At 41.6% G+C, this 143,756-nt stretch overlaps 8 protein-coding genes and 1 pseudogene across 17 annotated transcripts in view; 2 read left to right on the top strand and 7 right to left on the bottom strand.

Moving 5' to 3' along the window:
* LOC114798476 (pregnancy-specific beta-1-glycoprotein 4-like) overlaps positions 1-1,831 on the bottom strand; it is an 18,407-nt gene extending 16,576 nt beyond the window's left edge. For 2 of the 3 annotated variants that reach the window (XM_028994221.1, XM_028994222.1), the window contains exon 1: positions 1,630-1,831. In XM_028994221.1, coding sequence (XP_028850054.1) covers positions 1,630-1,660 — 31 coding nt within the window. In that variant the 5' untranslated portion in view covers positions 1,661-1,831. The remainder of the gene's footprint in view (positions 1-1,629) is intronic. The other variant, XM_028994223.1, reaches the window with a different exon arrangement.
* Positions 1,832-4,904: 3,073 nt separating this feature from the next.
* Positions 4,905-18,730, bottom strand: LOC114798292 (Fc receptor-like protein 5). 3 transcript variants are annotated; one of them, XM_028993853.1, is made up of 19 exons: positions 18,659-18,730; positions 17,696-17,737; positions 16,674-16,937; positions 15,783-16,058; positions 14,644-14,919; positions 13,458-13,733; positions 12,735-13,010; positions 12,076-12,351; positions 11,354-11,629; positions 9,009-9,278; positions 8,531-8,824; positions 8,180-8,446; positions 7,805-8,080; positions 7,535-7,636; positions 6,842-6,898; positions 6,690-6,749; positions 6,192-6,251; positions 6,058-6,102; positions 4,905-5,979 (listed from the first exon to the last, which is right to left on the bottom strand). In XM_028993853.1, exons 1-19 carry the CDS (start codon positions 18,687-18,689, stop codon positions 5,975-5,977), a joined length of 3,429 nt encoding a protein of 1,142 aa, XP_028849686.1. In that variant the 5' UTR covers positions 18,690-18,730; the 3' UTR covers positions 4,905-5,974. The 3 variants fall into 3 exon arrangements, with proteins under 3 accessions (XP_028849686.1, XP_028849687.1, XP_028849689.1); XM_028993854.1 differs by lacking the exon at positions 7,535-7,636; XM_028993856.1 differs by lacking the exon at positions 8,180-8,446.
* Positions 18,731-25,227: 6,497 nt separating this feature from the next.
* Positions 25,228-37,301, bottom strand: LOC114798619 (myosin-binding protein H-like). Of its 4 annotated transcripts, none has more exons than XM_028994472.1 (13): positions 37,057-37,301; positions 35,959-36,006; positions 35,707-35,793; positions 35,453-35,587; positions 34,860-35,027; positions 33,027-33,115; positions 32,740-32,935; positions 31,816-31,955; positions 30,923-31,082; positions 30,561-30,697; positions 27,450-27,636; positions 27,246-27,297; positions 25,228-27,158 (listed from the first exon to the last, which is right to left on the bottom strand). In XM_028994472.1, the coding sequence occupies exons 1-12, from the start codon at positions 37,223-37,225 to the stop codon at positions 27,266-27,268; spliced, it is 1,548 nt and encodes a 515-aa protein (XP_028850305.1). In that variant the 5' UTR covers positions 37,226-37,301; the 3' UTR covers positions 25,228-27,158; positions 27,246-27,265. The 4 variants fall into 4 exon arrangements, with proteins under 4 accessions (XP_028850305.1, XP_028850304.1, XP_028850306.1 ...); XM_028994471.1 differs by having other exon boundaries at positions 35,707-35,802; positions 37,057-37,300; XM_028994473.1 differs by lacking the exon at positions 35,959-36,006 and having other exon boundaries at positions 25,230-27,158; positions 35,707-35,802; positions 37,057-37,299.
* A 475-nt stretch (positions 37,302-37,776) lies between these two features.
* LOC114798157 (neuron navigator 1-like) lies at positions 37,777-97,660 on the bottom strand. 2 transcript variants are annotated; one of them, XM_028993603.1, is made up of 29 exons: positions 96,600-97,660; positions 84,861-84,963; positions 82,391-82,750; positions 60,722-60,860; positions 58,553-58,847; positions 54,744-55,503; positions 54,014-54,433; positions 52,857-52,898; positions 52,617-52,765; positions 52,284-52,463; positions 52,096-52,148; positions 51,243-51,266; positions 50,896-50,973; positions 48,410-48,493; positions 47,797-47,908; positions 47,594-47,712; positions 46,908-47,089; positions 46,670-46,823; positions 44,550-44,736; positions 44,373-44,470; positions 44,206-44,295; positions 43,551-43,713; positions 42,701-42,936; positions 42,427-42,581; positions 42,031-42,102; positions 41,758-41,954; positions 41,553-41,671; positions 41,182-41,382; positions 37,777-41,009 (listed from the first exon to the last, which is right to left on the bottom strand). In XM_028993603.1, the coding sequence occupies exons 1-29, from the start codon at positions 97,354-97,356 to the stop codon at positions 40,914-40,916; spliced, it is 5,625 nt and encodes a 1,874-aa protein (XP_028849436.1). In that variant the 5' UTR covers positions 97,357-97,660; the 3' UTR covers positions 37,777-40,913. The 2 variants fall into 2 exon arrangements, with proteins under 2 accessions (XP_028849436.1, XP_028849437.1); XM_028993604.1 differs by lacking the exons at positions 82,391-82,750; positions 84,861-84,963; positions 96,600-97,660 and adding an exon at positions 65,810-66,095.
* Positions 97,661-103,469: 5,809 nt separating this feature from the next.
* LOC114798052 (uncharacterized) lies at positions 103,470-110,562 on the bottom strand. Its single transcript, XM_028993417.1, has 3 exons — positions 110,451-110,562; positions 104,240-105,061; positions 103,470-103,569 (listed from the first exon to the last, which is right to left on the bottom strand). The coding sequence occupies exons 1-3, from the start codon at positions 110,489-110,491 to the stop codon at positions 103,470-103,472; spliced, it is 963 nt and encodes a 320-aa protein (XP_028849250.1). The 5' UTR covers positions 110,492-110,562.
* A 5,261-nt stretch (positions 110,563-115,823) lies between these two features.
* Positions 115,824-119,870, top strand: csrp1a (cysteine and glycine-rich protein 1a). 2 transcript variants are annotated; one of them, XM_028993324.1, is made up of 6 exons: positions 115,824-115,982; positions 116,588-116,697; positions 117,277-117,445; positions 118,162-118,291; positions 118,535-118,628; positions 118,727-118,930. In XM_028993324.1, exons 2-6 carry the CDS (start codon positions 116,589-116,591, stop codon positions 118,801-118,803), a joined length of 579 nt encoding a protein of 192 aa, XP_028849157.1. In that variant the 5' UTR covers positions 115,824-115,982; position 116,588; the 3' UTR covers positions 118,804-118,930. The 2 variants fall into 2 exon arrangements, with proteins under 2 accessions (XP_028849157.1, XP_028849158.1); XM_028993325.1 differs by lacking the exon at positions 115,824-115,982 and having other exon boundaries at positions 116,597-116,728; positions 118,727-119,870.
* Positions 119,871-124,862: 4,992 nt separating this feature from the next.
* On the top strand, positions 124,863-130,409 carry LOC114798397 (mimecan-like). The gene is made up of 6 exons (XM_028994074.1): positions 124,863-125,221; positions 125,498-125,579; positions 125,652-125,816; positions 126,025-126,227; positions 126,310-126,402; positions 128,849-130,409. The coding sequence occupies exons 1-6, from the start codon at positions 125,078-125,080 to the stop codon at positions 129,017-129,019; spliced, it is 858 nt and encodes a 285-aa protein (XP_028849907.1). The 5' UTR covers positions 124,863-125,077; the 3' UTR covers positions 129,020-130,409.
* Positions 129,835-132,580, bottom strand: LOC114798396 (monoacylglycerol lipase ABHD6-like). The gene is made up of 8 exons (XM_028994073.1): positions 132,289-132,580; positions 132,047-132,203; positions 131,850-131,963; positions 131,637-131,769; positions 130,654-130,811; positions 130,483-130,537; positions 130,241-130,341; positions 129,835-130,153 (listed from the first exon to the last, which is right to left on the bottom strand). Exons 1-8 carry the CDS (start codon positions 132,531-132,533, stop codon positions 129,971-129,973), a joined length of 1,146 nt encoding a protein of 381 aa, XP_028849906.1. The 5' UTR covers positions 132,534-132,580; the 3' UTR covers positions 129,835-129,970.
* A 2,555-nt stretch (positions 132,581-135,135) lies between these two features.
* LOC114798501 (V-type proton ATPase subunit S1-like protein) lies at positions 135,136-141,174 on the bottom strand (annotated as a pseudogene).
* Between the last annotated feature and the right edge of the window lie 2,582 nt (positions 141,175-143,756).

Here is a 143,756-nt window from a genome sequence, read left to right as displayed (position 1 = left end):
AATCACATTGAATTACAAAATCTATAATATTAGATAATTCTATACAGTTGATTGTAGACAAATTGCTGTTAACCTGCATATTCTCTTTTTGTCATGTTTCTTGCACTATGTAGAGTCTATGGAGACTCCATGGACATCCCTGTGGGAATCCTCTATTATGAGGACAACAGTTCAGCAAGCCCAGCATTGCCATAACTCAACCCCTCAAGACTGGGCATCAACCGAGAGGGCAAGGGAAGCACTCACCAACCTACCTCAAGCAATGTGCCTCTTGTTTGGCTTAACCTACGCACTTCACCTGCAGCACCCAAAGTGCTTGAAAACACGTTTACCTTCATTCAGCAGGCAATGTGAAATTAAGGTAGAAGTGAGCTACCTCCAAAGGTTCAGAAGCTGAAGAATGAGCTAGCAGGGTAAGACCCAATTATGCTTATAGCACAGCTCTTCATGCCTGATTGTTGTACAATTACTTTGCAGTGATTAGAGCAAATAGGCTTGCAGTTGTTCATTTTGTATCTGATTCTTCTTGTGCTTGATGTGTCTAGTATTGTATTATTATTTTTTTTTTACAGAGTGCACATTTTAGGAAAGTTGCAAGTTTATTTTGACCAAATCTGATCCTTACTGCATAGATGTTCTTAATGCCTGCTTTGTTGTGTGTTTCTTACAGATGACTCTTATATCTTAGTTTATGCATGATAAGAAAACTTTTTTTTCATTACATTTACATGTCAAATTGTGTTTTTCTAAAGTTAATTTGGCTTCAATCTGATTCATTGTTACTGACTTTATTCCAGAAACACTGTGACTACAGTTTGATACATTTTCATAAAAATTGTCTTAATGTTGAGGTCGAGATGGAAAAAAAAAAAGTCTTAAATTCATATGGACACATTTTTTACATGTTTTGTCATTAACAAAATTCCATTATTGAAATATGTATTGCTGTATAATTGTTTTTATTTTAGTAATTTTAATCACAAGTTTCTATATTAAATTTCTGACCCATTTTGGGTTCCATTCAACCCAGCAGCGTAGTCATTTTTAACTAATAGTTGGGTTAATAATCACAACCCAGCATGCTGGGTTAAACGTGTAACCCAACTTGTTGGGTCAAAATAACCCAGCGTTGGGTTGGTCCCTTTTTGACCCAGCGCTGGGTTACCAAAATAACCCAAATTGGGTTGTTTTTAACCCAGCAGTTTTTAGAGTGTAAACTTGGAAAGTGATGGAAGCTCAAAGTGATCAAAAACTGCTATATTTGCACATGAGCAAAATATAGCAGGATCCAATGCAGAGGGCAAAACTTTTTAAAAAGTTTTTAAGGTTGTTCTTCCAATAAAAAAATATATTTTCTTAATTTTAAAAGATTTCAAATGCATTTCTATATTATTTTTCCGCAAACATCTGTGTTTGATCATTTTCTTCACGGCATTCAACATTTTAACATTGTCACCATTGCTGCACACAAGAGTATATATTCGTTGATTTACATCACAGCATGCAAACATGCTTTCAAAGCATAAAAATACAATACATAAAGGTACTACAGAAATTAAAAAAAAAAAAAACAACAAATCACATTTAAGATGTATAATATCTCATGATAAAAATATGTATGAGTTTTACCTTGAAAAATTAGGAGCTTATCTGTAGCCATTTGTATAATCAGTGTCTCTACCTGTGTCTTCTGCCTGTGTTTTTTCTTCTTTTTGTATGTGTGGTTTTGTCTAGTCTAGTTTCATTTCTTAGCAGTCAGACAGGAAACAAGCAATGAATATATTCATATGAATCATATGTCGGACCTGTCTTCTCCAAACTACACTGCTGCTGAACAGGTCAAGATTATCACCTCCTTAAAGGTCCCACAAACAGTGTTATAAAAAAAACAAGCAGTACCATTACCAAATGGATCCTGAAAGACACACTACTGTCTGCAGTAGTCAGGTCCTACAAAATGTGGTTTTCCTGTTGTGGAGACGCTGACAATAATAAGACATTTAATCTACTTTGATCTTTAAACATTACGAGCCTGTTTTTCAATGGTTGACTACACTGCCGAGACTACCCAAAGATCTGTGTGTCTTGACGTGTATCTTAGTTTGCATGTTCATCAGTGGGCTCACAACCATGGTGCATGATCTCTGTGGGTTCTGTTGGGAGAGAGAAGAAGCAGATGCGAGGCCAGGAAGCAAGCGCTGAAACCATAGCACCTGAGAATACTCCAAAGGTCCATCACACATAACTTGAGGTTGATGCCAACTAATTAGTGCACAAGTCATTGCAACTGCTGTGTTAGATTTTCCACTGTCACATTTGTTTTGCTTGCGCCCATCGGCATGATGTTATTGCACATGACTTCCCAAATTTAGAGAGCATGTGAAATGTCCCAACAAAGGAATTAATGCAATTGATCATGTATATTTGTCATGGGAGTGGCTGAGGGGCGAATTTTAAATTCAAATTTTATTTGTCACAAACATTGTCATACACGGTATGATATGCAGTGAAATGCTTTTCACGACTGCTGCAGACCACAGTATTGCAAATGTTTCAAGTATACAATGAAAACCAATATGCAAATATTGTAAAATAACCAAATATTACACTTTTATGTCTTTAGCATAAAATATGTGTGACAGGTAGGGTGAAGGTGTGAAAATCAATGTATAAAGATACAAAAATAAGAGCAGAGATTTTGTGCAAAGAGTAAAAAGAGCAGAGATTTTGTGTAAAGCGAGTGAAAGTGAAAGTGAAAGTGCTGGAGTTCTATGTACTGTTGTTGAGAGCTCAAATAGCCTGTGGGAAGAAGCTCCTCCTCATTCTCTCTGTGTTGGACTTCAGGGAGCAAAAGCGCTTCCCTGATTGCAGCAGAGAGAACAGTCCATAGTTGGGGTGGCTGAGGTCCTTCACTATCTTTCTAGCCGTTTGCTGTAGATGGATTGAAGGTCAGGGAGCTTGGTACAGATGATGCGTTCGGCTGATCGAACCACCCTCTGTAGGGCTCGTCTGTCCTGCATGGTGCTGTTCCCAAACCAGGTTGAGATGTTTCCCGTCAGGATGCTCTCTATGGTGCAGGAGTAGAAGTTCCTGAGCACCTTGGAGGGCAGTCTGAAGTCTCTCAGGCATCTGAGGTGGTAGAGATGCTGCCGGGCCTTTTTCACCATGGTGTCCATGACAGGTCCTGCGTGATGTTAACACAGAGGTAACGGAAGCTGTCCACTCTCTCCACTGGGCTCCTGTTGATGACAGGGGTCTGGTAGGTCCTCTCCTGCTTGGTACTGAAGTCCACTATTAACTCCTTTGTCTTGCTGATGTTCAGGTGGAGATTGTTTGGTGTGAGTGTGGAAGGGATTTTTGTGTTAAATGCTGAACTGTAATCAACAAAAAGCATTTTAACATAATTTCCCTTCTGAGTGTCCAGGTGGGTGAGTGCTGTATGGAGGAGATATGAGATGGCGTCGTCTGTGGATTGGTTGGGACGGTAAGCAAACTGTAGTGGGTCGAGTGTGTCCAGTAATGAAGAAATGATGAAGTCTCTGACCAGCCGTTCAAAGATCTTCATCACTACTGAGGTGAGGGCTACAGGGCGGTAGTCGTTGAGGGAGGCAGGATGGATTTTCTTCGGGACCGGAACAATGACGGACTCCTTGAAGCATGTGGGGATCACTGACTGAGATAGAGAGAGGTTGAATATCTCTGTGAACACAGGTGCTAGCTGGTCTACGCAGGCTCTGAGGATTCTCCCCGAGATGCCGTCTGGTCCTGCTGCCTTCCTGGTGTTCACTCTCTTAAAGGCTCTCCTCACGTCATGCTCCGTGATGACGAACGCATTCTCGGTGCTGGCAGTATCCTAGTCGTTGAGGGAGGCAGGGTGGGTTTTCTTTGGGACCAGAACAATGATGGACTCCTTGAAGCATAAGACGTGTCCGTACATGTGGAAGATGCAGGAGGCCAGGGGAAATCAGGATGAAATGACAGGAAGAGAGAGAGGGCTGGAGCTTGGGCGTGCAGCGCGGGGAAGCAGTCCGGGGAACCACAAGTGTGGAATAAGGTCCAGTCTTTACCGTGGTGTGTTAGTAGTGGAGGTACGCAGGGGAGAGCTGTGTCCTTGGGTGGCCGCGGCTGAAGCACAGGTACAAGAGGGCCCACATCTCCTCCACCATTAACCTCAGCAAGGTAGTATATTGAGCCCACTTCTGATTCTGTGTGCACACATTAGCAACCCTCTTCAAAAGCAAGGCCAAAATCCAGAGGTCATAGGCCTTCATGTCACCATCTACAATTCCTTGTAATTTCTGTGCTATAAACTGTTAACATCTATGTCACGGGTGGGCTGGACATGGCGGTGAAGGAGGACGCATTCGCACGATCACAGGACAGGGGTTTAATACAGACTTCACAAGACAAGGGAACATTAACACGCACAATGACCCGACCGTGAACAGACATGAACAGGATAGCTTTATACAATTATATAAATATACAGCAGGTGAACACGATCAGGGAACATTACACAGGACAAACATGAAACTCCGGTCCGGACCCCGGATCCGGAGTCAACCCCTGCCGGTCCGGATCATGACAATCTACTTTGGTCCATATTTTATTCTCAGGCACAGAGTACTTGTTTCCTCTGATGCAGAACATTTATATAGTTTTGCATATTTCGAGCGCAGTGCTAGTCTGGTTACAAATTCCATGCTGTGCATAATAGTTGATTCATATAGTTGAACTCGTGTTTCCTTGTCAGCTGTTTGGGTTACATTTTGTCATCAAGTGATATGCAGTTCTGTCTTCTTCACAGGCAATAGAACATAGGAAGACATACAAGACGTAGGGACACTACAGAAAGAATTCAGAAGAACCAGAGTTTCCAGAAAAGTTATTGCTGAACCATTTATTCCAGAAATATGCCGAGATACGAAACATCATACCTCCACAAGTTAATTTAAAACAGAATGGGGCTGTGTGTACCTTGTATAGTAAGAATATAATAAAGGTCACTGACATGCAGTCACATATATGAGATCATAACACATATTGAGGAATCATTGAAAAATGTGTAACCATAAATAAGGGGAAATTGAAATAAAAAAAAATAAATGCACATATTACAAAAAATTACCATTACATTATGTCTCATTTGGTCTTTAAAAGCAGCCTTCTATGAATTATGAAATTAGACATATCCTATGTGTGTAAAACATAAGCTGAATGAGGATAAGTGTATTACAAGTGTATTACAAGTGTATTACAAGCAGTTATTACCAACAAGATTTAACATAAATGTTCACAAGAACACAAATAACACAATACATATGTACAGCTACATGCATATTTTTTTCTTTTTGCTTTTTTCATGTTGCAATCAATGTTTTCAATAACCAATTCATTAGGTGCAGAGTGGGGCTCACCCAAGGTGCGCACCCATACCTAAGCATGATTTAGAATCACCAATTCATCTAGTTTTGGAAGGAAACCGGAAAGCCCAGAGGAAACCTGTGAAAATATGGGGTGAACTCACTTTGGAGGTGTGAGTTCATAATGCTAACCACTGTGCAACCATGCAACCAAATCCACTATCTATTGTATCTAATGCCCAAGAAGGTATTTCCAGTACAAACATTGGCTGCAGAAGTAGTCTACAAACAAAAGAGACAAATTCATACATATTTCAGGGCAGTATACTGTCAAGTCATGAACTAAACCACAAAGCCATAAAATATTCAGTATTCCCATACTACACCAATACTGAGCTAATCTTAACTTATTATCTTGTACTTGATCCTTTTTTCATATTTACATATTTATATTTACTTTCTGTTGAATATAAGACTGTTTATTATAATACTGTATAAATAACAGATAATACAGCAAATAAAACTGATCAACAGGATCAGACTTATTGAACAGCATTAAAAAAGTGTGGTCATCCAGATGTTTCATTTCACCAGATCTTATGGGATGCTCATTATCCTAAAAAGAATGATTGTATCAAATTAGCAAATGCTAACATGAGGTTATGAAATTCATGAAGTCACAATCCTACCATACCTCTGAATGATTTAAATTGCTCATGATTTGCTGTCTCATCCTCACCTGTATTTAAAAAGAGTTTTGCATTTAATATATCATTTCCCCCATGGGGCAGGGGCATATACTTGAAAGAAAAAAGCAAGGACAATTACCTTCCGTTTGCTCAATATTGAGACCAGACATACAAAGCAATTCTTCCGATTTGTGGTGCTCTAAAGAAAGAGACAAAGTTGTGTATTTATTTGTTCATGTGATTCTGGTTCATGTGAATTAGCGCAAAAATGGTACAAGATAGGTTTATTGGAGAAACAACAAAATTAGATTTCTTGAGATTTCACCCTCTGGGGGCTACAGGGGGTCAGGGCGTCACAGTCCTCATTCATTTCATACTTTTTATTTTTTACCATTATAAAGTTAGAGTGCAATATCATTTTTTAGAATACTACTATTAGTTGTGTGTTGTTTAAGGCTCTGTTTTATTCCTATTGTTATGCACAATTATACGGCCAAAAATGAATTGTGATGTGTAGTTCTTCTCAATCTTCAGTACAAAACAATTATTACGTACATTGAAGTACATACAAAACATCTGATCCTGAAATGCCCATATCTGCATTATGTTGAGTCTCTGTATATCACTTTCAGCTTACCTTCAGTTGGTGATGATCTACCACCAGCATATGAATACCTATTACATGGTAATAGTGCATCTAAAAAAAAGTTTACTCTTTTATTATTATCATAGTTATTTGTCTGTTGTAAACAATTACAAGGAAAAAAATATATAATATGTATTTGATACCTGATTTTGTATCCTGCATGGAGATAAAAAGGTCAGGCTCAGGTTTTATCTCAATTGCTGTAAATTAGAAAAAAAGATAATTAATTCTTATCAAATAAAGACAATTAATTAATTATTAAAGTAGGTCTGCTATATAACAGTCATCACAATCAGTTTCATATACACTAATCAGCCAGAACATTAACAACCTTCGAATAATATTGCATTGACCCACCACGTTCTTTTATATCTGATTGGAATAGCTTTTTAGTACAATTCATATGTTTGAGTACATTTTAAATTAACACCATTAATTCTTTGTAATGCACCTTAAACCATTCCCGCTTCCATCTCGTACCCAGTTAAACACAACCTGTCTGCTCAAATGATCAAAATATCAAACTGTGTTATTCATTGCCTTCACTGGGACCAGATGAGCTGGCCATTGGTTTTTAAATACCAATTTTGATAGTTAATAATCACTGCACACCAACACCCTACAATACCCATCAAGTTGGAGATGCCTTGACCAATCATAAAACACTAAGTCATTTGGTCCTTGTCAAAGTAGCAAATATTTCAATTGATTAAAGAATGGACTGTTTCAATTGCCAGGAGATGCCAGGATGTCACTAATGTTCATCAGTACATTAAAATTTTCAGAATATAATCATTTTAGATTCAAGGTGTGAAAATGCAAGAAAGATGAAAAACCTGCTTTTCTTCTGCATTTTAGATAAATGCAACCCAAAAAAGTGACAACAATGCCAGTGATTACACAGCCTGAGATGGAGAGAAGGATTTTCCGTTTCAAAACTGAAAAGATACAGAAAGACAGTGTTTGATTGGGTGAAATGAAGTGAATGTAAAGCAGACATAAGTCTGTTAAGTCACCGTTCTCCAGCCAATCACCAGTCACTTTTTGCCCAGAGCTCTCTCATTTACAGAACAAAATATAAAAAATAATCTAAATTTAGTTTTTACCAAGATTGTTTGCTTTAAAAGCCTCACTGAAGGTGGAAGACGTTGGTCGTTCTGTTCTGAATCCCTTGCACTGAAATTCACTCTGGTACATGTCTTCTGTGGTCTTGACAGAGAGTCTTTCCTGAAAACTGTCGGACAGTTGCGTTCCATCTCTGAACCACGTAAAATTCCATCCATAGTTGTCCTTATAATGAACCTCACACAGCAATGTCAGACTGTCCACAGACAAAATGTCTGTCCAGCTGGTGTCAACAGTCAGCGAAGCTGATGGGAGGGCTGGAAACAAACCAAAAAAAAGCAGGGTTCATTGTGCTTTACGAGCACAGAAGCAGAATGCAGTTACAGTGACATCTGGAGGACATCATGGCTACGTACGTTTTACCAACAGATTCACAGGTCTGCTGCGTTCTGAGCGATACGTGTCTCTTTCAGACTCACAAAAGAACTGGTCATTATTCATGTGACGAGTGGAGTTGAAGGTGTAGTTCATCTTTTCATGGCTTTTTGAACCAGTTTTTTTGAACCAGTGATATTTCCAGATACTGGGCAGATAAGCAACTTCACACTGCAGTGTGACTTCCTCCTCCTCATACATGAACTCAAAAGACGGGTATTGACGTACAACAGGAACCAGTTTGTCATCTGTAAGTAATGTTTTAATGGTTATTAACACTGAAACATCTGACATGGTAAAAAATAGTGAATTTTCTATTGCCAATGTCTTACCATAAACATACAGATCAATCATATTACTGGTAGTAGTAGACACAGGCATTGTTTTATGTTTTCCCACACAAGTGTAGTTTCCAGATTGTCCACTAGAAGCTAACTGGATGAGACGTTTCTTGTCAGAATCGATCTTCTGTCCGTCCATGGTGTACAGAAACTCTTGTCCATTTCTGTACCATTTGTAATGCCAGTCTGTTGAATTCGGCTGAATGTCACACATCATATTCACTTTCTCAGAGGGATACACCCTCGTCCATTTAGACTCCAGGGTCAGATGTGGCTTTGGAAGATCTAAAAACGAGTTTAAAGTTCAGATTTCCTTACATTCTCCTCATAGCCAAAATTCAACCAATTTCAGAATTATAATAAAAAAACTATATACTATATAGTACTATTAACTATATATAATATTTGTAAAAAATATTATATAGAAAAGTAATTAATAGTATGATGCTTTGTGTTATTCAGCACTCACCACTGACCAACAGATGAAATTTTTTGCTGGTTTCAGTTGTGACAAGTCGTGTCCTGTGGTTTCCTTGGCAGGCGTACTGTCCAGCATGCCCTTTGGTTGTGGAACTAATTGAATGTGTGTCCACATTTCCACTGACACTGAATGTTTGTCCATTCCTGTACCATATGTAATCCCAGTTTGTCGAATCAGGCTGAATGCGACACTTCAGATCCACTGGCTGAGAGGAGAAGACGTTTCTCCAATCGGATGTCAGCTGTGGTACAGGGAGATCTATTGGGTAAATAGTAAGTAGGCTGGGTGTTATCATGACATTTACATTACATTTACATTTACAGCATTTATCAGACGACCTTATCCAGATCGACTTACAATCAGTAGTTACAGGGACAGTCTCCCTGGAGCAACTTAAGGTTAAGTGTCTTGCTCAGGGACACAATGGTAGTAAGTGGGATTTGAACCCGGGTCTTCTGGTTCACAGGCGAGTGTCTTACCCACTAGGCTACTACCATGACTGAGGGTAAGCACAAAATACAAGTGCATTGTGTTATTGTAATAAATAAGCAGAAGAGAAAAAGTAGGATGTCCAAAATCAATCAGAAATTAAACTCAGGAATGTCTGAAGTAAGACGTGGCAAGATGTAACAGCAGATGAGATGAGGGCGTAAGGGAGCATGTGAGCTTTCTTACTCCCTGGAAAATTATACGCACACATGGTGAATTACTACAACTGACAAGAAGGCAAACAAGGATATTTTGAGGATGTTTTGGTACCATTCTTTATTCCTGGCTGTTTTCTGGCAAAGTTGTGAGTGAGTTCACTCCCTTGGATGAGAAGCAGCCCCACACATGAATGGTCTCAGGATGATTTACTGTTGGCATGAGACAGGACTAATGGTGGCGCTCCAATTGCTCCAAACAATTCCGATTGCCCCAAACATCGGAAAGAGGCAACATCAGAGAAAATGACAGTCCTCAGCAGTCCAGTTCCTGTAATTTTTGCAGAATATCTGTCTGTCCTTGATGTTTTTCTTGGAGAGAAGTGACTTCTTTGCTGCCCTTCTTGACACCAGGCCATCCTCCAAAAATCTTCACCTCACTCACTCCTGCCTGCTGCCATTTCTTAGCAAGCTCTGCACTGGTGGCATCCCGATCCCACAGCTGAATCATCTTTAAGAGATGGTTCTTGTGCTTGCTGGACTTTCTTGTGCACCCTGAAGCCTTCTTCACAACACTTCAACATCTACCCTTGAACCTTTTTGATGATCTGATAAATGGTTGATTTAGGTGCAATTTTAGTAGCAGTAATATTCTTGCCTGTGAAGCCCTTTTTATGCAACATGTTTTTTCAACAATTCAACACCCTTCTTTTAAAGCATCCAGTCTTCTATTCTAACTCAATCAGCATGATCTCCAGCCTTGTGCTCATAAACAGTCTCACTTGTGTTAACAAGAGGAACACTGAAATGATCTCATCAGGTCCTTTTGTGGTAGGGTTGAAATGCAGTGGAAATAAGTTCATTTTCATGGCAAAGAGGGACTTTGCAATTCATCTGATCACTCTTCATAACATTCTGAAGTATATGCAAATTGCCATAATACAAATTGGAAGCAGCAAACTTTGAGAAAAACAGTATTTGTGCCATTGTCACAGGAAATGATTTGTACTTTGAAAGCTTTGACTTAATAAACTTGCATTCATATATAGTATCTTTTGCTATATATATTATTTTCTTAAGCTATCTGGAGATAATTAACCATAGACTGTATATTGTTGTAGACTCCTCTCCCTGACAGGATCGTAATGAATAAGACACTTGCCTGTGAAACAAACCACAAGTTTAAGCCCCACTTCCTATTATTGTGTCCCTGAGCAAGACATTTAACCCTGAGTGTCTCCAGGGGGACTGTAACTAGCTTGCATGTCTATATACAGTATTGTGCAAAAGTTTTAGGCAGCATTGAAACTAATCAGAGATAATTTAAAGTAACTCTGAAATAGTTCAGGAAGACTACTGACACACAAAGAAAAATGATTAAAAAGTTATCATGAAATGTTGATATTTGGAGATGTGCTACAAGAACTAGGTGTTGGTCTCTCCCAACTAAACTATTGAATGATTTCCTACAAGCAAAACTCTACAGATGGAGGGCAACATTGTATTTCTGCTTACAGAACAATAGGATAACAGACTGACTTGTGTTGGAAAGGGTTTGTTTTGTATTTGTTAACAAAATAGCACCTTAGAAAAACAGCGGTTTTATTTTTCCTGGTTCCTAAGTCTTTTGCGCAGTACTGTAGATATAGTGTAAATAGAATAGTGTGACATAGTGTGACAAATATTTACCATCAACGGTGAGCTGAATGACATTGCTGCCACCGGTTGCTACAGTTCGTATGCTGTGGACTCCTTGGCATGTGTATTCTCCACTGTGTTCTTTGTTAGTACGGCTTATTGAATATTTGTTCCCGTTTGTAGGATCAGGAACCTCTTGTCCATTTCTGTACCATTTGTAACGCCAGTCTGTTGAACTGGGCTGAATTTCACACTTCATAATCACACTCTCTGTTGAAAAAACTTTGGTCCATTTGGACTCCACATTCAGGTGGGGTGTCGGAAGATCTAAAGAGGAGGTAAAAGTAATTTGTCAAGATTTCTAATCTGAAATCAGCTGTTTTTATCTTTCCAAATTCATTTTGTAATTTTGTCAAGATTTCTGAAATGAGCAGATTTTTTTTTTTCGTATTTGTAATGCATACACACTTTCAGAGATGATCCATATTTGGTCAGCAATGCAAAGCTAAATAAAAAAAAAAAGTCATACATAGCCAGCACATTCTCAGAAAATAATATTTTATTAGAGTTATGTCGGCTTATATCGGCAAAGTAAAGTAAAGTAAGTAAAGTAAAGGCTTGTCAGGGGAAATAACTTTTAATTTACTTGTTATTATGTTAAAATTACATTTTGGTCTGTAAATGGGTACACAAAGGTCAAATTATTTACATTATGGGTTACATGTGTGTATATGTGAGTGAATGAATGTGCAAGTAACTTTTACTGAATTTACCATCAATGGTGAGCTGAATGACATTGCTGCTACTGGTTGTTACAGTTCGTATGCTGTGGACTCCTTGGCATGTGTATTTTCCGCTGTGTTCCTTGTTAGTACGGCTTATTGAATATTTGTTCCCGTTTGTAGGATCAGGAACCTCTTGTCCATTTTTGTACCATTTGTAACGCCAGTCTCTTGAACCAGGCTGAATTTCACACTTCATAACCACTCTCTCTGTTGAAAAAACTTTGGTCCATTTGGACTCCACATTCAGGTGGGGTGTCGGAAGATCTAAAGAGGAGGTAAAAGTAATTTGTCAAGATTTCTGTAATCTGAACTCAACTGTTTTTATCATTCCAAATTTATTTTGTAATTTTGTCAAGACTTTTGAAATCAGCCGATTTAAAAAAAAAATTTTTTACAAACATTCTATAAAGTCAGGGATGATACATATTTGATCAACAATACAAAGCTAAATAAAAAAGTCAGTGTGACATTCAGTCATATGTAGCCAGCACATTCTCAAAAAAATATATAGTTAGAGTTATATTGGCTTGTTAGGGGAAATAACTATCTGCTTTTTGGTTTGTAAATGGGTACACGAAGGTCAAATTATTTACATTATGGGTTACATGTGTGTAAATTGATGTGCAAGTAATGTTTACTGTATTTACCATCAACGTTGAGCTGAATGACATTGCTGCCACTGGTTGTTACAGTTCGTATGCTGTGGACTCCTTGGCATGTGTATTCTCCACTGTGTTCTTTGTTAGTACGGCTTATTGAATATTTGTTCCCGTTTGTAGGATCAGGAACCTCTTGTCCATTTTTGTACCATTTGTAACGCCAGTATGTTGAACCGGGCTGAATTTCACACTTCATAACCACACTCTCTGTTGAAAAAACTTTGGTCCACTTGGACTCCACATTCAGCTGGGCTGTTGGAAGATCTAAAGAGGAGGTAAAAGTAATTTGTCAAGATTTCTGTAATCTGAAATCAGCTGTTTTTATCATTCCAAATTCATTTTGTAATTTTGTCAAGATTTCTGAAATGAGCAGATTTTTTTTTTCATATTTGTAATGCATACACACTTTTAGAGATGATCCATATTTGGTCAGCAATGCAAAGCTAAATAAAAAAAAAAAGTCATACATAGCCAGCACATTCTCAGAAAATAATATTTTATTAGAGTTATGTCGGCTTATATCGGCAAAGTAAAGTAAAGTAAGTAAAGTAAAGGCTTGTCAGGGGAAATAACTTTTAATTTACTTGTTATTATGTTAAAATTACATTTTGGTCTGTAAATGGGTACAGAAAGGTCAAATTATTTACATTATGGGTTACATGTGTGTATATGTGAGTGAATGAATGTGCAAGTAACTTTTACTGAATTTACCATCAACGGTGAGCTGAATGACATTGCTGCTACTGGTTGTTACAGTTCGTATGCTGTGGACTCCTTGGCATGTGTATTTTCCGCTGTGTTCCTTGTTAGTACGGCTTATTGAATATTTGTTCCCGTTTGTAGGATCAGGAACCTCTTGTCCATTTTTATACCATTTGTAACGCCAGTCTCTTGAACCAGGCTGAATTTCACACTTCATAACCACTCTCTCTGTTGAAAACACTTTGGTCCACTTGGACTCCACATTCAGCTGGGCTGTTGGAAGATCTAAAGAGGAGGTCAAATTAATTTGTCAAGATTTCTGTAATCTGAAATCAGCTGTTTTCATCATTAAGAATGTATTTTGTCTTTTTGTCAAGATTTCTGAAATTAGCAGATTTTTGAAAATATTTTTACAAACATTCTATAAAGTCAGGGATGATACATATTTGATCAACAATACAAAGCTGGTGGTAGTGGTGGTAGTAGCCTAGTGGGTAACACACTCGCCTAAGAACCAGAAGTCCCAGGTTCAAACCCCACTTACTGCCATTGTGTCCCTGAGCAAGACACTTAACCCTAAGTTGCTTCAGGGAGACTGTCCCTGTAACTACTGATTGTAAGTCGCTCTGGATAAGGGCGTCTGATAAATGCTGTAAATGTAAACCCAAATAAAAAAGTCAGTGTGACATTCAGTCATATGTAGCCAGCACATTCTCCACAAAATATATAGTTAGAGCTATATTGGCTTACTAGGGGAAATATGTCAGGATTGACTGCAGCTGGGCTGAACACCGGTGGCCAATCTTGACGGTGTATAAATGCCAGAGACTTCCGCCCCTTCGCAGTCTCCGGCATTTTCATGAACTCGATCATGAACTTGACCTCCGTTAGTGTATGTGTTTATGTTATGAGTTCTGGCAATCGCCACACGCCTGCGGGTTAGTTTATGTTCTTTATTTAAGTTAAATTCTTTTTGGCCACCGCGCCATTGTTTCTTTGTGTTTATTGTTTATTTAATAATAAAACCCCTTCCCAACATGTCAAACCTCTGCGCTTCCTTCCCCCGTAAGTCCGTAGCTGTGACAAAATAACTATCTGCTTTTTGGTTTGTAAATGGGTACACGAAGGTCAAATTATTTACATTATGGGTTACATGTGTGTAAATTGATGTGCAAGTAATGTTTACTGTATTTACCATCAACGGTGAGCTGAATGACATTGCTGCCACCGGTTGCTACAGTTCGTATGCTGTGGACTCCTTGGCATGTGTATTCTCCACTGTGTTCTTTGTTAGTACGACTTATTGAATATTTGTTCCCGTTTGTAGGATCAGGAACCTCTTGTCCATTTCTGTACCATTTGTAACGCCAGTCTGTTGAACTGGGCTGAATTTCACACTTCATAACCACACTCTCTGTTGAAAACACTTTGGTCCATTTGGACTCCACATTTAGCTGGGCTGTCGGAAGATCTAAAGACAAAGTAAAAGTAATGTTAACTTTTGTCAAGATTTGTTATGAGACATATGTAATGCAATATTGTAATGCATACATTTAGTCTGTTGATTCATGTATAACACATATTTGGTCAGCAATGCATAGCTTACTAAAACAAAGTCATACAAAGACAGTACATTCTCAAATAAAATATATTTTGTTATGGCTATTTTGGCCTATTACAGGACATTAACCTTTAATTTTGCTCATTAATATTTTAATATTAACTGTGCAAGATGTTCCATTTAAAAAGATGAGAGAGGTCTGTAAAAAATTAATCCAGTTTATAGTTGTGCTTGCTCTATGCTTCTGGTGATTTCCATGACTGGTACCATGTTCTTGAGTTCCTTTGACTCTAGGATTATCCCTTGGACCTTGACTGACGGCTTCATGGATAAACGACTCTGCTCTTGCCTGACGACACTCTCTGTCCTGGCCCACGGCTTTGAATAACTGCTTCCCAGTTCCGACTCTGCTCGTGTCTGACTTGTCTATCACCACGACATTGCAATCTCATTCAGTGCATTACTCAGACCGCGCACCCTGACACACTGTTTCATCCACTTCAGCGTTGTGCCTCACTCCCCCCTTTCACAGTTTTCCCCCAATAATTCAGGACTCAGGTCATCCAGAATGTCTGCACTTGCGCACGCCTCCACAGCCCTGACAGTATAATATTTTCGGTTTGGTCTGTGAATAGGAATATATAGGTATGCTGAGGTCAAATTAATTACATTAGTAGTTACATTCTTGTATATTGATTTCTAGAGGACAGACATTGACCCTTAATACACAGACTTCTTTAAAAAAATAAGAAAGTAATGTTTACTATATTTACAATCAACGGTGAGCTGAATGACATTGCTGCCACTGGTTGTTACAGTTCGTATGCTGTGGACTCCTTGGCATGTGTATTCTCCACTGTGTTCTTTGTTAGTACGGCTTATTGAATATTTGTTCCCGTTTGTAGGATCAGGAACCTCTTGTCCATTTCTGTACCATTTGTAACGCCAGTCTGTTGAACCGGGCTGAATTTCACACTTCATAACCACACTCTCTGTTGAAAAAACTTTGGTCCATTTGGACTCCACATTCAGCTGGGCTGTTGGAAGATCTAAAGAGGGTGTAATAGGAATAGTGACATTTTAGATTTCAGAAATACTGATAAATGAGGTAACACTACTCCTATAAATTGGCAAGATGGCCACTGCCAGCTGCTCAGTCATTGACATCCATCAACGAGACTCGGCTCCACTCCTTCGTCCCAAAGTAAGACCGTTCCTGATCTTCTCCTCTCCTCTCCTCTCTTCTGAACTCCTTCTTCTTGTCCTGCCCCATGCTAAATTGTACTTTAACATGAACCACAACATCCGTGTGGTGTTGCAGCTCACGCTGGTTCCAGTTCGCATAGTAAGCCTCCTTGAGTCACACTGCACCGGGGTTCCTGACCTCCTACACATGCTCACGTTCTGGTTCCGTGAACCGTGACAATATATATAGAGTCGCTCTGAGCAACAACGGTGTGCAGTACATGTAAAATGCATAAATACATAATCTAGGAAACAAGCAGGCTATACTGTTAGGGTCTACGTTTGTCATCAGGGCAGTGGGGTATGGGGAATGAAAAGCATTATGACATGCTTCGTACTTACATAATAGGCATTATAATTTGAGCATATATTTAATTTTAAGATGGAAGACTGTAACAGATACATTCGGTAGAACTCACCACTAAGTATGAGTTCAACAGCTTTGCTGAGTTTAGATGTAACATTTCTTTTCTTGTGGGTTCCTTGGCAGGTGTACACTCCAGCATTCTGTTTGGTAGCCGAACTAACTGAATAAGCATTCCCATTCTCACTGAGACTTTCACCATTTCTGTACCACTTATAATTCCAACTTTCTGAATCAGGTTGGATTTTACACTTTAGAACCGTACTCTCAGAAGCAAAGATGTTTTTCCATTCATATGTCAACTGTGGTTCAGGAATATCTAAAGAGGAAATAGAAAGTGAACAGTGTTCAGTTTGGCTGTAGTAAAATGGAATTCTTTTTCATGCAATAAATTAAGGAAATGACAAAGTTGATATTGCTGTTGTTTTCTATATATAAAAATAGATGTAAATAATCAGTCAACTACTTTGCTAAAGCTCATAGTTAAATAAAAATGTGTCCACATTCACTTCCAACTCTCTTCCATATCTATACCATTTATAACCCCAGTCTGCTGTATTAGATTGTATGTCACACTTCATAGTCGCTGTCTCAGAGGATAACCCCGTCAAAGATAGTGGGGTCAGCTAGTGAGAACACAAAAAGAATTTGACCATTATTTTTTGAACAATTTCAACATAATTTCAATACAGATGTCATCTTGTAGACTCCTTGAAATATGTGTTTTTAAATAGCTCTCCTAATTGTAAGTGACACCACATCCTCGTTTGTCCTATGATCTCAACCCTAATTAAGTTTTTCCATGTGTTCCCAAATTCTATTTACCAGTGTCCCATCTATTCCTTCAGTCCTGGTAGCTCTCTGGTGCATGTGCTAATTGTCCATACATGAGCTGGCTCTTTGTTCTTCTTCTCTCTTTTGCTTCCCTTCCTGATACAATCCTCTCTATTTACCCAGGCACCAAGAGATTCACTGTCATGTGCATACTCAGCATCCTCACAGAACAGAAGGTTCTGACCCAGTCATCATCATAATATACTAATATACTTATCTAGTAAAGATAAAATCTTTACTTACTATCAGTCGATTCTTGAGCCAAGCATACCACAGCAAATGCAACTAAATAAAAGCAAAAAAACAAATACATAGTTAATGCCAAAGCACAGTATTACTATTACAAATTAGCTTTACTTTAATCAGTTTTAAATTAAATTCAAATTTTAATAAAGCAATTTCTGTACGGAATAAGAATTTGAAAAGGCATGTTAAGAAACACATTTCCAATCTCTAACAATGAATGCATTAAGTCTCATTTTGCCTGAGATGTATCACCGTAGGTGTACTAATTTGTCACAATTTCCTATGTCCTTGATTACCCTGCACATGTTATAAGTATGGCCTATCTGACTTGGATTGAATAAAAAAATATTATTTGGGTTGATAGTGCTGACTTTATATCAAAAGGAAGAGCATTTTGCAACTTGCCAACTTGCAAAGAATCTGGTGGTCAAGCACCAAGACAGCAGATCTCAGATTGCAGTTCAATATGCTGTTTCAGCAACTTGATTTAAAACCAAACTGAAACTGAAATGTTTTAAAAGTATAGGCAAAGCACATGATGTGATCAAAGTGATCAACATTTTTTGCACATGAGCAAAATATAGCAGGATCCAATGCAGAGGGCAAAAGTAATGACCTGATAAAAGTTTTTTTAGTAATTTTTTTCATAAATATTCTTCATTTTTAAAGATTGCAAATTCATTTCTGTATTATTCTTCTGCAAACAACTGTGTTTGATCACTTCAAAGCATTCAACATTTTAACATTGTCACCCTTTTTACCTGCACCCAACAGTAAATATTCGTCAGATATTTACATCACAGCATGCAAACATGCTTCCAAAGCATAAAAAGACGGTATATAAAAGTACTAGAGATTAAGTAACAGAAAATACAACTACCACATTTCACTGCAAATCACATTCAAGATGTTTTGTTTGATGTATAATATCTCATGATAAAAAACTGTATGAGTATTTACCTTGAAAAATTAGGAGCTTATCTGTAGCCATTTGTATGCTCAGTGTCTCTGCCTGTGTCTTCTGCCTGTGTCTTTTTTGTGCGTGTGTGGTTTTGTCTAGTCTAGTTTCATTTCTTAGCAGTCAGACAGGAAACAAGCATTTACTTTATTCATATGAATCATATGTAGGACCTGTCTTCTCCAAACTACACTGCTGCTGAACAGGTCAAGGTTATCACCTCCTTAAAGTCCCACAAACAGTGTTATAAAAAAAAAAAAAGCAATACCATTACCAAAAATGAATCCTGAAAGACACAGGAAATCTATGACGAGAGACAAAAACTGTGGTCAAATTGTCTCTTCCCATTCAACATTCAAGCTGTAGCACTTTGAATAATCTGATAGCAACAATGAGACGTGTCATCCAACCCATAATATTTAGATTTATAATATCAAAGATCCTATTAATTTATAAAGAACAATTAGAAGACAATAAAGTTTCATAACAATGTGCTGTACAGAAACATTAAATATGATAAAAATGATAAACAATTTAAGGATACATACATTAGAGGACATGCAATGTTATATACATGTCAGTTAGAAGCAATTCTGCCTGTGTTTTTTTTTTTTTGGTTGTGGTTTTTAGTCTAGTTTCATTTCTTTCCATTCAGACAGGAAACAAGTTTTGAATATATTCATATAATTCATATGTAGGAACTCCAAAGTACTCTGCTGCTTAACAGGTCAAGGTCATCACCTCCTTAAAGGTCCCCTATTGTGATTTGTTTTCGTCTACAGTGGGTAATGAAAGTATTCAAACCCCCTAAAAAAAATCCCCTAAAGCCATTCTTTGTTTAATTGCAGCCATTTGCAAAAATCATTTAGGTTCATTTTTTCCTCATTAGCGTACGCACAGCACCCCATATTGACAGAAAAACACAGAATGGTTGACAGATTTTTGCAGATTTATTAACAATGAAAAACTGAAATATCACATGGTCCTGAGAATTCAGACATTTTGCTGTGACCTTACAGCTCACAATGCCTGTCAGAGAAAACTAGAAACACGAGGTCAAAGGAACTTTCTGAAGCACACACAGACTGAATTGTGGCAAGGCACAGATCTGGCCAAGGTTTAAAAAAATTCTGCTGCACTTAAGGTTCTTAAAAGGAACCCTTCCTAGAGCTGGTTGTCCAACCAAACTGAGCTATTGGGGGAGAAGAGCCACGGTGAGAGAGGTAAAGAAGAACCCAAAGATCACTGTGGCTGAGCTCCAGGGATGCAGTCGTGAGATGGGAGAAAGTTTCCAAAGCGACTTACAAGTTGTCCAGAGCGATTCAGACAGTCCAGACAGTCTCCTGGAGCAACTTAGGATTAAGTGTCTTGCTCAGGGACACAATGGTAGTGAGTGGGATTTGAACCTGGTTTCTTCTGGTTCATTACCCACTAGGCTACTACCACCCTTGAGAGAGAGAGACCTAAAAATAGCTTTCCACCAACGTTTACCATCCAACCTTCCAGAACTGGAAAGGATCTGCAAGGAGGAATGATAGAGAATCCCCACATCCAGGTGTGAAAACCTTGTGGCATCTTTCCCAAAAAGACAAAAGGGTGCTTCTATTAAATACTGAGCAAAGGGTCTGAATCCTTAGGACCATGTATTATTTAAAAAATAATAATAATAATAAATATGCAAAAATGTCAACATTTCAGTTTTTTCTGTCAATATGGGGTGCTGTGTGTACATTAGTGAGGGGAAAATGAACTTATATTATTTGAGCAAATGGCTGCAGTATAACAAAGAGTGGAAAATTTTAGGGAGTCTGAATACTTTCTGTACCCACTGTATACAGGTCTTAGTGGTTGCTTAATACTGTATCTGAAGTCTTTTCTGAAATTGAGCCTTGGTGCAGAATTACAGCGACTTTTAGCCAGTCCCATAATGAGATTTTCGTAGGGAAAAAAAAAAATTTTGAGTGTGTAGCTTAAAATGCAAATGAGGAGGAGAGTGACCTACAGAAGTGCGTAGGTATTCGCAGAAATGACGCCATAAACACAATGTTCGACGCAACCAGGATGTCGTGTCTGCATTTTTCCAGAAAGAAAATTTAATTAACCCACTGTTTCTACAGCGACTCACGCGACGGTGCCAAAGGATTTTCTGTGTGAACAAATCATGAGAAAGGGGAGATAATGACGACATAAGGAGACAAATTCCAGATTCCATAATTAATAATTAAATACATGCTACAGTATTTTGCTCTCAGTCGTCATCACAAAATTTTATGCTTAACACTCAAGCAGCAATGCAAGTGAAATGATTGTCATTGTGAAACACTGCAACACACGGTGCACACAGCAAAATGTTGCATTTAAAAATAAGAGAGCAGTGGGCAGCGTTTCCTTACCCGCTAGGCCAACCACTGTCAACCACTACCGCCGCTTTGCCTCGACTCAGCACCTAAACACGACAGACAGAAGAAAACATGAAAATACAAAATACATCCCCACTCATGTAACAGTGTTTGGTGAAAAAAAATGTCATTGTAATCTGTTACATTAGTGAAGAAAATGGTGTAATTAAATTACAGTTACAGGTAAAATTCATGATTACAATTTTAGTTACATTTAAAAAATTGTGTACAAAACCTCGCCGATATGTTCGGATGTAGGAGCTGGACTAACTGTGCACTGTACCAGTGCATGGTGAAGTAGTTAAAGTTAATAAATGAAGATAATGAAGTACTGTACCCGCACTTTCTCACTTGTTTTGGTGAGAAACTTTGTCTCAAAATAGTTTTTTCCCCATTTTCATAAACCTGGATAGCAGCAGCAGCTCTCTGGAAACTACTGTTCCCCTCTATTAACCTGGCGAACATCTACTCTCTTTCAAACAAAGTGGCCGAGCTGCTGCTTCTTAATCGGACCAACCGGGACTTTTCCAATTCTGCTGCCCTTTGCTCCACTGCTGCATTAAACCTGCCGGGCTTCCAGCTCCATTGTGCAGTGTTACAAACGTTCTGCAGTTCAAATCTAGAAAACCTTTTTTATTGACAGAGTTACATTCCTCCACAGGCCAACAAGAACAATGCTCTGCACACACTTAGGGCTGCAACTATCGAATATTTTTGGAATCAAGTATTCTAACAATTTTTCATTGATTAATCGAGTAATCGGATAAATCATACTTTTTCGTTTTTAAACAACTATCAGTAGTGTGTTTTTTCTCACAAAAAAGTTTTAAAACCTTTAGGTTACTGGCTCCAGAACTAAGCCCATTTAATCAAACTTACTGTGAAACATTCATGATGTACATGAAAAAAAGCTTTGAAATTCACAAGGTTAGCCTATTTGTCCTTAGTTTTATACCCCCTGCTATAGCCCACCTGAGAATATAGAAAAAAAGAGGTACAAAATAGAGGTACAAAAATATATATATATATATATATATATATATATATATATATATATATATATATATATATATATATATATATATATATATATATATATATATATATATATATATATATATATATATATATAAACAATTCAAGTATTACTAATAATCCAACTTAAATAATACAGTTAAGTTTCCAGTCGTATCCAGATGAGGTAGGTAGGTACAATGTTTGTCTTTGTGCAATGTTATGTGCAAAATAGAGAGAGAATTTGTCTTGTACAATGCATGTGCAAACCTATAAAAGGGCAAGTGGTGGTTACAATGCAAAACGGTCAGCATATTCACATGGTCAGAAGTAAGGCTTGCCCTACGCTTTGAGGCAATGTTCCCAGCAGCAGAGAACAAACGCTCTAAGGGCATTGAGGTGGCTGGAATACTCAGAAAAGACTTTGCAAGCTTTGCCAGGTTTGGGTATCTTGCTGCATTTGCTCTCCACCATGGACAGTGGGCGCATGTCTGTGATGAGCATATTCAAAGTGCTGTTGGTAAAAACTGCAGCTTTTTCCACAGTGCATGAGGGACCTTGTTAGAGTTATACGTCGTTCCAACACTTAAACTAGAGAAGAATGACACAAAGCAGTTGAGTTCTTTTTACTTGCAAGGAGAGTGATCAGAGACGAACATTACATCATGCCTCCAACAGCTCTGTGGTCTCAGTCGCTTCCTCTCTTTTTATTTAGTACAGGGCGGTACATTTACCATACGATCACACCATATAAGCTTATAATTATCTTTTGCACGTAGCCGCTTCACAGTTGCTGAGGTCATGGTCGCTGGTTTCTTGCTTCTCAGTATCTGCAGGCCTCCTCTTATCAGGTCGTGATCAGGTCACGGTCACTCTGTCCTGCAAACTGTCCTGCAAACTGTCATATATACATTTTCCAACAGGCCTGGTTGGAAGAAGCTGTCCATGCGCCGCTGATGTACTGTGGGGAAGAAAACAAACATTGATTTGTGCAACAAATTCTATAAACTCACCCAAAAGTAAATATTTCATGCAAATTAATGTAGATTTGTCCATCTGTTGCGTTTATTATTACTAACTTATGTATGGGGAAGGCGTGTTTTGATATGTAACCTATCAGTGTGTGTGTGTGTGTGTGTGTGTGTGTGTGTGGCACGCACGGGAAGGAGAGATGAATTACATGAGTGAGATCTTATGAGGGGCCGTTTAGGAAATATTTCAGACTTTTCTTACACAAACACATGTGAAACACACACACATTCACATATGACAAGCATGCATTTATACTACTGAAAACTCGCACACACACACACATATGAAGCACTCACACAGATACATGTGAAATGGACACATTTCACATACAAGGGCAGCTTCTACAGACAGAGACATGGCTGTGCCAGTGTCACCTATTGTTGCCAACCATGGAAGAAGTGGAAAGCACTCAACTCCTTCCCAGGGACGACACCTGGACTCTGTACCATAGAGCAGAAAACATTCCCACCACCACAGAAGCCAGAAACAAGAAATACGGGCATCTGAGGACAGCCCTTAAAACCTGTGGATATCCCAAGTGGGCCTTTAACAAGGCAGGATCCTCCTTCAAGAAAAGGACCACAGACCAACCTGAATCCCATGACCAACAGAAGAACCTGGTCCTCCCATACATGGCTGGTGTGTCCGAAAGACTTTGGGGAAAGATTTTGGGGAAACACCACCTCCCTGTCCATTTCAAACCTGTGAACACACTGAGACAGAGACTCGTCCATCCCAAAGACCGGATACCGAAACAGAAGAAGAGCAATGTAGTATATGCTGTCCAGTGTGGTGAAGAGTGCTTGTGGAAACCAAGCAGCTGCTACACAGGAGGATGGCCCAGAAGGAGCAACAGCTCAGGGCCAAAATTAGCTGTGTACCTTCACCTTAAGAACAAAGGACACTCATTCTTGGACAAAAATGTTCAAATATTTGACAAAGAAGCTTTACATGTGCAAATCAACAAACCCTCACTTAACAGAGGTGGAGGCCTCAGACACAACTTATCTCCAACCTATAATTCACACGTCCACCAGGTTGGCCACATTTAGTGATCCGCTTAATGGGGGCAAGAGGAGCTCCCAGGGTACCCACCCCTTCCCCCGCCTTTGTTTCACTTAATGAGCCTATTTAAGGCGGGAGTGAGGTGAAACCAACCTGGAGGATAAATTTGTGGTCACAAGCCAACTTCCCTCAGATTGACAAAGTTCTGTGGATGCAGAATGAAACGTCTCTACATTAAAGAAAGAAAGTCCAGTTGCCATGACTCAACTTTCAGACAAATTCACCTGGATGACTGAGAATCTTTACAGGCAGTTTGAGTGAAACTAAATAACAAACTTCTAAAATATAAACAGCATATCAACTGCTTCTCCAGGGACAATATCACATTTCAATGACCAGTTAGATCGAGTGAAGTGGCTACAAGAAGCTGCTCTGAGAAGCTGAACGAATGGTTCTCAGCCAACGTCCCTGCATCAGTGTGGAGAGGCATACAAGACATTACCAGCTACAGATGACCCCCCTCCCCCTGCTGAAAGAAAACAATATCATGAACTTAACAGCTTCTGCTGCAGGTTTGAGATGGACACACCCACCCCATCCAGGAGACAATGACCTTCATCACACCTCTAAGCCCCTACCTTGCTCCAAGGAACTTAGAATACAAGTAGAGGATGTGAGTTTTCAGTTAAAAAAAACAGAAGACCAGGAAAGCCTCGGGACCAGACCTGTGCTGATCATCTGCCTCCCATGTTCACCCGCACCTTCAACAGATCCCTGGAGCTGTGTGAAGTCCCCTCCTGCATCAAACACTCTACCATCACCCCACCATCAGAAGACTGAATGACTAGAGACCAAAGTTTTTTCTGTTGTTGAAGGACCCACACCAGGCTAAAAAGACCAAGCTGACTTTCTGACTGCTTCCAGATACTCAAGTCTATCATACTGTACGGGATAACACATTGGAAAAGGGGCATTAGTACGTTAACTAGAAACGTTAAGTCTACTCAACAAAATCTTGGACATCTTTGCCATGAAAACAATGGCTACTGTACAGCAAAATTGAGCTGTCAATGAGCTCTTATTCACTTTGTTTTGATAAAATTAAAACACCTGACAAATGATGCATCATAATATAAATTTTATTGAACAGGCATGCATTTGCATACAACACTGTAATTTCAGGTGCAAACAGTAAATGTATTCAACACACATGAACAATGACAAGAACACAAACAGGCATAAACAGATAAGGACAAATTAATTTAGACTTTTTAATGTCTCTTAGTGGAGCTGGAAGACTGCAGAAAGTGGCAAATGTTACAAATGTCCTCTTTTGGATTTCCTCCTTTCATACTCCACCACATTTGTAAACATTTTAGAAGAAGGATTGCAAGACTGGGATCAGATTAAATTGCTTAAATGTATCATTTTTTGGGAAAGCAAAGTGCATTGTAATTTTGACACAATTAAACAATGGACAAAGGTATTGGGACACTTGATAACTAGACTAGGAGATCATTATGGCAACTGTCAAATGAATAGGAAGAAATGATACTGAAATCAAATAAATTGTTTTTAATGTGAAGTTATAACATAGTCCACTCTTTCAACAAAACTTTCAACACATTCAACAAGAGTGTACAGTGTTAATTTTTGCACATTCATTCTGTAGAGCATTTATGTGGTCAGGCACTGATGTTGCATGAGAAGGTCTGCAAACTCCATTGCAGTTCATCCCAAATGTGTTGATGGTGTTGAGGTTAGCACTCTGTATGGCACAGTCAAGGTTGTCCACACCAAATTCATCATATCATGCAGGAATAGAAAACAGCCTTCGACAAGGTGTGTCCACAAAGTCACTCTATATGGCATTTTGTTCAGCGTCTGGGCCAAATACAACACATACACAAAGGCAACTTTCTGCAATACACACATTATTGTCTAATTATATATATATATAGTCAATTAGCCATACACTGAATTTTAGACCAACCCCGGTTGATAATAATTTTTAAAATCACACACACACCTGAAGTACTTTAAGGGTGTGGCTCCTGCTGGTCCTGATTTGAAACTGCACAAGATGTAAGAATTACAAAATGCTTTACAAATAAACACCACTGTGTAGAATTTGCTTCATGATGGATTTTTTTTCTTCTCCTTGTGCCAAAATTAGTATTTTAGACAGGCTGTAATTATGAATTAGCACTATAGCTAAACAGCTTGAGGATATTGTTCTTTCCAGTGAGAAGAGGTCACCCCTGCTGGTGACGTTTAGAGGTGTCACAAGCGTCATTTTTAGACCCAAGTGATGCCACATTCCCGCACATCACTGGAAACCCATGTAAGGCTGTGCCACTATGGAAGCAGCTGCCTTGGCATCCTGACACCCACATTTGAAAGAATAAGATCCGAGGGCATGTGCAAAATGTACAAAATGCTACTCATTTAAACCTTTCAACTTGCTCTGTTTTATCTGTCACTTGCTTAACCAAGGTTTTCTTCGGTGGACAAATGATCTCTTGTGAACCAGTTGATGAGATGGTCTTGCAAGATATCAGTTTACAACAGTAACATAAATTGATCCCTTCGACATTACGCCATCCATGTGAAGGGTGTACTGTACTTTTAAAATGTTCCAGGTACTTAGCTGATAGGCAGTCAAAACAAAATGATGGCCTGCTAACCCCATCTCAAACCCATTTGTACTACCATGTTAAAATGCAAATAAATAAATGCAACAACAACGCAAGCATGTGATGAAATTATTACATTTGGAATTGCAATTTGAACACTATTAATCTTCTCCACATTAGCACTTCCAAAACTGGCTTCTGACCACGGAGCAGGCAGATGGACTATAATAACACTGCCCTTAAGCAAATCTCATTGGTTTGAAAGACCTGGTGCAACTGTATCAGTGTAAAAATGTAGATCAAAGCATTTCATTTTTGGGGAGGAAATTTATCTTCACCATTACAGTAATCTCTGCACTACTGCAAAATATGTTGAGGAGCCTTTTCAGTTGACCATTTTCACCAGGTACTTTCCACTATGAGCAACAAGAAAGGCATATTAACAGGTTATATCAGTGTCTCATTTACCACTGGAAAATGTATATTAAGACCTTTCTACTTACCTGGGTGCATGATGATTGCCTTATTTTTTGTCAGCTTCTGGAATAATTACTTCTGTTAAATAAAACACAAGTTGCCTTCAGCATTGCTCTTTGGAAAGAGCAAATGGACAATTGGAAAGAATATGTGTATTTTTATATGTGTGGTAAAGGTAGTTTTCAGTAGGTTTAGCATAACTATTCCACAAATCCAGTGTATGCACTTACGCTTAACTTCCAGCTTGCAGGACACAGCAGCCTCGCCCTGAGCATTCTTGGCCCTGCATGTGTAAACGCCACCGTCAAAGCTGCAAGGTTTGCGAATCTCCAGGGAGCAGACGCCCAGGTTACTGATCTGCCTGTACTTGGGGTCGTTTCCTATAATCATCTGGTTCTTCAGCCACTCAATCTGGGGCTGCAAAGAGTAAAGCATTGATAAAAATCGAAAATATGAAATGTATAACATTTACAGCACTGGATGCCCCCTTTCAACATGATGGACAGGGTCACATCATACACATCAAACATTTGCTTCAGTCATCAAACATTTTGTTCCAGTCAGTATTAGACATCCTGTGTATGCCTAATACTGCCTACGCATCTAATTTGAAAATTGAGCAAATAACGCTGTGCTTAACACCACTTCAAAAATAGTGTCCAAGCTTTTTCATTTTGTTCCAGTCAGTATTAGACATCCTGTGTATGCCTAATACTGCCTACGCATCTAAATTGAAAAAGCTTGGACACTATTTTTGAAGTGGTGTTAAGCACAGCGTTATTTGCTCAGCGCGGGGATTGTTTACTAGTGTAGGGCTAAAGGCGTCCACAGGATTTACATAAATAAATAGATAAAACAAGTCTGAAACATGATCTTGAACAATGTTTGTGCATGTGACATATTGACAGGGACAGGCTCCTGCCATTTTAAACTCTGTTTATAAAATGTTAATAACAAGAATAATCATACCACACCAACAAAAAAGGTAGTTTATCTTCTACAACATTACAGACAACTACCCTGTTTCATTTATTTATGTAAATCCACAGGACGTCATTGACCTTACACAAGCAAACAGGCCCTACACTTGCAAGCGGCACTGTTCAAAAATATTCTGTGTATATAAAGCATACGCATACACAATACCATGCAAAAGTTTTAGAGAATAGTGAAAGGTTTCTCATCTTCCCAGCTAGGAAATTGTTCAGACAGGGACAAAAATATTTTATGCTCAGAAAACAATAACAGAATCTCTTTCTCAAAAAAAAAACCTGATTGAAAATTCTGCAATTAAGGGTTTAGGTAAGTCAGTAACAAAACTACTTGAATCTCAGATAAAAAGCTGTTTTTTTCTTTTACACAGTTCTGTACATATAAAATGTAAAAGCAGTGTATTTGTATGATGCTTTGGAAGGACTATTGTATGAAAATGAACAAAATGCAAAACATTCTTGGCTCTAACATATCATAAGCACTTTGAGTAATAATAGCTTGGAAAAAATATCTCCTCAGCTTGCAACTTAAGTGTATGATAACCACAGACGTTTTGCAGAGGACATCTTAACTGAAAATTGTGCTTCTGCTTCTGTTCAGCAGCCTTATAGTGTACATAGAGGATGCATGTTATAAACTATGTGTTAAGAACTGAAAGTACATCATGCAACATCAGTTGTGTTTATATGAATTGTAATAAGTCTTCAGACTTCACCTTTGCATGCACACCATATTCTGTCTTATTTGTGTGTACTTATTGAATTAAAAGTGAAAAAGTGAAATGAATTCTCAAGGGAAAAAATAGCCTTTCCACAGAAAAGACCTCTTTATAAAATTTCTCAACATGACTTGGAGTACATATGGTGTTCACTCTACATTACGTCTTGATGTATATTAAGCCTAGAGCTTAAACTGCATCGGCTGTTTCTGAAATTTGATTCTGTGAGTTCTAGAGAGGCTGCTAACAGAGCCGTCTCAAGAGGTTACTTCCATCTGGTTTTGAGTGTTTGACCTGGGGACATGATCTGCAGGCTCTGCTTACAGCCTTAAGCTACATTCTGTAGATACCAGTTTTTGGTTATGTGAACACTCAGGGATCAGCATAAACATTATATTGCTTATGTAGTGGGAAGCCAATCTGTGACATCATGATTTTACAAATGGGGTATGCATGTGGACACTATAAAAATCCAAAAATGTTGTCATTAAAATGTAATACATTGTAATAAAACAGATGAATGCAGAATTTGCCTAATAATAGCAGTTAGAGTTGTAGTGTATTGTCAGTCAGTTTTAATAGGGCTACTGCACATTTTGTAGATAAGAAGGGCATGTTAAGAAGCAATATGTTTACACCGTAATAATATTTCATTCTCAGAGGCAATAGGAGGAACACAGAATTAGGAAGATTGCACAATTATATTCATTCATAGAATAGAAATAAAGTAAATGCAAAAATAAATTATACAGGTTATTACATATTTTGTTGTGCCACATGAGGTATTAAGGGACATCCAATAACCTGTCAGACATCGAGACAACAGCTGATGCATTAACTTTTAGTCAGATGCCATGTAGTGAGATAGTGAGAGCACTGCCCTCTGAAGCCTACTGATGTGCCATCAGCCTAAATTTCCACATCTTGTCATCGTTATATTATTGATTTATATTCTATCTATCCCTACAGTGGACAGGTCATTTCTAACATGCACGTGAGTTACGATATTATCGTGTTCACTGCTCACGATAAAGACCATTAGTTCAGGACTGGATAGTTTACAAAATGGCTGAATATTTTAGCATGATGCAAGTCAAATGTGTGCTCCCACAGTTTTGGGCAGTTCAGTAGTCATATTTGTCTTTTTGCAGGCTATGCTTCATTAACAGTTGAAAAGTTTAAACAGGTATGGGGCACTATTTTCAAACTGGCGCTAGGCACAGTGTTGTGCAATAAGCATTGGGACAAAAAGATAGAACAAAACATAACTGCTTGAAAGTTATCTGCAAGAAAAACTAACTACCATTTTTCTTTTGGTGTGCAATTACTTCTGTTGCCCAATACGCAATCTTTAATTTAGTTTTTTATAATAGTTTAAAATAAACCCAGCTTCTGGGGCTGCATGTGACAATCTATTTCTTAGTGCCGTTCCCAAGCCCAGATAAATCAAAAACGTAGCATCAGAAAAGGCATCCGGCATAAAACCTTTGCCAGCTAAATTTTGTGGACAACCAGACAGAGTGAACTTCTCTGGCAACCCCTAAAGGGAGTAGCCGAAGGATAATAGTTAGCACACTTAGCACTAATTAGAAAATTGTTCACCTAGTGGTGCTTATATACAAGGCCCTACCTTTGGGCAGCCACGTACTGCACACAGCAGTTTAGTGGTGTAGCCCACGGTGGCAGCTCTATCACTGAGTGGGGTTGTAAATTTGGGAGCCTCACTGAAGTCATGTTCCTTGTACTCTGGTGGCTTGTACACAATCCCTGTTGGGGCACAATGCATGTTCAAACATAATGTTTGGTGAAGCATTAACTCACACAACATAAGAGCATTGATTGCGTTGCATGGGTTGCATGCTTGTATGCTTTCCATTAAAAACATCTGAAAAGTGCAGCTGGAGATGGCTAAATGGCTGCTATGGTCTCACGGTGAAACTGAGGTCTGTGGTGACCCATGACCAGTGCACCTTGCCTGATAGTCCGCTATACCTGTTTTGTGAATGTGGGCCACTTCCTTTGTAATGGCAGCAGTCTCGCTCCTGCCCACTCTGTTCTCAGCAAACAACCGGAAAGTGTACGAGTTTCCCATAACCAGGTCAGATACGGTGACGTTGAGCCGGTGATAATGCTCCAGTACTGTGAACCAATCCTGTAAATAATATTGATTTTCACCAGAAAGTACACAATGTTGCCATAAAGCATTTCAACAGAAATGAACAGCAGCTTCCACATTTTAATGATGTGTTAATTGTCTCATAGCAGTAAACTGCTTAATGTGGCTTTGGCAAAGGGTCACCGTAGATTTCATTTCACTGTCATGTGGGTTTTTAATGTGATATATTTGCAGGGTCTAGTTTTCACATTAATCCTGCTATGCAGTATCACTTTCCCCTCATTTTGAAAACTCTCTGGGCAACAGGCTGTCAATCACCCTTGCTCAACACATTCACTAACACACGCACTTCATTTGCCTCTGTATAACCCATCCTTGCCTCGTCAGGATCTGTCACCATGCAAGCATGTGCTACGTACCTCGAGCTGATATACAAGCCAATAGACGAGTGGGATGTCCTTATACAGAGAGGGGGAACTGGGTGTCTAAGTTTCAGTTTACACACTTGGCAAGTGCCTAAACTAGTCCTCAATTTACAGTATCTGTCTGACATGAAAAAATGTCACACTTGTCCCCATCCGGCCATTGAGCTTGTACTGTGCTATCTAGTCCTGATATGGAATGACAAGTTTCATCAGTACCAATTGGAACAACACCTCATTAAGCAGAAAAATATTGTTTATAGTGATTTTGTTGAAAACTGTTGAAGAGTTTTCATTTCTGTGGAACAATGCATGGTAAATATATCAAGGACAACAACTTTACTTACGCCTGTCTTCTTGTCAGCCTTCTGAAGGGTGTATCCAGTGACTTCAGTATTGCCGTTGTCTTTGGGCGGTGTCCATTCCAGAGCAGCATTGAAGCCCCAGGAGTCAATCAGTTTGACACTTGCGGGAGGACCAGGCTTTTCTGCCGAAGGAAATGGAATGTAACCCTATTAATGGGGACTTTTGTCTCGATTTCAGTTCAGTTTATTTTATTTTTCTTATTATTTTGGTGTTTTCAATTATGCTTTTTCGTACAGTACTCATCATCAATGAGTGCTCTGCAACAGACTCGTCAGACCCACTATTTTCTATGGAATACCACACTCCTATTTACTCCCAGAAATGTTGGAAAGAAGATTTGTTAATTTGCTCAAAAACAAAGTAAATGTCTAGCAAATTGATTCAACACCATGTTTCAAAAAATTTTGGACACCCCATTGAAAGTCTTAGGAGCAAAGCTAAAAATGTCAAATTAATGAAACATATCACAGATGAGTCCAATATTTCCAATAATTAAGTAAGTACTTAAGTACTTAAAACCAGAAACACCTTTCCATATGGTGCTGTCAGCAATGGCACCACATGGAATAGAAAAGATTTCGTAATCTAGTTTATGTTATTAATCTTACTTTCATGCTCACAAATTAAGCAAATGTTCTTTAACATGGGATTAAGAACATTAATGTTTAATTAATTTGATTTGTTACTACTGAATACTATTTATGATAAAAGAGTCAGGATTTTTTTATATAAAAAAACAAGTATTTACTAAAATAATTGTTTCAATACAAAATGTTTCATTGAGATCATTAAATCAATATCCCACGTAGTAGGTACTAGCAGTATACTACGGTTTTGCCAGTTTTGGACCAAAATAGTTAAGTGTCAAGTAACACAATTGACACAAAAGCTGGTATTTACCTTACCTACAATCTGGATGATGACACAAGCTTTGTCTTCAAAACTTTCCACCTTTATTGTCATCTCGTAGGAGCCAGAGTCATCTCTCTCTGCTGTACGGATGAAGAGGATGCTGTCTTTGTCACTGTTGCGGACGTTGACCCGTTTTGGGTCCAGAGGCTGGCCATTCTTTGTCCAAGAGACCTCTGGTTTGGGCTTTCCCTAGAACAAAAAGGATGCCGAAAAAAGATCATTCCTTAAGTAAAGCATTCGCATCTCAAGTCATGGTTTGGAAAATATGGTTTTTACTTACAATGAAGGGGATGACAAGGTTGACCTGCTCACCAACTTTCTTGACAAATTTTGATTTAAGTATGCGAGGGAGGCGGATCTTGGGACGATCTGGTAAAAAGTAAAAGCTTTTTTATGTTTTTTTTCTCAGTTATATGAACAACTTCAATCACAGTATTCTATTACGACCTTGACAACATCCAAGAACGCAAGCAAAAGGTTAGAGGTTCTTAGCTCCAAGATAAAAATAATCTGAATGATGTGTAACTGTGAGCAGTCTGCAAATTGTACACATCTATCTTGAGGGAACTGGTTGGGTGTAAGAAGTACATGTATAACAAGCACTGAATGACCCATAATAAACAGTACATCTCTGACAAGCTTATGAGGCTTATAAGACACATGAGCCAGCATTCCCTGCTTCTCACTAGTCCTCATCCAACCCCCTTTAGTTCCCTTATAATCTCATCTCCTGTCCTGACATTTGTTACTGTCACTCTGAATACATACAGTTTGATTTGGGTAGATGAGCACCAACAAAGCATGTGAAGCAGTGCAGGCAAGCACTAGTGCATAATCCTCACTAATCGTAGCACTTCCCAGCAATTTTCCCAAGGTATTCAGTAGCAACTGGGTCATTATTTCATGGGGAGACATCCGTCACCAGTCTTCTCATTGTCTGTGGTTCGGACATACTGTAGGATTCTGGTGACAACATGTACCACTACCTAATCCTCCTCAATCAGGGTTGCATTGCAGGACCACATTCTTGTTAACAGTCAGCTAGGCATGACCTAGTTTATGTTCCATTGATCATGCAGTATGCACCTAAATAAGACCCCAAAAAGGGGGAAAGGTACAATCAGTTGATGTAAGGCTGCCAAATATGATTGGACACACTGCAACATATGAATGACAGAAAGCTGATCAACCAACCACAAAATGTTCTTTCTCGTGGAAAAATAGGGAACTTTAAAAAAAGTAGGTATGTGCATTGCACATTATGCAAAATGTTTGCTCTGTTAAATGTATGGTGGCATGAAATAACTGTTAATTTCATGACCTAATGTAATTCAATGTACATTATAATGTGTACTCTGAAACTGCTCCCAGAAGTGAGATTAAGTAAACAGAGACAGGAAAAAAAATGCAGAAGGGTACGTCCGATGTCATTTTATACAAATGTTTTTCAACCCCTGCACCTGCTGGTGTGGGTTACAAGGCAAGGAGGTCACCCCCAGTAGGGAAGTAGGGAAGGACCAGCAAGGCGTTGCTATGTGTTAAATTAATTTCTTACATCCCACTTTTATAGAGCCTTGTTGCAGCAAGCATACTATAAAAATAAATATAACATTATGTTCTTATATTGTGCCAACAGATTGAGGTCAGAGTACATGGTATGTAACACTGTATTTCATGGGACCATATCTAATCTAGAAATATAATTTTTTGCTTTTTTTCTGGGGGACAAATAAAGAAGAAACTGTGTTTTTAGCTTAATCAGGGACTTAGGTCACAGTTAACAACTTTACCCAGAGCTTTTACATTTATAATATAAAGCTAATGAAAGGTCTTGTCAGCACAAGCTGGAGGGATTTATGTGGCCACAGCTGGTGAAGTCATTGGTGGAGAGTGGAGCTGGCGGTCCGGAGAGCCGCAACCTCCACCTGTTCAGCTCTTTGCCAGGGTTCATCACACAGTAACCAGAGTGTGCGGCTTGTCATGGGGAGGTCAGAGGCTTATGTTTCTGTTTCCAAACAGAAATCACCTTGTGCGGTGAGCAACGTGGGAAAACTGACCTTTTGCTTCGTCCGGTTCTGTGACCCACTTTTAAAACCCCATTTTACCAACTCACCCATGATCTCCTGGACGGTCACCGGCTCAGGCAGGATGGCGGGTCCACTGCGGCCCCCGGGATTAACTGCGACCACACGGATGTTGAGGCGATCGCCAGTTATTAAGTCCTTCATTACGAAGCGGTTGGAAGGTGTGAGGTCTGCGTTAGCTACCACCCAGTCGGTAGCTTTAAAGAAAAATTTGAAATAAATTACATAGAGCTAGAATGTACATGGAACTACAATTTTTACACGAATGTTTAAAAACTACAAGGAATTAAGTTGGCAAACTGTAAGTAAAATGCAGATGTTGGGTCTCTAGAAAAAAGCAAAAATAATATTTTGTGGGGGGGGTTGACATCGTGTCTGCTACGTAACAGGATAATAATAGAATCTGAGGATGTTCCCTGGTGACATCAGCAGACTACTGATCTAAATGTGGCCTAAGCAAATGCAGTGACAGCTGCTGAAAAGTATCCCTCCAAATAGGGACACAGGATTGATACGAATCAATCTACTGATGACACATCAAGGACAGGCGTTAAAACACATAGCAGGTAATTCATTCAACGCCGCTGTGACAAAATACAAAATTCTCCATATGTGCACGCACCTCCTTCTTTGCAGTATTCCACAGTGTATCCATCCAAACCAGAGTCCCCAATGGTTTCAGGAGCCTTCCATTTAATTGTGACTGAGGTATTGGTGACGTCTTCAACGCTAAGGCTCAGGGGAGCACTTGTGGGAACTGAAGATTTAGGAAACAGAAAATATATGTATGAAGTGGGTCTAGTGAACATGTGACCAGGTCTAGACTGGAAATACTGACTATATGAAGAAAATGAGGTTGACCTTCTGTTACTGTACCTGCAGGTGGTGGGGGTGTGGGAGCTTTGGGGGGCTCCTCTATGGGTGCAGGTTCAGCTGGTGGCACCTCAGCAGGAGGGGCTTCAGCTGGCACAGCTGTTATTACATTCAGATAATTTAGTTCATAATAGAATTACAGTTATGTCAAGCTGCATTATAAGTATGATTGCAAGTTTTATACGTATATTTAAACATCTCAATGTACATCTAACACAAACACTTTTGCACAAACATGTCTGAAAAGTGGTTTACCCTCGGCCGAGGCTTCAGCAGGAGCTTCAGCAGCATCTCCAGCAGGAGCTACATTAAAATGTTGCACAGCCATTAGAGCAGCTAAGGTATAGCTCTCTACATCCAAAGTGGAAATGTAGTTGCTAAAGCATTCTTCAGTTTAGCATCAGCAATTCTCTCTTTAAGATGAGCAGCCACATTTCAAGTTAAATTATGGGAAGCAGTTACATGGAGCCTGCCATTTACAATGCATAAGTCAATTAATAACGAAATCCTGGTTTTTAATACAAAGAAGCATCTGCTTCTTTGTATTAAAAATAAAGCCTCTACAGTCAGTAGCAATAATCCAGTTATTATAATCCATTGCCAAATAATAATTTTTACTCAGTAATCTCAGTAATTTATCAGCATTGGTGCATTTCCATTTTAGCTGGATGGAAGCTCAGCCAGGACATTTCATTTATGGCATGCTTCACAGCTGCCTTTATGGGAAATGAGTCATGGTTTTCTTCTCCATCATTTAGATGACCATCTGAAATCATCAGACACCCTTCACCATCAGACACTCTTCAAAATTATCAACAAATGTTGATAAGGTTGCATAAAAGGTTAGAATTAGATGATGAGATCCAGATTAACTTGATGGACTTTCCCAGAATGTAACTCAGCGACAAATTGTTCGGCAGTCATTTCTATGGATGACTATTATAATTTATGGATTTTATGGCATAGTAGAAATGTACCTTATTGTATAATGTTTCATATACACAGCAATGTATTAAGGAGCTACAATCATTTTTATGGTCTGGACAGTTCTTAATATGAAGAGATAATATGCATAAACGTATCTACAGACTGAAAACACTATAGGATACTGTAAAGAGATAATATGCAGAAACGTATCTATAGACTGAAAACACTATAGAATACTGTAATTGTGCATTTACATGCTTTGTTTACACTTCTCTCAATGATTTATAAAATTTCCCTGCATCGTGTAAGGCATTTCTGCACATATATTGCATATATTGTATATAATTGCTGTAATTTTGTCCATTGTGCTTCGATTTAAATAGAATATAGACAAATAAAGCCTGGCTGAAGATCAGCTCTCTTTACCATCAGCAGCAGCCGGTTCTGCAGGGGGAAGCTCAGCAGGTGGAGCTTCAGCTGGGGGCGCTTCAGGTACAGGCTCCGGGGCAGGAGCTGGTGCAGGCTCGGCTGGCTTCTCCTCTTTCACGGCTTTCTTGGCCGGAGCCTTCTTGATGGGTGCTGGCTTGGCTGGCATGTTGCTGGAGGCACCCCACACTCTTATCCACTTATTTGCTTTACAAGCTTTAGAAGAGTCTCCTGTTATTTATACAGCAAGCAGCACAGCACTCTGGGGACTCCACCCCTCCATAACTTTAAATAGCGTCCTGCGGGCCATCAGATTTCCCAAATATTTCAGTTTTCTGGCACACACAGTCATCATTTTTTGTTCCATTCCATTTTCAGCTTCACAAGAGATTTCACTTCTTAATGGACAAGTGTGTGACAGGTTTGTATTAACTTTTTATTGCCTGCTTATAAGGTAACCCTCCTTAAAAAGCATAGCTCCACATTTTGCTGAGGAACCTATCTGGATTGATGCTGGTTAGCAATGGTTCTGATCAAGATGACAAAAACCTGCACCCTAAACCTGACACTTGGGGGATTATTATTAGCTATTCTGCCATTAAATCTGTATATAATGTGGAAATGATTCACTGTAACTTAAATTAAAAGATGGAATTATTGAAAGTTAAACAAGTGTTTTATGTATGTGTAAAGTGTGTAAAAATGTGGAGAACACACACATTTCAACATAACAATGGTATGACTTTATTAAATTAATAACTGAACCCATGTTAAATGGATGAATGTTGCCATCATAAAAACATGCCTTCATATTACATCATAAAAAAATTAACTCCCTCCGTCAATGGCAATTTTTAAAACCTAATTCTAAGTGATTGTTATCGCGGATCAGGCATTATTTACAGTCTGTACACTTGAAAGGTTCTGTACAAAAAGGAAAGCTTTACAAAAGGAGCTTTTTAAAAACCAAGAAATAAAAAATAACAATATTCTACAGGGATATAAATGTCCTATGTTTCATTTTTATTCAAAAGCCACTCACAACACACATTTCAGACAATTATTTTGCATGTCTGCTAGACTTCCCAATGCTGCTACGCTCTTCCTACACATGTACCCAACCCTCCCCCAAAAAGCGTATAGACTACAGTAAGACTATTCTGCAACTTCTTCCAGCTTTAAATATGTCTTTCTTGCTTTGCGTTGAAACACTGTGGAGTACACTGTGGCACGTTGGCATTGTGTGCCATATAGCATGTGAAAAATAGCAAATAAGAAATGTGAAAGATTATGGCTTAAAACCTCTTAAATCTCTTTAGTTTAATTTACCATATTAATTCATATTCCCCCCACAGAATACTTCTGAAATATGATGTAATTTTACATTCGTGGACTAGATCGATAAACCATACAGTCAATTATGATATTATGAAAGCATTTCATGGAGACTTTTAGTTAATATTCATAATAGATATGTGAGCAAACTAATTACAGTCATCTTGTAAGCGTTGCAGGACGCTCTGTCATTTCCACATCTGATGGGAAATGGTGACCATCCAGACTAGTCAAAGCCTACAGAAGTTGCTGAAAAGTCCCTTGCACACATCCGCAGTAAAATTCCCATCCGGCAGTTTAAAAATATGGACCAGAGGCATGTCGTCCGGCAAAAATGGAACTTCAAAAAACATTAGACACCATCCTGATGCCAAAATGCAGGCACGTTTTCAGCGTGTGGAACTCCTGCTATGATACACACTTAACCCTTATGCTTGAGGAAGATCCTGAGGTACATCTGTGCCAAATAAGGCACATCTGCTTAACCCTAGAATGTTTCAGGGTGTGGTACTGCAAATAGGCAAGCATCATAACACACACCAAACCAGTCAAAGCTTGCTAAAATGTAAGAAAAGGGGGAAAAAGTGAAACACTTCATCCATGGTTAAAATAGTGTTTGTAGCAGTTATGATCAGCGACTAGAACACAATATTATGTAAATGTCTTGAAATAAATAAATCTTATGCATCACGGGTACCATTTACTAATAACTGATTTAAACATGTCAATACAAAATTGTATAAAATTATATAGAAAAATTCCAATGCTTTTAACTCATAATGCATCAGTGGCATTACCTAGACATAGGTCAGGTGTGCAAGCCAGTTTGTTTTGCATCCCTTGATATGAATTATCATTTTAGATGAGTGCATGCAACTTATGACATCATTCAGTGCAGTCACATTTTGATAGGCACACAATACGACCTCAAGCAACATGACTTCAAGCCCTAAACCTCATTTTCATCTCCAGAGCAAATGTCACTTTGCTCAGTTAGATCTGAAAATGCATGACCTCTTTGGCGTTCCAGTAAGATGAAAGTCAATGTGATGACATATTGCCACTATGCAGCTGCAAACTCTGCCTGCTGTGCATGTGAGCACTGGAAATACAATGTAACTTTGCAAAAACTCGCATACATCATTAATACTTCGATTTTACAATGAATGATCTAATTCATGCTTTCTTCAGTAATGCTTTGAGATAAACATTTCCAAGTCAATTGGAAAGTAATGATAAATATTTCATATGTTTTAATGCATTTTCTTTTCATTACCACAGTATTTCCACAACAGATTCCATAGACATTCTGAAAATTCTGTTTCCAAAGGCATTCATCTGTTTTGAATTTTCACAGAAAAATATTGCAGGGAGAATTAAACAAACCAAACAATATAATATGCATTAACAAGTTAATATTCCATGGCACCATAGTTTTTAAGCACAAAGTGAGATAAGCTATCAAAAAAGAAAGGCAAAGATTTCCACATCCCATCTGTCTGTCCATGAATTCCATTTCTAGGGCTCATTTTATGATTTAAAACATTTTTAGTTTGCACCCATTAAGTGGTATAGCAATGGATGCAACAGTCTAATTGTATTGTTTTCCCACACTAAGGAATAGTATTTTATACTATACACATTTTTGGTACTTTATCAATATGGTTTTTGTTTATAATAAGATGTGAGGCATAGCTTCGGTTTCCTTGATAGGAACTTTATATTGTCAGGTATTTCCTAAGGCGGTTTCCTAAGCACCATCCATGAATTGCATATGAGTTTTGAGCTGGGTCCTCACAGTCTGAGAGGTGTTGCATTTTATCTTGGGATCCAGAGTTATTGTGTAATGCTGAATACATACAAGCTGAATTACAACATATGAAAGTGTATGAAATCAACAGAAACCTATTTAGGCACAAAATGCAATAATCCAGCTAAACGAAAATGTCTTCAAGCACCATTGTTTACTTAAAATGTTCACTCAGTGCTCAAATTTGTTTTGTAAAACTCAGTTATGTAATTCAAATTAGTGTAGAAACCACAGCTCGAATGCTCTTATCACAGGGGTAACATAATAAAGTCATTATTAAAGTGCAGCAGGTTTCGTATTTAAATAACAGGGACAGAAATAGAAAAGAGGCGTTAAATTATAAATAGTATGAGTGAGATTCAGCTTTAGGACACTGTTAGTCATCCTGTCGACACCTGTTTTACGGACGGCTCTCAAGATGGCAGTGGCAGGACAGAGATTGCAGGTCGGCTGCAGGTATGCAGGTACAGAGTGATTTATGAACACCAAAAGCATGGTCAAAAATGTCAAAAAAAAAAAAAAAGGCTGACTTGTAGCAAGTCAGGATGCCTTTGCAAGCTAATACTTGCCCAAGACGGGGCATCAGTGTACCTATACGAAAATACATCTCTGCAGCTCTATACTACCTTGCTGATGGAAGGAGGGCTGTATATAAGCTACATCAGATTCATGATAACAGCACAAGCCAAACAGTCTTTCACATCGATGGGGCTCATACAGTAGAGTGGAAGTCGGTCTCGCCTGAAATCTCTCTCTCGGGAGACTCAACGTAATTGGCAGACTCCTGGAGTTTCAGAAGCATGGCCATCTGAGATAAGTGGGCAGACAAAATTACAAAACTTTTTAAATATTCACCATGTATGCATTACTCTTATTCCATTTTTTACAAGCCTTAGGATTAAACAAATCATACACTCGCTCCAATTATTTACATATACGACTTATAAAAAGCAGTTTAAAAAACGACTACAACTGCTTACCAGTGGATCTGACTCTACAGAGTTTGCCAGCGGGGTTTCCCTGGCTGACTTCTCCTCACTGGTTGGCCCTGTGCTGTTCGGACTCATGCTTGGAGGGGGAAGGTGGAAGAGCTTGACCTGGTCTTGCTGTGCTGAAGGCCAGGGCAGAGTGTCCCTCACCCACTCCACTGGGTCTTCCCAAGCTGCTCTGTGGCCATGGGCCTAGGGTACAGAAGCAAGATGAATATGGAAGTTACTTTCAGAGTGATCATGATGTACATATTCACAGGGGTTGACCTCTTCAAAGCTGCATTTGATGTATGCTCTGGGTTAGGTCCAGATCTTTGGAAATCTCAGGAACACATAGTTCCAAGGAAAGCTTGCACACCTACCTTCATGCCATCCTTAGCACCTTCTTGTAAATAAGGAATGATTGATTGATTCCATAAATCAATGAACCAAGGTCGGAACTCTTCCACTGTGACTGGACAGGACAGGAAAAAGCAAGGACCTAAACAAAAAAAATTAAACACTAAGTGTTCTGTTGTACCATGAGTTTCTGTTAAGTGAAAAAGACCATATGGCTATAAACTCAACCTATGAGAAAATCGGAAGTGCTGTGCTTCTCCAGGAAGGTATGTAGGTGGTACCAAAGTTTGGGCACCCAATCCAGCACCCGTAAAAGTTCTTCGCTGGCCCGAATGCTCTCGTTCTCTGCCTCAATTAGCTTCCTGTGCAGGTATCGCACCAAGAATCCATTGGCTGGCTCCACGTTGTTGGAAAACGTGATCATTCTAAACAGATAAAGCACATTACATGAGTGTACTGAAAGGTATAATAATCATGCTCTCAAATGTTTGATGAGCTTACCTGAAACTAAGGTGCAGGCCATGGTTAGAAATCATCTTCATGGGTTGATTCGTTGTACCAATGATGTATGGGCTACAAACAAAAGATGAGACCATTACTCACACGTGAGATGTAGCAACATGAATACAGGTTAAATACAGGACTACGAATTGGTCTAGAGAAGGAAATTTTATTTTATCAACAATAACAAATGTGCCCTTTTAAATTGTAGCAAGACCATGGTAGATTCAGAATAATTGAGGATTGAGGATTTAATGCTTGATATCCTCACTCATGATCTCATGATAAATTAACCCATAGTTACAATACAACGACAATAAACTACTAATATTAATACTACTACTATTACTGTAATTACTACAACTAATAATAAATAGAGTAATATATAATGCTCACCATTTATGATATTTGCAGGTAAGTGCACTGTTGATAAGCTCGCTAAGAGATGAAGGATCACTTAGGTCATCTATAACAATGACTAGTGGAATATCTGCAGAATTCGACTCATGGTCGATCTGATTGGCAAGGTTGGACAGATAACACTGTAGATCCTGGGTAAAAGAGCAACAGGGTGTCAGAGGAACAGATAATAGAGCTTTCCAGCATATGTCTGCTGGTAGCATATCCATGGTAATTAAAGATGCCTTCAAATTCTCCATACAAATCCTACCTTGCAGGACTGATTGTGCATGTTGAAAGTCACAACAGTGCCCTCTACTGCCTCGAGCCCACTGCGCTCCACCAAATACTGACCCAGCCGAGAGGTGAGGTAGGTTTTTCCGGTGCCACTGGGTCCCGACAGGATGAGGCGACGATGCTTGAGCAAGAGGCTAATGTAGTGCTGAACCATGGTCTTGGGAACAAGAGTCTCAAATACCAAACTGTCCACACACATCTCCTTCAGGCCTACACAATGAAAGGAAAAAGGTTTAAACGTTTAAACAGGAGTTTCAGCATGGTATCATCTGTTTTGAAATGAAAGCATGGAAGAAATAAAGTTTAAAAAGAAATTTTAAAAATTATTCTGAACTGTTGACTCAACAAAGTAGCCACCTTTGGCAGATTTCACAGCATTCAGAGTGAATTCATCAAATGTGATGAACCAAAAATTTTCATTCATCAGTCCATAAAACCTTCTTCCTGTGTTTCACTGACCAGACGAGACTTTTTTCTTAAAGTTCTTAAAGTTAAAGTGAAGTGATTGTCATAGTGAATGCACAGCACAATTTGCATTTAACCCATCAACCTTGGTGAGCAGTGGGCAGCCATGAAAGGTGTTTGGGGACCAGTGTGTCAGAAAGCTACTTTGTTCGGTAGCCCATTGGCGGTTCGGCATTCGAACTGGCAACCTTCCGATCACAGGTCTGTTTCCTTACCCACTAGGCCACCACCTCCCCCTTACATCTTAGTGTTTTTTACTCAATGGTAAAATTGATCTCTGTGTGTCCATAAGGCAGGTGTTTCTAGTAAGTTCCAGTGAGTTCAGAATAACAGCAATTAATGATTTAAAAAGTTCTGACCTTTGAGGGAGACTTTGATGCATCCAGGACCACTGCACTGCAAGGGAGGAGTGTCAGCAGACTCAGTCCCCAGCACGCGCTTGGTGTGATGAATCTCATAGCTGTGCACTGACTCTGTAGACAAGCCCATGCTGCCAGTGGGATCCACTTTACTGATGTACTCCTGGTAATTTCAGAAAGAAAATATGCAAGGATGGAAGTATCCTAGTGGGTAACACACTCGCCTATAAGAGAAGAGAAGACTCTGTGCAAACCCCACTTACTACCATTGTGTCCCTGAGCAAGACACTTAACCCTGAGTGTCTCCAGGGGGACTGTCCCTGTAACTAGTGACTGCAAGTCGCTCTGGATAAGGGCATGTGATAAATGCAATAAATGTAAAGCAAATTTGTGTGTTTTTTGCATGTATTCAACCAGAATTTCTCCCATTCATTAAATACAGGTTCATTATCCCTGTTGCTCAGACACACAAATATAGACAATGACTCCAGGATTTGGTGGGGATTGTTGTTGCCTATTTATTTATTTTTTGACCTTGTAATATTGTGACGTCACAAATCCTGGAGCAAGACGATAATTGCAGTATGACATCAGAATGACATAATGTGTTGATAGAAGAGGTCAGTTATATATTATAGGGTGTTGAGTGACTCACTTTGAAAGTCAGCATGATGCTTTTGTCCAGCATTTGCCAGTCCGTTTTAGGATGAATCCTCACCGAGCCAATATAATAATCCTGTTTTACCTGTAGGATGGGTTAAAAAAACGTTAAAACAGGATGCATTTTTCTGCAGGATCCTGGTATTAACCATGCGCACCAACCTCTTTGGAGTGTGTTGAATCAGGTATGTGAACAACCACACGTTGGCAACACCCATCCTTCTGGTCAGGAAGACTGATCTCCTCCATAGGAGTAATTTCTGGAGAGGGAAACAGATACTGTTGGTGGGTTTGTGGTGAGATTCAGACAAATATCCAGGGATAAAGAAAAAACCTCACTGGGTTCGCTGCACTCATTAAGGCTGAGGCTGAAGGACTTGGTGAGGCACATGCTCATTGATTTCTGAGGCGATGAGCCCAGCAGTGATGACAAGCCAGAAGGCTGGGAGGTGGAAGTGGACGGACCACATAAAGTGCTTCCAGTTTTCAGCTGATTGTTCTCAGCTTTTAGGTTCTCCATAGTCATCTGAAAAATGACCATATGCAAGTAGAATAAAGAAACACCAAAGACTTCTAGATGGTTTATAGGATAAAAGCAAATTTTCTAAATGAGCCCAAGACCATTAAGGGCTTTGTAAATCATTTAAGGAATTTCCAATCAATTACAATAAATGTGTATTTTGTACTGTACAGTGCACACTGCAAAGTATTCACAGTGAATTATTTTTTCCCCTCAAAACTCTACACATAGTACCCCATAATGACAATGTGAAAAAACATTATTTGAGGTTTTAGCAAATTTATAAAAAAAAATAAAAAAAAACACACAGAAATCACATGAACATAACTATTCACAGTCTTTGCTGAATTCTTTGTCAATGCACCTTTGGCAACAATTAAAGTCTCAAATCATTTTGAATATAATGCCACAAGCTTAGTACACCTATTCTTGGCCAGTTTCCTCTTTGTAAGTGTGTAGTGATTGTCACATGTGATACACAGCAGCACAGCACACGGTGCACACAGTGAAGTTTGTCATCTGCATTTAACCCAACACCCTGAGTGAGCAGTGGGCAGCCATGACCGGTGCCCAGGGAGTTGTGTGTGGGGACAGTGCTTTGCTCAGTGGCACCTCAGTGGCACCTTGGCAGATCGGGATTTGAACAGGCAACCTTCTGATTATGGGGGCGCTTCCTTAACCGCTAGGCCACCACTGCCCCTGCACCAGAGGTGCCCCTTGCAGCACCTCTCAAGCTCCATCAGGTTGGAAGGGTCGGTGCACAGCCATTTTAAGATCTCTCCAGAGATGATCAATTGAATTAAAGTCTGAACTCTGGTTGGGTAACTCTAGGACATTCACAGAATTGTCCTGAAGCCACTCCTTTGATATCTTGGCTGTGTGCTTAGGATCGTTGTCCTGCTGAACCATCATCCCTGTTTGACTTTCTACAATAGCGCTCTGGTGCAGTTTTTCATCCAGGATGTCTCTGTACATTGCTGCAGTCATCTTTCCCTCTACCTTGACTAGTCACCCAGTTTCTGCGACTGAAAAACATCCCACAGCCTGATGCTGCCACCACCATGCTTCACTGTAGGGATGGTATTGGTCTGGTGATGAGTGGTGCCTTGTTTCCTTCAAACATGACGCCTGGCATTCACACCAAAGAGTTCAATCTTTGTCTCATCAGACCAGAGAATTTTGTGTCTCATGGTCTGAGAGGCCTTAAAGTGCCTTTTACTAAGGAGTGGCTTCCGTGTGACCACTCTACCATATAGGCCTAATTGCTAGATTGCTGCAGAGATGGTTGCCCTTCTAGAAGGTTCTTCTCTGTCCACATAGGCACAAGAGCTGGAGAGCTGACAGAGTGACCTTCTCTTTAGTTTCACTTTCTTCAATAACTCTACCAAAACAGTGAAACCAAACAGAACACATAACTAGCAGCAGTGTGCTAAACCAACAGGTTGAGGTCATTCTCCCTCAACTGCTCAGTTTAGGTGGGTGGCCAACTCTAGGAAGAGTCTTGGTGGTTTTGAACTTCTTCCTCTGATGGAGGCCACGGTCCTCATTGGGACCTTGAAAGCAGCAGAATATTTTCTGCAACTCTTGTACCTCAAGACGATTCTGTCTCAGTCTACAGACAATTCCTATTACTTCATGCTTGGTTTGTGCTCTGACATAAACTGTCAACTGTCCAATCAACTTTTCCACATGTGGTCTTCATTGAAGCTGCAGAAACATCTCCAGGATGATCAGGGGAAACAGGAGGCAACTGAGCTCAATTTTGAGCGTTCTCAGTTTTTGAAACTTTTTTTCACATTGTCATTATGGGGTGTTATGTGTAGATTTCTGATGAAACATATTAATTGAATCTATTTTGGAATAATAAAATATGAAAATAGTGATGCACTGTGAATATCTTATAATATTTTATTTCTGAATTAAAACACCTGCTGTATACCTGCATACTGTTCATAGCCTCTCTCAGCTGCTCCAGCTGGTGAGCAGAGCTCAGGGCCTCCAGACGGATGTCTGTCAGCTTCATCTCCTTCTCCCAAAGTTCCGAGCGCAGCTCAGACACGGCCTTCTCATCAGTTTCACTTTCTTCAATAATTCTAATAAACAGTGAAACCAAACAGTTTACGGCACATATAACTAGAAGCGGTTTGCTAGACCAACAAGTTGAAGTAACCACTTACACTGATGAGGTGGCTGACTGTGATGATTGCAGTGACTCAGGAATGTCTCCTCCTTCGTGGGGCATTTTCGGAGAAGATGGAGCTGAGGAGTCTGGTGTGACAATCTCCTCAATGTCAGAGTACAGAGACCCCGGTTTGGAACCCTTCTTGATGCTGAAGGCCTTATTAAATGAATTCCTCAACTGAAGACAAAGAAATAATTACAACAAAAAAATGAAAACATCTAATGGCAGTTCAATTTTGGTTGCATATAGAAGGAAATAGTTATTTCTGTTAATACAGAATACAGGTAGATGCTGTGCAGCACTATATATGTTCATCACAGTAATAGAAAATAAATAAGGCGTACATGCTATCATTAGTGGACATGAGCTGTATGGTTAATAGATGGTAAAGAAACAAACACATGACATATCATGACACCTGTCAGAGTTAATAAATGATGCGCCTCAAAAATGGAATTGGGGTAATACAATCCTATGTTTCCACAAGTGAAACTTTTTAAGTGATAAGTTGAGCGAGAGTTAATAGATAATGAACATGGGCATGACCGAATCAAGCACGCGTCTTTTCTGAAAATGCTCTGAAAGTGAATCATCAGGCAATTTAACAGTCCTTCAGATGCTGCTGGCGCTGCCTATCCTTTATATCCACTGCATGAAATGAAAAAGAAGGCGGCTCATTACCCAGCTCTTTTTCTTCTTCTTCTTCTCATGCTCCTTCAGGCTCCCCACACTGGAGTGACTGGTGATGCTGTTGAGACTGCAGATGCTCTCTGATGAGTTCTGTCTCCTGATTCGCAACTCTGTCAACCCAACATAAAGAATGCACACAAATGATTAAATTACTTGAAAAGTGTGTTATATATGACAATATGGATCAATCTCACCTTTCGGAGCAGGGTCAGGGTTGCTGAGAGCTCCCTGTATGACGGCCTGAGCCTCAGAATTCTTGGTCTTCAGAGTTTCTATTGTCTCACGGAGGTCAAATAGCTCAGTATCCTGCATATGTGAAGATTGACAGTCAAAAACAGCATTAAGGCTTCGGCCTTTATTGTTCCTTGTCTTATTTTACTTTAATAAGCTTTCATGCAACATGAGAATAACAGTGTAAGATGAGGTTTGGTAAAAATATAATATTCCATTATTATCTATGACTATCATGACTAAATTCCTTTTGTAAATGCAGTGCTTGTATTATTAGTGTTTTGCATAAGCAGGAGCAACTGAGCGATTAATGACACACTGATGGGGAGCCAATGTGTCTGCAGCATGTGCTCAGAGATTGTTGTATCTCATTGTATAAAACAGAATTACACATTTCTCTCCATCTTATTTTCGAACTTTCTCTTTTGATAAAAGTGCTTTGCGAAGTGACTTTAGAAGTCGAAGTATAATATTTTAGGGTGTGTTCCAATCTTTAGCTCTCACTGAATTTAGATATATTGGACTCCAGTGAGGTGATATTTCGATTATGTGAACAGTTATGGAATCAGAACCCACCTTCTGCTCTGCAGTAACAGACAACATTTGCAGCCGAGTGGTCATGAGGGCCAAACTCTGCTCAAACGCAGCCACCAGGTTTGCCTGACAAGATGAACAAAAACACATAAAAAGATTAACACCAACAAAGGATACATTTAAATATACTGCAAATATCTGAAACCAAATATCCTATTCAGTCCAATGCTGGTCACCCTGATGACCCATGACTGTGCAGCGATCCACAGCTCCAAACACATCATCAAGTTCGCTGATGACACGACCGTGGTTGGTATCATCATCAAGAACGATGAGTCAGCGTACAGAGAGGAGGTGCAATGACCGACGGACTGGTGTAAGGTGAACAATCTGAAGGAGATGATTGTTGACTGCAGAAGACAACGGAGGGATAAATCTCCACTTAACATCAACGGTTCTTGTTTTGAGATCATCAAGAACACAAAATTTCTCGGTGTTCATCTAGAGGAGAACCTCTCCTGGAATCTCAACACCAGCTCAACCAGCCCATCTACCACCACCCATCTTCACCACCTTCTCTAGAGGGACCATTGAGAGCATTCTGACCAGCTGCATCTCTGTCTGGTTTGGGAACTGCACCATATCGGACCACAAGACCCTACAGTGGATAGTGAGGACAGCTGAGAAGATCATCGGAGTCTATCTTCCCTCCACAACGGACATTTACCAAACACGCTGCATCAGGAAAGCCACCAGCATTGTGAAGGACTCTACACACCCCTCACATGCACTCTTCACCCTCCTACCATCTGGAAAAAGGTACCGAAGCATTCGGGCCCTCACTGCCAGACTCAGCAACAGCTTCATACCACAGGCCATCAGACACCTGAACACTCAAGGACTCTCCACTCTGGACTTACACAATCTCACACACACACACACACACACACACACACACACACACACACACACACACACACTCACCATAATATTATCTCTCTGTAATATTATCTATTAATGCACCGTTCCATTTTGCACAGCAATATTTGCACTATTTTACTTCGCACATTTATTATTCATTTCAATTGTTTAGCGCTGTCTGTCACATTTTTGTCTATGTGTTTTAGTTAAATGTTATTCTTGCACCGCCTGTGTCCCTGTTTTCTCTTTATGTAGCCCTGACACGTACACTTTATGTCAGTATGTAAATTTGTCTAATCATTCAACTGTTACATGTAGCACCAGGTTCTGGAGAAACGTTCAGTTCACTATGTACCGTCTAACATGTATATAGTTGAAATGACAATAAAGCTCAACTTCAACTTCAACTTCATGAGCAAAAGCATATCAGTCAGATCTGAACATGTCGGCACTGCACATTAACTATTCTGGACCAGCCTGAAAGAAGGTTATTAGGAAGGTGCGGCAATCAGCAATAATGGTATTTACAGCCTTTCTACATGTCTGAAATGTGGTGAAGAACAACTGCATATTGAATCAAAAGAAAATATTTAATATGCCCCATTTAGACCATCCTTAAGAACTCCCTTAACATGGTAATGGCTCAAAATATTAGATTTGACAATCTGTGTGACATCAAACTGGGCACAGACCAGTCTGGTCTTTTGTCATATAACCCACTGGCACAGAGACATGCACAGAACGGCTTTAAGGTCAAGGAGCACCATAACACACTGTTAAGGGGACCGTTGGGTCAGCGTAAGTAAAAGGATGAATACCGCTTGTGTCTCATCCAACACTGTCGGTCAGAAATCAATTCAAGTCGGTCAAAAAAATTAATTGTATTCCATGTATTATGAACAATTAAATTGTACAATATAAATATGTAGTTAATAAAGAGATTAGGTTTTCTATAAAAAAGAAAAGAGGGGAAAAGAGGATGTCTGGTGACCCTACCATATCCAAACATTTACAAACAACTGATGTTGTAACCTTTCCTGCCAATTTGGTTCCTTTTTCGCTTTTTGTTAGCCATACGCAGAGAACCAGACTCCACATGGTGCATTCCGCATTCCAACATCTGCGAGTCCTGTGTGTCTCCATTTCAACGTAATAAAAATACAAAACAAATACGCTAAATTCTGACATTTTTATTGTTATTGTGAAAAAGGGCAAAACTGAGGCAAATTTTATCGTGACCATCGATCGAGATTGTATTATTGCCCAGTCCTTCTGTCAAGTTCAATACATCAAGATAAAACCTTGACGCAACATCCAGAGTCCATCACAGAACAAATGGACCAAACTCATTTCACTGTAGCCCCTTTCACCTTCAACCCCCACCCCACCTTCCCTCTGTAGTATGTCTCCATATGCCATAATTTCCCCTGATTACACCACCAAGGACACATGAAGCAATTTGTGCAGCTCCACTTGCCATCTTCCCAAAGGCATATCGCTAAGACAGTATTTTGACCGTATTTATGAATCATTACAACATTCATGGCAGATCCTACAAATGTGTGTGTGTGTGTGTGTGTGTATGTGTGTGTGTTGGAAGTACATACATTTGCTGAAAGTTGAGAGGTGAGATTGGCAACCTTATCCTGGGAATTTTCCAGCTCGCGCTTCAGTTTCCGGATTTGCTGTAAAGATACATCAAATTTTTATGTTAAAAAAAGAAAAACTGTGTTTTTTTACATATCTAACCATGCTAACCACAGTTTTATCATCGCCCTTAACAAGCAGAGCTTTACTATCACAAAAAAGTATGGCTAATAGACAAAACAGGTAAAAGTGTGGCAACCACAACAATGGTGGCGTTCCCAAGAAAGGAGCTGTTAAGTTCACGGAACTTGAAGAGGAAATAAATGAATGCAAGCAGAGAGAGTCAAAGTGACAGAGAAAGACTCACCTCCCCCTGAATCCTCTCTTCTGCCTGAGAGATAATGACAGACGAGAGAAAAAAGAAAATAAGCTGCAAAGGCCTTTGATGGCAGAAGAGCTCCAGAGCACAGGGTGCTGAAGCAGAAGCTGAGAAAAAGAGCTGTGGCTTCATAGGAATTGCCTAGTAAACTCGTTTCTAAACTGGTAAAGCCCTTAAACTAAAGGGATTTAACTAAAAACAGATGCAATACGTACACAACATAAAATAGACTAAATAGTCTATAAAGTCTAACCTGAAAACACATCAGTTAACTTTAGCCTTTTTGTTAATTCTGCAAACGCTGATAAGAATTCATTTGCATTTACAGCATTTATCAAACACCCTTATCCAGAGCGACTTACAATCAGTAGTGACAGGGATTCTCTTGCTCAGGGACACGATGGTAGTAAGTGGGATTTGAACCTGGGTCTTCTGGTTCATAGGCGAGTGTTTTACCCCCTAGGCTACTACCATCCCAGACACGGTGTCATTATCAAGTTCAGTTACATAGCTAGTTAGCCAAACACAGATAGTGGGCATTTAATCTTAGTTAAGGTACACTAGTGACAGCTGGCCCCACCACAACCCCAGATCCCGCCAGGACAAAATGGACCTACTTTTTTTTTCAGTCATGTGAGTTTTTAGAGGAGATGTTCCTTGTCTCCAGAGAGGTCTAAGTTGGAGGGGTGTCGTATGTAGCGGCCGTATGTCGTATGTCGCACAAAGCGTTTTTTTTACAGCTTTACAAAAAGAATTGCACCGTACTGACGTTCTCTGGCGAGGGCTGCTGCCCTAATAACGTACACATGGTGACTTGGTGACAGAAAAAGGCGAGACGTACCGAGGAGTAACTGGAAGACACACTTGAAGCCAGAGACAGCACAGATCCATGAACTGAGGTGAGCAAATAAAAGAAAGAACATCATATTATATATTGGGCCTATATATTTGGACATTAATGCCAAAAATGTGTATTACAATATCAAATAAAATTCATTTTTATTGGTCGTGCTTGGGAGATTTTCTCACCATCGTCCCCGAGATCTCTGTCCCTAAACGAGCCTGAGCGGATCATGCTCTTGGGACGGTCGGAGAGTGATAGAGTGCTGCCCATAGCAGACGTTGTGTAGAGCTCAAAGGAAGCTTCATGGGTAGGGATGCTGTTGGACCGAGTCATTCTTGGGGTGCCCCCTACTGGACTGGGGGACACTGTAGGATGGCAGAAGATATCATGTCAGTGCAATTGTCAAAAATGATGACAGTTCCTGTGGTAGGAAGACACTGTGTCCACTGCTAGCTTTAAATGTAAAGCATGGAGGAGGTTTGAGGTGTGTGTGCTGAGGTACTGTGCCCAGGACTCACCCATGTTGGTCAGTGGGATCTTCCCGCTGGAAGGGCATGGCAGTGAGAGGGGGGAGGGCAGCGGCGGTGGGCTCTCAGACTCTGGAAGGCTCAGGATGGTGTGCGAGTGTCGCCTCTCTTTGCTGTCATCCTCCAGGCTGCTGTACTGGCTGTGGGCAAAGAAGGGTACACCAATGGTGTGACTTTAATGGCGCCGCTTAACACTTAAACACTTAAATAAAACATTGTTAATAAAGGTACCTTAATCCTTTCTTTGGTAGCATATTTCTATCCTTTTGTGAACTGCAAAGAATTTAAAAAATTAAATACATTTTTTATAGATTATTGGCTGGAAAGGAAATGTAGGGAACATGGAGTGCATACAGAAAATTATAACAAGCAGAGATCATTTCTAAGTCATTACTGACAGAGTTCAGTGATTCAGAATTCAACAATGGGTGTTCAGTGCCTTCAGTGATATCAGACGTTCCTTTGTTCAGATCTTGTCTTCTTTGGCCTCCCAGGAAGGTGCCACCACCACGGACATAAGATACACTGCAGTGGTGCAATCAATGCCTCACAATATACATCATATTCAGTAAAGCTGTAAAACGTTTGGCATTACCAGAAACTTTTTAATGGCATTGAAAACATCTTTGCTGGAGATAGATTTGTTTCAATCTTCTTTATCAGAAAGTACATAAAAATGATCTTCCTTTCTTTTTTATGAACTTAAGAGAACACATTGTATATGAGTATGTTTGGAGTGTGTTTATTCAATTCTGTATAGATTACTGGTCTCACAGTACTTGAAAATGATTCAATTTAAACAAGCATTAATAATCAGACTCCATTATGTCTGTTCTCTGAGAAGTGGCTGCTTTTCTGGTTGTCTTTCCACGTACCGCCTGTAGATGGTGCCATTATTGCACTGTCCACATGGTGCAAACACAGCAGAGGAGCATGACACCTCTGTCCAGACAGAAACCACGAGGTCCAGACACTTTTTGGATGCGTGACTCATCGTGGCACAAGGCGCCTACTCACTCATGTGCTGTAAATTAAATCCCTATCGAGGAGGAAGCCGAGGATCTGGTTCTTTTCATGTCATTTACATTTTACATTTACGGCATTTACCAGGCGCCCTTAAACAGAGTGACTTACAATCAGTAGTGACAGGGACAGTTCCCCCTGGAGACACTTAAGGGTAAGTTTCTTGCTCAGGGTCACAATGGTAGTAAGTGGGGTTTGAACCTGGGTCTTCTGTGTGTTACCCACTAGGCTGCTGCCACCCTGTGTCCTAAATAACTGAGGAACTGATTATGCAGGATTATTCGTGTAAACATCTGGGCTGTCCAGTTACAGGGAACCTACACATACTACTGCCATGTGAATCTTTTTTTCAGCCAAATACTGACCTGTCTGTCAGGATGAGGCAAGTTCTGGCCCCAGTGTTCCAGGCCCCTGCAGAGCCTTTGTCTTCTGTCTTCAGCCCGGGTTCAACAGAGGAGGCGGCTGCAGGAGAAACGCTCAGTTGGAGGGGCAGGGACTCCATACTGCGGTGCAGGCCTGAAAGCCTGGGGTACAGCAGGGGAGACCTGGAGCTGTTTTGGTTCACAGTGGGGCTCGTAAAACACTCTGAGGAGTTCACGTTCAGCTCAGGCGCGGGACTGGGTGTTAGACAGGGGACTGTGGATCCTAATCCTGCCATGTCCTGTAGCTTGGAATAGGCTGGCACTTTGGGAGGGAGAAGATCCTGGACGCTTCCCACTCCAGAGTCTACACTGCTGGGGCTAACGTTGTCCACGTGGGTGGGGTTGGACATACTGCTGGACAATCTGAGCATTAAAAAAAATAATAATAAAGGAAAAATATTTAGAATGTATTCATTCTTTTGGCAAGAACATAGGATTTATCCAAATAATAAAATTTGGTGCCATTGTTTTTTTAGACAAGTAAATATGCAGCATAACTTGCCCCTGCCATTGTCAAAATATAGGCATTTAGTCAAATCATAATTTCTTATCATATCTGAACACCTTTTGGGAGGGTCATGGTGAATGCACACTTTACTCATTAAAAAAAAAAGATCCTATACAGTCATGGTAGAACGTTCTCTGGTGACTGAAGCAGGCAAATTTGTCTTACCTGTGAGAAGAAGGCTGGTCTGAGAACTTGCCCAGACTTGACGGGTGCCTGAGGCTGAGCAGTTTGGAGCTGGATTCTCCGTTGGGCTGCGATGCGACTGCGGATCCTGCCTTCACAGACCCGCTGCCGCACTCCGAATCGGAAACCACCGCCCTGGCTCTGGCCTTCTCCTTCTCCCTGTCAGTCTGGTTGACCGGGCCACAACCTCCAGGGTTGGCACTGCTCGGCCGGACGATGCCCTTTCCACTGCTTGGTTCCTTGAGCCTGGAAGGGGCAGGGATGGTTTTGAGAGTGAGGGAGCCTCCGTCCATGTTGGTGCTCACTGGCCGAGCTCCCGGCCGGCCTCCCATAAGACTCAGGGCGCTGGACTTGGCAGGCCTTGGCAGGCTCCGGTACTGGATGTTATTGCGGGCGTTGGGAGAAAGGAAGCCTTGATCACAGTTTGAGACGTCCAAGCTGGTCTTACGTCCTCCAACGGTCACAGGCTTAACAGGGATGCCTGAGGACTTGGGCGCTTTGCCCACAGTGGAAGATCCACTGGAGACAGCAGACCCACCTGGTGTCAGCACCGTGGCAGTACTAGTCATTGGAGTGGGTTTCTTGTACCCAAAGGAGTTGCCGGCGGAGGGGCGCAGCAGTCCTGACGGGGGTTTGCGGTGTTCTCCGCGATCCTTACCAGCATCTGAGGAGGAGCGCTGCAACCCGGAGTTCTTCACCGCCATCTTGGTTTTATCTAACGCTCTGTGATCACTTTTTGTTGCTGAAATCATAAACATAAGTTGGGTAAAAAAATCGTACAAATATTAATATTTATATATTTTAGATCATTAAAACTATACACAACCAAACAATTCATCGATTTTATTACAATTTCAATATTCTAAATGGAACGTACAGTGAACAAAAGCCTGCCCATTTGTTATGACTTAATTAATCAGTTTTCCAAAACTGAGCAAAAATAGGCAGCCGCCCCCCCGTGTTTTCCAGGAAGCAGTGGGGCTCTAAGATTAACATTAACCACGCCCTGCTGGACAACCAGCTTTCACACTCCACTGAATGCCACCATATGGCTGCGGCCTCAGCAGTTCTCCGCATTTACTCTGATATACTCCCACAGTCGGCCCTGAACCGCGTTCAAGTCAGCAGGGGGGTAATATTCCTCCTCGGAGCAGGAGCATTCGCATGGAAGGACAGGTAGATATATAGAAATAAATGCCTCATTCTGATAATGTGCCAGAAGGCTAAATAGATTTTCACTGTGCATACTAAATAGGTCAAGTAGAGCTTTATTGCCATCTCAGCCATATATCCGGGGTTCCCCTCTACATAAAAAAAAGGGAATTATGGTAAATTGTAAGTGTAGGCGTAATTTAATGCATGTGAAATTTGCCACCCCTTTCCTTTATCACGGCTGCACAGATTCAGATTTCCAAGATAACAACCAACAGTTTGAGCACTTGTGGATAAATACAAAAATACTCAGAGCTGTACATTTTTCTTTTATCTGAAGAAGGGTCCAAACCTCTAGCCTGCAATGTACATTAAAAACCACACAGTAAGGTGGAAATGGTGCAAAACACAATCAGAACTGGACAAATATAATAAAAGCATTGTGGTTATGATAAAATCACATTTTATCATATGATCGCTATCTTACTGTTACAGTAATAAAATGCATGTAAGTAACACCAAGCAAGCAGGCGACAGCAAATGTGGGAACACCCGGGACAAGCATGTGAAACATTTCACGGATTTCTGTCTTCTGGAAATGGTGTGAACGTCTGCAGGGTATTTAGGTTGACTGTAAATGGCAGGTCTGCGACGGGCGTAAAACGCATTCTCAAGAATGGCAGACCCGACAAAGCTCTATTCAGCGGTATGTAAAACATGCCAGTCAAACGGCCAGCTCTAAAGGGAAGGACTGCAGCACTCGGGAAGCCTTTTATTTTGCGAGTAGGCACTTGCCCATTGTTGTAAGTGTGAAGCATGAGATTGCATGTTGTCAAGTGGCATTTTACAAAGTTCTGGTTTGCTGCATTTAAGGAAAGAAACAGAGGAAGTGTGAGACAAAGGGAAAGACTGTGTGTGCGGTGCTCTATTTAAAGAGGAGAATGTGTCACTTGTTTGTATGGAAAAAACATTTTTTGGAAATCTTTTAAACAACCAAGAATAGATGAATAATCACACAAAATAACATGAAGAATGTGGCATTTAACCTACGCTAAACCTAAACCAACAAAAACTACAAAAGTAAAATGAATATAAAAATGTACCAACATAATAAAATATGTTTAAAGGAATAAGAATGAACTGCTATGCAGGAAATCCCGGCCTGGCAACGATCAAGCCAGCTCGTCCCAGGCAGCTTCTCATACGCCACACCGATCAGAGAGGCTTTCCTCAGAAAGCGTGCCTGTGCCGCTGGAGACGGGGGACACTGCTGACACGCTCTCTCATCGGGCAGACATGAGCATTTATGGACCTACTGAAAGACTAATGAAGGCCCCTCTTACTGGAATGAGCTGCTATCTACAGCACTCAACAATCTCCCCTCTTCTGCTGCTGGCAGCCGGCCCCGACAACTGGACCATAGCTCTGCCGTAACAGGAATTTGTACATTTGATATTCAAAGCAGACAAGCTGCATGTCTATTGCCAAGACACACAATGTATGATTTAATAATACTTCATTCATATCAGTCATTAAAGAAGTCTTCTCTCCGTTATAGATGAGTTTATATGTTTTTGCATGACTTAACACAGAAAAAAAAAATTCTTTAGAAATAGCCTGCACCCTTGTCATTCCTGTACTTTTTTTTTAAGCCAGTCTTTTGTCCATGCCCTGTCTTGCCTTTTTCTTGATTATCCTGTTCCTGTTCACATGGATGGAGATGTGTGTGTGTGTGTGTGTGTGTATGTGTGTGTTAGTGGTAGGCAATGATTGAATATTTTAATTGTGAAAAATTGTATGAGTGCCTGTGGGGATTGTTTGAGGGGTAATGTGTCCTCAGGATTAACATAAATATCTGAAACAAGAACAAACCATTTGATTATTATATGTACCTTAAAGAAGAATAACTATCTACCTTTTTTATTTGTGTGTAATTACATTTACGGCACTTACCAGACGCCCTTATCCAGAGCACTTTACAATCTGTACATACAGGGACAGTCCCCCCTGGAGACACTCAGGGCTAAGTGTCTTGCTCAGGGACACGGTGGTAGTAAGTGGGGATTGAACCTGTGACTTACTATCATGTGATATATGTTATTGATTCTGACATCTTTGATGTAGCACTGTGCCCTAGTACCAGTTAGAAAGTAGTACCCTATGTGTGAACATGCAGCATTACACAAACTATACTCTACAAATGGCCACTGCAGAATGTTATTTTCATAAGCAAAGACAGGGGATGCACAGAAACAAGCTGTCCGGCACTATAAATACTCTGCCATGATCACAGTGTCCATGGGAAAGCAGGAAGTGGAGATGGGTGGAGATGGCTGATGTATGGGTGGCACTGTTATCAAAGCCTCCTGGTGGTGGACAACAGCTGTCTCGCACCGGTGCCAGAGACCCCCCCTACCCCTGAACCGCGAGGGTGCCTCAGAGAGTCGTTATTGTACACCAGGCGATTTTACACCAGAAGATTGGCACTTTTGTCACTGGTATAACCAGCCGTCCAGTAATGGGTGTTTGTGGAAAAAGAAAGGCAAACAGTGCTATCAGGGACCGGGAGGATGTGTTGAGGGGACAGCACACCTGGCTGTGTTTGTGTAAGAAGGGGCTTTGTGTGGAGAATGACTCACCTGGTGGCTTCAGCAGGCTCTGGGAAGAGTTGGTGATGGGAGAGGTGACCCCCACTGGGGTGTTGCGACTCTTCTTGAGACCGCTGGGGTGATGGCCTAGGCTCTGAGGCTTCTTCAGTTCCCCTTTGACCCCTGTGTCCTCCATAGGCCGCGTTTTTTTCCACTTGCTGGAAGGGTCAGTCTTCAGGCTGCCCGTGTCATAGCTGCTTTCACTGCGGCGGTGGGTTTTGCCCTCCTCGCTGTACCAGGATAAGCCACTCTCCACCAGGGAGCGCTTCTCTGCATCGGTGCGCAGCTGCAGGGGAGCAGGGTCATGGTCAGGGCATAAAACACAAGCATACAGAATGAATGCGGAATATGCAATTAAATCAGTTTCTATGTAAACCATTAACTCAGATTCTTACAGTGTTGTGAATGCTCAAAATATTAAAACTAGCCCAATAACCATGTTAACAATTATAAGTTCACTTTATTAGTCTGACATTGTACACATTGAATTGAATGAACCATTTGAACAAAAATGTTGTTTAACTAAAAATGCACAATTCTTCAATGTGCCATAATAATCATAGACAACATGTACTCAAATCAGGAAACAGAACCAAACAAGGAAGTTTAAATTCATTTTGCCCAACTGTTCATTTACGTTCTTCCAAGATCCTGCGGTTGGATTCCAGCGGGACCACAGCAAAAAAATATGCCACCACTGAACACCACTGAAATAACTTCAAAAACAGAGATTATCAATTACTGACACTACTACAATACTGTTTACAACAACCATGGACTTAATTCTAACACTACGGTAAACTCTAAATTGAGAAAACAGTGCGCTTTTGGCATTTCTTCAATTTCAAAGCAATAATAGTTTATATTTTATTTTATTAAAATGAAGTGTATTTGTTTGATTACCATGTAATCCGACATATTGTAAACATAATTCAATAGAAAAATAGTATGCAGGGCAGTTTTTGCAGTCTTATACACCATTGTTGCTACATAAATACTATAAAAGGCCAAATAACATGCCATTTTGTATACTTAAATTTAGGAAGTAGCTTGATTTCAGAAAGATAAAGCACCAAAATAGAACATGGCATTTCCTCGAAACTTACTCTTTTCTTTTACTTTCTTTCTTCTTCTTTTTTTTGTCTCTTTCCTGCTCATGTGTTATCTCAAAAATAATAGTGGCCTGGCACTATTGCTTGACAAATGACCTTACATCTATTGTCAATTATTATGTGCTGCAAAAGCCAAAATTATATACTAATTATGTACTAAATGATGTACTATATATAGTTGTTTATAGTAATGATAGAAAAAAATCTGTGATATCTGAGCATTTACCAATATTTCTAATATGTCCAGTTTTGGCTCAAATCAACGTAATAAGTAAAAATAAAACAAAACACGAATAAAGTTGAATATGTAAGCCCAGGGCACATTTTCATTGTACTGCATGCTCTAAAACCACATGCCCTGGCTCATGAGACTGGCACTCCCACGGGTGGTGTTACTGATGGCACTACTTCCTGGAAGTGACCTTCACTGAGAAACGATGAAAAGGTACGGCACTTGGTAGCCAGCATGCTGCTGCATATGCAGTTCGGTTGCCATGGCAGCACAATACCACCCACAGTACCGCAAGCCCCTGCAGTAAAGCAGGACAATGATGAAAGGAACTGTGTCACAGCCACATGTACACGAATAGCTGTGCCCTACATCACATATCATTTATTTTTAAAAATATAGCAAAAAACACACCTCAGTGTTAGGTAAGAATTTGGGGCACTTACTTTTTAACAGACTACCTATAGGAGGATTTCACCATTTCCATTTTACGGTGGCCAGAATGAACTACAGCAGATTCAGTGAAAATCAGTGGATTTTGTCAGATCTGGATAAACTCCAGGATATATAAGGAATCAGTTGAATATTGATTTAAACTGGCTTTCACACCCCATTCCATCACTAACTGGTTTTCTTACCGACTCATCCCTTTGGCTAACATGATCTTTGTTTGTGTCTGAATGGCATTGATCCAGTCTTAAATGTCTAGTTACGAGACTATGAAAGCATAGAAACATGAGCTGTCCCTTGTTAACTCAATTGAGCACAATCCCTAAAGGTCAACATGGGGAAGAATGATAGCTACAGTGCTTTACTCACCACTATAGCAGAGTTTCGGCGGGACCCGACAGGCGTGGTGGACACCGAGTTGAGGGAGGAGCCCGCGTTGAACTCCTCTGAGCTCAGGTTGTCAGAACCGTCACTCAGACCACTACTGATGGAGCTGCTCTCATCCCAGCTGTGGAATGACATGAGGGAGAGACAGAGATGTCAGACGTTCCAACCACTGTTCTACATAAAATGAGAGCAGAAAAAAAAACATCTCTACACAAATTGTATGTTTCAGCATCAAATGTGTATTTGATCCAGAAATGCTTAATGGAGATAATTGCGTTCTTCGGACTTCCGATCTAAATTTAATAATGCACTGACTCTAACTGACTGTTTTCTGCAGTGTTGGTGGCTCTGTAGACTAGTGCTAAAATGGAAACTGTACTGAGCAGATCACATCATAGGTGTGCCAGTCATCATGGTGAACTTTCCATCTGAAATCATCATATTCTCAAGCAAAGCCCCATCATTACAGAGTTCCAATAGGAACATTTCATGGAAAACAGAAATAAGGCCAAGTCAAAACGGCAATGCCCTCCTTTAAAAAAACGTGCAAAGAGACAGTCATATAAACTTAACACACCAAAGACACACCGAGAGGAAAATATACTGCAATTTTTAAGAGTGGTCAGCGGCTACAGTGCTGTTGTCTGAGTGCCCTGAAACGTAACAAAACTGAACGAAATGTGATGGTATGTATGGCATGTGGCACAGCAAATGAAGACAAGGACAGAAAAATGATCAACAATAAAAAAACTATATTTTAACAGGTGGCATTAAAAGTACATAAGATGAAGAGGAAAGTGAGAGTCTGGCAAACCACAAGCTTCAACCTCTTAGCTCAGTGGCCACACCAAACCAAAATGAACCAAAAAAACTGCTTGGTAGATGTCTGTATCACGAAGAAGGGAAACAATCTACCCTTTTTGGTATTTCTATCAGCGAGAACATGATCTTGAATGATGCTTTAAAATGGGAAGAGGAGCTATATGATTTACAGCTCTGCCGCGTGTTATTTCCTCATCCACACCTGCCAATACGTCACATCGTGTGCGAAAATCAGTAAAGATCCTGTTTCTTTCTGGCTTTATCTACTTGTTCATGTAAAACATTAAAGATGCCTTCGAGTAGCGAGCAATCTGCATGTTTAGCGTGCAGCACTGCGCTTAGGGCCAGGTGTCAGCAGGACCCTCAGTCCCAAACATCTGTGACAGCCGCCCGACGTAAAACAGAACAAAATCTACAGATATGAGGTGACAGTCAGCCCCAGCCATGACAGTATGGGCAACAACAACAAAAAATAACTAGTCTCCGGTACTTTTTCTTACTCTGTTACCCACATTCAGAATACAATGGCCTTGAACTATGGTGCTAAGAAAAGCGGTACGCTTTCCATGCATGCAATATCAAGCACAAATAACAATGAAAAAGAAAATGCATTCAGTCATTAAAATGCATAGTTTGATGCAAAAACTGACGGGGTAATATTTATTGCAAAGCACAGACAAAGAGCAAAAAAGGTTCATGAATGGGAACCCTTCATTATGAATTACGGAATTGCAGCAGATTGGGTGGATTAACCCCATATTGGGATTAGCGAAGGAATATTGACAACGGGCAGTAAAAAAAGCAGACGCTGCCATCAGAAAAGGTAACTCGAGGTTTTACTGTGGGACAGACTCAGCTAATTGCTCTGGTTAAGTGTCCAGGAGGCTTTTGAGTTGCTCTTCCTGCTGCACCCCTCAGCAATCACATGTCTTTGCTGAGTAATTACAGCGTGCCTAATGCCTATCATTTCCACTAATGGACCTTCCGATGAGGACAGTGACGACGACGGCGGCGGCGAGGCTCGATTCCGATGCGCGTTTCCCGCAGTTCTCCCACAGCAGACACATGGCACCCTATGCAGACGGCGGAGTCGTTTGATGGATTTTTCATGAGGAGGGAATGAATTGGCGCCACAAAGCAGATACGGGTGAAATAAGTATAATGACCCAGATTTGTGTGAGCCAGAGGCTTAGAAATATAGCAGTGAAATTTATAGAGGTGTAAGTGTGAGTAAATGCAGGAGCATTCATCTTTCGTGCATCATTACCAACTGCATAATCTTTATAGAATCTCAGAAATCAGCACCTGTAAATTCTTTGCCACATGCGTGTCGGTTTTTGTGTTACTATTTGAGTCCAACAAGGAGGCTACAGAGCTCCATAATGAAGGAATATTGTAAGGTGGCTGTGGCTGGCAGCACAGATGGTCCCCAATATGTGTCATATGACCACCTAACTGGGTAAGCTTTAGGGAACAGATTGGCCTGACAGGAAACCAAATCAGAAGGACACTGGACAAGAAGACCTTCAGAGACAATGGCGTTGTAGGAGGCTAAATATTCAGCGATCGAACTGCATTCTACATTTGGAATACATGCATGCATGAATGGCTTGATGGCTGCAGAAGAATTGTATGCTAATTACATCAGATGCTGGTGATACAACTGATACAAGATGCATAATTTCATATGGACAACATTTGCCCTAAATGAACCAAAGTGAGACGAAGGGAACAAATGACAGATATGAAACACTTGTTCTGGGGTCCTGAAATGATGCCACACCCTCTGAACAATGAAAGATTAACAAGGATTTGGTCTTTATGTTTGGGTCCAAGTAATTGCTGCATAATTACTGTTAATTCCCTCTGTGCAGGGATTATAATACGGTCTAAGCACGTTAGCTCCTGCCTTGATTCATTCTGGCATTCGAGTCTCGTGTACAAAATACTGTAACCAAGTGCAAAGCGCAATATGGGATGTTCCTATATATTGTGTCGAAAATTAAGATACATTCAGAACATATTTCTCTTTGAGTGTATGTGAATGGCATACAACTTATCCCCAAAATATAAAATCTTTTTGAACAGAATTCATGCAAGTTGCATTATTGCTAGTCTGTGAAAAAATGAAAGTGGGATTTTCTATTGATAGTCTACATATAAATAATTTAAAAAATTAGGAAATGCGGGTAAAGTAAGAAGACCTCTGGATATCTGGATGATGTGCGACAAATTACCGTATCTGAAGAATCCCATGCAAGTGTTAAAATGTTTTAATTAGGCCTTCAGGTCAGATTGTATAGGTTCATTCCGAATTGCCAAATTGAATTAAATGACAGACAAAACAAATAGCATTGCCCTGGGGGTCATATTTATTGAAGCTTTGTGTTTGGTCAGTTTAACAGCCGAACCAATGTATCACATTGAGGATCCCGAAAAGTGCACAAGAAAGGTTAGGAGGCTAAGAGCGCCCCTTCCCCATCTATAATAACTTAACTAGAAACAGCTGTAGTCTCGCATGGCTTTGCATGGTCCGCACTCACAGCTGTCTGGACTCGCGCCGCCATTAAAACTTTTTTTTTTTTTTTTTGCCTGTAAGGAAGTGTGCAAAGTCTCATCAAGGGAGGCTGACGCCATTCAACGTTTTTTCAAAAGGCCGGGATAGAGAGAGAAAAAATACAATATCGCAAGACGCGTCAGTGAAGTGAACAGGATAGTGCCTGAATATGAGAATATGAGACTTCTGTACTTATTTAAAAAAAAAAAGGGCCTGACACTAAAAAACTTCATATTGTATCACCATGTATCTCAGTCATTACAGTTACAGCATTTACCAGACGCCCTTATGCAGAGCGACTTACAATCAGTAGTTACAGGGACAGACACTCAGGGTTAAGAGTCTTGCTCAGGGACACAATGGTAGTAAGTGGGGTGTGAACCTGGGTCTTCTGGTTCGCAGGCGGGCGTGTTACCCACTAGGCCACTACCACCACCAGTCATGCTCTGAATGTCTTTTTGTCGCTGTCGTTTTGCTTCATATAAGCTAGACAACAAATAAAAAAGGAAATACCATCAGCGCTCTCATGGAAGCTTTTCTCCCCCCCCCAACAGGCAGCTGCATTGTGCAGTAAGCACGTTTAACCCAAGCAGCCTTATCTTAAGACGGGATCCTGTCATCCTTTCTATCCACTGAGCCACAGAGGGGGCTGCGTGCTGTTGATATGAACTGAAATGAGCAATGAATTGGAATTCCTGTACAAAAGGAGAGCGCGAAGGCGTGGCCCACCTTTATTTGCTTTACCGTTGCTGTACTAAACGTGTGCGCAGTTGAAGAACTTGCTCGTGACAGGAAACTCGGCCCTAACCCAGTCAGCAGTAAAATTCCACAGCCGGATTGGGTTTCCAACCGACGCTTTATCTCCTGCTCAACCCATTTCAGGGCCAAACAGGCCGTAAGCAGGTCAGATGCGTGTGCAGATACGATCCAACCACGAGCCTCCTGTGCAAATGCCCTCCTGGCACAAGTGGTGCCGTCTGATGCAAAATACGCCAACTTGACCGCTTAAAACGCAGGTGCCTTCGCTCTAACGGGTTCACATAAAGGGTCGACCGTGGGGATCCAGCCATCCGGCACCAGAGCAGAAACCTCGGCTTGGTGCATCAAGGTCAGAATCGGTGTGGGTCTTCGTCTCCGCACCCAAGTTACACAGCGTGGCCAGATTTACAGTCAGGTTAATGATTGAGCCATATTCATATGCAACTGGTTTTAGTGTGTGTGTGTGTGTGTGTGTGTGCGTGTGTGGGAGGGGGAGCTGTTCTCTAACACAAAGCCCGCAGCCTATTTGCATCGGCGACCTGTGACGAACGGGCACCGCACGGAGTCGAAACAATGAAACAGTTCGGCGACAACGCGTGAAATCCGCCCCGCGGCCCCCCCACCCACGCCCACTCGCATTCAAGCAGCGCTGCATGCGACACTCCACCGTGAATGAATGGCCAGCTACACACACACACACACACACACACACACACACACATATATCTATATATATATAGAAAATCTCACACGAACTGCAAACTACACGAAGTATTCGCACCATGCGAGAATCTGTCCACGGAGGGGGGGACACTTTCTTTTCTTTTTTTTTTTTTTTTTACACGACACCTGCAACATTTTGTGCGCGTTTTTTTTTTTTTTTAAATGAAACCGCGTCCCCGATCCCCGGTTCCAGACCGCATCCGTCCTACCTTGAGAGATAGTGCATTGTCCTCCCCACGCGCTGACTCGGGATCTGCAGCATTTTGCCGTGGAGAACTCGCCCGCTCATCCTGCCGCTCACTGCGCTTTCTTCCCGCTCCTCATATCACGGCCGATGGGGTTAGAAATGGATCTTATTCTGTTTTTAATTGTAAATATCCACGCGTTTCTCTCTCTCTCTCTCTCTCTCTCTCTCTCTCTCGCCAGTTAGGTCAGACAGGATCCGCCGAGAGAGCCTCCCACCCTGCCGACCCACATTTGAACGGAGCGAGGAGCGGCGGCGAGGCAACACCCCCCTCTCCCTACTGTACCCACCCCCTCCGTCCCCTCCGTCCCCTCCGTCCCCTGCCCAGCTCTGATCGAGAACAGCTGTGAGGCTTCCAGGCTTCTCCTGGCCCTGTCACACTTCGCGTTGCCATGCATGCCCACCATGCCCACCATGCCCACCATCCCTTTACAAAGACCAGCGCTTTAACAAGAGTGTTGGAGATCACTGACCAACACCGCTAAATGGAAGGCTTTTTTTTTTTTTTTTTTTTTTTGAGGACCCCAGTGAATGTCGGCCTTTCTCTGGTAGGTCAATGGCCGCCTTACACTGCTTAAGAAAGTTCGGACCCTATTGGAATGGATGAGAAGGGATCATGAATGTCCCCCATCAAGAACAGAAGACGTGCAGAGAGTCGCACAAAGGGGAGCTTCTTCCTCCAAGACCCCCCCCAGACCCAGCGCTGGTGACATGCTGTACCAGGCCAGGTGTGCGGGATGTGACGGGCCAGTCTGATGGCAGCGCTGGCAGGGATCTGGCACGCCGGGGGCTGCAGGTGTGCGGCACTGTTGCCATGGCTGGATTCTGGCGTGCCAGTGCCACATTAAAGCCCGCCAGGGCAGAGGAGGGGGGTCCGCTCTGCACTGTGGAACTGGGGCCGAACACCAAAATCTCTACAGCAAACACACCTACTGACTACTGAATCAACGAAGAAAGGGTAGGAAGCGAAGTGATTGTGAAGCCGAACAAGCGCAGCTCTGCATTTAACCGTCACCCTTGGTGAGCAGTGGGCGGCCATGACAGGCGCCCGGGGAGCAGCGTGTGGGGACGGTGCTTTGCTCAAGGGGACCTCAGTTGCCCCTGGGTTGCTTGAGATTCGAACTGGCAACGGGTCAGCTTTCTTACCTGCTAGGCCACCACTGGACCCCACGGAGACGGCGTCTGAGGACATGCTCTACATTATTAAATGAGTGCAACATGCAGACATGCTGATGGATGAAGACATTTGAGAATTATTGTTGTTTTTGTATTGTTAAAGTAAATTAAATGTTAAATTTAATGTGAAAACTGGACAGTCAACTGTTTTATAAACAGTTTGTTATGACAGCTGTCACACATGTGACAGAAATTCAAATCCAATTTGTCCAATATGTCCCAATCCAATATGTCCCATGCGCAAGCATCTTTCAAGATTGTGTAAAGGGTGACAGAAATAATTACACGCAACAATTACTCCAAAAAAGTTTGATTCCTCTTCTTCAAGATGCAGATAATTACCAAGCATTTTTTAATTCCTTGACTTGACTTTAGCAAACTAGCCCCCCCCCCACACACAAAAAAAATAATATAATAATAATTCTCACAATGTCCAATCTGAACTATAGTAGATATACCCGATTGAAAACCTCCACAACTTTCTTTGTGCTGAAAATATTTTAATTAGCATTTTAATATACAGAAATAATGGCCACTTTTACTCATCCACGCTCATGCAAGCATGACAGCGCAATGTTCCTCCCTGCTATTAACCAGCGAAGGCAGAGGGACACTGTTTAAGATAATTAGCTGGTGTAGCAACTGTTACGGCTCCTTGCTCAGCACAATGGCCCGGCTCAGGCGGCCCGGCTCTTTGATTACCCTGGGAACCTGTCACCATGGGGAAAGATTAAAGTAGGCAGGAGGGTCCAGGAAAGATCTGGGAACTCTCATCCATGTTATCTAGCCTGCGGAGAAGGTTCCTCCCCTGTATCCCTCCCAGTCAGGGATCTATCCCCCCTGGTAACGCCGCCTTGAAAAGCCTTAGCGCCCCAAAACATGACACACACACACCCCCCCCGTGTATTTGGGCTGTGGGTTCTGCGCTCAACTGACCAGGCAAACACGTTTCTGTTATCTCTGCATGAACGTGGTCCTGATTGAACCCATGTATGATTCCCTCACTCAATCCCCCACAGGTATGTACACACAGCCCATCATGCATCATATTGCATCCTTTTGGGGAGGACGTCATGATTCTGGACGCCTCTTTTAGTTTTTTGAATTATGTCAGGAACACAACGTATGCACTTAAGACTCTTTCTTCCATGGATCTGTACCAGTTGCGTTGAATCAAATTTAACACATGGCAGAAGTGCACCTCCCCATCCCCATAACAAAAATAAATAAATCGTCATAAGATTTATACTGGGGGGAAAAGTTGTCCATCCTAGTTCCCTCTGTACTGGACCTACATCTTCTCACACACAACCCAAGTGGGAACTGGGAAATTGTACCGCAGTTGTTGACTTTCGGGTTGTCAGTGATGCTTCTCGGCCGTTGGCAGGCTCTTTGATGTTTCCCCACCCCCTTTCACTCTCTCAGGAGGTGCTCCGCCAGGTTTATTTACCGTCTTCCAGGCATGGTGGTCTCACAGACCCTTGGTCAATGCAGAGTTCTCATACTGCTCAATTTTGAAACGCTTACACAATCATGTGATTTGCAGATGATATTGTGGTCAATAGGAAAATTTACACGAGGACTATACTGACACCTGAAACTAGTTTTAAACCTTATTCTACAATTTTGAATGGAGACCTTGTGACTCTTGGGCATGAAATGATTAATATTCTTGGCTGGAAGCACTACTACATGTGATGGGATACCTGGCATCTTCGCTTGCCTCCTCTGCAAAGGTTTTAGATCAATTTATATAGGGTGGAAAATGGAGCCATGCTGTTGGCCGAAAGTGGCCGTGGACTATGCATCAGGAATTGTTCTCGATTGTGTGGAGAGAAAGCAGACTCCACAGTGTGTACACGTTATGATGCCCCATGGAGCAGTCATAAAAAGGGATGAATTATGCAATATCTGGAGACTGAATCATCTCTGAGCTACATCATCTGAGCAGCTGTCAAGAGTCTGGGTGACGTGTCAGCACTTTAACACTGCAGAACTGCTAGAGACTGATGTAAATATGCTGTACTATCTAAGTCTAATTTCCATGTAAAGTATAAAGTCAGAGACCATAGTGAAAAGTAACAATATGGGTGGTTAATGACCTAATGGGTAAGACCAGAAGACCACAAAGTCACAGGCTCAAACCCCACTTACTACCAACGTGTCCTTGAGCAAGACACTTAACCATGAGTCTATCCAGGGGGACTGTCCCTGTAACTACAGATTGTAATTCGCTATGAACAATGGCATCTGATAAATGCTATAAATGTAAATATAAATGTAACAATGGACTGCAACAGTAACAGCAAGAAGAGGATCTAAAAATGGATAATTATGTCTCATTGCACATGAACAGCATTGAATAACAGTCTAAAGGTTTCTAAATTCCCCCCCTTGGATTTCACAAAAGATTTTTTGAATGTTTAACTTGGTCCCCTGAACTGAGATCTCATTAAGGAACTTTCCAATGAAAAGGAAAAAGGACTTCAAAGGAAGCCTTGTATTCGAAGGCTGAAGCCATCCGTCAAAATTCCTTCCAAAGATTGTGAAACTACTGAAAAAGGACTTTAACAAGAATCCCAGCCATGCCCGTTATTTCTGTTAAATCCCATTTTTTTCCGCTGTAAAGTGAAAAGTAACCTACAAAAACAGTTGTGCCGGTCTGTTTCTTTTCGAAATCTGCTCTCCCTCTGCAGTCGCAGAGAGGAAGCATCCCCACTTCTGCAAATTCCTTCAATCAATTTAACCTGAGTGAATGTTTGGTTATGTGCGTTGCCTTTGTGTGAAATCAGAGTTGATGGTTGTCACCGACGGCCAGCGTGAAAATGGCCAAGACAAACAGGTGTGTGAGAGACTTGCGTGACTAACTCCAGCAGGCCCCGCCTCTGCAGCTTTTTATCCAAATTTCACAACTGACTATACAGCTACGCAGGCGAACAGCTAAAGCCAACAGACAGACCCTTCAGGTTTATGAACTGGTTCTGTTCAGGGCCTTTTTGAGAAAAAAATGTTGCAATTGCGAATGGATCCTCATCGAAAAGCACGGCAAAATGCACAATGTGCATAAGAAGTAGATGCAAGTTCAGCGCTGTGAAAGTCTAAATATTTGTCATTAAATGTGGGGGGAACTTTTAGATTCTGAACCAATTAACTTTTGAGTTGCTCAAAATCTTCTGAGCAAAACTGGGCCGCTGTGGGTTGAGAAGGTGAATACGTTCACCAGTTGTTCCACTTTCACCCAAATGAGGCTTATTAAAGTATCAATGAGTATGAAAGCAAAGTGCTCAAAAAGATCTGAAAATCCAGTGGGCAAAAATGTCCTCACTATCAAGACTGGAAAGATAAAAGCTGGGAAGTCCTAAAATGCTTTTGAGTGATTAACTGGATTGTTCCTTTTCATAAACGGGACAAAGGCCAGAGAAAATAAGTGTAAAAAACAGAGGGAACTGCAGAGAAATAATGCTTTACGCTCTACTATGATCAAAAGGATAAAAAAACGGCCACCCAAATACCACAAGTGGACAAGTGGATTTAAGGGGAAGTACTTGAATGGTCCTAGATAATCCTTTGAATCCATTATTGCATTGGTGGCTCAAACCATTGACCCTTTATATTTGATGGAGTCAAGGAACACTGTTGAGCTTACTGGTTGGCCGACAGATTGAACCAAAAAACAGTTAAGGGTCTAAAGGACTTTGAGAAATATCTGCTTATTGCATTGATCAGGTGAACTTCACAGAAGGGTGTACATTTTCTTAATACAGAAAGCCACAAGGAACCTCCGTCATAGTTTATTTTTAATTTTAATTTTAAATGAATTTCAAATAGTAAAAGTAAATGAGCCATTGTGTTCCATAAGAACCTTGATGGAAGAGACACAACGCAATTTTAAGTGAAGGGATACTGGAGAGCCCCCAGAAAAGACGCGACCCGCTTAACCCCTGGACATTTAGACAAGAGGGGACTTGTCTGGCTGGGTTTGTTTTTATTCGAAGGTCAGATCTTAAACTAGTTCAGCTGTTTTTTTCTCTCCCCTTCAAGACTCCCGCGGTTTCCGGCAGAACGTGAACTCCCTTCTACCAAGCACTACGGATGAACCAGACTTCCTTATCCTCCTTGCAGAAACAGAGAGAATCCTGAGATTAACCCAAACTGCTTCAGTTTGCACTCGCCACACTCAAGTTGGCCGAGTGCGGATTAACGGCCGTCCAGACACTTCCCTAAAACATAAGCAATTTTGCTTTTTTGGCTGGAAATGTAACAGGGAGTAGGATTAAGTCTGCTAAAGCTCATCTATTTGAGTAAAGACTGCAGCAGGACAGCAGCAGCAGAAATCTGGGCATAGGGGCACAAGCCTTCACAGACTGGGATTTAGAAAATGGACACATACAGTCCTCATCTGCCTCTTGTGTTCTACCTGTTTGGTGTCAGGAGACGGTGCACTGAAATTTTCTAATTATGATGGTACAGCATCTGTCCACATGGTAATCGTTAATGATGAAAGCAGATGAGTGACGGAATGGCCACAGAATGTCACCACACCGAGAAGCCCATTCTGGGCCAATTTGGGGGAAAGATGTTGATAGCTGAAATGGCCTTTAATAACATGCTCGGATTTCAAGCGTTGGTATTTTCCATAGGTTATTTTTCCGCTGTCTGTTCATCCCCAATTGGAGAGTTCACATCATGCAGTGATGAGTTCATATCCTGCGGCAAGAAGTCCCACACAGACCTGTGCAAAGTGTTCTTCTTGCAGCAGAGAGCCGCCCAGTCTCCCAGGAGACGAGGGTGTGCTTTGACAGCCCCTTGACTGACAGCATTCCTGGGTAATGGCAGCATCTCAGTGCCATCTACAGGTCAGAGCATGACTGGATAATGGAATTTGTCAGGCCACCAACCAAGGCTAAGTTCAGACAACATGACTCTTGCTATCGATTTCCAACTCACACTACACAGCATTATGACTTTAAGGGTGGTAGTGGCCTAGTGGGTAACACACTCGCCTATGATCCAGAAGACCCGGGTTCGAATCCCACTTACTACCATTGTGTCCCTGAGCAAGACACTTAACCCTAGATTGCTCCAGGGAGACTGTCCCTGTAACTACTGATTGTAAGTCGCTCTGGATAAGGGCGTCTGATAAATGCTGTAAATGTAAATGTATATGTAAAAGTTCATACTACATAATCGATCAGCAATGGGGAGATCACATGCTACATGACCTTTCACCCCCAAAATGTCCATTGGGTCTCCAAAACAACATTCTTTGATGAAAGGATCCTCATGAAATAATGTAGGAAACAAGAAAAACAGTCATTTTAAAAATGGATATTTAATGTTACCAAATATGTCCCATGCCAGTTATTCGGTAGCAAAACTGCAGGTCAACCACTGATTTCCCTCCAATCAGGGATTTTGGTCAGTGATCCTGCATCTTCAAAACCTGTAGACTGAACTAAGCTTGAGGTGAACCCTGGCCATAGCCATCCAACCTTCCACAAAAAAAAACAGCCAACATGAAGGACAAGGGTATCTTTCAAACATCATGTACAGGATGAAGACAAAGTGGAATAAAAAATCTTAGTAAGGAATGTAACGGGCAGCATGCTCCTCCCATGGATTCCCCCAGAGGCTCTAGAGTTTTCCAAGGATATCCAGGTCAGCTAAACTGCCACAGGAGTGTGGCATGTCTACATTATGATGGATGGGCACCCTATCCAGGCCACTTGTTCCTTGTTTGATTATTACGGACATAGGCTTTGTCCTCCCATTGGTCTTAAACTGAATAGGCAAATTTAGATTCAGTGTTGGATGGATAGATACTTACTCTTCATGAAGTTCGGGAACTGGCTTTACCAATATCGATTTCTGTATCCAATGAGACGCCAAACATATTTTGTGTATTACTAAAGATTTAAAGAATCCCTGTCACAGTGCCTACTTTCTCATATAACAACCCATGTCTGCTCCCAGGGCTTGATGCTGCCTTGGAGCATTTTCCTGACACATTTGTGCCGAGGCACAGATGAGACTCCTGTCTCCATGCCCTGAATTCACACTCAATCAAATGCCTTTACCAGAAAGCCCTTTCCCCCACAAAAAGCCATATGTCACAATTCCCTTCCTTCTTTGTAGAGATGCATGCACGTAGACCAAAACAACAAAAAGTCTTCTCTCTCCACATGTGCCATGTACTGACTGGCATTGCTTGCATTGGCCCTTACTACTACGTACAGTATTAACCTTTGCCAAATATAAGTGTATTTTTGTGTCATTTTCCCAGTGAAAGAACTGTATTCCACCAGCTGCTGTTCCTGAACAAAGTTTTGCTGGTCGGCACTGTGAGCAGGTTTATTTAAATGGTGATGCTCCACTGAGCCGGAAACCCATCTCTGTATTTTGAAGCAATAATGGAAAAAGCATATTCTACACTGTGGCTTTCGGGGAACACAACTAAGCCTCGGTGTTGGCAGTTCCCCGTGTGGTGGCACAGTCTGCTGAAAGTGCAGAATATAACTGAAGAAAGGAAAAGCTAAGAGCAACACACTCCTTCTACCAAAGGAACCATGAAAACCACTTCTGAGCCAACATGGGGGGGCAGGTGTTTATAAAGAAAATTGTAATATGATCTCACTTGGTCTCCAATTGCAAGCAAAAATAATGCAAAGAAGAAAAGCATGCGGACACTCCTGCCTCTTATGCATCATAATTATGCACCGAATGCTTCAAAATAAATGCAATATTTCCACAACAGACTAATGAATGTCACGGTAAATTGCTCAGTGGCTTTAAACCTTGGAATCATGTACAGAACAATGAAAGGGTCACCTTGCGAAACCAGGCCAAGATTACACTTCAAAGATCACACTGGATGTATAAACCCATTGCAGTCGCAGAAATATTATTAACTTAATGCCATAATTTGCACTGGTCCATGATGTTCCTGTACAATTTTTTTAAAGGTATTTTAAGATTTTTTTATTTAAAAGTTTTTTTTTTATTGTATTTCTTCTTGTGACAGCCATTAGACAATAGAAGCACTCAGCAGTCACAGTTTTCCGCAAGGCATTGGCAAACAATCAGAACAATAGTGCTCTTTCCGCTTGAGAACAACGTCATAGTGACAGAAAAGGTCATTGATTTCACACTGTGATGAGCAAGCACACTTTAGGTGCAGAAAGGGTTAAAAGCAGACCTATGAAGCATTAGTACGTCAATACCCATTTAACTACATCAGAATTGAAGAATATAATAAACTGCTATTCCAGTTAAAAAAAGGACTTAATAAAGTTTTGACTTAAATAAAGTTTTATAATTATTATCATCTGATACCTGAACTCAGAATAACCCTCGACCTCAGATGGAAGTTCCCGCACCCCCGTCTTGGTTGGATCTGTCTGAATGACTCTGCGGGGGACAGGGCAGAAGTCCCAGCTGGGTGTGTGCCAGTGTAACCCACTCCGGTCCATGAGCCGATCAGATTAAATCAAGTGTTTGCTTAACAAAAGGGTTTGGTCTGTGGGTGCCAGGCAGGCAGGGCCAACACGACAGCTCCCTTACACCCCGGCGAAGTGACGTAACGGGAGGGGCTGTTTGCTTTAGCTCTGCAGGCAGGCGGTACATGTCATGGAGCGCTGAGTCATGGTCCTGCACAGCCTCATGTGAGAGCCCCGTGTTGAAATGCACAGCCTGTGGTCAGCCAAATGCTATGGGAAAAGGGAGATAAATGCTAGGGCATGTTCACTATGACAACATGTTCGAAAAACAATGATCATGGGATTCTCTAGTTCTCTGTTGTTCTCAAATTAAATGTAAAAAATTATTAGTAAAATTATGTATGGCAAAGTCCAAATGCATAGACACCACTAACGAAGTGATGTCATCGAGCCTGACAGAACCTTGCACACCTAATCCCCGGACCAGTGTGCGCAGGCCCCGCCCCCGGGATTCCCTGCACCTGTGCCAGGCCTTATAAAGTTCCTGCACCGGCGTTCCGGGTTCTGTGATTGAACCGGACCCAGCTTGAGCGAGGCAGAGATGCGACTGGCGCGATACCGCCCTGGTCTTCTCGTCGGTGTGACTCAGGGTCTTGTTTTTGTTGTACTGGTTTGGTTTTCTTGTGTTCCAGGAGGTGGGTGTGAAGTGTGAGTTCCCCTTTGTGTTTGTTTGCCAAGTTTACAGCAAAATGATGCATTTTTGGATCTGAATGCACCAGGCCCTGCTGTTTACTTTACATCTTTTTGCAAGCCATTGCTGGTTCTGTTCTGGTCCCTACGGGAGCACACGCCCTCAGAGGGACCTGCCAGGTTTAATCCTTGTGTTTGTGTTGAAGCATACAATGCCAACTGCTTTTGAAAGATTAGTGATTTTATCTCTTTGGCAGAACGATAAACGCAGATTAACAGAATTGCGTCCACAATACTGTAATTCCACAGGGGAAATCAGGAAAATACAACGTACATACTTAAACCTGACTCCATTCTGATTCAACCCCGAGCAGCTCGGCATTGAGGCGTAGCGGAGGTCAGTGTGTCGGCATGACTCGCCGGACGCTCCTGGGATATCGCGTTCTGCCGTCGACTGCTTTACATTAGCAGCAGACTGAAGCCCTGACTCAGGGGAAGCTGGAGCACGTCCAGCCAGGATCATCTGGGATACATCGCTCCGTCTCGACCCCTTTCACCCTCACCTATCGCTGCCTGGTCCCAGTCATTCTGAAACATGTGGAAATTGTTGGAGAGCAAATTGTCGCAATAAAGATTCCAATCGCTCACGAGACTAACTCATAAGCAAGTAAGTTATTAACAAGCAAAACAAATCACACCTTGTGACGTTTAGTCTTTAAAATGTTTAAAAAAAAAAAAAAAAAAGAATATTGATGATACAGGGAGTTAGAGAGTTTAGACCCACAGGGAAAGGTCTCCCAGTGGTTGTGTGAGTGCACAGTTGGCCCAGTAGGGGGTGTTTGGGGCCAATAAACACAACATGACCTTACAGCAGACTCTCTTCGCTCAGTCACGTCTCCCTGTCTCCCGCCTTGCTCTGATGTAATGGGGGGTTCCAAGAGCTAATTAAAAAGTGGACTGCGGTCAAGATTGTGAGGGGAATGCATGTCATTCGGCTGTATTTTAAATGTATTTGTTTTGTTGATTTATTGAGACCATATGGGCCGAACCCGGGCTTTGCAGGGTTCCTAGCACATTTGTGGCAGTCAAATAAGTTATCTATGAAGTAGGCAAACAAGACTGTAACATTAACCTTCAGGTCTAAACCCATTTCTTTTTCACTGGACAGAATCTTCACTACCGGTTTTAAAAATGGGAGACAATCCCTGACTTTATCACAACAAGTGCATAACACACCATCGAACCTGGGTACAGGCTCTCCAGTTCATATTATTCACGTGGATTAGCAGACGGCACGAGTGTCACTGGAGCGTTGTCATGGCAACAGCGTGTCTGCTAGCGTTTTACAGGCGGCCAGGCCTCCGTCTAGCATGAAGCGCTGCGTCTGTGGGCACCGAGGCGGAAAACGCTGGCATGAGCCGCCGCTCAGTGACACGCGTCTCAGCACACCCCAAACCCCCACATGCCCTCCGCCCCTCCACGGCAAAACAAAAGCGCCGCTGGAGGTGTTGGAGAGACGTGTAAACCCAACGCGGGGTCCAAAGCCCGTTTTCTGCCTGTCACGTTTATTACAAATGACACCACAAAAGGCTTTTTACAGTTTGTCATGAAAACACTGGAAAGACGCGAACAATGATTTGTGAGACGTCTGACTCAGCAGGAAAGGACGCCAAGAAATGGCAGACAGGAAATGAAACAAACTGGCTTTTACAAAGGATACAATGCTATACATGGCATTTGTAAATTCACTCTTTATTTTTGTACTTCCTGTCATCACACACCCTAAAAGAACACACCGTGTCACCCCATTGATCAAACTACAGGATGTGGTGGAGTTACTGACCCAGTGGGGCAGGGCTGCAGGCGCTTGTGTTTCTTAACGCGGCCCATGTCTCAGCCTCAGCGCCTAACCAAATATTAAAACATTCAGCCGGCTCTCTCGGGGGTTCAGCAGGGGTGCGCTGACGAAATGGTTGTTCATGCTCCCCGACTTCTCCGGCCAGCGTTGCACAAAACACTCGAAGGGCTGAGGGTGGGGGAGTAGTGAATCAAAGCTCTTGCTTGGGTGCTGGGTGATTCAGAATTGCTGGCAGAATTGCCACTGACTCAAAAAGGACAAAGTGACTCATATTCGTGATCTTAACTGGTGGTGCGGGTCAAAACCTCAGGTAATCCATTTCCTTATTTTACATCCATTTGCTTCTTACAGCTAAGGAAACCCTAAAAAAAGGTGGGGGCACTTCCTGGCCCTGTGATGACAATGACAAGCAGATGGGATAAACCCTGACCTCCTGCAGTGAAACGCACGTCTCCTCCTGACGCCCCCACGAATGTATGACCCCATACAAAGTTCCAAACTCAGTTATGAATCTATCTTCCCCTCCCAAATGTGTCCCAGTTGTGGATGTATGATGTGAGCTTGGCTGAGCGCGAACCGTGAACAGGGTGGAGGTGACAATCCACTGGGAGCTGCGTGGAGACTTTCCCGTCCCAGGCATGAAATGTGAAATTGTGCAGTGAGACTGGACCCATGAAAACTGATGAAGGAGCGCAATGAACCAAGGAACAGGAATGGCGAAACAGTAGTGATTAATATCACTAGAAAAGACTGATTGGAAGAATGTTGGAGGGAAAAAAAGTGTTGGGCACAAGCTGACAGGAGGTGACATTTACCAGTCTTTGCGAGGCAAAAAAAAAGTCAAAAAAGGCTGCGTACTACATTTGTTACAGGATGATTCTACAAGTTGCCACAATAGAGACACACAATAATGACACACAGTGAAGTAGAAATGACACATCATGATGGTAAATGATTCCAAGAACACACTTTGCACATTGTGCACATTGTGCAGTAGCCTAGTGGGTAACACACTCGTCTATGAAGCAGAAAACCCAGGTTCAAACCCCACTTACTACCATTGTGTCCCCGAGCAAGACACTTAACCCTAAGTTGCTCCGGGGGGGGACTGTCCCTGTAACTACTGATTGTAAGTCGCTCTGGATAAGGGCGCCTGATTAATGCAGTAAAGTGTAAATGTAAATGTTTTCAAGCTACAAGCAACAGCAAAGCAATAAGCATGGGGCTAGCTCGCTAATTTTAAAATAATGACCATTATCTTTAAACTTTGCAACTCATGTAGTACAGCACCACTACACTGTGTTATTTACATCTTGTGTACTTTGCATACTAAGGATCTGTGAAATCCTTGGTATCATGCATGCATGGTTAAAAAAAGCTACATCTCTGCATTTAGTATTTGAAAGAGTTGGAGGCCACTGATGGTGGTGGTGAAAATCAGACCTTTAAAGAGCTGTAATGCTGTCCAACTCACCATGTACCAGTTGTATACCTCTAGCTCTGCTCTGTAACAAAATAGGTAAACAAGCACATCAAAACGCATCTGGTCATGAAATGTCCCTCTTGTGCTTGTATACTGGGACAAGATCTGTAATCTGACTAAATTGGCTAAAAGTCGAGCTATGATTATGGTTCATCTAAATTATGACACTGGAAGAAATCCACAATCACATGTAAATCAATCAACAAAAGGACCCAATATGTTTGTTTCTCCTCTCAACAGTAATTTTTTTTCTGTGAAGAACCTTACATTTGCAATGACCTGGGCTGAGGTAAACCTCTTTCATTTCCAGCACATTGGTGTTGGAGACAAAGATTTGCAGGATGGGAGAGATATGTATAATGCATGACGTGAAATAAACGATGTCCCGCAGGGGAAACGGGGGGAAAAAAAACACTTTCATTTTTACCTTCGGCCTCAGATCCATTACTTATCTGTGGCTTCATTTCAGGAGCCAGATATCCTAATTATGGCCAGTGCAGTAAAATGAGGCAGGATTAATGTGATGAGGAATCTGCCTCCTGATGGCTGTGGTTCATAGTTCATCTATAGTTCAGTTTTATTTTTGTTCATTTGCAGTCAGAATTTTTTTTTGCCAATGAATACATGACATAATACGCCTGGGCAGTACCATGGCAACACACACCTACAACAACGATATTATCGCAGTGTGCATAAAAATATCTCACGTCTATGGTGTATTGTATTCGATAAAACCAATATATTTTTTCATGATTGTGATGTTTGCATGGACGACAATCTCAATCACTATCAAGCTTCTATGTAAAACAAGTTAATGTGTGATCTGGATGACAAATCAATAAAATTCTAAAACTGCATCTTTAATAAACACAAACCAGTTTTAAACAAACTGATACATGACAGAGCACACATTCAGCAGATTGTGGTGCCTGGTTCTAGCAGGGTTATCATGGTCACCATGGGAACGTAATGGCTAGATGGAACATAATCTATGAAGACAAATTTTGACCTGCAATTAGGATGCAGCACAGAATGTATAGAAAATATAAGAATGTGTTTCACCTGAACCCTGGACTCATGCTTCTTTACAGGGCGAACATTTGTTTTGTGGTGATTGACCTACAAACACACATTGCCATACTTGCATTTACAGCAAAAAAAAAAAAACCACGCATGCTTTTGTATGCATGTCCAGCATTATTTGTGAGGGAATGGGTTACCATAGAAACTGCATAGGAACTGCATGTGGTGGCATCAGATCGCCTTCATCTGCTTGAGTGAGAAGGTGTGTGCATGCATGTGTGTGTGTGTGTAGGAAGGAAGTAAACACCCCTACAGATACTCTACAGCACCTATCTACACACTACTGACAGAACACAACATTATGCAATCTGCTCTCTACCGCTCTAGGTAGTAGCCTAGTGGGTAACTCGTGGGTAACTAGTGGGCAATTCGCCTATGAACCAGAAGTGGGGTACAAACCCCACTTACTACCATTGTGTCCCTGAGCAAGACACTTAACCCTCAGTTGCTCCTGGGGGGCTGTCCCTGTAAATACTGATTGTAAGTCACCCTTGATAAAGGTGTCTGATAAATGCTGTAAATGTAAATTTCTCACCTTAACAAGCAATTCAGCTTCGAGTAAGCTGATCTGGAACTCAAGGAAAATTGAATCATATGCCACAAAAAGAACAGTTTTGCAATATAACTGTTTCGCCAGTCACTGGAAACTCATCTTCCTTCTGATGTTCTTAGTGATCAATCATAAAAAGTGTCTTTTCCTTCAATGGCAAGCCACTCCACGTCCAAAAGCTGGGCAGCCAAAATCAGCCACACCATGGTCCAGAATTGCAGTTTGCTTTGTGTGACATCATGCTGACTAATTGGACTGGATGTTTGCCTAGCAAAAGCTCTTGTTCATAGTCTACTTCTAACGTCCTCAGGGGTCTCAATGGGCCATTGCCTTCTCCCTACACCAAAGAAAGTTATGAGCCATTTCCAAAATCTCCAGGAGACTAGGTCATACCCCCTCTGAGTGAAAAGTGAGTCATGGTACATCAATACAAAACTCTCAGTCCACACAATGTGTCTTTGCACAAGCCTTGCAGGGACATTTCATTTAGTGTCTCGGTGTTTCCTTTGGAAAAGGTATCCACAAAGATCTCTGCCATCTCATAATTGTATCTGGTTACAGTCCAGGAGGATACAGGAAAATAATTGTTGTCTGCTATGTGTGAAACAAGGTTCTAAATGAAACCTGTAATCAGGAATAAAGCACTTATTTCCAGTTTACAGAAACCACATAGCCCTGAAACACAGAGAATAAATTACCTAAAAGTACCAGGGAAGTTAACATCAGTGCTATCTGTTACTACCTGGATGAAAATGAAGTGATAGTGAAGTATGTGTCATGGAGGGTATAATTAAACATAATTAAGATTCTGTGCATTGTGTTTTCAAGTTGTGTATGTGTGTGGAGTGTAAGTCTCTGTGTGAGTGATCCTTTTCTTTCCCTGTTTCCACTTCCCCTTCCCCAAAGTAGATTCCTATTTGTTTGTTTGTCCCATAATTCAATAAGATGGTTTTTGTACAAAGCACATGAGTCTTCCCCTTTCTTGTTGCCATGACAATAATGCATTCCTTGACTTGAATTACTATATATAATGAATTATGTTATGGAATAAATCGAGTGGCATGTATGTGGCATGTATGTGACTGTGTGATCATCTTGTTCATAGGTGAGTGTGTTACCCACTGGGCATCTACCAACGAACCAGAAGGCCAATAACTACCATTGTGTCCCTGAGCAAGACACTTAACCCTGAATTGCTCCATGGGGACTGTCCCTGTGACATCTGACTGAAATGCAGGACATCTGAAGATTTCTACACACACAGAGAACAATAACGACGTACTTAAAATGCCCTACATTCTACTATGAATGTAATTATTACACACACACACATTTCTGCACAGTCATGCAGCTAATAACGGTTTGTGGAAGCTGTTGATTATTCTCCAGGAAATTACTCCATTGTAGCCCTACACTTATCCATTAACTGCTTCTGAAAACTTTCTGCTCAGCAAACCTTGGGGGTCGTAATGTCCTTAATCCAATTACACGAAGGGATGAAGCTAAACCAGTCTAAAGAGCATAAATCATGTCCTTGTTATTTATTTTTCTTGCACAATGCATTTTGAGCTCGTACTGTACATTACTTTACACAGTTTTTACACTGTGTGTGTATATATAATTTCAGACAGGAGAGAGCTTAAAACCCGTACAGCGTCAAACTGCCATACCAGGGTATAATGCTACTTTGGCCAAAAATGAACCAAAGCACAATGGAGTTAGTCATCAGATGTCCGTGCACTTTTCAGTCCTCAGTCTAATTTCATAAAAGCAATTACATGAATCCAATTAATTAAGACCAATTGAGTAATTACATATTCGAGACAATGAAATGGTCTGCAGTGTATAGTGGATATAATTTTGTAATCACAAGTCTCCCTGTTGCAGTCACCTCTCACACATGAGAATATTCACCTCATCAGAAAATTCACCTAATTCACAGCATCATGAAGCAGGTTTTATGCAGGAATAGCAGGATTCAAATAGGCACAAGCCCTTCACACACTGTTATTGGTTCACACAGGCCTGTGTGTATATATACACACACACACACACATGTTTGAGAGATGTGGATAATGCACAATCTTCACAGCTGTGTTTGCACATGAGGTTGCCCACTGCCACTATCAGCAGCCAGCTCCTCAGTTCTGGCACTGGCCGGCAAAAGCTGTTCTTCTGAGGATCCTTCTAACATTTTCTCAATGGCAACATGTTTAACATTCTACCGTAAAAATGATTAAGTAATGATTTTATTCATTTAAATTTCTTACCCATTGGCCAAGTCATCATCCTCAACATCCACATCATCATCTTCGTCCTCTTCGTCATCATTTAAATTGTTCAATGGTTTATTGCTGTTGCTTAGGTAATCAGACTTCAGGTCACCAAGGCCCAAAGCATCCAGGTCTTCGACGAGCTCGATTCTGTGAATCTGACCGAAGGGGCCGGTGCCGCGCAGGGACCTGGCGTGGCTGGCCGGACTGCCGGTGGAAGATGGGGCGTCGCCGGCCTGGAGCCGGGGGCTGGCCTGACCCTGTCGCCAGGAGAGAGGTGACGAGCGGTTGGAATAGCTAGACATGCTGCGCGCGTTGGTCTCATCGCTGTCGTAGCAGACGCTGCTCTCCAGGCAACTGTGGGCAGACAACAGTGCAGCGCTTTCACTTGCCATTCAGCCCACGTTAGGTCCTCTCATTTCCTCTCACAACTGATAACCACACCGAGCTTTGCACTAAACCAAAGCGACTGCAGCGACTTCCTCTTTTAAACATAAGCCATTATTTTCGAACAATACTCCTTTTGTTTGGTGGTGTTGTCACTGCTGTTTGACCTCTTTAGGGAGTCTATAAAAATCGGCAATAAAAGTGCATCGGTCCAGCTCCTTTGCATTTGTTGATTGTCTGTGCATTCAGTATCCGCTGAAAAAATAGCGCATTTTTGCGTCCACTACATTTGCATGACGGTTCCGGTTACTCCGTTCCCTTTTCTGTCTGCTCCTTCAAAATGAGTAGTTTTGCATTGCACTGATGTGAAAAAAGAAAAGCAATGGCTTTCAGCACTTTGGTTTTTTATTACAGCGCTTTCCTGGCAATACACTCAAAATGTGTTGTTTTGTTTGAAACTAATTTTACACTAAAGGCTCATATCTATTACATATCCTGCATCCCATATTCACATGCAACCAAACACTTCAGATGTTTGGATAAACATTAGCTTTCCATGTATTTGGTACATAAATAAAGCTCAGCGGTCGAGAAAATGAGACGTCTGTTTGCGCGGTGACCGGTTTAAGAATGTGCTGTCACACGGCGTTTTTTTGTCAGCGCACCCCGCCTGTACGGATAAGTTCGACCCCACTGCTCGCACCACGGCCTGCTCTGGGTCCTCACGCATCATAGTGAAAGGGGAGGACGCCACCGGCTGCTCCCACAGGACAGCTTTAGCGCCCCCCTCCATCGCTTCAGAGGAAATGCAGCGGTGCGGATGTCTCATTTCCTCCATCCTGCCGTGCGCGCTGTCTGAATAGATCACACCGGAAAACGGCGCTTCAGGAAGTGAGTCAAGGCGCGGCATTCAGGCGGTCCAAAAATGGCCACGGGACTTTACCGGGGGAATCAGGCGGCCTTGGGGCTGACATCCGTTCCGAAGGCCTCCTTTGTCAATTCTTAGGCCCGTTTGTGTATAAAGCTACATCCTCTGGGTCTCATCTTTGCTTATACTTTTTTTTTTTCGAGGGGTGGGGGGGTCAGTAATTATGTTTGCAGGTGTATGGAAGATCTGAAGCATAAAATGTAAAGTCTGCTGTCGATTCGTACAGAAGAGGCTCATGCACAGCCCACATTTGCATCAGTGAAAGTGAAAGTGAAGTGATTGTCACATGTGATACACAGCAGCACAGCACACAGTGCACACAGTGAAATTTGTCCTCTGCATTTGACCCATCACACTGAGTGAGCAGTGGGCAGCCATGACAGGCGCCCGGGGAGCAGTGTGTGGGGACGGTGCTTTGTTCAGTGGCACCTCAGTGGTACCTTGGCAGATCGGGATTCGAACCAGCAATTACGGGGCCGCTTCCTTAACCACTAGGCCACCACTGCCCCAGTCTGTTCTGCCGGCTCATGGATGTGTTCCGCAGCTTTTGCTCAATGGATAATCTCAAGGAGAGCTTATTCATTTTGAAGAATGCAATTCCCCTTCGAAGCGCGGATCAAATATTACGCCTGTCTGTCACCTACGCCATTGCAAAATATTACTATGGTTCCGTGAGGGCAGGACGAGAAGATGGCGCAGAATCTGATTGATTAAAGCGGTGAGTGTGAAGGAGGGCTAACGGAGGAGGAGGAAAGACAGGAGATGAGTGCTGAGCGGGTATCTTTTGTTCTTTCCCTCCCTCATCCCTTGCTGTATGCAATCAGGCTAATAACTGAGGCACTGAACAAGAAGCCTTGGCTGGTGCATGCAGACTACAATCTAAAAGTGTTTGGATATTTGATCCATTATTGTGCATGGACAGTATGACTGGACACACGCTCTTGCTGATTTTTTTTTTACTGTATTGGAGAGTTTTGAAGGAAAAGGAGAAGAAGGATAGTCGCCAGCTACATCCACCAGATAACAGGATGTTCAACAGATGGTAGTGGTACACTTCCTTGCGGAATGGAGAAGCACTCATTGCAGTAAACATCACACCGGTGCTAAGCAAACAACAGACCTTTTCATTGGGTTACATTTTTTATATTTTACCTGTGGCTGAGCTGTGACCCCCGCAGACTGGACATGGTATCTTCTAGGTTCTGTCGGAGGTCTAGGACGTTCTGCACAGTGCGCTTTCTCTGGGACTCGGGGTCTGTGGGAAAGACAAGGAGAGCAGTATGTAGCAATGATGCACACTGTGTGAGACGATGACCGCTGCTTATGCAGCAAACAGAATGGAAAGTGAATGTGTGAGTGAGCAAGATGGCTTCTCGGTAAGCCCCATGAATTAAACATGACCAGACCATCTAATGGCCTTTTAGTGACTCCATTCTCATGACTAAGCTAATAAGTTTTCCATCTATATGTATAAATCTACAAGAGAAGAAATATGTCCAGTTTTTTTGTCTAATATACTTTATTTTCTCAGAATCACAGTGACCACCTCCATTGTGGAATGGTCATTGCCACCTTTTATCATCTCTTAATCTGGATCGTTCTCCAATCAGCACAGGGACCCCATAGAGTGCCCAGTGGGTCATACAGACTGTCAATCGTCCTGAGCCATTTTAATTCAACTTAATCGGCTCAGAATACCAGAATACAGATTCAAGAGTTTAAGCCTCTCAGTGTGAAATGGAAACAGAAGGGTACAATAAGGTTCAGAAATATATCTAACCAAGGAAACTATTTCTGTGTTGGTCGCAATATGAATGGCATGTATGCAGGCAAAGAGCAGGAAGTGACACAAATTGTTGAATTCATTTAAATCACAATCAAACTTGAGGGCTTTAATTGAAATGTAAGATCCTAAAATACATATTCCCTGCTAGACACAATAAGGTGGACAGCTGACAGAAAATACTGTCCTACTATTTACAGTAGACGGCAAAAGTCAGTGGTTGAACTGTACCTGTGAGAAGTTATTTTGTTGATGTATAAAAACCTATTACACTTTGGGAAATCATGACGAAGGCTGGAAAACCAAATCAAAGCAGGTTTTAGCAGTATTCAATGGTCGTATAAATGTTCAGATGTTAATTAGCAGCCTTACAATGCTGTTAATATTAATGTGTTTGGGTAAATGACACTAAAAGTGGCTTTGGGTTGACATTTCCACCCCTCACATGCCCTGTTCTCTCTCCTACCATCTGGCAGACGGTTCCGCAGCATCAGGACTGTAACTGGCAGACACTGCAAGCAGTCTTCCCACAAGCAGTCAGAGCTCTCAATGCACCGCCATCACCACAAAACTGATAAACTCAACAACACACTTCCAGCCTTATGCACCTGATTTTTGCACATCTCCACTCTTTACATATCCACTTACAAGCATCCTACATGATGTTGTCCAGTTATGGCCTGTTCAACCTGTTCATTGTACAGAAAAGTGTTCTTTTACCTATAGAGATAAACTGTACAGTATTTAAGCTTTAGTTTTAGTTAGTATAGTTTAGTTTAGTGCATATATACATATATATTTTTTTCTTTTATGATTGCGCTATGGGGGGGGGTCAATTTTTTTTTCAATACACGATATACTATGTATACTGTTGTTCTGACAATAAACCAATCTTGAATCTTGAATCTTCTTGCAGATGGACTCTTGCCACAAATCATAACTTAAATTGTAGTCTCAAGAAAGCATTATGATACTTAACATTAGAAGTATCAATATACATAAAAATAAAGTGAATAAGTCTTTTTATAATCATTTGCTTTAGCAGCTACTTTATATCACAGCAGGCAACCCGCTGTGTAACATACTTCACAGCTTACTTTGAACTAATTTTCCCTTATACTCAAGATATTAATCCTTCCACTCATGCCTGTTCTTTTTGACGTTTCTTAACGACTGTCCAACTTCCACTAAGAGACTCTGCTTCTGATTGGATCTTGAACAATCACTTGCACCTTAGACTGTAACACATTATTTCATCTGCTTTTTCAAACAAAATGTTGATAGGCGTTCATCACAATTTTAATGTCAAATATGGAATGATTCAATATGCCGTCCATCATCTATAAACATTTTATACAAAGCAGAACAGTCAAGTAGCTGAGATGCTCAAGTCTTTGAACAGGAAAAACCTGAGCAGATAATGGACCACACGACAAATCCAGACAGTCCTGATTTATTCATCCTTATTTTTACCCCTGAGATTACTGCAGGTAGTCTGCAGCCCTCCCCCCTTTTCTCTCTGACTCACAGAATCAGTTGCTTGCAGATATGACAGACATGGTCAAAATAATTTTGAAAAAAAAAAAGCATTGAGATATTATAAATGTGTTTTCAAATCAACCATATAATAACAATCTGGAAGTCAAAGATAAAAAAGAGATTAGTAGATAACATTTGTCAGGTGTTTACTAGCTGTGCACCGTACCACTGTGCATCCTCCCCCAACCTGAATTCCCCAGTGCTCAGTCCAGCTGCCCAGACCCCGGTCCTGGACCGGGGGGGGTCAGGGCCCTCCAAGGTGTCGCTCAACCTAGCAGCTGGAAGACGAGCGTGGCTATCCAATGATTCCACTTGATGCTGCTGAGGAGGGTGAGATGATCGCATGTCAAAATTGATTTCCTATGTAGTCCCTAGTTTTATGACTTATTGATTCATCTATTTCTGGGAAGCTGTGCAATGGTAATGATTTAGTCACTTAGTGTTTAGGCAACATCTATTATAATATCATTAAAATTTGCTTTATTTAATACTGCATTGGAAAATTACAATAATGCCTCTGAAGTTTATTCAACAGCAGCCTGCTTACATGGTGTGATACCAGAGCTCCTGTCTTGAGGGCCACCCATTCTTCAACCTTGCTACTGTTGATGGCAAATCAACATGAACAGAGCCTAACTGCTGCCTGGAGAGCTTTTATTTCCCAGGCTAACTACATTTCTATATCTGATATCTGTTTTATGTTGTCCAAACCAACCTGAACAGACACCATACTACTATTGGTCTGCTTCACAAAGTCCTCCAATTATTTAGATTATCTTCTAGGAAAAGCAATGTTATGTGCATTAAATATAAAGCCTAGAAATTTATATTTTTATTGATATTACACAATGGACCTGTATGCATTTATATATGCCAACAAAGTGAAATGCACAGAGGAACCTTTATTACCATTATTTCAGTTGTATAAGAGTATGTTCATTATGAAGAAATATTAATAAACTGAGCCATACACAATCTCCTCCACTGTATTTAATTAAGTTCTGTTAATTTTTAAATACAGCTTTCATTTATGGTAATTCATAAACATGGCTTCAGGGTTCATGTTGGACAGGCCAGAGGCTACATACTTCCTAACCCCCCCCCCCAGTCTGGAAGACCCAGCTGCAGCCAGGATGGGGGAATTATGCAATTAGGGACGCAAATTTAACTGTGAGCCATGAGCCCGGTCCCAGGGGAGGCCACTGAATCATGGGGCGCTGGTTAAAGTAGGGGATCCCTCCACCTGCCCCACACCCACTTGTGATGGAGAACTGGCCATGGGGAAGGGGGGTGTTGTGGGGATGGGGGGTAAACGACTGAGCTCTTTCAGCCATTCAAAGGCATGCAGATTTAGGATAGCAGACTTTGGGGAAGCCAGAGGCAAAGTGGCAGCACGCTTTGAATTCTAATAGGGGACCTTTGAGAAAAGAGTGGCTCTACCTCTAAAGCAGGGACCTCTCCATAAGGGACACCCATAAGAATAAGGTGGTTGCTAAGCTCTGATGTACTTACATGACAAGACACAGAAAGGGTCCACAATGAGTGTGACAGACACTTCATACCTAAGGGCTCAGTGCAAAATACAAAGGACAGTGAGAAGGACAGTATGGATTACTATGCACTGCTAATGTGAAGCAGAATGAACCACTAAAAGCTATGAAAAGGGGCAAAAAACAATCTTAATTCGGGTTGCGGCTTCTGGGGTTCAGGTTGAATTATGCAGCCATTTGAAAAGGTGTTGAAGGCAGTCAGGGAGAAAGCCAAAGTGTTAACAACAGTACGCTTGGATAATGGTGCAATTTGAACAGGAGCGGTTCTGATGTCTCACAGGACCTGTGCATTTCTCATAAAAACAACAACACTTAAGAGCGTTGTTAAAGATGGGAAGAAGCAGAAACGACATAAGAACCCTGACAAAGCAGAGACACACACACACAAACAATAACACTTGCCAGCCTGTTATGACCTTCTAATGCTCACATCCTCCAAGTGCATCAGCTAACAGAGCTTGGGGGTGGTGCTGCCAACAGCAAAATACACTACAGAGAGTCTCATTAGTAGCTGTAGAGGCGTGGGGGCAGGAAGGATGGAGTGGAAGATGAGCAGATGGACTGGAGAGGCAGGTTTAAAAGAGGAAAGCTTGGCTAAATGCTCAGCCGGCCCTAGTCCCATTCATGGCCTGCAGGTCATTGAGCAAGAAGAACAGTTTCTTTTTGAAGCCACCGTGAGGCCAAGCATGAGACAATTTCAAGGGAAATTTTCCTTGCAAATGCAGAACAAATGGAGCTTTACTCGAAAGAAACTGTACTTATACATAAAATGTGGCTGTTTAATTAAATCAATTAAATGAACCCATGACCAAACAAACAGTCCTAGCATATGCTGATGTGACATTTTCACAAACTTAATGTTTACTGATAAATTGAAATCTTGTTTTTAAGAAGTTTCAGGGTAATTTGATGGGAGTCCTTTAACAGAAATAGCTACAATTTTCAATGGTCTCTAAGGACACTAAAACCCCATGTATCAAATGACATCCCAACAGCCTTTATCTTGGACAAAGTTTGAAAAAAATACACTGAAAACATTGCCACACATTATTTTACATTGCATACAAAGCAATATATTTACAATCCTTTCAGATTACATCTAAAATACACTTGCATAAGTGCTTCTCTTGTCAATTGTGGAGTGAATACGGATATTTTGTGTATTCTGAATACATATTGCCATCACATCTATTTCATAACATTCCCACCCTGCCTACTAGACGTGCAATTGTGGGTTTGCATCAATGTGGAACAATGGGCAACAATGTGATTGCCTTAATATGGTCATTTTTTGGGAGTGGCAAGCTTTATACATATTCCTTTTTGGTACTTCTATTTCCTCCCATAAAATCTCTGTAGCCAGCCACTGCATTGAAATGCCACAGAGGATCAATGTTTAGAACTCACTTGTGGCATGTTAGCACGAGTTGCAAGAGGCATGCTCCTATGTACAACCAAATTAACCAGAAGTGTAATTTTTTTCATATCGTCCCTCTCTTCCAGTGGATTAACATAAGAATGCAATAAGCATGGATAAACAGGATGTCAGCATTGCAGCAATGCTTTTCTCATCATCCTTCCTCGCTATGTGTCATGATTAGTGACTCAGAGGTTTTATCTTTGTTTGCTTTCAAGCTCACTGTGGGTTGCCGAGAGGCGAAGCGATGAACTCAGCACCATGAAAAGCAGGAAAAGCACGAACACAACACATGAACAACAGCCAGGGCTCACATCTGGCGCGGGGAACACACTGCCCATTTTTGAATGGACAGCAGGGCTGCCGGCCACAGGAAATGGGCTCAAGGATGCAAACACGCCGGCCTATATTTCAATAATATCCTGACAGAGCACAGAGAAAAAAACAAGGCGAGGCGAACAATGAATCCTGATCTGCCTGGTGAAGCCTTGTAATGCCTTGTAAAAAACCCCACAGTGTGGCAGGAAACAGGGAAAAAAAATCTCATGTCTACATGGGATAATCAGAAAAGACGAGAAAAAAACATTGCAATAAACACCTTTAGCCAGTAGACTCTTTCCCATGACGAAAACACAGGTGTAGGACACACACAGCTCTCAGAGATGCAGAACCGAGACTGATGCAACACAATGAGCATTGACCTGACACGCCACGCACAGACTAACCAGAGCACTCAGACACAAAGGTCCCTGTCCTGCAGCACCATCTTCCAGTTCACTGGCAAAGAAAAGGTGGCGAGAAAAGTTGACCTAAAAAGAGCGTCCCTGTGTGCTCAGTGAAGCAAAGGGCCTTTTCGTCTGGCTGTATCCCGGAGCAGAGGGTCCGGGGTAGTTTCAGCGCCGGACCTGTGTGAAAAACTAAGAGACTGGGCCAGGCGCCCAGACAACTGGAGGCTTTATTAGCTCTCGGCGCGGCTCAGTAAAGCTACAGCTGCAGCCACAGCGAAACCGTCGAGCCAAGCCCGAGCTAGCGTGTCTATTTGGCCAGGATGGATGATTACCACGCCCATCACCAACAGGCAGTGTGTCCACAACAAGAGCTCATGAAAACCAAGCCTGGGGTGGAAAGAACTGGCGTCTTTGAGCTGACATCTTTGTCGTCCTTCTATGAATCACGGGGAGAAGGGCGGACTTGCCTTCTGTCGGCAACAAACAACATTTCAGCGTGCACACACGTCACTGTGATGGGACACAGGGAGACCAGCTGCGAGGCTAGAATCCCGTGCATGCCAGAAAGAGCAGAAACAAGTCCTATTCAATCTCCCATGTCCATTCCTTTGGTTCAGCATCTCATTCGATGAGAGGCTTTGTGGACACTGGCGACAAACTGGTTGGAAAAGTTCAGACTAAACCTCAGGAGGACATATCTTAATGATTTACATAAATAAAAATCGTTCAGGCAACACAAATACGGCCCTGCATGGAACCGACTGTAGATGACTAAGTACAAACAGTAAGTAAAAACTGTGTCAGCATGGCATGCATTATCTAAACCATCAATAGCTCCGCATGCCACAAGTAGAAGTGGATTTTATTGAATCTGACAAGCCCTGTGTCTGGCAGACTTTTTTTAAGTTTGGAAAAAGTAACTGTAGCGGCCAAGTAAGACACTGCGGATCTCACTGGTAGCCCACAAAAAAGGGTGAAACCTCGCTTCACGTCAGCCCTGTGGTTAGGGTCTCACAGCCAAGATCTCTTCTGAGATTGACTGTATTCAATAGAAAAATATATGTATACAAGATGGATTAGCAGAAATGATTGAAAGCTGTAATGATGCATCTGTGTGCTGTAGATCATTAACTGGAACATTCCAAAGCCTTTTTGGTAGCTTTTCGAGTATAGTCATAATGGTGAAAAATTAACCTAAGAAACAAACAAAGCATTTAAGTAACCTGGAATTAAAAAATGTTTAAAAGTAGACCATCATGAACCTCATGAAAGCTGTCTGTCAGTTGTAGACATGAATCTAAAATCTACATTTGAATGTATGGCATCTAAGAGACATTCTTCTCCAGAGCAACTGCCCGGTGGAGCAACTCAGGGTTAAGTGTCTTGCAGGGACACAATGTGACTTTTGTGGTCATCTGAGCTGGCTACTACCACCCTGCGTGCATTGCTCCAAAAAGAATGACTTACACATTTCTCACCACGATTTACTCCTGTATTCACAATACTGCAAGTCATGCTATCTGCTTAAGTTTATCTTGTGCTGTGGAGCAAAATGAACATCTGTTCATCGTGCCCCTTCACTCGCTCACACATTTCTGTGTCACAAGGTCACTCAGTAAGACCGGCTGAGCTTCTTAGAAGCTCCAGTCTGCTTAAAACAACTACAGATAAAGGAATGCAGGAACTGATTAAGGCGCGGGGGGTCATTTGAACAGTGCTGCTGAGACAAAACGAGGCAGCATCTGCTTATCTTTGCAGGCACCTCGGGGATTGCTGTGATCCTTCACAGAATTGAGACCAGTGCTCAAACTGGTCCTTGGGTGGGAAGCAAACATGGTTTAGGAATGGGAGTACCAGGAAGGGGTAAAGACAGGGTTAAAAACATCGCGAGTTTGACTGATTACTGGGTGGCCATGCAATATTGTTTGCCACTAACTTAGAGGTAGATGGAAAAAAATGTGAAATTTAATATACCACACAAAATACACTATTGCTTCAAAGAACTATACCAGATGTAATCAAGATGACAGTTATAAAACACATTTTTCATACTAAAATTATTTTGGTATTAACCTTATTTTAAGGCATATTTAAAAATATTTTCAGTATTATTAGCCAAAAATGATGTATGTAAAGTAATAATATCTGTCAAAACAAACCCTATCCTTAGAACACTATTTAATCTGGTCAGACTTTAAATCAAAATGTCAACACACTAAGACGAACCAAAATTTCTAACCACAAATTCCTGATTCGGTGTGGCAGGAAAAAGGTGTTTATGGGGTGCCGTTGCTCAACGGGCTACCAGTGGACAGTAGCAGCAGGAGAAACCATGCAGCCCCAAAAGAACACTCTAGAAACTAGAAACATCCACTCTGTTCATGTTTCGTGTAAACTTACACCGTTTGAAAGCACAGAAAGCACATATTCCTTTCCCTTATAAATGACCAGCAAAGAGGTGAATGTGTAGAACGGGACATTTTAAGTAGCAATTCACTGGAAACTATGTTTTGTGGGATTCTAAGAGTTATTTTACGACACACTTAAACATAGGTCTGTGTTCAGCAGAGGGCTGCAGGAAAGAATGGTTTCTCCTTCAAAGGTCAGCTGGCCAGGAGGTTTTTACTACAGCAAAAATGCAGAAGAGAACAATCCCAACTGTTTTTTGGTTCATTGTACAAATCTTGATCGTATTCTTTTGCGTTGCTGACAAATTGCTTGTCTGTTCCCCAGTTTTGCAGACGGGCAAAATTAGATTGGCAGCAGGATTACAGAAACGATCTATGAAAAAGCCTGGTTAAATTAGCCTTTTCTAGTAATTACATTATATTTCTGCTGAGCAGAAAATTGTGAACGTGCAGCAGGGATCTAGCAGGACAACATTTTTAGCAGGAATGATCACAAGGTTCAAGCGCGATTTACAAATCCAGCATGGTCTTCTGCTTTTTTTGGGATGTGTCGCAGTCTATCCGACAAGAAAAAACATTAGTTACAGCAAATTACTATGCGAGGTGAGCCAACGCGAACCATTTCTGAAGACCAATCAGTGCTCTGCAGACGGAAACAGTAAGAACATGCAGCAGAGCACAGTTTCATCTGCTCAAAGAGATAATGAGTCTCAAAAAGGCCACAGAGTCGAAATTCTATAATGAAAGCGGGACGTGAGAGGAACCAGGCTGCATGCATGTGGTCTGTTATGTACATTAACCTCTGCATCCCAGGCACGCTTCCTCCTCAAAGACAGGACTCATTAGCACACACGCATCAGTCAGCAATCCATTTCCTGCACAAATTTGCAATCATTGGCATCCCATGGCTGCGGAACTCTGTGCACATGCATCAGTGGGGTGGCACTTTTGGGTCAGCGTGGATGATGGAGCCAGTGTTAGGCCATGTAAGGGATGTCGGAATATCCTCTAAAGCCCTGTCAGGTTGCATTGCATCTTTGTGCCCAGGCAGTGCTGCAAAAGCCTTCGGAAAGAAGATGAAACTCGGGTGAGGTTTAAGTGTGGCATGGATGTGGCAGATATATGCGAACATAGTTGCCCCATGGCAGTAAGATGTGCCCTGAAATCCAAGAGACATGACTAGAAATCTGGGTTAAATGCAATGGTCATGTTCAGCTTACAATTGTAATGCAAAATCTCACACAGACAACTTTAACCTCAGTTATTCACCGAACTGTCATTCAACATCCTCAAGAATTTATAATCTTATAATCCAAACCTCTGAACCGAAGTAAAGGACAACGCTCTCAAGGAATTAAAAAAATTCTTAGCAAGGCACACACATTAAGAAGCATCTGTCAAATCGAGTTTCCTAAGCATTTCTCAAACATGCTGGGGTTAACGCCTTTTCCATTAGTGCCGGCTCAATATTCAGTCTAATGTTTACCTCTTTTAAGGGCACACTGTGTCAGCAGAATTCTCTGTGGTTTGGAGGACTTTGTGCACAATGCCTGTATGCCATTTTTTATTACAATGTGGGAGAGTCTTCGTAAAGTTTTGATGTGTTTCACTGTATGATGATTTCATGAGAAAAAATTGGAAAAGAATATTTTAAAATATGAATGGCCAAGGGTCAGCAAAGTCATGTTGACCACAGTGGATCTCCTTCACAGAGTATTCTGACGAGCAGTAAGGTAGCAATTTAAGATGTGACTAACCTTAGCTCTATGAGCCTTGAGCTCCCCAGACCTTCTCATTGCTTCAATGTTCATTTCTGAACACCCCAATAGACCTCACCTGTTGATCATGTCAGCTAGCAGCACAATGTGGTGTCTGACTTTGATCCTTACACATGTGTCCTGCTTTCAGGACATCATCTTCATAATACAGTATATCCCACACCTTGAAATGGGCCCGTGCCCATTTCAACCTGTCACTGGTTTTAATGTTGTGGCCAGTCAACAGGAAGGTGATTAGACACATGTCTGTTCAACCTGAATGAGCCACAGAACCATTGACCCAATTAATGCATTTTGACGAAGAACTGACAACAATATGAAAAGCAAATTATTGTTACAATAAATTATAATTATTTCTTTTAGATTTTTAATATCTAATGCTTCTATTTGTTTCATTCTAAGCCATCCATCCTCTCCTGTGGTTCAACTGGAGGCAAAGAAGAATTCCTTTTAGAACTGATATGGCAGAGGAGGACAATAACTTCAGTGCTCAGCAACTGACAAGGAAATATCATTTAAAGCCAGCTGCTGTGTGACATGCAATATTATTTACAGATATCCCCCTTCCCCCAGTAAACCTCCTGGCTGTCAGAACAAAGGTACGGTGTCACAAGGTCACCGCAGGCTCGGCTTGAAGGTTGGAAGGGGGGGCAGGCTTGAGAAAATGAACAGAATTTCATTTCCTCATATCTGTGCTTCCCAGTTACTGTTCTCAGAGCTGTAACCAGAATCTGATAGCGCGCCACGGTCAGGTGCACATAGCCGTCACCTCTCACTGCACTGCAAAAATGGCTGGATGAAATATAAAAAAGACAATGTTTCCTGGGTGACGGCATTATAGAGTAGGCTCTGGGCGGCAGGGTGAGAAAGAGATGTGACATAAGTTGATATATATAAATTATTCTACAGTGTGCCAGTCTGCACCAAATGTAAACAAAACAAACACACTGTCAAGTACCTGCTGAATGACCCCTGGCAACAGTGCGACCCTCCCATTATTCTGCCTGCCTTCCCTGGGGTGGCGGAGAGAAAAAGGGAGGGGACCATCTGTCAATCGCCCCCGAGATCAATGGAATCAGAGGGAAGGCTAAATATGTTGCCCACCACGAAATGAACCTGGTTTGAAATTCCCTTGTATATTTTTAGAGAAGCTGGCAGGCTTAATTCTTTTTCATACAGTCTAAGGGGTATGTGTCCATTTTTCTAAACTGCCTTTACACTAAATTCAGAAATTATCGTTCCATAAATTGTTGGACTGCAGCTCTGTTTGGTTGAATTCACTGCAGTTGTGTGGACATGCTATGAAGCTTAAGCACGTCCTCATGCATTAATGCATGGCTTTTCCCTACCCCTGTAGATGGCACAGTGGTTTCTACCACTTTCTAGACAGCTGTCCGACATGGGCCTGCAATGTAAACAAAGAAAGATGCCCCAAAAAATGGCTTGATCAATCAGTTTAAGAGGAAAGACAGGAAAACAGATGGTATCTGTTTAGCATAACTGTGGCTGGGGGGAAAGGAGCACATCGTAGCGGTAGCTGTAAGGGGGCTGATGAGACGATGACAGCGTGAATGCCTGGAGGGAATATTTCTACAGCTATAGGGATGCGTTTAGCCATGTAGCCTATAGTGGCATCAAGCAGGCAGCCATGATTCGTATTTTAGGCATGAAACATGTGGTTTACTCACCCAGCACTTGGCTGAACAGCAGCTGCTCCAGATCACCCAGAACCGTGACCACAAGTTCGGGGTCCACCTTCAAGAAGGGCTTTTCTGCATCCTCCTCTTCGTGTCCTTTGCTTTTAGCGGTGGTGGCCCCAGATGGACTGGTCGCTGACTTCTTCCCGTTGACCTTGGCCTTACTGGACAGTATCTCGTCGTCAGATTTGGTGTCTTCTACCGACTCTTGCATCTTGCTGATGGGCTTGACCTCGGCATAGGGACCCCGAGGTATTCGGCTGGGCTTAGCCAGGTTGGCAGGGGCAGCCAGGGGGCTAAACGGTTTGGCCTTGCATTGGAGAAGGGAGTGTTCGGACTTGGAGAGGTTCCGTGACAGAGGGCCATTCCCAACCCGACCCGAACTCCCTCCTTCTTTGGGCTTGCCGGATTTGATGTACACAGGAGCAGGCTTGGCCATGTCATCAGACCACTTGGGCTGGTAGAGGTGCATCTTTTTCTCCGAGTCAGTCAGGACACACAGATTAGTCAGGGACTTCTGTTTCCGCAGGTTGGTGGGGACAGGCAGCCGCCCCTCGGAGTTACCGCCCCGATGAACCTTGAGCTCAGCTCTAGGTGTACTCTGGGGCAAGCCGGACCTGCTCTTTTTGGCAGCCATGCCGCTGGGTCCCCTTGGTTCCTCCTGGTTGCCCGTGGTCTGACCTCCGCCAGCCTCTGCGTGAACAGCCTTGAGGTCTACTTCTCCGCTGTCAGGGCTACCCCCAAGCATTCCTCCTGCATGGAACCATTTAAGAGCATCAGTGAGTCAGTGAGGAGGAAACAGAAATATCCACCAACACTGTGTCCTCCCCGTCTGTCCTTTCCACCTCCTTCCTTTTAAACCCAAAATGAAAACCCATCAATGATTTCCAAGAGATGGGAGCAGATGTCACATTTTCTAAGGTAATCCTGCAGGTAAATGGCTCTCTATCAGCCACAGTCTGTTGGCTGCTGCAGCGTCTGTGGTGCCTGGTCTCTCCCTCCCTCTCTCTCCAGTTCCCTTTCTCTCCTGTCTTCAGCGCAGCCTCCTGCCGCTGACTCTCACAGCAGCCAAATGACAGAACAGACACAGAAACAATCCCTCCCCCTACTCCCCCGAGCTCATTCAGTCTCGTTCCCTCCCCCTTCTCTCTCGCTCGCTCGCGCCCTCTCTCTCTTTTCACATACACCCACCTTAAAGATGCCACACGACTCCCCAGCACACACAGTGTGAAGCTTAAGGGGTCAGGATAAATTACCAGACTGCGCTAAAAAGCGGATATTGTTTGTCATCGCTCTCCGAATTTTCTGTGTGGCTGATCTGACTCATGGTCAAGGCTGAGCTGATAAGTGGGCAGAAAGCAGTGGGTTTCCAACAGACTAGTAATAGTATATTCTAGAAACAAGTGTAATTTAATTATAATATATCATTAAAAAAAACTAAAGCCATGATTAAGTACAAATACCGTTGCAATCCCATTATACCATACAAGCCAATTACACCTTATTTCTAGGTTTATGTTCACAAAGTCATGTGACAAGAGGATTTCCATGAAGAAAAAGCTAAATATATACGATTTTGTCAGTATCATTCTTTATGTTATTGCAACAGCCATGAAATATGAAATGTCACATGAATTTGGCAGCCTTGGAGGAGCTCCCACGTCTTTTTTAGGGTGTACGGACATTCCTTGAGCGGTCAGTCACTTCAAACTCCTCAAAGAGTTCCTCTAGAAGTCTATAATGTACATTTTGGGGATGGATCAGTGCCCAAAATTTCAGATATCCTGCTTAGTGTTGAATGACTAAACAAAGTACAGAAAAAAAGGTTTCCTTTAAAAAGGGTTCATGTTAGTATTGCAAAATGCCATAGACTGAAACTGCTAAAAACTATTAAAACTCTCTGACAGTTTGCACACTAAGCAGAAAACATTTCCTGTTGCACAAAAGACTTTTTGTGTTGACTGCTGCAGTTAATATGGAGACCAGTATTAAAAAACGAACTGATATAGCATGGGGACTGAGGACACCGCCTACAGGGCCAAACATAAGATTTTACTAAATTCTGTGAATTGCTTGACTATAATTCACTCTCTTTAACAGTTGTATATTTAAATGATTTCCTTAATTGTGATGTATGTATGGCTCATTGAAAAGCTAAAAGCACTTCTGAACAGGAAGGGTGCTATGTAGTGAACCCCCAGCAGTCACGAAGATTTATGGGGTTGTACAGATCCCTACCAGCATGTTAGCCCTCAGCTCGTCCCCATGGAGACATTAACGTCACACCGCGAAATAAAATTCAGGCGATCCTGCACAAGGCTGGTGTTGTGCAGGGGAAGGTCGGGTGTAAACAGTTGCTTGTTTGTTCGCACCTCCGTCACCGCGGCTCTATGGACCCTTCAAGACGGGAGACTCAGACCTCAGGCCTCCACGTCACCCAACAGGGTTGACTCTCATGAGTCTTGCCGTTGACTCATCTGTAAATTGCTGCTTACCCAGATGCTTACTCTGGGCGACTGGAAAGGCCTCAGTACTGTATATCCATGCATTTGCAGACATATATTTCACTGTAAGGCTTTGTAATCCATTTGAATGATCCTACTGACATTTAAAGATGTATAGATCCTCTGTTTTGTGTTGAAGTGAATCGAATAAGTATGGATTAGGGTCTGAGCTTGAACTGTTTGTCCATGTGACCAATGACTGATCTTAAATTAACAGTGGAACTCTAATCAATACAAAGCATAATGTACTTCAATGCAAGCTATGCAATAAGCCAGGCCATATATGATTCAGAACATGAATGATAATAAGGGCTCTACTTTGAGACGCCACTATAACAAGTGCTTAATTATCTCATCACTGTCAGCTCTCGAGTTGGTTGCCAAAAAAAACAGGAATAATATGATCTGAGCAATGAGAGTTTGTTCTCCGGAAGGCCAACAGTCTTAAAGTGCTCATGTCTTGGTCATTTGGAGGGTGAATAATATCACTTCATCATTTTGCCACTGGGAAAATAAAGCACAAAGGCAAAAGAAGTGACAGAATGGTGTGTCTGATGAATTTTTTAAAAGCCGTTCGTTGTCACTATTCCATGTCTTGTCATTTTGTGCTATTATGCTGCACAATCTGATCTGAGCTTCGCAGTTTCGTCTCTCTACATACTTGCATATTGTTGAGATGGCACTTAAACCTCAATAACAAATCCAACTTTGCAGTTTACTCACATTTGTCCCCTACAAATGATTTTTAACAAAATTATAGAACTGCTCATACATTTGTTACAATCAGTGAATGTACTTATCATAGTTGTATTTTTACACATTCTCTCACCTGGAATTTATTTGCCCTTCTCACAAACCACTGAGTGGATTGTTTTAAGCAATCTAACTGGATTATAAACCCAATTCTTTAAAATGGGCAAGATATTGTGTTTTGCATTTTAAAAGTTTCTCTTCAGCTACTGCCATGCTAGTGTTCATTCTTTCCTATGACATTGCTATCTTTTTTGTGGTTCAATGGTGACTGGCTAATGCTTTTCACAAGCTACATTATTTGTAATTTCTTTAAAATGATCTGAGAGTCTGGGAACATCTTTAATTCTGTGAGCTGCAGATTGCTGGCACTACCTTTCTAAACAAAGATCTTACACCTTAACAAGAGCCTATTGTTAGCCCCCTTATAAACGTAGCCATTTTACACAAAGGTGCTATTTGCTTTTATTACCAGTCCCTCACTTTCAAGCATCTCATACTCTCCCCAGGCTAATTCCACAAAGATTCCACAAAGAGTTTCTCTTCTAATATGTTTCATTAAAAGTTTGTGGTAATTTGGTCAAATTACTGTATATATAATATTTTCCCCCTAAACCCCTTGTTTAAACTATAGTATCTGGAGCGAGTCCATACAGAGGAGACGTTTTTGCCCTGTGGGTTAAGATGCATTGCGAAACTTGTCCTGTGTTGTGATGGCTAAGTATCTAACAGAAAGATGTTGGTCATGAAATTAGCGGGATCGTCTCTCTTTTTTTCCAATAGAGCAGATACACTAAGACCACGGTGAATGTATTTAAGACCACTGGGCCTTGCTCCAGCAGCACACACCGCCCCACAAAGAGCTTACACATGGCTGAGCCCCACACTCCATTTCTCGGGTTTCTGGCAGACCGATCACAGATCACAGGCTAATTACCCCTCATAGCAGGTATGGAGAGCGATGAGGAAGCGATCTATTCTGCAGCATGCGCCATTACTGCACTTCCCTATGCCGATGACATGATAGGCGGATGTAATCTTTCTCGCTCTGAGTTGCAGGCCCCTGTTAGTTCTCCTGACCTTTAGCCGGGAATTTGATTAGACTAACAAAGATTAGCGTGTTCCTTTTGGAGGGATAGACGAATCGCTGTTAGCCATGGTCCCTGTTCAGTTCAAAAGATTGATGGCTCAATAAAAAGTTGGATGATTTCAATTGTCTACAGGGTGTTTGTGCCTGTTCCCACATTAACAGATTGATGAAGACTGCGCAGTAGTGGTAAGTGCAATGAACTTAGGCAGCATTGCCAGACTTCAAGCATAAATACAGATGTTAAGGCCCAACAAGAACCTAGAGAAGAAATCCTTCAAACCTTGAGAAATTACATTAAGAAATCATGGCGGTTGCAAGTGACCTGGGACTTGGGGACAGAATGTCTGTCAGGACGGTCAATCAAGAGGCAACCGGCACTTCATAATGGCCCAAAAACAAAAAGGAGCTTCCAGAAAAGAGCCCTCTGAGCACAATCTTTCCTCATTCAATCCCAAACAGCTTGAGAATTTTTTCTGAAAAGAGGAGAAAAACATGCAGTGTCCAGATGTGAGAAGCAGTTAGACATTTGACCAAATATTTCTCCTTAAAGTAGATTTTTTTTTGTACCACAGTGTATAAATTGCTCAGTGATGCTCTGGTCAGTCAAATTACTTATTACATCTCGGACACAGGACTCTTGAAGAATACATTTCAAATCGTCTCAGACATGTTTTTTGTGATCAGGTGGCTCAAGGTAATTACAATTTGTGTAAGCCTTTTGCATTTTATTTCATCATGTACAATCAATATCCCCTCGCAACCTTGATCCCACCGAGGAAAGAGGAGGCATCTGTGGATGCCTAATACTTCATTTTTCTCACACATCTGGTGCCCATTCTATGCCGAAGGGATTAATGGAGGACGGTGGGGGGAAGGAGGTTGTCGGGTGGTGTTTGGGACACAGCTGTGTTGGAAGGAATATTGCCAGGTTTGTCACTGCGGATCCAAGCGAAAAATTCATGTATGACTGGCCTCCAAGGATGTTGAAGAAATACAAACCATTTGGGCTCAGTGGGAAAAAAAAGTTGCCTTGGCTAGCTGGTAGGAGAACCATATTGGGAAATACTCCATTATATTGTATTCTGTTCTCCAAAAATTATGATATAAACATGTTTTTAAATCCAAATACACACTCAAACTTTTCACAGATTTCCTGATTTGTAAATATGCTTCATTAAATATATGAATACACTTTGCATCTAAATCTGATCGGCTGTGGAAGTGAGACTGGGGCAAGTGTCTTCCATTTCACTTCATTTTGCACAATGCCTGGAAACCGTGAAGACCATTAATCAGTGTTTTGAAAAGCTTATTAGGCCCTTGGGTTGCACCACGGTGGGAACAAACACATTCAATACCAGCTGCAGCTGAACGTCAGTCTGCAGAGATCTAACCACATGTGTCATGAACCTGTTCAGAGCTTTACTCCACAGCATAAGGCACGTAAGGGTTTCCCCCATGCGACACTGAGTGACACTGACAGTCTGACATGAAAAAAAAGTCATATTCTCATTAATATTCTAGTAAAGTAATATATTTTCACCCCAAAAAGAAAAGCTCGGTGGTTACTTTAAACTATCGACCTCAAATGGTCTAAACTCGTGGCTGGCCTTATATCACATACACTATAATTGCTGTATGGACGAGCAGTGGGAGGTGGCGGTGGGTAATTAGTAATGTCAGACACCATTTCAGAAATGAATGCTGTAGTTGCCTGGGGACACATATGACACTAAATGCCCTTGAAAAATATGCTGCTATTTTTAAATTGAATTTTTTTCGTACAAGTGGATATTTTGTAAATTGACTTTAGTCTTTTGTGTCCAGAGGGTAATCTTGAATCTACAGTCCTCTCGTTTTTTAAAATGCATGCATTCAAAAAGAAACGTAACAGAAAAGGCGTGGATGTTTATGATGTTTCAGAGCTGTGCTAAGAGAGCTCTCAGAGAGGTTCGGCTGATCAGTCAGGTTTTGCACTGACAACAGTATGTCCAGTCCCCCTTTTCAGAGAGACGTGAAGCCTTCTTTTATCTGCCTATCTCTCTGTAATGTGTTTGAACAGCCACCCACAAAAGGAAGACATACTAGAATAGAAACTGGATAGATAAAAGAAATCAGGCAGACAATCCTATGTGTGGCCTATGCCCTCAAAACCGGTCAGACATCCTTTTTATTTACTACTTTAATTATAATCTAAGTAGTGTATACATATATATAGCTGAAGAAAATGCATGTTTTGAGTGTGTGTGTGTGTGTGTGTGTGTGTGTGTGAGTGTGTGTGTATGCTTACCAGTATTAATTTAGCTGCGACAACGAAGTACAAGTAAAGAAAAACCTATTTGAGATATAAGACATGGGCCACACATAGGCCTTTCAGCTCAAGTAATTTTCTCATCCACACATTTATTGAGATGAATACATCAAAATGTTAACATTATATCATAATGACACACGTTTGTTCAGTTCATCAGAGCTGTGGTACACTAAAAATAAACAGAAATGAGGCTGAGGAAGTTGCTACTCACCCACTGAGAAATCTTCACAGCACACCTCCACAGAGCCAGGGGAGCAGTCACTGAAATCATCCATGAGGCAGACGTCCTCTCCGATCTGCAATCTGTGGCACACAGAAGACCGAAGGAGTTGCACGTTGGCATTCTGCTCTAACCTTCAAAAAAGTGGGACGTCTATTGTGCATTCGATTTCATGTCTGCATGGCACGGGGTCTTAAAAAGCCGGGCTTGATGAGTTGATGCCTACTGGCTGCCGAGCCCAGCCACCAGAGCGTGTAATCTGGCACAGCTCTGGCCAGAGGAGTCTTTCATTCCTCCTCATAGTCCTCAAAGCCTGCTAGGCATGGGGAGTGGCACTACTTTAAAAGTCCTGTCTCAAATGTGCACGCACGACCGGTCCACTGGTCGAAAGACACAGGGCAAGGAAGGAGAGACAATGCATTTTGGAGCACAGGAACATAATGTCTCATAAGGGTTGAGCGATCTATATGACAGAGGCTTGATTACCATTCTGATGTACATGATGTACAGTACTTTGATCCAATTCTCCCACCTCTTTGTGTTCATTTTAGCTTTAATGAGATTCACTATCGCCCTCTAGTGCCAATTGAGGGACTACACAATTTAAGCCATTTTTTGAAGCACCCATCGTTCAATGCTTGGTCAAGACTTGTCCCTGCAGGACCCTGGAAGTCTTATATTGTGTGTTATAAATTATATTGTATTATCATGCATCAGATTATCAAAAATATCAGGCAAAAAAAACACACTAACCTGTATCTGAATGGGGCTATGGCAGCCATGTTAACTCTCAACTGTTTTTCCTTCAGCAGGTCCACACTCAGAGCTTCCTCAATGTCCAGGCATGCTTGGCTCTCAGGTAAGGGAAGAATTGGGCTGAGGTCCTCAGGGGTGTACATCTCCTCGTCTGAACAACTGCAGGAGGCGCTCTGCTTCACCAGTAGCCTGTTTTTGAAAACCTCACCTCTGTTATTCTCTGTGTTTCCAGAATACGTGGTTGGGGGCTGCAGGTTGCCGTTGCTGAATTTGCGGAAGGACAAAGCCACACTGCTTTGATGCGTCCCCAAGGCATTGTCATCAAATCTGTTATTACGGGAGTTCAAGTTAAATTTACTGTCCATCTTCTTCAGCTGTGGCCTGAGGTTGCCACTTAGGAAGTTCTTGTTGATATTGGACCTTGGCACCTCTAAGCTGCTGGCTTTGCCGACATCAAGGGTGTCCTTGGACCGAGGTGACTCCTTCCTACGAACTTGGGGGCTGCTGAAGGCTGAGCGAGATCCCTGAGACTGGAAGTGGGCCCTGAATGAGACGTGAGGAACAGGAAGGCCCCCTCTCTGCACTTGCTTCGGGGTCCTAATGCAGGAATCTCTTAGAAGGTCCCTTGAGGGGCAGGTGTTGGTTGATCGGCCAGCAGGTATTTGTGTGGGACGGGGCAACCCACTGCTCACACGTTTTGGACTTGGTTTCGGAGAAGGGAGCTTGCTCCTTGGCAGAGGAATCCCAGACTGGGCCCGAGGCATTGCCTGTACACTACCACCTTCACTCATGGCGCCAAGCAGCTGCCTACTTCGCACTCTGAAATATAACAGAAGAATTGTGAGACCATGTACATCACACGTGTAGCTTATATACAAAATACTTTCTGTGACGCCAAAGGCAGCCCTGGACTAGCCCTGGACCAGCCAGTCACAGACACACAAGGGTTCTAATCACCTTTGTGACTGATTAGAACCTTTTAGATGTTTCTCCATCACTTCCTGTTCCTGCATTAATGTGGACACTGTGTTTTTTTCTTCAGTTCCTGGTAAACATCACCTTTGTTTCATTGTTTCTTCTTTTGAGTTTAGGCCATAGTGCCATTCTTGTTTTCTGTTAATAAATATGTTCTTGTTCAGACTGTTGAGCATGTGCGCCTCCGCACTTCCGCAACCGAGTGGCATGACACATTCTGACACAGGAGGATGGTTAGGGTTTTTTTAGCTTTCACTAATAAATAGAACCGTTTTTTTTTTTTTAGATCTTTTCTCATCAGCCAGGATTCAGACCAAAGGAACTAAAGGAGTTTGAGCAAATCTGGGAAATCTCCTGGAGAGACCCTTAAGGCTTTTTTGCTGATGTCAAGCCAAATGAGACTTAAGCATCATTTGACTAAGATTAATTTGCATTGCGGGATGCACAAAATCCTGTGAAGGTTTTTTTGCTGAGGGTTGCCATGGGTAAACTTTGTAAACTTATAATTAATTGATTTGAAGTTCTCGCTGTTAAACTTTTTTATTTATTAAATCACAGGATCCTCAGAAATGACTGCACTACACACTGATATATATCCAAGATTTGCCTCCCTCCTTTTCCCCATGGCAACAGCGTGTGTTTTCATGTGTATTCACCGCCATTCACCAACCCAAGATAATGGAAGAATGTAAGGTCATTGTTAATATTTCCTAAGCACATGTGGAGCGATGCCAGTGGCGCAGCCCATCGTGACAGACCACACACGTGCTGGACACTGTCGTGGACATCTGCTGCCTGGCTAAGGAGACTCGAAAGAAGCCACAAGGACTGAAAAATGAAAACGAGACCCACTTTCACTGAAGTTTATTTGTGTTCCAGTGTGTGGAATATAGAAACAGATCGAGCCAAGTCCACGTTCTGCTTTAAACGCAAAACCCTAAACACGTAAATAAGCTTGTTGTTGTGGTGGAACACAACAAAGTTAAACTTGTGTGGTCAAGTCCTTTTGCTTCTGCCCCTGAGGCAGATCACAAGGAATTCCACACATGATTCCATTTCGATGTAAAATAGAAACCGCTGGGATCTCAACATCGTGCCCAGGGTCACATGAGTCCGATTTACCATCCACCTCCTCAGCTGATGAATGGCACACAAAGAGCTGGCACACAGAATCCGAACGGCCAAAAAAAGACAACATGCATGCAGCTTCCTGTATGTTTTTTGCTCACAGAGTTCATAATATGCATGAAAATTTGATGTTAAGGCGATTGCAGATGCTCTAAGATTGAATACCATTCAATACCATTTTTCCCATTGTTAGAACACACGAGCAATGGCCAATAATAATAAATACTGAGAATTCTTCTGAGGTAGCTTACGAATTTCCATATAATGCAGTTTTGCCTCTCTGGGGACCTTCTGCCAGACCCAGACAGCCAGTCAGTAGAGAAAACGTCTTTAAAATCATGCTGCTTATGATAAAATTATATTCTGCTAATCAAAAAACGAACAACTGTTTCCGATTTAAAACATGTGATTACTAAATAGGTTAGAAATTTGAGAACATTAACAATATTATGTGGAGTATTAAAGGAATACTCCACATATGTCCGTTAGCAAGTTCAGTCTAAGCTGTCAAATGACGTAAAAGTACACAAAAACTCCTGGGTCTAAGGACAGGCATCTCTTTATATATCTGCAAAGACAGACCATAATGACACGTCTTGTCTTTCCTCAAGGTCATAAAGTTTCAAGCAACACGTTTCTACAGCAACCAGGCGTAAAACACACACCAGCAAATCTCCTCACCCGTAATGCTGTGTCTCTCTCTCTCAAGTGTTCATTCCTTCACAAGCCAGGCAGATGTCTCAGTGGTAAGCAGGGTGTGACTATGTCTGCATGTGTGTGAGTGTTTGGCTGTTTGTGTGCGTGTGTGTCTATGAAGAGCTGTTAGAGAACATTGGTTTTGTGGGTAAAGTGAGAAGATGAGATGAAGGAGATGAAATTGGGAACTGGGAGGGGAAGGATCAGCAGTTCTGACACATTAAAAACAGCCTGACTCACACACTATCTGTCAGAAGATTGGATGCATCAACTCATTTATGGGTCTTGCATTTTACATTATTGAACAAAACTGAAGACACAGGAATGAAAAATAATACATATGAGCAAATAACGTAAAAAAATATTTAAAACCAGGAAGCTTTTGCTGTGATGGCAGTATTTCACTCTCTTTTCTCGTCTCCACCATCTTAAATTAGACGATTGGGACGGTTTCCAACAGTCCTGAAGATTTATGCTGAACACTTTCTCATCCTTCACTCATGTTAATGAACATCTCATTAAGCGGCTTTTGATGATGACAATAAAGAATAAAGCAGTCATGAAGGTAAAAAGAGGCGATTCTGAAAAAGCAAATTCATCAAACATACTTCACTTCCTCCTGATACAACAAATACTTAATATGATTCTTGCATTGGATTCTTCAAACTTGCCGCATCTTTGTCTCCATAACCTCCACATAGTAGGGTGCATCCAAACTTTTGTGTATGAGATATCTAGCACATAATGTATAGAATGTCTATCATAAAATAACTTTGAAGTGAAATGATTGTCACTTATGATACATAGCAGCACAGCACACGGTGCATACAGTTAGATGTGTCCTCTGCATTTAACCCATCACCCTTAGTGAGCAGTGGGCAGCCATGACAGGCGCCCGGGGAGCAGCATGTGGGGACGGTGCTTTGCTCAGTCGCACCTCAGTGGCACCTTGGCCGATCGGGATTTGAACCGGCAACCTTTTAATTATGGGGCCACTTCCTTAACAGCTAGGCCACCACTGCCCCACATGTGTGAAACTGAGCTCTTCTTCAACACTTATCTAGTACTAGATACTACAATCATCCTCATCCACTGCACAGAAAGGAGTTCTCCAAAGAAACAATACATGTTTCCATGTGCATGGAAACCTGCCCCATCAACACTGTATCTGTTTATCCTTAATGAAAACCAGTTTGATAAAGAGAAAATACGAGGGATGTTTTCTGAGCCGTTTCGGTTTCATGCGCGCTGGTACCTCTGTCATGTTCATCATGGACCCTGTGGCCACTGTCCCTGAACCACCCAACAGAGAGAGGATCTGATATTGTCAAGGTGAAGAGGAGGGTAGTGTTTACATGAATGCATCTCCGTACCGTGACCTCGCGATAAATCACTGCCAGACGTTTTTTTTTCCCCATGACATCCCATGGTGTCATATTTTTTTGTAGACTCTGGTGGTGTGACTAACAGAATGGGGTGTGGGCAGAGGCAGAGATTCTCACCTTTACACTGGAAAACAGGAATGAATGTGAATCAGAGGTAAATTACATGTTTAGCCGCCATCACATCACAGAATAAATAGTTTTTATTGGAGGCAGCTGCAAATGGGTGCAGGCCAAACCGTCTGTATTATGCAAGACTTCTCATGTGAGTGTCATATGTGCTGCACTGTAGTTCGCTGCAGAAGGCTGACATCTACAGGTGAAGAACCAAAATGTCCTGAGCCACAAGTTTTGTTAATATGTTTATTTTCATATAAATTGCCAAAATTTAATGTGTTTTTTTAATTAAACGTATTTCTGTGTTTAAAATTGTTTACTGAACATTTGAAATTATTATCAAAGTGAACTAAGCATGTGAAAGAATTAGTAGTTTCAATGGACATCAAAATATCCTACCATCACTATTCCATATCTCTGTTTAGGTTTATTATGCAACTAAATTCAATGAATACAATACATTTAGGCTCTAATAAAAATAGTATACCGCTGATCACGAGTGATTCACAATGAGTCACTGAATCAATGAAAAGTGCATTTGTGCTCTGACACACAACTCTGATGGCCACAGTGTGAACCCCCCAGTGAGTCACCACACCCAAAACAATGAAGAGCATGGGTGGGCTCTTTCAGCAGCATTAGCTTTTCCTCTTCCTGACCCTATCTGAAACGGCCTTCCTCTGAGCAATAGCCTACGTGACCTCAGGCTGACACCTGCTGGTGACTTTAGCATGACTCAACATAGCCAGCGAGAACAGTGGGGAAAGTTTTTATTGCCTCGTGCCACTCTCACCATCCTCTATTTTCCCCTCTGCCCACCTTGCCAATTAGTCAAGCGCTAATGACTGTAATCTCTCTTCCCCACTCAGTCGGTCAGTGCACCGAAACTGGCCGGTTGCAAATGCCTTTCATACCACATGAGAAGATCATTAACAGGCAGGTCCAGTGCAGTCTAACCCAAAACCACAGGACTGTGAACCTTCCTATCCATTCCTGTCTAATACAAATTCAACCTAATTAACAATTCTTTTCATCCAGCTAACACTCAACTTACAAACACTTATTACAAGGCCAGTGTCCCTGGATTGTGCTTTCAACCTCCAACCTTGTGGGGTGTCTGGTGAATAGTCAAGGCTATTCCATCACTCCCAAACATTATAATTAATTACATGTCAAAGTATTCAAATATATTCCAAATACTTTTTCTGGGTATTGGCATTGTCAACCATCACGTCTGTTCCACCCATGTAAATGGCCTTCAGCGTTCTATTTCTGTGTCAAAAGGCCCCAGAAACGCCACTCTATATATTGTAATTAGGATGTCAGCCGTATTGCATTCCCTCATACACCAGTCATACACCATTTCTACAAATCTGGTCTGAAAAAGTATAAAAAAGAAGCATGCGTTCAGCTTTTCACTTGGCTCACTATGTTTACATAAAAAAATATTTAAGTTCTCAGTCAAATGAAAATGAATGACCTCTACAGAGCTGGGACAGTCCTACCAGCTCTTCCTCAGCTCCCCTGGCCACAGCGCGGCAAACTGAGCAAAAAGGATGCGATTTCCAACGGCTCCGCTCACACACACAATGGGAATGTTTTTTCCTGGATTACAGTTGCATCCTTGGCCCAGCTGTTCCATTGGTGCACAGTACACGCACATACAGGAAGCTTTCACAAAATGCAACAATGGTGCTGGCCTATCAATAGTTTCCACTTCTGCTGCCAAGCGGTTCACATTCCAAGTGAAATTCTGACTCCAATTCTGACAAATACAAAAAGTGTGGCTGCACTTGAATACTATTCAACTATATACTATACTTTATTAGACTCTATCTCCAACTAGAAGCAGAAATGAGTGTATTTGAATATTTTGAATTTAAAGGAATTTGAAGACATAATTGACTCACCCAGGGGAAGGTAGCAGCAGTGTAGACCCGGTCCCCAGCATGTGCACAAACGGGACTCTCTGAGATCACCCGCGGTGGGTCCTTAACAAGCGCTGCACTGACTCATGCATCCTGAGCCGCCGCTGAGTCAGGTGATCAGGATCCCTGATCCACAACGCAAACACGGCTCAACTTCAGCCCCTGCAGTGCTGCCTGACGCCCCTCCCCGCCCGGGCCGCGGTGTGCCCACCTGCTCCCCACTCCGCGAGTCGATGCCACAGCGGACAGCCGGCCCTGGAGGGGACCCTCCGTGTCATCCGTCTTGCTTCTCTCACGTCACTCCCTGCTGCCGCAGTCTGCCTGCAGTCTGAGCCCACCCCCCCCCCCTCGTTCTTCCCTCCTCCCTTTCTCCCTCTCTCTCCCCTCTAAATGGACCTGTTGGCTCAGTTCCTGATCAGTTTGAAATATTAACCCATCTTTAAAAAAGAGAGGCTAATTGGGTCATGAGGAGAACGGTGAATCCCGACATGAAGAGGACGGGCTTTAGTATCTCTGTCATTGGTACAAAACGGTAATTAGAGCCTTGGTGCTGATGCAAGTTCAGCATCCCGCATGTCACCCGACTCCCTGCTAAGATAATGTTCACTTTCTGCTCCTCCGATGTGTATCACTGTCCAGAAGGGGGCAATTATTGTTCCATAGTAGAGAGAGATATCGGGTAATTGCAATCGTTAAAAACTGCCTGAAATTTTTATTCTGTGTTCTAAATTATGAAGGGTAGCTGTTTGAGAGCCTGTGTTTCAGTGGTGAGGAGGATCACCATAACCCGTGCCAGAATTTGAAGACAACAGAAGATGTTAACCCACCCACACCACACACACGAGAGGCACAGCTGCAGTGGTGGCCGATCCCAACACCAGCCCTCACGCTAAAGTCTCAGTGTAATGAATGGGCTGGCAATCACACAAGCTGAGCACAGCAGCCCAAGAAGGCCTTTTTATCTAAAAAAAAACAAGGAGGCAGCTTTGTCAAGTAGGGCCACCTTCTGCGTGGAGTACATGCTCGTTCTACTCGTCCTACCTGCTCTTTTCAGTCACACAAGACTGCGGTCATTAGCTTAGTGGTCTAAAGTGCTTGAATTTTCAAAAGCTCTCAGCTCTGATCGGACTGCTCTGAGGATTTTATTCAATGCCGGACTGTCATCATAATGCTGAAGTGCATCTTGGTTTTTCTGCATCACTTACAAATCCGGATGGGACTCTTACCACACTTGCAAGTATAAAAATAAACAGCGTGTCATATTAAATCCAGTGAAATTAGCCCATGTATGTAAATGCACGCTGGACCATGACTGTGCCGGTGGATGCTGGGCTTGCTCCAGTAATGAAGAGTCAAGCTTTAATGATATTGGACTAATAGGCACAGTGCTTCACAGAGCACCAGTCAGAGATGAAGCGATGAACTAATTAGTTTGGAACGTCTCTCTTGGGACAGATTGATTTTGAATGCCATTAATGGACGAGCGCTTAAATGCAATGGGTCATGCTCTTTTCATACAGGCCAGTAATTTATTAATTTATAAACCCATGTTCTCAGAATTTGGAACCTAAATAAATGGCTCAGCCATATGATATGATCATTGGACAACGGCTCAAGGTAAATCGCAACGACAGATCTGGCTTTGGCTTTGCCATTGTGTCTCTGTTTTTTTTTTTTTAAGTAAAATCCCTTGTTTGTCGCTTGCTTTGTGCTGATAACTATTGCCTCATAATAATCAAATATTAGAGATTCTTTTTTTCCACTGAGGGGTTAAAAAATGTTTGTACAACTCCCAGTGGGCCTGCCTTCAAACATGGCCCTTCGCTCACAGACGGAACATTGTTCGCGGGGACAACGCGCGCAACATGAGACGTGCAGCTGTGGCGGGTGGAAAGCAAACTGTCACCATCTGCTGGGCTTTTGCACAGATGCTCGCCACATCTACTGCTGCACAGCGGCAAACGTCCGGTTTCTACACTGGCAACACTGATGCTGCTCCAAAAAGCTACAGTAATATCGAGTTATGGAAGTAGCTAATCATTGCGCAGGTTTCACGGTGTCACCATGGTGTCCATCACTGCCAAAATATTCATTATTCATTACACAAGTATTGTGACCAAAAACTAAGCATTCCACAGAGACCAATTAGATAATTAAATAATGTGTAATTAAATATTCATTTTTAGGTAAGCAAAAATTAACATGAAACTACATTAAATAATTACAAAGTTATAATAATAAAAAATAAATTCATAAACAAAAGCATTTAAGAACAACACTAAGTGCCTTCTTGGAATGTGACTGAGAAAGTGCAGCACGTTCCACTTTGTTCTCAGAGAGGCTGGTTTATTAATTATGAGACGATGAAGAATTGTGTTAATAAGTCGTGGATCCATACGTGCTTTCCTCTGACCTCCCAAGGAAGCAAATCAGCTGGAGACAACAAAGCGGCACCAGAAGCCAGGATTCGGGGACAGAAGACGACTGAGGCTGCTGACAGACACTGAGCCTCAAGTTAGCAACACTGAAAAAAGTGTCTATTTTATTACCGTCGCCTTTTCGCGGAATGTGTTCTGCCCATTCACAACACTTGAGTGACTTGTGTGGTAAGAAGTGGTTGAATAGATTTAGAAGCATTATTCTCAAATGTTCAAAATGCCTGTGATGATTGACGGAACCCAGACAGCCTGCAAAATGCCTGGCCTGCAAGCGTTTTACACGGCAATGGTTCAGTTTGTTACTTACATTACACGGTTTGAAATAATACTTAAGAAAAATGCGTATCTTTGCATGCAGTGTAAACTACAGAAGCCAAAGGACACTCTGAAGGAATATTCTATGGATTATATTATATATTATTATGGATTATATTCTTTCTAAATTCCTCTGAAGCGCGAACACAACAGTCTAGATGTATTATGCACCGACTACACTAGATATAACTACAGAGCTTCTCTTTTAGTGTCAGCTGCAAAGAGGAAAAATACTCGGTGGCAAAAAAGGACAGGAAACAACCACACACTTACAGGACAGCTCGTTGCCTCTTTTGTCATCGTCGTTGCCATTTCTGGTCGCTTGTCTTTGTTGTCTTGTCAGGCTCGAGCTCTAGCCGGTGATGGTGTCTGCGGGCCTATGAAGAATCTGTTGCTGGCTGTGGACCGGGGATGGTTACAGTGGGGTTTCATGAAAAAAAAAAAACATGATCTAGGGGTGAGTGCAGCATGTAGACGTGTCGGGGGGGGCTTAAGTCAGTAGCCGGCCCCATCCCTATGTGTCTTTGTACGCCAACCAACATATCTGCTTTTAGTGCTAAGGAAAGCCCCGGCAGACGCCACCACAATAGCGTGCTTGTGCCAGCGTCACCCCGAGGCCATTGTGAGGAGGGGGCCCACACACATCCTTGCTATCGTGGATGACTCAGATGCTGCCATCCTACTGGGGACCTCAGTTCTGGAGGATAGAGGAGGTGGGGGTGGAATGAAGGAAATGGGGTGGGGGGGGGCGCAGCAAGTCATAAAGCTCAACCAAATTAAGCTTCAGCTTAATCAGTTAAATGGGACAGTTATAAGGTGGGGAGTCTGAAGGTCTCGTGTCTCCTTAAATGTCATAGATAATGTAGGTTTTGCCCCGCTTGTCCCACAGGAGAGTGGCGCTCAGACGGGGGCTAAAGCAGGTCACAGCTGCCTCCCCAGAGCCGAAAACTCAGTGTGCTCCGCAGCAGGGCTGTCTCCTCTGAACCGAGGGCCACAGCTGCAGTATAATACCTGCTTACACTGATCCCTTCTACCGAAGTAGGACAGAGGTGTCAAATTTGAGCACATTTGCTACTAAAAAGCAGAAGTCCCAGCAGACTTGTACCTCTAGGACTTCCGCTTTCTCAACATCCCCTTGTGTTATTTGTGATTGGGACTGACCTTGTGCAGTAGAAATTGTCTGGTGTGTGCTCATGATTCAGACTGACTGCGCCACCTCCTGGCCATCGCCAGTATTAGAATGAGGAACAGTAGATTTTTTTCACATCACTTTTGATGATTGCATAAAAGTGGACATACTTGAATCATTGCAGAAATATATCTCAAGGCTGAATGCAAAGACTCATTGAAAAAAGCATACATGAAAACCTGTGGCCATCTAACTAGCAGAGTAATTTGGTTACACTGGATATAAAAAATGGCTTGTGAGGTTAATAACTTCTATACTGGATGCATACTTTGTAAGTATTTGTAGCCCTGTCACACTGGAGTGAATGCATGAGGCATGAAGAGACATTACTTAATTAAGTTTTAATGTAGAAATACATGTTACTACTCTTTCATTGAAATCCCTTTCTCAGTGAATTGAGTGATTGCGTCCTTCGTTTTCAGCCATGTGTAAAACTTTAAAAACAGTAGCCTAAACTGGCACCAAGTTAATTCAATTAAATGCACATCTGCAAAAAAAAATTATAATTGTATTTTATTATTCCATTTTGCAATGTTCTACTTGACTACTAATATTAATGCAGCAACATATTGTGTTACATTTAGAGGCAGAACAGTTTTCATTTGTAGTTTAAATAATCGCATCTTAGCCGTATACAGTTGACATTTGCGAGATCCGCCCAGTGGAGTCACATTCATACTTAATGTGATGCCAATAAGCTCACCCAGCTTCTGATTTTTGGATCCTGATCAGTCACCTTTACAAGGCACATTTGTCCTATTGCATTCTAGTTACTGGTTGTTTTCAGAGTTTGCTTTCTGTAGGGTTTTCATTTTTTAAAAGTTAGCATTTACTTTGAATGTCGAACGCTTGCGCCTCCTCTCTCCTTCACCCACATGGCTTTACTCTGAATCGATTAACAACGATGGTGCCCACCTATCATAATAGCTACATTTGACTGGAGTAGACCTGGGCCCGTCCTGGCGTTCCCCTTAATCGCCTCGAATACATGCTGAACATAATGGAGCTGTGGCAGAATTCATTTCCTGTCCCTCCACATGAGTGGTCAGTCAGCAAGTAATTTTCTTTGGCCTTTCAAAGTGTAGTCAAGCATCATGGTGAGAAGGTCAGTGTAGTCAGAGTCAACCACAATTACTTTGTGTCTGTGAAAGAGGACAATTTTCTTGCACGCAAATGAACTTGAAAAAGAAAATCTGAAATGAAACTAAAAGAGAAAAATAATTGCTATAAAAAGCAAGAGACAAAATAATTTAAGAAAAGTTAGATGCTGCTGTTTTATTTTCACTGTGTGAAAGTCATCTTGAATAGATAGCCAACAGGGGGCAGCTGCGGATTTCAGGGGCAATGTTTCTTTAAAGTTTCACCACCAGCACTTACTCACTTCCTCCACCCTCTTCCACTCTTTCTCTGAACTTATGTGGCCCTGAGCCACACCCTTGCCCCAGTGAGGAGTGTTCAAACGGTCTCAGCTCAGGAAGCCCACACCACGGCAGGAGCTTTTCCGAACCAGACCTGTCTCCGGCTTAACCTGGGCCAAGTCCCTCACCCGCTGAGCCAGAACAACCGTCACAGGTAAGCAGGGGCGCCTGGGATTCTCATGCAGGTAACCGGCAAACTGTGGCTTACACTGTTTTTTTTTTTTTTTTTACCTCTGACTGAAAACAGGGGAGATTCTTGCTTGAGATTCTTTGAATTTAACAACATTAGAAGAGTATGATCATGTTTTCTGCGTGCTTTCTGCAATTTAAATGTTCATCTCGGTCTCTGAACAGGTAGAGTTTTCAATCTGTCTTTAGTGACATCAGGTGATTGGATGCTGGCAGCTGGAAACTTGTATTTCTAGCTAACGCTGCCACGTCTTTAAGAGTTGGAAGCAGGAAGGCGACTCAGTCGACTCTTATCTCTGCACCTATAAACACGACGCATCGAGTAAATCCACACTGTCCTGAAACCTAAGGCCGTTCGAAACTGTTTAGTTTGGACATGACTGAAGCATGATGGAATGTACCCAGAATTCGGCAAAATTGAGTGCATTTTTGCCTTTTATGGTCAGCTCACCCTTTACCCATATTCATGAGAAGGTGTTACAACATACAGCTATGTTTGTGAATGGGTGCCGAGAAACCCCTCACCCCTCGTCTGTTTATGCGTGCATTGTTTTCTTTTTTGGTTGTCAGAATGCCATTTGGGGGAGGAAGCAAGTGTGGCTGCTGCCAGAAAACGGTATACTTTGCGGAGGAAGTGCAATGTGATGGGAGGAGCTTCCACCGGAGCTGTTTTTTGTGCAGTGAGTGAGACCCTGCAAGGCATTTATAAATGTACTTGACAAATATTCAAAACTCCTTACCTAATATTGCCTGTTTTTAAATTTGTCATAAACTGTCAGAAAGGAACTCCATTTTGCTTAAATATGCAGCTGTGTTATGCTGTATATGTTTCATCATATAAGCAATATAAATATTTGTCATATTCAACAAAAATAATTCTTACAGTAATTAACATTGGCTTTGTCCTACCATAATGAGTAAAGGATGTTTGGAGATTTATAAGCGGGATAATGCTCGGCCCATATTCCAGACCCCTCCCTCTTCCCCCATTGCCCTTAGCAACACTGATCTGTAATCAGTGTTTGGAGCAGAAGCCCTGTCACACTGGAGTGAATGCATGAGGCACGAAGAGACATTACTTAATTAAGTTTTAATGAAGAAATACACAAGGCGAGGCCGTAATGCGGGGACGCAAACCAGCTACACGAGAGTGAGGGAGGCAATGGTTTAAATAAGAACACTAATTCCATGTAAACGTGAGTGTAAGTAGGGCTTTATATTGTCTTTATATTTGCTGATTAATTTGCACTTTGCTTTAGTGGTCTGCAGAAAGAACCTGGACAGCACAACAGTGGCGGTTCATGAAGATGAGATTTACTGCAAAGCCTGCTATGGCAAAAAGTACGGGCCAAAAGGCTACGGGTACGGGGCTGGAGCCGGAACTCTAAGTATGGATAGAGGAGAGTCTCTGGGCATCAAACCTGAAGAGTAAGTTACCAGGAAGCCTGAATATTAATGACTTTACTATGTTGATTAGAATATGGTTTAACAATAAACATTTTAGCATTAGCTTGTGACCGCAAATTTATCCTCCAGGTTGGTTTCACCTCACTCCCACCTTGAATAGGCTTGTTAAGTGAAACAAGGGGAGGGGGGGTGGGTGGATTTGACAGCCCCGCCCTGGCAGCTCGTAGAGTGTGGCCAAACGCCACACATGTGAATTGGGCCTGATTTTTGGGGGAATGGATGAAAGGGCACCATTATAGGTTGCAGTTACGTCTGAGGCCTCCACCTCTGTTCTCAATTCACACGTCCACCAAGTTGCCAACACTTAACGACCCACTTAATGGGAGCAGGAGGAGCTGCCAGGGTGGGGCTGCCCCGCCTTTGTTTCACTGAACGAGCCTATTCAGGGCGGGAGTGAGGTGAAACCAACCTGGAGGAAAAATTTTTGGTCACAAGCCAACTTCCCTCAGATTGACACAGTTCTGTGGATGCAGAATGAAACGTCTCTACCTTAAAGAAGTTTTAACATTAGGCTGTTTTAGCATTAGGCTGTGTTTCTGAGGTATTTTGTAATGATTATTGTATGTCAGTTATCGGTTTAGTTAAGTGTGATGGGAAATGCTGTCCTATATTAAGAGGCATATCATTTATGTAGACAAACTGTTATTAGAAATATAAATTTCTGTATTTCTTCTTAGAAATCCTGCACACCAACCAACCAACAACCCCAACCCATCCAAATTTGCCCAAAAGTTTGGAGGCTCGGATACATGCCCACGCTGTAGCAAAGCGGTCTATGCGGCTGAGAAGGTCATAGGAGCTGGAAGTGTAAGGCCAATTCAATCAAATTTGAGTAATTAATTCTAGAACATTACGATATGATCGTCAGCACAGAAGAGAAGATATTTTTTCTTTGTCTCCAATTCACCAAAAGGAACTTTTACCTTTAAATTTACCTTAAGGTAGTTTTTGCCTTTTCTACTCTGCTTTCTAGCTTAAAAGCTCAGATCACAACTAGGGCCTAAGACAAGTGTTGAAACCTTGCATGATGTGATTTATGTTTTCCTGTAGGCTTGGCACAAGGGCTGCTTTCGTTGTGCAAAGTGTGGGAAAGGTCTTGAGTCTACAACCCTAGCAGACAAGGATGGTGAAATTTACTGCAAAGGTAGAAAATATTTGTTTTACAAGATATGGCTGTGCAGTCTTTCACTTGCATCCTGAAATAAGTTTATAATATAATATTTATCATGTGTGTATTTTCAGGATGCTATGCAAAGAATTTTGGTCCCAAAGGTTTTGGCTATGGACAGGGTGCAGGAGCATTGGCACATGCACAGTAAAGGTGCACAAGGACTCACTACATGGACCAACCCTTCAGTACCCTTTAGCAAGAATCACTTCTTTCATATCTCATTCAATAAGTATTAAATGAGTATAAGATAAATAAAAAAATATATTAAAACTGTATGAAATTTGCATTGCATTTGGATAATCATGCTATTTATGTTACTGGGTCATTCTATAGCTGGCATGGTTGTGTAATGGCATGACTGTGTATTCCATAGTTCATAATACAGTAATGTACATGTAAAGGTAATGCATTTGTTGTACTCAGTTATATACAGTATTTGTCTTTGCTATGCCATTTGAAAGGCATTTCAGATGGACTTTATTCATGCATGCATAAGAGAGTTATCAAGAAAAAAAAATCTATGAAGAGAATGCATTTAAAGTTAACTGAAAGAAATTCAACATTTCAGACAGTTAAGATCTAATTATCTGTCACTCAAGTATTTAAAGTATCTACTACACTTTTTTTTTTTTTTTTTTTTACACTAAAAAAATGAGTCAATTTAAAATAAGAAAATATATATTCTTGAAAAAATACTATCAATTTATGATTATTAATGACTCTAAGTAAACTGATTTTATGTGTGAGATTGTATATGTGAGAACACAATACATAGTCTTATTGTTAAACATTTTAAGAATTCACTGTTTAAAAAAACATTTTAATGACAACGTTTGGCTTAATCAAAAATGACGTGCAATCCAGCAATTAAATTTCTGTTTATGCCCCGATGTAAATCGCAGTAATCCCAGTCCAAACTAAGAGGAAAAACACAAAAAACTAAATACTAAATAATTATTTAAATTAGACAATGCAGGCTGAGCATATTAAAAATATGAAAGACTGTGTACCATTTTCAGTTTTTTTTGGCCAGAAACTTGACAAGCATATATGCCAGACTGTCTAAGATAAACACATCACTGAGACAATACTAATAACCCAATCAATTTCCAGTAATGTATAATGACAGTGTTAAATCTGTATTTTAAACAATATATTGATGTTATCTGTGGGTGTTATTAATTAATATTAAATTATGCTTTTAGCTATGAAAAACGTCTCTTTTTGTGCGTTTAATCTGGAACTCCAAGAAGGAGTTTGAAAGTTCACATCACAGATTTTCTATGTTTCAATGTAATTCACTATTCATTTTCTGCAGTTTGAAATTTTATGCATTAACAATTCTTGTTGTGACTCTGCCCCTCCAAAGCAAGAGACTTATCCCTGAGTGTCTCCAGTGGGACTGTCCCTGTAACTTCTGACTGTGCATTGCTCTGGACAAGATAGGGTGACTTAACTCAAGTTTAAGCTGGGCTTTATTGTCATTTCAGTGCATAGTGAAACACAACAAAGTTTCTCCGGAAGCAGGTGCTACAGGTAACATTTGAGCGAAGCTGCAGGAGCTTTCTCAACAATCTGAGCTACTGTAGCTCTTCTACGGGTTCTGTCTTGGCCGCTTATGACCCTGTCTCTGGTGCGCTAGTTTTCTTTTGTTAGAGCAAAACAGTCTAGCCATCATTTGATCTTCACAGTGTGGCAGTGGTGGCCTAGCGGTTAAGGAAGCCGCCCCATAATCGGAAGGTTGCGGGTTTGAATCCCAATCTGCCAAGGTGCCACTGAGGTGCCACCGTCCCCACACGCTGCTCCCCATGCGCCTGCCGCAGTGTTTCACAATCACTTCACTTTCACTTAATTATTTTGCTCTCTAAAGCCATTAGGGGGCGCAGCCTCGGCCCTGTAAAAAGGAGAAGGGCTGTTCACAGATAAACCCTGTTTGTCCAAGTTAACATCGCCCTGGGTCTTATTGGACATCCAGCATGATGAACATGGCTGCAGCGCGTGACCACCGACGGGAAGGAGGCGGACTTCGGGTGCACGCAAGGACGGCACTGTGTGGACCTCCGAGAGGGCCGTGAGGGTCACGTAATATCTATACATTCAGACGCAGCCAACAGTTCTGAGAATGACACGAAAATTGTTTTTCAGTAAATTTGCTGCTTCAGTGTTCATAGGTCTTTTTTCAGATGTTTCTGTGGTGTGTTGAAGTATAATTACAAGCAGTTCCAAAGGCTTTTATCCACAATTACATCAAGTTTATGTTGTAAGAGTCAATATTTGCAGCTTTTTTTCTAGACCTCTGCAATTCGCCCTGGCATGCTGTCAATCAACCTCTGGGCCAAATCCTGACCGATGGCGACCCATTCCTTCATAATCACTTAAAATGTGAACAAACCAAACAAACCTGCTGTCTGTTGATTAATTCTCATTACGGCAATGCCAAAATATTGCGTGTGACTGATTCACACGCATTCAGTTTTTAAGTTTTCTTTTTTCAGTGGACTGTGAGTTTTTTGGTGTATGATAGACTGTGGTTTTAATTTCCATTCGTGACAATGGCAAACAGCAGTAAAATAATTCCGTATTCATTTCTTTTTAGTAGAAACAGTTAAGGATAAAAATATGAGTGACATGAAAATGTAGTTTTGGTACGACTGACTAGTTAAACACTAAAAGCCTAATAAATCAGAATTTTTACCCCTGTCTCAACTGACATCCTTGTTTATTTAGCTAGACTTTGCTAGACTTTTTTTTTTTTTTTTAAATAAAAGGCTCTTTAGATAAAAAAGGATCTGCCAAATGATTTAAACGGACGTTTACTGTCATGCAAAAATTAAGTAACTCACACACCAGGCTTATTGCTCAGGCAAGTTATGTGTATCTGTATGACATTCAGAAGAACATAAATTGCTTAATTGGTCTTCGTTTGTTGAAATCTGTTTCTCTGGTGTAAGAATTTATTTAGACCTGTACTGCACTTTTCAAATGAAAATGGAGGCAGTAATTGAGCTTTTTTTTTTTTTTAAATGGCTTTACAAAGCGATCCTGTTATTGCTGGAAGAAATGCACTGCATTAATCCGAGCCTCCATTCCCTGGAGAAAAGCAGAGCAGATGAAGCAGAGGTGACCTCATTCATACACCAACAGCTTGAACAAAGCGCTTTTAAGTGGCCAGGATACACATGTGTCGTTCGATACACACACGAAGGAGAATGCACCAGTGAAATAATTTGATGTAATGTTCGCAATTTTCATGTAGTGAAGAGCTGGTTGAAGTGTTGATGACATAGAAGGCCAATCGGCAGTCCTCAGAGTTTCTTCTCCGCAGTTCGCCCAGCTGGAGATTTGTCATGAAGATTGAGGAGGACGCTTTTCATCTGAGTGGTGGAACTGTGACTGTGCCGGATGATGTTTATGAACCATGAGTAACAGCATGTCCAGTCCAGTTTGCAGATTTGCACTTTGAATTCACGTTGTTGTTATCCATTTCTTTATCTGTGTATTTATACATGCACATATAAACATCACTCGTGGCCTAGTGGTTAGGATTTGCCGCTTTCACCGCCACAGCCCCAGTTCGATTCCCGGTCAGGGAAGGGTGGTGGAATTTTGTGGGGCAGAGGTGCAGTTAAGGAAGCGACCCGCCAAAGCTCCACTGAGCAAAGCACCGTCCCCACACACTGCTCCCTGGGCGCCTGGCTGCCCACTGATCACCAAGGGTGATGGTTAAAAGCAGAGGACACATTTCATTGTGCCACCGTGTGCTGTGCTGCAGTGTTTCATAATGAAAACAACTTCACTTTTACTTTCACCTTAATACAGTGGTTCTCAAAGTTAGGCCCAGGAACCCGACAGATTCTCAAATATATATGTTTATCGAATAATTTTCTTCAAGCATCCGCTCACTAATACATCAGATTCACCTTATGGTGAGTTATGGTGATAAATCCATTTAAAATGTATTTACATTTATTGCACAGTTCTAATTGAACACATGTTGAAAATGTTCAGTAATGTTATTCCTGTAAAACATTCTGCACACTGCATAATGCTAATTAGGTTTGACCTGAAAAACATTATTACTTCTGCCCTAGAGGTAAACATCAGGATGGACCTCACATTTTCAACCTCTGTGTACAGGAAGTGCTTTTTTTTTTTTAAATAACTTTTTCAAGCATAATAATGTGTTCATAGGAAAATGTCAGCCTGTACTGTACTGATTTCTGAATGCAAAAAAATATGGAACTCTGGGATCCTATCCCACTTCTGAGAGATCATCCTTGTTTTGGGGGAGTAATCAGAAGGTTGAGTGTTCGAATCCCGATCCACCAAGGTGCCACTGAGCAAAGCACCGTCCAGTGCTTCATGAAGTGCTTCTTCATGTATAAAATGATCCACATGGGAAATGTGTTCATTTTACAGCATGAGGGATGGCTGCATTGACTGCATTACAGTAGACCAGCTGAGTAGTGAAAAAGGCATGAATTACTGTCTCAAAGAGCTGCCTTTTTGTCCAGTTGGAAACTGCCCCGATCCAACAGTCGAGTTGAAGATCAGTGTCCATTTTCACCGTTCGTGGTACACTTGTGTCTTATTTTCATTCAATTTTAAAAAGATGAAGGCCATCCAGTCCTTTATATAGGTCATCAAGACACTTGAACAATGGTGTCGCAGAATACATAGTCTTTTTGAGAGGCAATAGTCAGCATACTAATATTGTGAAATACCATGTTTCCTAAGTAAGGAACCAATTGCACATAGTAATAGTCTGGTGATGGTCAGCTGCACTTGAACTTCAGAGAATTTCAGATCGTGTTCTTGTATGCAGGGTTTGTCCAGGCACCAGGCTGTCTGTGTTGACGTATGACCGATGGACAACACTTGACATGAGCAAGCAGGGAAACTTTTGTTTAAATTGAGCAGAAACACAGAAACTACCACAACAAAACACTGCAAGATTTGCGTTATAGTGATGACTATTGTCCCAATTCATTTTATGAAAGTTGTGCTTTTGCAGTTCCTACCAAGAGATCACGACAATGCGCGAAAGTAGCGCAATGTTCTCACAATTAAATCAATCGAATATCAGTTTATGTGATTGGCTATAAAAGCTGGAGACATTTGATTGGCTACCTGCCATTTGTGAACCACAATCCACAAATAAATGTAAGTGTCTTCACAAATATATACAGTGATTTGTAAATGCAGGTTTAGGAGTTTGTGAATAAATGTAACCACACTGACATTTGTGAATCACATAAAAAAAAATTTGAGTCAAAAAAATGCGTTTGTGAATGGTGTTACATTTATTTGTAAGTCATGAAATATATTTGAGAATATATCTTGTTACATTTATATGTGGATTTTGAAACGAAATGATCTCTGACAACATGGGTTACACAGACAAACCACAACAGAGATAGTGAGGAAACATGGGAGCTTAAATGAGGAAAGTAAATTAAGGATAATTATGTAGACAAGGTAAGGACATGGCGCCGCCTTCTGGCCCAGTAACACCATGTCTTTACACAGTGCAGGAGACAGAGACAGAAGGTGAGTTTAATGGAATAGGATAATAACGTGAAATCAATTTGTCTTGACACGCGTATGACAGTGAGACAGAGTCCTTTTTTCCACTTGTGCGCAGTTTCATCTTAATTTCCGTTTTAGCTGCCTGATGGATCTCCTTTGAACTTGGACTCTTGTTTTGTGCACACAGACACATCTGCTAAAAGCATTAATTCTGCGCTCCGAGGCAGAATGCACGATACAGCTGCTCGCAAAGCAATACTTTCCTCTGCATCTCATCAGGCTACGAATATTTCTCTTTCTTTCTTTATATTTGCCTTCTGAAACACATTATACTGATTGGTTGGGACAAGGCATGCATGTGAAATTTCCATCAGCTATGTGCAGGAATGTGTTGATCTTAAATTTGGCCCAACTACAGTTATGTGGACAGGCACTGAAATGGGACACACTAAACTCGACAGTCGAGCATATTTCCCTAGCAGCGGGAGGAAAGAAATGAAGAGAAGAGAAGAAATAGGCATTTCACTGTTTTCCATTATTTCCCCCTCTGCTTTTCTTTATTTCACATCTGCATTTCCCCTCTGTGTAACTTTAAGTAGGAATGATCCAAATTTTTCCATTGACCCAAAATTTTTTTCCTATTTTCCCCCCTCAGAAATCTACTGAAGCTGTGATAATAATGAATCAGTTTATTAGTCTACATCTGGTTTTATTGTCTTGTGAGGCACCTATAAAAATCTGAAAGTTGAACATTAAATAACTATAAAATAACTCTTTTAAAGTTGTCTTGTTGCAGCACACATGGGGTTAAAGGTTGAGTCGAGGACTGGCTGGGAAGCTCCCAGTGGCTCAGGACCGCTCCAGTCGCCACTGCACCACGGAATGCACCTACGATGGATCTGAAGACTCTGGTTTTCTCTGTAGCACTTTTGAATGTTTCTGTGATGTCTTTCAGGGTGTCACATGGACAGGAGGTGTCACTAATATCTGACAAGAGAGAACTTTCACAGATGTTTATGGAAGTCCAAAAACCAAAGGTAAGGACATCAGATGTTAATTTATCAAAGTTCTGTATCAGAGTATTTAACATTCCTAACAAATATATCTGGTGTAAGTATAATTATATATAATATAACAACATATTTTTATATTCATGTCTATGTCTGATGTTACTGCCTTGACCATCTCGGACTGAATGTGTTTTCTACATGGAAATGAGAATAACAAAGGCCTCGGCCTGATAGCGTATTGATGTGAAAGGCAGGTTTGCTGCACAGCGGGTTTACTGAGCCTGTTTGCACACGATTCAACAGAAAAGGGCTGTGACTGTGTTTGACTATGATGGCCCAGATGATTTGCCTCGAGACACAGGACGGGAGGCAGGAGCGGCTGAGGGTTTGTACATTTATTTTTGAACCCCTTGCTTACTGGACAGACACTTTTATTTTTCTTGTGAAATGCTTGCAGATCTACCCACATGCCTGCTGTGTGTGTGCCTGATTGGATCGGTGTACTGTGAAGATGTCAGTCCAGAGATGACGAGTGTTCCTGCCCTGCCAAAGGAAACCGCTTATCTCTATGCACGCTACAACAAAATCACCAAGATAACCAGTAAAGACTTCGCAGAAACTGGTGAATGACAGTATCCTCTAATACAGTTATCTATGCCTTATATATGCTAGAACAGTGAGGATATTAAATGTAAGAATAGCAACCATACTGCAGAGATTCCCAGCGTATCACTGAACGGACATGGGGTACCACTGCTTTGAGAACCAAGGCTCTGGTATAAATGTATTACACCTTAAAGTTTACTCTTTTTCATCCTGTTTTATTACAGCCACGTTGAGAACAATTGACCTGACCGGAAATCTCATATCTGAAATAGAAGAAGGAGCTTTTTCCAAACTCCACCAGTTGGAAGAACTCACACTGGCTGACAATAAACTGACGAAGTTGCCAGTGTTGCCAGCCAGCCTTGTATCATTCAATGCTAATGGAAATCAGCTGAAAACCAAGGGGGTGAAGTCGACTGCTTTCAAAGTAAGGAAACATACAAACACTGGACAAAGTCTGCAAAAGATTAAACAAAAACTTCCTAATTGTTCTTTTTTCTGCAATCTAGAAGCTCACCAAAGTGGAATACATCTACCTGGCAAATAACGATCTTGAGGCCGTCCCGCAGCTCCCAGAGAGCCTTCGAATTGTACATCTACAGGTGTCTGCGAGTTAACGTTTGCTTGCACACATTCGGAATATAGTGGTGTTTGATCACCATTACAACACAGCGTGGAATTACTCATCTGCACACCGACATTATATCAGTATTATGACCAGGGGTGCACATAATATTTTTAGTGAGCTACTCAGGTGAGTACCAGGAAATGGTGTTTGGTACTCACCCCATACATAGCGTGGTCTTAATAAGTGCAGTCTTCCTCACTGTCCTCCTCAGTATTGCTCCCACTGACCTCTGCTTCAGCTTCCTGCATGGTAGATGATGAACATGCTGCAGATGCACCTGCCTGTCCTTGGTTGAGCCTCCGATTAACGGTCTCCATCCACAGGTCAACAGCTGGCTTTGGGTCAAATGTCTCTGTGGTCTGCTTTGACAGGTGAATGTGCAACAGGGCTGAGAGATGAGCGTGTGACAGACGAGATCTGTACTTGGTTTTTATCAAGTTGAGATGTGAGAATCCCCTCTCACAAGCTGCACTGCTTAAAGGCAGTGTAAGAGACAGCTTAACCACCTTGTTGATGTTGGAGTAAGCATCTGGGTTACTTGTATTCACTATTTGGACCAAGTCATACACAGAAGAGGCTCCCAGGCGTTTTCCTGCCTGCTTTAAGCGCATCCATTCTGTCACAGTGGTGTCTTTGTCAAGATGCAAGATGGCCTCATATTTCTTGAGAATGCTGCAAACAGTTATGTTTCCAAAAATGTGGAGGTCTTGCTTTTCCTGAGGCCATGTTGAAGGATCAAATACTAAGAAATGATCACATGACTTGAGGGAGTCATATCTGATTTCAAACTCTTCAATTAACCCCCTGAGTAAGTTTGTCTTGTCTCTGTCAGCATCAGCATTAGAAACAGTGTGTGCTCTGTAGTGGCCCTCACTATCAAGCAGAAGGGTGAACTGTCCAATGGCCACCATGAGTTCATCCTTACATTCTCCAATAATCAGCTTTTCCTTCTGAAACCTAATGGATGTGGTCTTTAAAATGTTGCCAATGTCAAGCATGTTTGACAGAAAGCATTGAAAACGCTCTGTACAGATATGCTGCAAGTCACTGTTATCACTCGTAGCCAGTTGCATTTTAATGGCTGGCAATAGTCTTGATATTTTTAACAGTGTTTCATGCCTCCATGCAGACCACCTGATATTATGAAACTTACCCAGCTTCACAAAGGGGATCCCATTTTCTTCACACAGCTTCTTCAGGGCAGCTATTTTTTTTGCTCCACCTTTTTGCAAATAAAACTGCAGCAGCTTGACCACGGAGCAATTAAATGTCTCACAGTAAGGAACGTTGCGATCAGCTGATTTTAAGCAATTCTCCAGTGTGTGTGCCGTGCACAGAATGTGCACAAGGGATTCTCTAACTGCAGCAAGTTGCCGGAGTTTTGGCACAACGCCGTTGTACATACCGACGTTGACAGCAGCCCCGTCTGTGCACACAGCGACCAACTTTGTTGCCCAGTCATTCAAGCCTGCGTTCTGGAAAAGTCTCACAAGTCCGTCTGTTATGGCCTGCGCGGTTCGATCAGTACCCAGTTCAATCAGTCCAAGAAAGTCCGACGTAAATTCTCCGTTGCTGGACACAGACACAATGTAAACGATTTCCTGCTCAGTTTTTGTGATGTCCTCAGATCCATCAAAAAGCAGCCCCCAAAATTCGGCAGACTGCAATTTGGCTCGTAACTCCCCGCTGATGGTGTGAGCGATGCTCTGCACGATTCGTGTGCCCCCTTCACGTGAATGATATGCAACTCCGACATTTACTCCTAGCCGCTTCAGTAAAGGAATATCCTCAGAATATGAAGACATGGGACGTGCGTGTTTAGCTTTATGGAAAGCGAGGAGAAAAATATTAGACAGAGCTTGCTGCTGTTCTTCATTTAGCTTGTCTCGCCATCTATTAAGCGGGCGACTGGACATTTCTTCTCGGCTAGCTTGTTTATTAGCAATGACTTGCGCCACATTCACATGCTCCTTGCTCTTTTCATGTTTCTCAAATAAAGGATGGTTAAAATTCTTTGAGCCCCTGTAAAACGCACCTGATTTGTCTGCTATATGTGGATGCGAGCGGCAAATCTTGCACCACATTTCAGTGCGCTCACTGTTAGCTTCCAGCCACTGCACATCTTGGAGCCACTTTTCCGAAAAAAATCTTTTCTTCGGCTCTGGCTCCGGTTGGCGTTTCTTAGCTGGTGGCGAAACGCCAAAGAAGCTGCTTAATGTCTGTTGTTTTTTGGACATTTAGTTGGTGACAAGCAACGTGTAAGATTAAATGAGATAGTGGTGTTGAAAACGTGATGGTCAAGTACGCAAAGGCGCGTGGTGACACAATTGTCACTACGCATTCCTAATTTTTGTCGCGCATGCGTAACTGCGTACCAGTTATGTGCACCCCTGATTATGACCTTGTCTCCTCTGCTGCAGAACAACAAGATCTTGTCCATAAATGACGAGACATTCTGCAAGGGAAACAACACCCACTACATCAGGTACAACATGGAGGAAATTCGGATGGATGGGAATCCAGTTATGTTGGCCCAGCACCCGACAAGCTACATGTGTCTGAGGGTCCTACCTGTGGGACTTTACAAATGACCCAACAAAGGGTGTGATATGTGCACAGGAAAAGTATGAATATGATAACAAACCTTCTAACAAAATGACATTTTTTTTTACATAAAGCATGTTTGTCTCCGTACTATTTTTTATATTGAGTACAAGTTACATTGTTAGCATAACTTGAGACAGAATACTGGTAATGTTACCTAGATTTTTATTCAGCATACCTTTTACACATTTAAATAAACACTATAAATAAAAATAGATTTTAAAAAATTCAGTGCATATGCTGGTAAAAATGGGTAAATTTCTTGGACATTTAGACATTTTTTGTGTCATTTTAATGTATGTTTTATGTATGCATATAGTGTATTTTGGACTGAGCACTATATACTAAAAAGTCATCCATATCTAGTTTGTAGTCTTCTTCTATGCAACGGGTTCAATGTACTGCAGGAGAATAGGCCAACCAGAATTTTTTTCTAATGGGAATGTATCGTATTATCGCTATATTATGAGCAAATATTGCATTTAAAAAAGTTTAATTAAACAGTTACATTTCTTTTCAAAGCCTTTCACTAAAACTACTAACCTATAATGACAAGAAACTGTTTCTGGAAATGTTCATACTTATTCATGCCAATACTAGTATTTATATTCAGTCCTAATGTTTTTTTTTTACATTTACAACAATGCTTTGTTTAATTAGTCACTCACTCTCTATTCAATCACACCTTTTCCATAATTGCTGAATCCTAAGCAGGGATTCCATCCCCGAGACTCATCCAGGGCAACATCATTCAATAACACACTCAGTCACCAATCCACCTAGTGTGCATGCCTTTGGTCAGCATGAGGAAACTGTAGAGACTGAAGGGAAGCCACAGCGTCGCTGGGAGAACATGCAAACCCTCCACTCACAAAGCTGGAGCCCAGATTCAATTTCACGACCTTGAACCCTTATGAACATTATGAAGAAGTAGAAGCTCAGCATTGCTTTTTGTTGCTGGCATTCTGTGTGGATTGCTGGGAGATTATGAAGTCCAGGATGAGTTTTGCTGTCTTGCGTGGGCGCTCCATCACAACAGAGTGACCACAGTGGTCCAGCAGGTCCAAGCGACATCCTGAAAGCACTTCAGCAATGACCCTGGCCCCAGAGACATCCACCACCTATTGATTTGTTTCATTTAATGAACATTTATTAATGACTGTTAAACATTCACCGTGGTTGAATATGTTATTGCTTTATTTCTGTACCTGATCCTGTTTACCCCAGATTACTTGCAAAGGAGATGTGATTTGATGCATATGTTCATGTAAGGCAAATCTTGAGCTTTCCCCCCAAATCTTCATGAATACTGAAAGATGAAAAGTAAATAAATTCCACATTAATCATGTTACATTAAACAGTTGTTGTTCTTGTAAATTGTGTCATTTGCAGCTAAATATATGCTAATAAATAATGGTAATATTTAAGTCACATTGGGTAATGTGCTAACCTTCTTGATAAAAATCATTATGAGGAATCCGTACATCCACCAGTCCTTGAAGCACCTGGCAACAAAAGAAAGTGTGAACACTGTGAAATCACCACCAAGTCGGCAGACACATTTTATTATCTGAGAGATGGACTACTGGTTTGTGGTTTTTCATTTTTCGAAAGATAGTACCTGCTGTGGCACCTTAAAGCGAACATGAGAACATAGCCTGAGCATTTCCTCCATCTCCTCTGCTGTGTTTGGGATGAGTGGGATACTCAGGGTGTGCTGACTATTCAGCAGGTCCTGCAGTTGGTTGTCAAATTTTGTTTCAGACGTATGTTTTATACCTAAAGGAAGAATTCAAACCAAGCAAAACTTCTTAGGCAAATTTTGAAACTTCCTTGTTTTTCATTACATTGACAGTCATGCATTTAATATAGTTTTACAAATCTACAAAGACAAGAACACCCAGCCTCATCTTTGACTCTCTTCACCTGGAGAATCTAACAACATGAAATTGACTCCAGACATTGTTAGGTTTACAGTTACACCATTTTTCAAACGGCCCTAACCAGAGCGACTTACAACTATTAGTTGCAGGGACAGTCCCCCCTGGAGCAAGTTGGGGTTAAGTGTCTTGCTCAGGGACACAATGGTAGTAAGTGGTATTTGAACCTGGGTCTTCTGGTTCATAGGCGAGTGTGTTACCCACTAGGCTACAACCACCCTACCTAGCTACCTAATACCTACCTACCAGCACTACCATTGAACGTTGTTCGCTGTAAACAACGGTGGGAGCTGGAAATGGAAATGAATGAAATATCTACAGAAATGTAAACATTTTTTATCAGTAACAATTAGTCTTGGGTTCCAGTGAAACGCTATGTTTATTAATGCAAGTCTAATCATTGATTATTAGAAAAACATTTTAAAAGGATCTTTGATGCGCTGATTTAAGAAATAAAAAAAAACTTGTCAAATTCAGCTGAGTTTCTGGCAGGTTTAGACTGTATCAACTGTGTCAATGATGATTTCTTATTAATTTTTTCATATTTTCAATGTAAACAATGAAAGGGCATTACAAATTATCCTAAACTTGAATGCTGTAATATATACTGTTCAGGGTCCTTGTTCTGTCAAATGTTATGTCACGGATGGACAGATGAACTGACCAGATGGACAGATCAGAGTGACACCAAAAATGTCTGATGGATAAGTGGCTGCATACACCCCAGCAACATTTCCACCCATCGAAGTTCCCACTATATGGAATGGCTTCTTGTTCAGTTTGATGCATTCCACAAACTGCAAAATGTAAAAAAAGAACGTTAAACATGAAAAACTTGCATAAATTTTTTTTTTATTTTATTTGAATTTTTTTTTACTTGATGCACTCTCTGAACTTGTCCTTGGATAGAGTAGTCATCTGCACTTGAACGTGTTGTGCCCTCATGTCCTGGCATGTCCACACAGAGTATATGTAGGTGTTTTGGTAAAAACTGCAGAGTGCAAAATGTGCCGCCTGGTTTATATCATGCTCTCACTTTAATCAAACGTCTAAATGCCTGATGACCTGTGCTACCTTAACCACAGACAGCCAAGCATCTTTGTGGCCAGAAAAGCCATGCAGCATGAGGATAGAAGGTCTGAGTCCTGGTTTCCCTCTGTAGGAATAGCAAAAGCGGTACGCACCACAGTCTGCATGACGCACCTGCATGCCAAGGGTGCGTCTCCAGTACCTCGATGAGACAAATGAAAGACTCTAAAGACAAGACAATTTGACTAAGGTGTATATGAGCTACATAACGCCAAAAGCTACCTTACCAGTAGTAGACTTTGATGAGGGTCGAAGGCCAGAGAAGAAATGAGACCATAAAAGCTAGGAGAGGTATCGCCAGGGTACCGACAGATATGGCAAACAAATTCACCATATCCATAGTCATGAACAGCTGAGTGGTACTAAAGGAGAGCCTAGAGACAGAAATAAATCTATTTGCTAGTTGCCACGTAGCAACTTGTCCATTACCAATTCTATTTTTGTAAATAATGCAATAGCCACAACGTAGCATGTCATGTTCATCGCGGTGACCAAAATTAATTTTACACCATAGTAAACAGAGAAACTTACCATGCAGTGACGTATTTCCAGGCTTCATTGAACGTTCTGAAGTCTATTAAACTTTTTTTGATATATGCATCAATTTTTTATTGAAAGAAGCAGCATTTTTTTTCTGTCTAGGGATGAAAGCCATTCAAATGATCTGGGTGAAATTGTAGCTCTGCTGTCCCACCCTGTGCGCTCTCATCAATTGAAATGTCAATGCAATTGCAAAATGGTGGGTTATGGAGCAGAATGACCTCGATTGTCTTTCCAGCTCTTTTAGCAATTAATAGATGCAATGAAATGCATGAAGTAAAAATTACAATTTCACTTACCTATAACACCAAAATCATGTGTAATACATGTTTTTAATGTTAAATTATTAACATGGAAAAGATGAACAGTATGGACTCATTATTTTACACACCATGGTACTCATGGTACTCTAGCCAACAGCAAGTGGCCCAAATGTTTCAAATAGTGTTGTCGCATACAGATAACAATGCAACATTATTATGTGTGAAGAAATTCTTAGACAGACTCAACTTCACATATTAGCAATGAAGCCAAAATAACTAAAATGACTATCCTTGTGTAGATGTGTATGTGTGTGTGTCTTCATGTTTGATTTTACTCCTCCACACCTTCTCCAAACCCCTCATCTCTCTTTGTTATTCAGCATTTGTACATGCAGACAGTATCCACACACAGACACATACGCACACACTGGAATATCCCCCAATCAATACCTTTACATGGAAAAATATTTTGTAGCTTTCATTTCCCCGTGTTCCTCTTTGTTAAAGTAAGAATTAGATGACCACTGACTCTCTCACCACCATACCAGTTTAGATATGACAGTGATGTCCCTTATTAGTCATTCCAATTTCATGTTCCACTTGGTAGGTAGGGTGAAAATCGGATGTTGTTTATCGCTCTGGTGAACAGGAGTGCAAATTAGGCCCGCATTTAGCCTATTTTTGAACAGGCACTCGTAGGCAGCCTTATAGAAAGTAAATGGGGCTGGCTTTGCACTTTGGCCGTTTACTCCCTGACTGCAGGACCCTGATCTAATACTTGGCCACAAACTGCCTCTGGTTTTCCGTCAAGTTTCCTAAAGACAGTCACCGGGTCGTCCTTGGGGCAGTGAAATCATTCTCTCATCCTGCAGTTGTGGCTCCACAGCGTAGTGAAGGGAGGGTATCTCCACAACGCTTGTTTAAATTATAAAGGGGGTTTGACTATAAGAAAATGTAACTTTTGTCTATTGTACTAGGAACTTATACTATTTTGACTGGGTTAAATAGAATTGCATTACAAAAAAAAAAAAGAGATTAATTAAAAATGCCATATTCATTGACTAAATTGATATGGATTATTCTGACATAAATAGAACAAAAAAGCTCAGACTTTAATTCAGCTGAAACTGGACTAAAATGAGTATGGATGTGACTAAGACTAATAAAAACTAAAAAGACCACTTGATGCAAAGACTAGACTAAAACTAAAATTAAAACAGGCCGGCAAAAAACAAATATTCACGTATACGAAAATTTTTCAGTTTAATGGCATAGCAGTGACACGAATGTAACTGTAACTGAAACACACACACATAAGGTCTCTTGCAGAACCTCATTCTGTCTGGCCAACTGTTTACTCTGCCACCTATAAGAGACAAATAGGGCTTGGATTGTCTGGGCGAGTGAGCCACTGCTTCAAATCCCTCTCCTGCCAGTGCCCTACACTCTCCGCATTGATTTAGTCACTCAAGGCTACACTGCATGTACCAAAGGCTGTGGTGTGGGCCCGGCCTCCCTCAGGCTCCTTGACCAGGAGGAGAATGACATTGTGTGTATATGCAGATTCTGAAAGGTGGCATTAATGATTTCAGATTGAGTAAAATATCAATCACACACAGAAACACATACAAATTTTTTAAGATAAGTCACAAAAAAATACAGTTCTTGAGCCTTATTCCTGATCAAGGAAGCAACTGCTGCTTGCACCATGTTTCGATTGAACTCATACAGTGTCATTGGCCAAATTTCGCTCTAAGAAACCCATCATCATTAACTGGGTATTCAGCCATGCACCCAGGTTATACGTACTAGAACTTGGATTTTCTAACAGCAAGCTACCCAATGAAAGGTTCTTGGAAGATTTTGGTAGAGGCCCGATAAACAAACCGCCTCAGCAAGGGGAAGGTAAGTAGTTTCCTGCTGGCAGGTGAGAGGATAAGACAGATGGCAGAGAAGGTACATGAAGAACAGTGCCAAGTGGTGCGATTAGAGAAGTACTTGTTAGAATGGTTTGAGAATCAAGGCTTTGGGAACTGACGTAAGGTCGCTGAGCTAACAACTGCTGTTGGTGAAGGGAATATGATGATGTGAAATCGAGCTTTTCCCAGAACTAACTGCTTCATCCAGGGCTGGGCCGCGACATCCCGTGACAACTAAATAAAGTTGTGCAAACTCCACACACACAAAACCACCACATGCCCCATGATCGACAAATGTCTAACCACGTCAACTTCATTCAGATTTGTAACCTTACAAATTCACCATAGAAAATGAATGTGCTCATCATTTATTGTTCAAATTACAGCAGTTGGTCCTCAAGAAACGTTCATAAGTGCTGAAGGCTTTGTGATTCCATCATAGTAAATACATGTATTATGTCTAGTTATTGCCATGCTGTGTTTAACAGGGTAATCGGAAGTCGTGTTGTCATTGCAGATGGTTTCTTGAACATGATGGACCTCAGCAACATTCTTTATGTTACTGTGTAGCCTTGATTTCAGTATAAATGATCCAATAACAGTCGACTGAACTACACAATGTGTTGTTGTGTTGTAAGAAAATCAACATTTTCCTTTTGATCTTAAAAAAAAATCCTACTTAGTATCATAGTACAGCTAGTACAAAAAATTGTAATATGTACTGAGTATGCATTGAGTTTGTACTTTGAGTTATATTTGTTGTCGGTATGCATTCTTAAGTTAAATTATGCATGTTTTTTTGGGGGGGGGGGACATAAAAAAAAAAAAAAAACAACCTTAGCAGACTAAGCAAATACATACATGTTTTTACAGTGTTGCTCGTCCTTGTACTTTCAGAATTTTGCCACCCCTGACAAATTCCACTTTGGCAGTCAAAACACAATTTGGTTGCTTTCTAGTTTAGCTCAAGCTAACATCGCGTTTACATCCACCGACCGCACAGCCGCTAACTTTCACAGTATCAGTTGTTCCATTTTTTTCATCATGAATTTTTTTAAAACAAAACTCTCAGTGATGGTAGTGCTGATTCCAGGTACAGGTCCAACACAAGGCCATTTCAGACGTGGGATGCTCCTTGCTGCCCACTTCTTTGCCCTTGTCCAGAAAGCCAGCAGTGTGTTCAGGATCAGCCTGAGATTTAACACCTTCTTCGGTCGCTCATCTGCTCCTGAGCTACAGAAGGACGCGCGATTTTGTGAACTCAGCAAGGGCTGTGTCTGATGCAGTAGCTGAAATGTAAAGACTCTATAGTCCTCAGTGACCACCTTGGTAACGCATGCCCAGTGGTCTACACATCTTCTGCACTACGGTAGTAAAAGGCTAAGTCTTTGATTCTGCGGTCCTTCACAGGCTGTTCTTGTCAGGATTTTCAGCCTCGGGGCTCCGGGGGAAGTAGACGGTGGTTTTGTGCTCCTCATAGCGGTCAATGCGCTTCAGGTGCACCACCATGTGAAGGGCGTAGGCCAGGACCAGCAACAGGATTAGAGAGGTGATGAGGCCCATAAGAATAGCAGGGGTGAAGAAGGTGGCACAGTCACTTGCAGAGGCAAATTTGGTGGACTGAACATTGAAGGCCTGGATCTTAACAAGAAGAAAACAGAGGGGAAACAAACTCTTTAAAACCTTGCTTACAAAAGCAATTCCAGCAGCATATATGATATATAATAAAAGTAAATATGACAATACATTGTAAAACTCTTCCTCAGTATGAGATATTATAATTATAATCATGCCATTTATCAGACAACCTTTTCCAGAGAGACTTACAACCAGTAGTTAAAGGGACAGTCCCCCAGGTGACACTCAGCAGGTTCAGAGTCTTGCTCAGGGACACAATGGTAGTAATTGGAGTTTGAACCTGAGACTTTGTGGTCTACTGGTTCATTGGCAAGTGTCTAACCCACTAGGTTCATCCATAAAAATATATAGGGACAACCTGACTTCAAAAGGTCACAAAATCATAAATAACAAAGTAATGATGAAAAGAATGCTTCTGGTACTATCGTGTACACAGGAGAAACATGTTAAATTAAACATGAAATATCATTGGTCGTGAGTGTGAAAATTAGATCAAAACACATACACAGCTATAGAAAATTGTGGTCTCGAATCACTGCGATTAACCTATTATTTAATTTGATGAATTATTTAATATTGGCAAAAAACATGTTGAGTTTAACATTAAGATTTATTGTAGGTGTATTGAATTTTACTTTTTTTCGATAGCAATTTTTAGTAATTTCAATAATTTTACTTTGTTTTCAATAGCAATTTTACTTTAGGTTTTTGATAGAAATTGGCAGTTTGATTCAAATGTTCATTCAATAATAAAAGAACACAATAAAAGAGCAACATTAGAGCAGTACATATAGAGAAATATAATGCAATCAAGTCATTTTTCCATGTATGCATATTAAACAACAGGGCGTTTCAAGTTCAAAACCCCGATCTGCGTTCCCATCTGCATGCCGCTGCTCCCTGTGCTCTTACCTGGAAGTCTGTGAAAGTGATGTGCCAGTCTGCAGAGCTGTCAGTCAGGGAACTGGGCACCAGTAGCGTGTCATATTTCTGTAGGCTGCTGACGTGCTGGCAGTGGTAGGAGGAAGTAGCCGGGGCGTACACAGCCGTGGCGTTAAAAGCGGCTTCATGCGTCCAGTTATAGTGGATGTGAACGCTGTCCAGGGTAAACCAGTTCTGACCCACTGACTCATAGAACGTGTTGGACATCTGGAGTCTGTTATAACACATACAACCGTGTGACCTTGTTGATTCATATCCTTTTTTCTTTCAAATTTAGTAAGAGGGAGAAAAACAAATTACTTTATGACAAGAGCTTTTATGTCCTCCATGTCTCCAATGCGTAAGGAGAGCCTGTTTGCATGTAAACAAATAAACGCATAAATTCATATGTATGTCTGCAATTGTTAAAATTTTCTGAGCAAAGCACTTAAGCATGAATTACTTCTACAGTAAAATAAATGACTGAGCATACGATGGCACACAATGGCTAGACTTCACATCAGCTAGGATCTATATATAGAAACAAGGAATCAAGGGAAACAAGTGAAGACAATAACACCAAGCTAGAGCTAAAGCAACTAGATACAAATGGAACAGACCGAGGAGTCACCGCATTTTGCGAATAATCTATACGCTAAATGTGAATTTAGACCGAATGAATGGCACTTACGTAGCTTTCTCCTTGGTGCAAACAGAGCCTTTTGTGTCCACTGGGGCGTTGGGCCCGAACACCCTTTCGGTGAGGTCCAGAAATGTTTCGTTTCTGTAGCGAATGGCCAACCTCTTGGCTTTGAACAGGATGCATATTTTCCCATTGTACGCCACGGCGAGTGGAGAGTAGGGCCCGGAGCTGGAGGACTGCAGCAGCTTCCGCTTGGTTCTGGGCTGCACATGCAGATGCCACCCGTGGGGCTGCTAACACGAGGGTGAAAAGCAAAAACACACACCGTCAGGGCTCGGAACAGTCACTCCGTCTACATAGGGATACGGCTCATGGGCGCACACATTACTCATACTTGACGTGTGTTACGCTGCTGAGTGGATAAATAATAAGCACTTTATTATTTGGGGAACTACTCTCGGCCAAGGTCACATACTCTGTCTGGGAAAATGCTTTACCCGCAGTATTCTTCTGAGGGGGTTTTCAGAAGCAGGCAGATCGCTGCCCTCATGCGAGGCACTTGGACTCTCAACATCTACTCCATCTGCATCACAAAACACAGGACATTTCTTCAGAGTCAAATCAGAAAAATAAGAGCGCATTTAGTTATTTGTTTTAATTGACGCTACTGACCGGTTCTGATTCTGATGGCTCGATACTGGGGGGCTTCTGAACTGTATTAAAAAAAAAAAAAAAAAAGAGACTTTAATGTCAGCATACGCCTCTGAGAAAGATCAAATGTGCATTTTAGTTTCTGAGGCAGCCATTATATGGCCATAACTTGCTGAATTCCAACACCAACACATTTCTAGCGCCGTGATTCCGATGATCCGATGATCTACTGTTCTAGCTGAGCCGAATCTCACCAAACAAGGAAAGGTCCAGGAAACACTGCTGTAGGTTTAACCATCCTAACCTGATCATTACATTGTTTAACAATGGGTATATGCTAGCTTGATTAGCAAAAAAATATGTTTCATTGGAACATTTACACAGTAACATTTACGGCATTTATCAGACGCCCTTATCCAGAGCGACTTACAATCAGTAGTTACAGGGACAGTCCCCCTTAGGGTAGCGACTTAGGGTTAAGTGTCACAATGGTAGTAAGTGGGATTTGAACCTGTGACTCTGTCTTCTGGTTCATAGGCAAGTGTGTTACCCACTAGGCTACTACCATGCCTCAGCATGTATATTTTGCACAAACAGAGCTGTGGCATAACACGATCAGCTTATCTTGACCTCGGCGTGTGTTGGTGTCGATTGGTGTTGGTTTTTTCAGCTTGTCCCTGCTGACTGCACCCATTGCTCGTTGCTTTAAAGATTATCCTGGGTTGAACCATGTAACCACGTCTAATCGCTGACATAATGAGCTTGGCGGAGGAAACCTTGATTAACAGTCTGACTTGGATGGAAAGGGGCCTTGCTGTGCCTCAGAACCGACTGGCTCCACCCTGACACCACACTGGGCCAAGGTCAGCCGTAGCGGGGACAAAAGCAGAGCAGTGGGTGACCCTGTCTGCATTTTCCACCAGAAACACACCGGCAACTGTGGCACAGCAAACTCTCCATTACAGGAATTTGTCACTGTTAATTAATTCAGCGTAACTGTCTAGGTACATTTCTGATTCCTGACCCCGGCAGATCTCTTTCAAATCTTCACACTGAAGACAACAGGGTTGATCCACAGCAGCACGCCTGGCCTTCAGGAGTGGTCTTATTGTGAAGCCCAGTGTAAAATAACTCTCTCCTTTGTTCTTAAGCCAGTTTACTGAGGTCAGCAGCTTGGGACTCTGCTGCTGTCATTGGTTAGACCTGGGCACAGTGAGGTAAGTGCTGAAGTTTGCATTTACGTGGCGAAACACGGCACTCCCTCTGAATCTTCCCCTCAACAGCAATCGCAAAGCAACAACAACAACAAAAGTTCTGTGGCTCAACCCCCCCACCCAATGATTCAAACAGCACCACAAGCCCACAATGATCTCATGATATCTAATAATAGATCTGACAATTAAATGGGATTAAGATTAAACCCGTCGCTGCTCTGGCCGTTGCTGTCATTCGAGCCCATCTGTTTATATATAACTATACACACACACACACACAACGTACATGTATCTCAGAGTATATCATGCTAAAATGTGAATAATGTTACTATTTATGTAATTTAAGTTCAAGAAAATCATTAGATCAGTTTATGAAGTTGTATCATCTAATATGTAAACAACATATTAGTCACAAGGTTGCGGGTTCGAATCCCAAAACGGCCCATGGTGATGGGTTAAATGCAAAGGACCATTTCATGCGCACTGTGTGCTGTGTATCACAAAACACTCACTTGTAAATATGTGCAGCCACACTGTGCATGGCTAAAAAGGGTCAGCTCCAACCCTAATTATCTTAACTATCCTAACGCCCTGATCTGAACAGTGGCTGACCCACAGGTTACCCCATAACCCTGCATGCACACAGTCTGCCCTGTTCTAGACTCATTAAGTTCTTTTCGTCCCCGCAGTTTATTGCCACGTTGAGCATAATTCGAATTTCAGAACTTCCTAGTCCAATGCAACCTCATTCTAGAAATTACTGATATAAAGTGTCAAAAATTGTAACTGCAAGTAATATGGCAGCTACTATAATTGTTTAAATTACAGTGACAACCATTTCAAATCATAGGAATCATCGATTGTCTTCTTGGTTCTGACGGTTAACACAGAAAACACCAATTCATACCAGGACCTCACCTACGAACTGCAGCACAACACAGCATCGTCATCTGTAAACTGATCCGGCAGACGTAACACATGTCCCATTGTCATGGCCATGTTTCATTGTGCCAGTGTTATCGGCGCAGACGTTGCATTCCTGACACCCCAGGCACATACACGCCTGGAAGCCCCCCGTAGCCATGCGGTTTTTGAAAAAGAAAAAAAAAAAATTCCCGTACAGGGCTGGTCTATTGTGCCTCCAGCCAGAGAGTCCATAAACTGCACAGCAGCATTGTCCAGCTCATCCCCACGCAGTGACTCATGCGACCGTGGCTCTTACCTCTGGTCCAGGACCGTCAGCACTTGGTCAAAGGACGAGCACAGCTGCACCAAAGCGAAGGTCAGTTGTGCAAAAAGCGAGGAAAACCTTGTGTTTAGCCATTTAGACAATCAGGTGAGGTCTGCCACAGATGAGGTCTGCTTCATAATGGGCTCCGATGGCGCGTCCCCCAAACCTGACCTCACCGACGGACGCAGACGCCGGCCAATGAGCGGAAGGGGGGGGGTGGTGGTTTAAAAAAAAAGAAAAAGAATGTGTGCGTCACACCCCTCACAGCCTTCATTCTTGCTGCCTCGCTGTGCCACACCTCCCTCCCTCTCTCTCCCTCCTTTCTCGGTCTGCCCGTCTTCCATTCTTCACCACGTCCCACAAACAAAGGCAGCTGCCAGCAGGTCTGAGACGCATGCCCTTTAACCTTCCCCACAAACCCCCCCCCCCCATTCACTACCCAGCTGGAAGCAGCATTTCGGGCCTCTCTCTGCCACAACATCCAACGGTGCAGAGATTCACTGGTGCAGCTCAGTTTCTCGTAGCCTCATCAATTAATTATTACAAGAATTCCAATCAATACTAACCAGGCTACTGGACCACACCATTTACAGCTAAGCATAAATTACAAATTGAATAATGCAACTATGATGTCTGGATTATGCTCAGTTTTTATCATCTTTGTGTATGTATAGATAGATAGATAGATAGATAGATAGATAGATAGATAGATAGATAGATAGATAGATAGATAGATAGATAGATAGATAGATAGATAGATAGATAGATAGATAGATAGATAGAGATATATAATTGATTTATTTAAAGCATGGTTTGCATTGCAGAAGGCATTTCAGGAATTTTCTGTCCTGTCCGCCTCAGCTGCAGCACTGCAGTACCCCCGCCTGTAGCTCCAGTTTACTGCAGCTGACAAGGACCTGAACAGATCCGTGAGCGCGAATTTGGGCAAGTGTCGCAACGACACAGGCAAAGATTTTGTGCGCCTGCCAGGACCGAACACACCCAAGATTCTCTGTGTGTCGAGCTGCATTTTAATCAATCTTGGCAAAAAAAAAAAAAAAAAAACGTTTTGTTGCTTCCTTTCGTAAACACACTCAAATAAATAAATTAATCAAACTGTCGTAACGCAAATGTGTGAATTTGTGGATGAGCATGAAACGTGTGTTATTTACGTCCAGTGGAGAAACACAGACAGCGACGCATACAGAGACGCGCGTTCCGCATCAGCCCAGATATCGCGAGATCACAGCGCGGTTCAGCGTAAGACGGACACTGCCGCCTAGTGGAATGTTGCTGCAAAGCATGTCCGCATTTCATGTCAGATTGGGTTCAACTTTGTGTTTGCTGCAATTACTAGTGAGTACAAAATCTTTTTGCATTTTGCATCTAAAATGAATAGCACAGGTATTACTTAATATAACAATATTATAGATTTATATAGTAGACAGCTCAATGTACGACTTGAACAGTTCATAATTTTAATAGATAGAAAATGGTGTTGCAAAATATGTTTAAATAATTTTATGAACAATAGTGGGAGCTATTTATTCGTATCATTTTTATTAAGGAAAATGTATGTATTAGGAGTTCATTAAGACATATCTATAGATTGCCAGTGGTGTTTTTCTTTTTTTTTCTGTGGTTTTAAGTGTTATGAGTCATTTTACATATTTTGTTTCAGCCTTATTCAAAAATGGATTCAGTTATTTTTTTTCTCAGAATTTAAAAGAAAACACTCCATAATGACAATGTGAAAAAGTTACTTGAATTTTTTGTCAAATTGAGGTTTGTCAAATTGATTCAATTGGCAAATTTATTTAAAATAAAAAAACTGAGAAAGTGTATGCACATAAATATTCACAGCCTTTGACATGAAGCTCAAATTTGTACTCTGGTGCCTCCTGTTTTCCCTGATCATCTTTGAGATGTTTCTGCAGCTTAAATGGAGTACCGCTGTGTAAAATACAGGTAATTGGACATGATTTGGAAATTGTAAGAATGGACATCACAGGAGCATGCTTTTGTTTTGCGTAGCGACTGTCTGCGGGGGGATGTGTGACGTTCCTGTGTCGGTGGTTGTGCGTGAAGGTTCGGCACCTCTGTTTTACATGCCTTTTGTCTGACGGCAACGTATGAAGTGTCAGCCGTCAGGACCGCCCACTCTCTTGTCTTCCACAAATGGGAGGCCGGGGCGTGACATCAGAAACAACAGGTTCTGATTGGTCAGTGACAACTTCCTAGGCCAGTGACAACTTCCTGTAGGCCAGGGGAATAAAGGTCTGCTCACATGTGGAAAAAGGGACTGAGCTTTCTTGTTCAGGGGGTTTTCCATTGGAAGCCGGAAGGCTTCTGAGTCTTTTTCTCTTCTCCCATTTTTCTCATGGCTTTTTCTCTCCCTCTCTCTCTCTCTCTCTCTCTCCCCCTTTACTCTTTCTCCTTATTTTTATTTTCTCTGTAACCTTGGTACCTTTTTACATTCAATATTCACATGTAACTACAATAATTATTTACCGGTGTTAATAAATTAGAAACTGTTCATTTTTAACCTATATTGTGCCATGCCTCTTTCTGCCAGGTAACATCAAGTTGGAGTGGTTGAATACAGTGCTTTGTGTGGAGGGAGAAAGAGTTTTTCTACACACTCTTTTCTCTCTCACACCACATGGTCTTTTTTA

Source organism: Denticeps clupeoides, chromosome 10, assembly GCF_900700375.1.
Source record: "Denticeps clupeoides chromosome 10, fDenClu1.1, whole genome shotgun sequence".
Classification (NCBI taxonomy): Eukaryota; Metazoa; Chordata; class Actinopteri; order Clupeiformes; family Denticipitidae; genus Denticeps; species Denticeps clupeoides.
This window is presented reverse-complemented; position numbering and strand designations above follow the sequence as displayed.

Coding starts and splice junctions, on each gene's coding strand:
- LOC114798157 (XM_028993603.1), bottom strand. CDS start 97,356: ATGCTTGGGGGTAGCCCTGACAGCGGAGAAGTAGACCTCAAGGCTGTT. Junction 52,766..52,856: donor CTACCAAAGAAAGGATTAAG/GTACCTTTATTA, acceptor CTTTGCCCACAG/CCAGTACAGCAGCCTGGAGG. Junction 44,471..44,549: donor TAATGAGTGCAGCGAACCCA/GTGAGGTTTTTT, acceptor TTCCCTCTCCAG/AAATTACTCCTATGGAGGAG.
- LOC114798052 (XM_028993417.1), bottom strand. CDS start 110,491: ATGCTGGGGACCGGGTCTACACTGCTGCTACCTTCCCCTGG. Junction 105,062..110,450: donor CTGCTGCTACCTTCCCCTGG/GTGAGTCAATTA, acceptor GTTATATTTCAG/AGTGCGAAGTAGGCAGCTGC. Junction 103,570..104,239: donor ATAGCCCCATTCAGATACAG/GTTAGTGTGTTT, acceptor TGTGTGCCACAG/ATTGCAGATCGGAGAGGACG.
- LOC114798292 (XM_028993853.1), bottom strand. CDS start 18,689: ATGGCTACAGATAAGCTCCTAATTTTTCAAG. Junction 13,734..14,643: donor CATTCAGCTCACCGTTGATG/GTAAATACAGTA, acceptor CCTCCTCTTTAG/ATCTTCCAACAGCCCAGCTG. Junction 13,011..13,457: donor CATTCAGCTCACCGTTGATG/GTAAATTCAGTA, acceptor CCTCCTCTTTAG/ATCTTCCAACAGCCCAGCTG.
- LOC114798397 (XM_028994074.1), top strand. CDS start 125,078: ATGGATCTGAAGACTCTGGTTTTCTCTGTAGCACTTTTGAATGTTTCT. Junction 125,222..125,497: donor TGGAAGTCCAAAAACCAAAG/GTAAGGACATCA, acceptor ACGATTCAACAG/AAAAGGGCTGTGACTGTGTT. Junction 125,580..125,651: donor GGAGGCAGGAGCGGCTGAGG/GTTTGTACATTT, acceptor AAATGCTTGCAG/ATCTACCCACATGCCTGCTG.
- LOC114798396 (XM_028994073.1), bottom strand. CDS start 132,533: ATGCTACGTTGTGGCTATTGCATTATTTACAAAAATAGAATTGGTAAT. Junction 132,204..132,288: donor CTCATCAAAGTCTACTACTG/GTAAGGTAGCTT, acceptor TGTCTCATCGAG/GTACTGGAGACGCACCCTTG. Junction 130,154..130,240: donor TCTGGGGTAAACAGGATCAG/GTACAGAAATAA, acceptor ACAAATCAATAG/GTGGTGGATGTCTCTGGGGC.
- csrp1a (XM_028993324.1), top strand. CDS start 116,589: ATGCCATTTGGGGGAGGAAGCAAGTGTGGCTGCTGCCAGAAAACGGTA. Junction 117,446..118,161: donor CTGGGCATCAAACCTGAAGA/GTAAGTTACCAG, acceptor ATTTCTTCTTAG/AAATCCTGCACACCAACCAA. Junction 118,629..118,726: donor TGGTGAAATTTACTGCAAAG/GTAGAAAATATT, acceptor GTGTATTTTCAG/GATGCTATGCAAAGAATTTT.
- LOC114798619 (XM_028994471.1), bottom strand. CDS start 37,225: ATGCCAGCCAAGCCAGCACCCATCAAGAAGGCTCCGGCCAAGAAAGCC. Junction 35,028..35,452: donor GGAATACTGCAAAGAAGGAG/GTGCGTGCACAT, acceptor TTTTCTTTAAAG/CTACCGACTGGGTGGTAGCT. Junction 27,298..27,449: donor CTGCAAGCTGGAAGTTAAGC/GTAAGTGCATAC, acceptor TTTATTTAACAG/AAGTAATTATTCCAGAAGCT.